Source organism: Giraffa tippelskirchi, chromosome 8 (assembly GCF_054371585.1).
Source record: "Giraffa tippelskirchi isolate mGirTip1 chromosome 8, T2T-mGirTip1v1.2.pri, whole genome shotgun sequence".
NCBI lineage: Eukaryota > Metazoa > Chordata > Mammalia > Artiodactyla > Giraffidae > Giraffa > Giraffa tippelskirchi.
This window is the reverse complement of record NC_137282.1, coordinates 18,311,972-18,437,039: the sequence shown is the minus strand read 5'-3', so window position 1 is coordinate 18,437,039 and position 125,068 is coordinate 18,311,972. Positions and strand designations below refer to the sequence as shown.

Here is a 125,068-nt window from a genome sequence, read left to right as displayed (position 1 = left end):
TCATCCAGGCTGTATGCTAGCTGTCTTCAGTGGCAAGCACTTTTAACCTCTCCTTCATGCCAAGCTCACCCAGGAGGGAGAGTCCTCACTCAGCCCAGCAGCCATAGCCTTTGTATGTCTTTCCACCTCTGAGCTGTTGGATTCAAGTGAGCTCAGCTCTTCCTGCTTCATGAAACTCACAAGCCTCTTTCCAGCCCTGGGGGACTTAGCTACTGCCCCCCCATCCTTCCAGGCCTCAGTTCAACTGCTGTTCCTGGCATTCGACATCCCACAGCCCGGTCACAGCTTCTTCATAGCACAGATCAGTATCTGAAACCACTTGATTTATGGACTTTGTGTTGATTTTCTGTGTTCTTTGGAAGAACATAAATCCCCTGAGAGCCAGATCCTACTTGCTGGTATGTATCCAATGCCTGGGCTTTCCAGGTGGCTCAGCAGTAAAGGACCCATCAGCCAATGCAGGAGACGTGGGTTCAATCCCTGGGTGGGGAAAATCCTCTGGATCAGGAAATGGCAACCTACTCCAGGATTCTCTCCAGGAGAATCCCATGGATAGAGGAGCCTGGCAGGCTGCAGTCAGTCCATAGGGTCACAAAAGAGTCAGACACGACTTAGCAACCAAAATAACAACAATCCAGTGCCTAGAAAAGTGCCTGGCACATGTCAGTGACAGGTATCTGTTGAATGAATAATAGAATATGCCAGGTATTCAATCTCTTCCTTTCCTTATACCGTCCGTCCAACATTCTCCTGCCAATAGACCCCTCCTCTAATGGACCTAGGTCTTCAAAAACAACGTAACTCAGGAATGGAAACGTGGTTTTCATTCTTTCTAGCTGAGTCCACAGCAGAAGGAAACAAGTTATTAATTTTCCAATTACTATCACACACATGTATACACAGATATATCTTTAATGTCAGGATTATTTTAAGGAAATAGTTGATTAGGGTCTGAGCTGGACCACATCACAAAACTGATCTGAATTCAGTGATTTTTCAGAATGATGATTTGGACCTAGTTTAAGGTTGCTTCTGCTTTTGCTTGGTACCCAACCACCCAATGAGCAGTGAAGTGAATATACACAAGAACAAAGCTATAGATGAGCAGACTACTTCCTCAGTTCAGTCCAGTCACTCAGTCGTGTCCGACTCTTTGCGGCCCCATGGACTGCAGCACGCCAGGCCTCCCTGTCCATCACCAACTCCCAGAGTTTACTCAAATGCATGTCCACTGAGTCGGTGACGCCATCCAACCATCTCGTCCTCTGTCGTCCCCTTCTCCTCCCACCTTCGATCTTTCTCAGCATTAGGGTCTTTTCCAATGAGTCAACTCTTCACATGAGGTGGCCAAAGTATTGGAGTTTCAGCTTCAACATCAATCCTTCCAATGAATATTCAGGACTGATTTCCTTTAGGATGGACTGGTTGGATCTCCTCGCAGTCCAAGGGACTCTCAAGAGTCTTCTCCAACACCATAGTTCAAAAGCATCAATTCTTCGGCACTCAGCTTTCTTTATAGTCCAACTTTCACATCCATTCACGACCACTGGAAAAACCATAGCCTTGACTAGACGGACCTTTGTTGGCAAATGATGTCTCTGCTTTTTAATATGCTGTCTAGGATGATGACTACTTCCTGATTCCTCCTAATTCCTCACAGAGAGGCTCCCAGAATTGAGTGATTTCATCAGATCAAGTAGAGTAAGGAATCCACCAAGATGGAAGAGCCCAGAATCTCAGGTTGTCCACTTTCATAGGAACTTCCTATGCCATATGAGTAACTCCTGGCTGCACAGAGGGGCATACAGTCCGCTATCTCTAACAGCACCAGTGGGCCAGCGTCAGGTGTGGAGAACTGGGCTTGGTCACCACCCACCATAGAAATTATGATAGAAGATAGCTTAGCTTAATAATAAATTACTGGGTTGAGTCTTCTTGTTTAGTCACTAAGTCATGTCTGACTCTGCAACATCATGGACTGTAGCCTGCCAGGCCCTTCTGTCCATGGGATTTCCCAAGCAAGAATACTGGAGTTGATTGCCATTTCCTTCTCCAGTGGTTTAAACAAGGAGAGTAATGTACCGTGGAAGACAAGAAGAAGATGCTTTCAAGCCTATGAAATGGTTTCGTTTAAAGACTTGGAGGAGAGTCGAAATTGTGCAGAGGTGAGTAACCCACAAAAGCAAGCCTGGCTCAAAAGCTGGCCGTAGGCAGGGTTTACGTTGAGAGACTAGAGCCACCTGGTGGAGAATATTGAAAGCAACAAAGAAAAAGAAATGAAATCCACTGAAGGTACTTAAGTAGAAAAAGAACTTGCTGAAGGATATTTAGACAGCCATGAGAATTCCTGGGATGGGTAGAAAGCCAGCCATTGACGCTAGGCGGGCAGGAACAACACCCAACCACATTGCAGAAACTTCTAGCCAACCACCTTTTCTGTCCTGCTCAGTCTATGGCTCTCGAGGCTAAACATTCTAAAGTTCCACTGTTGCTTCCCCCAAGAAACCAGCCATCTGTCACCATGCTAGTGAAAAAAGTAATTTCACCATCTAGTTGAACTCCTATGCACTCACCAAAACCCATGACCAGATTATAGTTCTGTTGCTGTTAGGTGTGGTATGTGCCTGAGTTCTGGCCAATAGGATGTATCGAGAAAAGCCTGAGAAGAGCCCATAAAATCTTCCTGCACATGGTTCTGTTGCTTCTTCCAGTGCCTGAGTTTCTGAGAGCCCATGTGGAAGTCTGCTCCACCCAGAACTACAGCATCAGACTTTTTTATGAGAAGTAAGTGTATATTGTGTTTCAGTGCTGAGGATAAGACTTTTTAACAGCAGCTACTGTTTTTCCCTAAGGAAATCACTCAAATTGTTCACTTCTAAATGAAGTCTTCTATGGGACAAACCTAGGTTAGACACTGTACTCTCGTTATAAGAGAGCCTGCCATGATATTGTTTTCTGACATCATCCTTGTGCAAGAAGGATTCTGCATGTGGACAGTTATTAAGATGTAGAGAGAATACTTAGAACAGTGATAAATGAAGCAAGATCCCTGCAGAAAGGAACAAACAGAAAATGGAACCACAATGGCCAGTAAATATGTGAAAGGGTTGTCAATTTCACTAGTCATCATGGAAAGTCAAATTTATAACAAAAATAGACTATTTTATAGGCAGTAGCTTTTTTTTTTTTTGCCACATGACTTGTAGGATTTTAATTCCTTGACCAGATATCAAACCCAGGCCCACAACAGCAAAAGCTTGGAGTCGTAACTACTGGACCATCAGGGAATTCTAGCAAAACACTTTAAATTTTTCAGAAATTGGGTGATGATGTGGAGAAATAGCCCTGTCTTATCACCTTGGTCAAAATGTAAATTATTACAACTGTTATGAAGAGCAAACGTGGACATTATATAATATAGTTGAAGTTGTATGTGACAACACAACCCAGCAAGTCTGCTTCTAGATATTAGCAATGGAGTGTCTCATACCAATGGATAAATGGTGCAGCCCAGAAGTGACAAGTATTGCTTTTATTCACATCTCATTGGCCAGAACTAGTCACATGCAAGAGAAAAGAGTATTTCTTCCACGTGTCCAGAAGGGGTTAGAAAACTGGAGATCACTTAGCACTAGAAATCTCTGCCACGCTTTTTTGAAGAATGTCAATGTTGAAGTCTTTCTTGCATGAATCAGCAATGAAAGCCTGACTACAATAATAAAATAAAAAATTCAGTATCAGCCATTAAGTAAATGCAACTCAAAACCACACCGAGATGCCACTTCACACCCAGTAGGATGGCTGTTTTAATTTTAATTTTAAAAAACCAGAACCTTCATACATTGAGGTAGAAATGTAAAGTGGTGCAGCCACTATGGAAAACAGTTTGATGGCTCTTCAGAAAGTTAGAGTCACCATACAACCAGCAATTCTACTCCTAGGTATTATTACCTACCATCTGAGCCACCAGGGAAGCCCAGATGCTACCTAGGAGAGTTGAAAAAAATGTACATTGAAATGAAAACTGAGCAAGTGTTTAGAGCAGCATTATTTAGAGCAGTTATTATAACAGCTGAAATTTTCCACCAAAAGGCAGAAGCAAATCAAATACCATTAACTAATGAATGGATAAGCAAACTGTGGTATATCCATACAATGGAATATTATTCTGCCATTAAAAGGCATGAAGTGCTGATCATTCTACATGATAAGCCTTGAAAACAAATGAAAGAAGCCAAGCACAAAAGACCACATATTGTATGATTCTATCTTTATGAAACATCTGCGTGTGCTTAGTCTCTCAGTTGTGTCCGACTCTTTGCGACCCCTGGGACTGTAGCCCACCAGGCTCCTCTGTCCATGGGATTTTCCAGGCAAAAATCCTGCGGTGGGTTGCCATGCCCTCCTCCAGGGGATCTTCCCAACCCAGGATCAAACCCAGGTCTCCTGCACTGCAGGTGGATTCTTTATCATCTGAGCCACCAGGGAAGCCCATATGAAACGTCTAGAACAGAGAAATTTACAGAAACAGAAGGACAATGAATGGTTGCAGAAAGCTGGTGGGAAGGAAGACAGGAAGTGACTCTAATGAGCATGGAGTTGGTTTTTGCAAGGATGAAGTAGTCAGAGTCAGACAGTGGTGATGGTCACAAAGCCTTGTGAATGGACTAAAAGCCACTGAATAGTACACATTAAAATGGTTAAAATGGTGAATGTATGTATGTGAATTTTATCTCAATTTTTAAAATGTGTGTGTATGTGCACACACACAACTCAAGTGGCTGCTGCTGCTGCTGCTGCTAAGTCGCTTCAGTCGTGTCCGACTCTGTGCGACCTCATAGACGGCAGCCCACCAGGCTCTGCCATCCCTAGGATTCTCCAGGCAAGAATACTGGAGTGGGTTGCCATTTCCTTCTCCACTCAAGTGGCACTAGTGGTTAAAGAACCCACCTACCTATGCAGGAGACAAGAGATGTGAGTTCCAGTCTTTTTGCCTGGAGAATCCCATGGACAGAGGAGCCTGGCGGGCTACGGCTACAGTCCATAGGATTGCAAAGAGTCAGACACCACTGAAGCGACTTAGCACGCATGCACAACCCATAGCACACACATGTATGTGCACGCGCCTACCACAGAATTAAGTTACTCAAGCTCTGGTTAGTCTATAGGCTGTATTTGACGCTCAGCTCTACCAGGTAGGTGAATGAAAGCAAAACACTTAACCTCTCTAAGTCTCAGTTTTCCTGTGTAAAAAATGGGGATGATAATAATGCCCACTCCAGTACTCTTGCCTGGAAAATCCCATGAACGGAGGAGCCTGGCAGGCTGCAGTCCATGGGGTCACTGAGTTGGACACAACTGAGCGACTCCACTTTCACTTTTCACTTTCATGCCCTGGAGAAGGAAATGGCAACCCACTCCAGTACTCTTGCCTGGAGAATCCCAGGGATGGGGGAGCCTGGTGGGCTGCCGTCTATGGGGTCACACAGAGTAGGACACGACTGACGCGACTTAGCAGCAGCAGCATAGAGTTGTCATGAGGATTAAATGAGCTAATGAAAGTACATATCATGGGACTAGAACATAGTAAGCCCTCAGTAAATAGTGCAAAACATAACTAAATGCACCGATAATGAAACCTATACAGAGAGAGAGAGAAAGAAAGAGAAATAGACTGGGAAGAATGTGCTGATCAGCCCACAGGAACTTTCTTGTCTTGAAACTTTACCAGTAGGAATTTTGTAATTTATTTCACATTCCTTTTTAGATTTGCCTAGAATGACTCAGTCCCCTAAAGGCAAAGTACCTGATAAAATGACAAACAGAAGTCATTGAATTAAAATGTCAAGATCCTATACACACACACACACACACTTGAGAGCCTGTCTGACATAACAAACTAGTTATGTTCCTCTAAATCAGCAATGACTGAGGAAAGCCATTCATTGCAAAGGAAAGCAAATATGAATTTTCACTGTTAGATGTGTTCACCAAAATTACAGCTCCACATAACTTGCAGCTTCTTTGCTCGTACAAGTCTTTCCAGAAAGTGAAAGTCACTTGGTCGTGTCCGACTCTTTGTGACCTCATGGACTATACATACAGTGCACGGAATTCTCCAGGTCAGAATACTGGAGATGGTAACCTTGCCGTTCTTCGGGGAATCTTCCAAACCCAGGGATCAAACCCAGGTCTCCCGCATTGCAGGCGGATTCCTTACCAGCTGAGCCACAAGGGAAGCCCAAGAATACTGGAGTGGATAGCCTGTCCCTTCTCCAGCGGATCTTCCCGACCCGGAAATCGAACCAGGGTCTCCTGCATTGCAGGCAGATTCTTTACCAACTGAGCTACCAGGGAAGCCCCACAAACCTTTCCAAGGCCAGCTCAAATCTCACCTCACTGAGCCTTTCCAATCACTCCAGAAGAACTATACTTCCTCTTCCACTGAGCTTCTCAGTAAAAGGAAGGACCTGAGGCAGGAATGAAGGAAGGGAGGGAGGGAGGTGAGTTAGAGGCACTAATTCAAAAGCCTACTCTCCTACCATAACCTTTGCGTTCACATCATTTTCTCAAGTTCCTCTCATCCCAAGACCAGAGTTCTTGGCCTCATCAATGTCACCAACACACCGACACTTCCTAATATTTTATTGGTCGTGTCCCTCCTCATCCAGCTGCAGTTCTAGGGTCTAACACTCCATCTGCAAATACCTTCAGTTCCTTAATCTTCTCCTTCCAAATCAAAACCCTAACTATGCATGGATCTGAGAGCACCCACCGCCTCTGGGCCTCAACTTGAGGCCCTAGTTATTGCTGGAGAAAACCCCTAACTAGGCAGGATGCTACCAGGTCAAATTCACAGTGACCAAGCCCGAGCTTACACTCAACGATGGGGCAAATCTTCTGAACTTCCTCTGCTAAGCCCCTCTCCCATGCCTTATGATTTCTTACCTCTCCCCTCCACTGAAACTCTGACTCCCTCCTTCTCTCTCCATTGTCAGCTGGTGCTCCTTCCTCACACTTCCTGAGGACTACAGAGCCCCCGTGCCAGGTCCCTCGTATTTCAGCCACCAAGCCACTGTTCGCAACTACTATCTTGTTCTTTCTGTTACATAGAGGAAGTGCCTTTTCCTTAGTGAAACTCATTTTTCTCTACATGTACTCTGGACTGAAACTTCTCTCTACTCAGCGTCAGACTGTCCACCCAAGGTGCTCATCAGGCCACGTCTGAGTGATCATGGGGCAACCGACTCTGGTTTTTCCTTTTGTTTATCATGGACGTTATCGCTGATGACTTATATAATTTTTTAAAAGAAGAATTTAAGAGAAAGGTATGAGCCATTGTCTTCTGGGAGATGTGGTAATACCCACCCTGTCATTTGAATCAACATTCAGCCCCCATTCCATTTGAGGGCAGGAATAGATACTAAATCCTGCCAGCCATGAAGCTAGATGGGCTTAAGTCTTGAGGCAATTTTATTTTTTCTATTTTTTTGGCCATGCTGCACAACATGAGGGATCTTAGTTCCCTGACCAGGGATTGAACCCATGCCCCCTGAAGTGGAGGTGTGGTGTGTTAACTGGTTACTGGTCTCTTAACTATTGCAAGTCCTGAGGAGATCATATTATGTGCTACTGAATATAACTAACTTAGTCTCTTCCATAGCAGATTTAATTGTCACTAATTGGGTTTCCCAGGTAGCAGAGTGGTAAAGAATCCACCTACCAATGCAGGAAACGCAAGAGACGCAGGTTTGATTTCTGGGTCAGGAAGATCCCCTGGAGAAGGAAATGGCAACCCACTCCAGTATTCTTGCCTGGAAAATTCCACGGACAGAGGAGCTTGGTGGGCTACAGTCCATGGGGTCACAAAGAGTCAGAATAAGCACACTTGCAATTTTCTAATTTACCTTAATCATAAAAACTGAGTCAGAGAAGTTACCTAATTGCCAGTCTCTGAAAGAGGAGGGAATTCAAAAGGAGTCTGACAGCATTCGAGGGGCTCGAGTGTGGGAGGGTTTACCTCCGTGGAGCTACTTCTCTTGTGTCGGTGAATCACACAGTCAAATTACAGAGCAAGTGACAGGAGCTCGGCTAGACTCCAGCGCCCGGTGTCAGAAGGTTATTCATCAGCCCTACAGCACTAGCTCTCTGTTTGGCAAGGGATGATGGTTCTAATTAGGTACTGCTCCCTGTGGGCCACCTGGCAGGACCTTTATTCTCTCCACAATTATTAATCAGCTCTCCAGTGTTAACAAGATAAGATGGAGAAGTATGTAAATTCACTCTCGATTCTTTGTCCCCATCACTCGGCAGGCCACCTTACAAGCTCACTAATGAGGCCCTGGCCAACTAACTAGCAAGCTGGCCAGCTCCTGTTCCTAATGATCACTTCCAAAACAGGATTTTTGAAATTTCGAATACATAAGCCAATCCAACACACTGCGATATATAATCTTTCTGCAACTTTCCGATAAAACTTTAAACTAGGCCAAGTTAAAATCGATTAACTAAATTACAATAAAATTGAAGAAATGCCCAGAATTGAAGGATTAAGGGAGCACAAATTCAACACCTGGGGACTTTTCTGTCCCCAGAGATGGAGCCCTCATCTGTATTCTATTATCAAAATTCCATCCTTCTGCTGTTTCTAACTCTCATAATTTCAAAATAGAACTTATACTCTGAAGCAAGTATTAGATGGAACCTTACGAAATTACCAATTTTTGATGATTTTTGACCTACAATCAGGGCAGTTTCATACAGTTCAACGTAATGCATAAGACCTTGGAAGGGTTTCTGAAGGGGATTGAGTTTTTCAAGCATAAAAATAAATAATCATAAGAATAAAATAGAGAGCCCAGAAATAAGCCCGAGCATATATGGTCAATTAATCTACAAGGGAGGCAAGAATATACAATGAGGAAAAGACAATCTCTTCCATAAATAATATTGGGAAAACTGGACTACATGTAAAAGAATGAAATTAGAATATTTTCTCATGCCATTTACAAAAGAAACTCAATATATAAGTCCTAAATGTAACACCTGAAACCATAAAACTAGAAGAAAATATAAGTTGTACTCTCTTTGACATCAGTGTTAACAATAATTTTTTGGATCTGTCTCCTCAGGTAAGGGAAACAAAAAACAAAAATAAATAATTGGACCTAGTCAAACTTAAAAGCTTTGGCACAGCAAATGCAACCAATAATATAATATCCTATATATTAATAATAGTTATGTATATAATAAATATATACATAAGATTGAATACATATATACAATAGATTATTATATCTATTAGATGGATAGATTGAGAGATCTGAAATAGGTATGATGAAATTTTGTCATTTGGATGGTAGATACAAGGATATTTGATAAACTTTTCTCCATACTTTTCTCATACTTGATATATTCTGTAATACATTTTAAAATGAATAACTATTCACGAGAAAATCTAAAACTGACCACGGAGGCTGAATTTGCTGTTTTGATCTCTGCTGACACCTAACACGGGAGAGAGAACAAGGCATCCAGATGTTCCACACTTTTTCTCTTCACAAAATTTCCATAAGTGACGTCACTAGCAAGAAAACAGCCTAGTGCTTGGGGTGGGGAGGAAATCGAACTAAGGAAGGTGGATATAGTATATACTAAGGCAGAGATTCTCAGTCCTGTTTCCCCTACACCGTATCTGAGAAATAAAAGTCACATTTGAGACACTTTCAACAAGAGTAACCCAGATGTTGTTTAATAGCTAAGATTAGCTATGGTTCATAAGCAGCATCATAATCTGTGGATTTGTCAGCTGTAAGTCCACTGCTTTCTCTTCCTTTGATCAGAGGGAACAAAACCCTGACCCAAGGTTTGAAAACAATAAGGCACTGACTTTGGATATCTGACCTTCTAACCTGATGGGACCAGAGGACCAGTCGCATTCCTGGCCTGGGGCATGGCTTGTGAGCGCTGGTGACGCAGCCTCTGGGGCTTCCTGCCTGCTCCCGGCTCGGCTCGTTCCCTCCCACAGTTCCCTCCCACAGCTGCAGTTCGGAGTGTCAGTCGTCACCCCAGCGTGAGTCAGGGGAGCGGGGCACATTAGGATCTGAAGGATTGAAAAAGGATGCCACTCCCCTGTGCTGGGACCCGCGGTTGACAGTGGCGGTTGGAAGTGGGGAAGGGGGAGGTGCGGCCGGAAGAGTTGTCGCATCCATCTCTCCTCTTCCTCTCACTACATCTGGTGCTGTCCTGCCAACACAGTCTCATTCAACCCCCCAAGGCCTACCCTTTCACAGTATGAAAAGGAGGAGTGGCCGCAGGCAGAAAGAAGTGAGGCACCCAGAACGGAAGGCACTAGACAGGAGAGAAGGTCCCATGACTGGACCTTTTCCCAGAGGCCGTTCAGTGAGCTGGGTCAGTGCAGGGTAGGGGATTGTCAGACAGACAAAACTAGTAATAGGGAAGAATACACAGGACAGTTGTTTCAAGATACTGATGAGAGCTTTATAAAATGAAGATTACATAGCAACAAGGATTTACTGTGTAACACAGGGAACTATACTCAATACCTTGTACTAACCTACAGTGGAAAATAAATACATATATATATGTATCTGCATCAGTTTGTTGTACACCTGAAACTAATACAATATTATAAATCAATTATACTTCAGTTTCTTTAAATGGAGGTTGGAATTCATACTTTAGATAATGCCCATATATTTTGGGGCCTCCCTGGTGACTCAGACCAGGGCTCAGGTAAAGAATCTGCTCGCAATGAGGGAGACTCAGGTTCGATCCCTGAATTGGCAAGATTCTCTGGAGATGCGAATGGCTACCCACTCCAGTACTCCTGCCTGGAGGATTCCATGGACAGAGGAGCCTGGTGAACTATATAGTCTGTGGGGTCGAAGAGTCGAACACAACTGAGTGACTAATACTTTCACTTTTCTTTCATATATTTTTAAGTGAAGCCAAATGAGGTGTCTTATTTTTAAAAAGCTTGTCCTGTTGGAACTCAAAAACTTTAGTCAATAGATGTTTCTGATGTTCTTGAACAGGTGATCGTTAATTTGAGGAAATCTGGCCATTTAAGAATAGTGTGTGATTCTCCACACACCCTTCCCTTGTGACAGCCACAGCAGAACATGCCAGAAGGAGGCTCCAATCAACCAGAATCCCTGAGTAACTGCGATGAGCAGAAACCCCTACTTGTTTGATTTAAGCTAGTCAGACTTGGGGATTGTTACTGGTCTATCCTAATGCATGCAAGCCATCAGCGTAGACCTCACTGAGTGACAGATGATGGTGACTTGAACCTGAGTGGCAACAGTGAAAAAGATGAGACGTCATCCGAATCTGGATTTATTTTCTTATACAGAAAAGAATTGAGTCCTGTGTGACTGAAAATGGGAGACCAGTGTCTCTGGTTCTAATAGGTCAGAAACATCTTGTGTGAAAAACTGTAATATAAGCAACACTTATATTCTGGTAGCAGGCTGGGAGAAGCTTATCTCCCTAATAGGTCTACAGCAGGTTTACAGCCCACAAAATATTCAAAGTAGACTTCAATGCCCACTAACTTTGTATAGTGGAGCATTACTGCCCTCTAGTGATGAAAGGAAAAAAGAATTTAGGAAAAGCTAGGCAGTGGCAACCAATGCTCCCAATACACATTTTGAAGTTTTAGATTCTCTGTGCCATGACAGGTGACTTCATTACAGTTTTTGATTAGGCGATACCATGAGCCATTCTATGTCAGAAAAAATACAACCTGGCATTGCTTTCCAAAGTTATCCAATCCATAATTTTCAAGGAAGCAAGAAGCCTGGAGGAATTTTAAAAAAGCAAGAATCCTGAAATCCACTGGTTAAGGTACAATGACTACTGTAGATATAAAAATTAGTAGTAAGCCACCTGATGTGAAGAGGTGACTCATTAGAAAACACCCCAATGCTGGGCAAGATTGAAGGCAGGAGGAGAAGGGGACAACAGAGGATGAGATGGTTGGATGGCACCACCGACTCGATGGACATGAGTTTGAGCACGCTCTGGGAGTTGGTAATGGACAGGGAAGCCTGGCGTGCTTCCGTCCACGGGGTCACAAAGAGTTGGACACGACTGAGCAACTGAACAACACAAAATAAGGGGAGTATAACCTTTAAAAATTGTGAGTCACTGTATTGTACATCAACTATTATCTCAATAAAAGAAAAAAAATTTTTAAGAATTAGTAGCGTATGTAGTGATAATAACAACACAAATCTGTTCTTGTCTTCCACAGCAAAATAATGATGTTTAATGAGTATAACTGGGAATTCCTGAACTAAGGTTTTGTGTGTGACGGGTAGCTAAGGCAAGACTACCACGGGAAACTACTGTTTAGGGAGAAAGAATTTCTGCATGAATCCCTTTTCCTTTGGGAAAAAAGTAACGCCAACTTGTGTAGAGGCTGATAGAAAAAACAAAACCCTTTGTTTTTATTTTTTCTGTCATTTTAATGTAACATTGAAACAGACTGCTACACAACATTTGAGATTCCACAGAAAACTGCATGCTTCTGCTATTAGAAAACTTTGAAGCACTTGAACTTTCCTTCTTTAAAAAATGAATATGGAGGTTTCAAGCATTTTTGTCAGCACAGGCATTCATGACAACCTTCTAGATACGTATTTTCTACTTTTTCCTAAAAAAAGGTGATTCTCATTTACCAGAACCCCACCCACCACTGACAGATTCAAAGCTCCTGAGCTCAGAAGCGATCAAAACATACAGGTAAGTATAATTAGTAGTCCAAAGCTTGGTTTAAATGTTTGGAGAACAGCAAACATTCAATAATACATACCAAATAGCTCATTATCATTTCTATGATATAATGAATCAACAACTAAAACCACCTAAGACTGAACATTTCTGATTCAGTGTCTACTAGTATAAAGCCTTCATCCTTATTCTTAGGGCATCACAGGTTTTAGAAATTACACAATACATTCTTAGCATTCCACAGGAGTCATCACTTTCAAATATAATGCACATCTGCGTGTTACACAAACATACAGTTGTCTACATAAGCATTCTGTCATATGTCAACTCTTAGCCTCAAATAACAGAATACAGAAAGCCATACAAGGCAAAACACCACAGAACTTTTGCATATTTCCCTTTCCCCAGCTGTTAGTAGGGAGCACGTTTTATAAGAGAAAGTGATGAAACATCAGAACTTTTGCGCCCAGTGTTTGACCCCAACTTTTTACTTTCTTATCGTCTTCTGGTTCCACCATATCCTAGAAGGAGAAGAGCAAATTTCATATTAGTTTTCTTAAATGCACTAGAACTGCTTATAAAATGACAAACAGTAATACACATTACTGTCAGCAAATGGTTAAGAGATATGAGGGAAGAAGAGAAGGAGCTTGTGGTCCAGGGCTGTGCAGGACACAGAGCATCCACCCCAGCCCCTCACCAGCCCTTCCAGTCTTCCCATCAGCATCACAGTTGCTGGGAATAACTTTTAATCAGGAAACCAAAGATGTGTTCTCTAGCGGTGGCCTGACATAGTACAGGCGATTCTCAAAGTCTAAGCCAAACGGCAGAGAGGCCACTCAAGCCTAGGCCCTGCTGCCTCTCATGACTCCAGTGGTGAACAGAAGTAACCTGGGGGAGGGTTATGGACTTTTGATGGTAAATGTTACCTAGTCAACACACACACACAGGCTAACATGTTACAAGACCACAAGTGTTTCCATCTGTTCTCATTCTTTTTCAGACTTTCCTGTAAGTTATTTGCTAATGTTTATGATTTTCTTCATGTAAGAAGAAAAATTTCTTTTCTAATTGATATATATGATTTCTTACAATTCTTGTTTCCACGGAGAATGAGTTTTCTATTCTCCTAATTTCAAGAATTATTCACTGTTCTGTAACTTCTACCCTCTGCTAAGAGAAGAAAAATCCAACCCATAGCAATCTATTATTGCTTCATCATCCACTACCCCCATTCTCTGCTAATTAGCTGGATGCTTAACCCCAAGTAATTTTTTTATATATATCTCATCTCTGCTTCTTTACAAAGTTTTCTCTTAGCAACTGCAATAAACATATTTTTAACAATAATGTAAATTGAAGAATGGCTCAATACATTTTTATTGAGCTTTACTAAACTGAAATGTTCAGCCTTCTACCTAGAAAATTCCCACTTTAGAGCTTAAAGGACCCCTAGAGATTTAACACGGAGAAGGCAATGGCACCCCACTCCAGTACTCTTGCCTGGAAAATCCTATGGATGGAGGAGCCGGGTAGGCTACAGTCCATGGGGTCGCTAAGAGTCGGACACAACTGAGCGACTTCACTTTCATTTTGCCCTTTCATGCACTGGAGAAGGAAATGGCAACCCACTCCAGTATTCTTGCCTGGAGAATCCCAGGGACAGCGGAGCCTGATGGGCTGCCGTCTATGGGGTCGCACAGAGTCGGACACGACTGAAGCGACTCAGCAGCAGCAGCAGCAGCAGAGATTTAACAGAATTAAACATAGATGAATACCAATATTCAGGAAGGTTTAACTTAAAACCCTGACTAGTAGTAGAAGTGAGTCTCTAAACAAAATTCCTGTTTGAGTTTTAAAGAGAAGTGGAAGGAAAGAATGAATCTGAATTATATTTTTATCTCAATTAATTATGCAATTAATATTTCTGGCGGGTATACCACATAAACCATAACTGCTAAATATATAATCATAGTAAGGTCCAAATTACTTCTGTACTCTACTGAACAGGAACTTCCTGATTTTTGCTCTTACCTGATGCTGTTCTGGTTCTTGGCTCTGAGCTTGAACATGCTGAAGAGCTTCCAGGACCTCCCCGAAGTGGTGAGTAAGCCCGGCTATTCCACGTGCTGCTGTATGACGGAGGATAGGACGGGTACCACGAGTCTGAAAAGGGGGTTGCTGCTCTAGACGGAAAAAAGCAGGGCAGGCATTTTCCTTGTGACTATGATTTTTAAATCCCTTCCTGTTCCTAAACCATCAGGAAACAATTTTTATCAAGTGTTTTTTTCCATAGTGTTTCTGGTACATGAGGATTTGTTGTTGTTATTTAGTCGATAAATCGTGTTCAACTCTTTGGTAAAGAATCGGCCTGCAATACAGCAGAGTCCGGTTCAATTCCTGGGTCAGGAAGATCCCCTGGAGAAGGGATAGGCTACCCACTCCAGTATTCTGGCCTGGAAAATTCCACGTACTATATAGTCCATCAAGCCCCTCTGTCCATGGGATTCTCCAGGCAAGAATACTGGAGTGGGTTGCCATTCCCTTCTCCAGGGGATCTTCCCAACCCAGCATCGAACCCACGTCTCCTGCACTGGAAGGTGGATTCCTTACCACTGAGCCACCAGGGAAGCCCACCACATGAGGATTAACATGAAATAAATACTGTTTTATACTTCTGCCCTTGTTATGGTCATTGCTATGAAGGAAGAAAATGACATGAATAAAGGCTCCTTTCTGAATTCACACTCAAATACAATATAAACTTAAAGTACAGTTAACACTGAAGACATTAAAAAAAAATGGGTCCCAAGCTCTTTCGACCCTTGCTTCTGTCATTCTCCAACTAAGGAGAATGCCAATTGTGCCCCAAATGCTGTGTTCTTTCCTGCCTTCTCAGATATCAACATCTTTCTCCTATCTCGTATCTGTAAGCATGTGAAGGAAAACAAGACATGTAACACTGATGGAAGCACAGACAGCATTCCTTCCCCACCCCCAGAGAATCTGATTTAACAGGGTAATGTCACCAGAATTTACTTCCTTAACAAATCCAGTCAAATTTACAAGACAAAGAAACCTCTAAAGAAAGGCTGAATTAAAGATCAGATAAGATAAATGCAAAGCCTACCTGTTGCTGCCAAACAAGTATCCTAATATCCCTCCTGTTCCCAAGCCAGTCCAGAACCCAGGTCCTGAATGCTCATGTCCTTGTTGTCCGGTGAAAGCACTGCCAAAACCGGCAGCTGCACCATGCGGTCCTGGAAATAAAAATGATTTATGTATCCTCTCTTAAACAAATCATCGCCTATAAACTAAAGGTAAAATATAACATTTCAGTTGCTTCATCTGTATGATTTAATAATAATACTTTGGTCTCAAGTTATAAACAAGTTATATTAAAAAAATGTACTCATAAAACATTCTTATAACTAAGAAGTGCCTCCTTTTCCCACACCCATGGAGGAGGAGGGATGTGTTTTAGGACAGTGGAAGGTGGTTTCTTCCTGAAAGGTCACATCCGCCCTGCTCCAGATCAGCTACTGGAAGACAACCACACGTGTCCGAGTTACTTCCCTTCTACCTTGTGGGCATCTCCAGAAGCGCCAGGTGAGGGCTGTACCTGAGTGTCTAGTGGAGGAATCCAAGTGAAGGGTATTTGTTAGTTGGGAAGTCAGGTCTTTAAAGAGACCCAAAAAATATCTTCTGTTCAGAGGAAGGTTTCTTAAACTGCTGTATGATATACATAGAAGAAGGCACTAATCCTATGCGTACAGCTCTTACAGCTAATCCTATGTATAATAAATTTGCATGTACTACCCATGCGTGTAACCACTCCCCACATCAGTAAAACCTTTCCAGCACCCAGAGACTCCCTCATGACAACTCCCACGTCAGAGAGAAGCCGACTCTGACTTCTCTCGCTATACTTTGGCTTTACCCTGTCTTGAACTTTTTATAAACAAAATCATACAGAGATATTTTTCTGCGTCTGCTATATATTATGTCCATGAGAGTCTACCTTCACCACTGCATGTATAAGTTTTGTTTTCGTTTTTTCTAATTTTTCTATAGTACTCTAATGAGAAAAAAAAAAACAATTTGTCTCATCCTAATGTTTACGGACATTCTATTTCTAGTTTCTCGCTGCTATGAATAAACTGTCCTGAGCATTCCTATGCACATCTTTTTGTGCACATATGTGCATTTCTCTTAGGTGTGCATCTCGGAATGAAACTGCTGGGTCACTGGGTGACGTGTGTCTAGTTTCAATAGATACTGACAGTTTTCCATAGTGCTTTATCATTTTAACCTCTTCCAGCAAGTTCCAGTTAACTACATCCTTGCCATTACTTGGTAGTCTGCCCTTTTAATGTCAGCCATTATGATTAAATGGTGGTTAATTAAGAACTCAGGTTTTAATCTGCATTTTCCTGAAGATGAATGATGCTAAGCACCTTTTCAAATTTTTATGGACATCTGGATATCTTCTTTTACTATAATAATAATTTTAAAAAAGCTGTTCAGATCCTCTGTCCACTAAAAAACTTCAGCTGTCTGTCTTTTCTCTATTTATGGGAGTTCTTTATTGTAGATACATGTTCTCTGTTGGAAATACGTTTTACAAATACCTTCTCCCAGTCTGTGGCTTGCCTTTTCACTCTCTTAAAAGTTGTTTTTAGATGACTAGACACTCTTAATTTAATCTAGCTTACCCATCTTTTCTTTTTGGCTGGTATTTTTTGTACTCAAAGACATTTTTGCCTATCACGACAAATATTTTCCTATGTTTCTTCTGGAAACCTAATTGTTGTACCTTTTATGTTGAAGTCTGTAATATTTAATGAATAAAATTTTGTATATGGTATGAAACAGACTTCAAGGTTATTAACAAGTCTAATCAAGTCTGACTAGATAATTTATCATTTAATCATGCATCCTTAAAATAGTAATCACAACTGACTTAAAGAGAAAACTGAAGAGGTAAAAGAAGTCAAAAGCGAAAAATAAGAAGACAAATCTGCTTTGGTTTCCCAATGTGAGCCTTTTTCTACTTCAGAAACCATCACAGGATTCCGACTTCTACCTTACTTACTGCCACTGCCTAGGGAAACATACCTGTGAACTCAGACTTAAACCCTGCAGGAGGAGGCCCGGCCGAGTTGGTGAATCTCTGATAACGATGGGAATATGGAGGATACTCAGAATATGGTGGAGGTGACTCATGACCATCACTGAGGAAGAATTTATAAACTCCAAAGGCAATAGCAAGCAGCACCACGATGGTAACCACTCCACTGAGGCTACAAGACTCTGGGGAGTACAACTTATTATAATAGTTAGAGAATGAGTTAAAGCCATGCTCTTTTCCAGACTCTCTCAATTTCTTCAGGCCAAGTTCTGTGTAATCTAACTGATACTCCAAGCCACAGGAACCTCTAAGTACATACTGGTCTTCAGAGGATTCATAGCCTTCGCAGCTCACCACAGTTTTTCCAAATTTGTATGCGACATCTAAATCGGTCTTACATTCCCACTATGAAGAAAAAGTAGAAACAGGTTATTAGAATAAGATTTTTTTTTTCACTCAATATACATTATTTGGGCTGTATGAGTGAGTGAAAGTTTCTCAGTCGTGTCTGACTCTTTGCAACCCCATGGACCCCATGGGATTCTCTGGGAGAGAATACTGGAATGGGTAGCCTTTCCCTTCTTCAGGGGATCTTCCCAACCCAGGGATCGAACCCAGGGATCGAACCCAGGTCTCCCACATTGCAGGAGGATTCTTTACCAGCTGAGTCACAAGGAAAGCCCAAGAATATTGGACTGGGTAGCCTATACCTTTTCCAGAAGATCTTCCCAACCCAAGAATCAAACCAGGGTCTGCGGCATTGCAGGCGGATTCTTTACCAACTGAGCTATCAGAGAAGCCCAAAAAACAAAATGAAGCAAGGGAATGATAAACAAAATTCAGAACAAGTATTTCTGTGCTGGGGGAGGGCAAACTAGGGGCTTCAAAGATATTGGTGATGTTCACGTTCTACTGAAGCTAGGTGGTGGGTACAGAAGTGCTCATTTATTACTATGCCTTATTTCTTACATATAGATGTGAAGAATTCTTTTGTACCTATTAAACCTTCCCTAATTTATAAATTTTAAGCAAATTTTTTAAAATGTCAACTTTTTAATCACTGTTGTTGAAGAAGCTTTCTTTAAAAAGAGGTTTTTTAAAACATTAAGGTTCAAAAATCAGCATCATATATGAGTACCTGGTAGCTCCATACAGCATTAGAGATAGTATATAACCTTCTGAGAAAAACTTTCCATACAAATTCTATAAAAACCATGAACTACCATTCCCAAGGTCCAATCCAAGAAGCAATTTGATTAAAGCTTTTTCTAAAGATACTTAGAAAAACGCAAAAAGAATCTATGCTAGCCTCAAAACTTTGCAGCTTAAAAAAAAGTCCAGGCCTAGTTTGAATTTTTTAACTATTTTCAGCTGAATGCTTCTCTAACAACTTTTTTTTTAAAAAACGTAAGCTAAAATATATCTGATTGGTTCTGTTGCTTTTCTCTTTTTCTGGACAGTATCTTCCTCTCTCCAACTTCAGATACATTGTAACAGCTTTATTCATATATAATTCACATACTATACATATTTCATTGGTTTGTAGTATATTCACAGAGCTGTGCAGCTATCACCACAACCAACTTTGGAATACTCTCATCACCCCCAAAAGAAATCTCATCTCCACGAGCAGTCACTCCGTTTCCCTGCCAGTCTCCCAACTTTAGGCAACCACCAATCTGTCTGTAAGGATTCCCCTATTCTGAACATTTCATGTAAATGGAAACATACAATATGTGGTCCTATGTGACTAGCTTCTTTCACTTGGCAGAATGTTTTCAAGGTTCACACATGTAGCATGAATCAGCACTTCATTCCTTGTTGTGGCTCAGAAATATTCCATCATATGGAAATACCACATTTTGTTTATTCATTCATCACCGATGGACATTTGGGTTGTTTCTACTTTTTGGCTTTTGTGAATAATGCTGCTGCAAACATTTAGTATGTTTCTATGTTGACACATGTTTCCAGTTCTCTTGGGTGAACACCTAGGAGTGGAATGACTGGGGCATACGGTAACTCTATGTCTCAAACTTTGGAGAAACTGCCAGTTTTTCAAAGTGGCTATACCCGTTCACATTCCCAACAACAGTGTATAAGAGTCTCTCACATCCTCACTGACATTTGTTATTATGTCTTTTTGATTGCAGGCATCCTGTTGGGTATGAACTGGTATTTTACTGAGGTTTTTAACTTACATTTCCCTGACAGCTAATGATGCGGAACATTTTTTTTCACATGTTTATTGACCATCTGAGTATCTTCTTTAGAGAAATGTCTAGTTAGATGCCTTATCCACTTTTAAATTTGGTTATCTGTCTTCTGAGCTGTAGCAGTTCTTCACATACTCTGGACACAAGTTCCCAATCAGATATATGACTGCAAAAGGTTTCTCCTTTTGTATACATCCTTTTCACTTTCTGGAAGACTAAAAGTTTTTAATTTGGATAATATAACATACAATTTTTCTATTGTGCTATTGTTGCTACATTACTCCATTTTTAAAATAATTTTATTTGGAGGAAGATTTAAAAGCTTGCTGACTTAGGTAAATAAGACAAACTCAATCTTTATTGATATTTCTTGTTAATTGTCATTTCCTTAACAGCATATACTAGAAGTGGCTTTTAATTATATTTAAACTCTAAGTTAAAAGAGGCTCTCTCCTGCTACTAAACGCAAGTCGATGTATGACAGCCTCTAGATTTCTTTGCTGTGCCATTCAGTCCCTTCCCTATCTCTTCAGCTCTGAAAATCTTACCATTCCTTATAACACAGTACATTATACTTTTCTTCTTGAAGTCTTCCCCAATCCCTGCAACAACACATGACTTTACAATGCTTTGTTGGCACCTAGATGTAATGTGAGCGCTTGTCTCATATTTTCTACTAGGAAGAGAGGTTCTCAGGGGTTGTGACTCCAGCATTCATTTTTGTATTATACTACTTAATATACATTTAGTGAATGACTTTACTGATAGTATCTTTTTTCCATCAAGACTGAAAAGTAATACAAAAGTAAAATTTCAGCTTTAACCCGAAGATTCCATGGTTCAGTTAGCAAGACTATAAAAAAGTATTGTGAAACAAGTATCACCAACAAATAAGAACTCTCTCCCTGAACTGCATAAACTTGGCTAAAGATTTTATCAATAAGACTATCACTCTGATGGAACAGTAAACTGTCAACACAAGTTTCTTGCCAGATGACCAACCATCTTGGGTCCTTTTTGAAAGCAGGTAGGATACAAACTAGAAACCTAGTAGTATTGATTTAAACTGAATTCACTTAATAAAATCTATTCCATTTCTAAAGGACAGTAAATTCTGGAACTTCAAGGAGATGGTTGAGCCTAAGGACAAAATACGAGAGACTTAAAGACAATAAACAAAGCCCAGTGAAATGTTTTCACTCAGAAGTAACCACCCTCAGTTCAAAAACAACTTTAAAGTCAAGCATTTGAAGCATAATAGCGACACATGTAACCCCACTACTTACAATCTACAATGCCTTAATAATCATTGTTATTTTTTAAGGGTAGGTTGGTATTTTTGAGGAATGACAGAAAAATAACAACCAAAAGAAATCTTCCCCCTACCCGCCAAGTATATGAAAAGTTTTAAGAACTTACTAATGTCTTAGAAAAAAGTTATGGCATAAAAATTACAATGAATATTTCCAGGCTTTAGAAGCAGTTCATTTCTTTTGGAGAAGCTTTCTTCCAGAGAATGGATGACTGATTTATATTTATATATTTTAGCGTAACCTTAGATTTTCTATATGTGCTTGCCCAAAATACTGAACAACGTTTCAATAAACAGTTTTCTGAAAAAAATTCAATTTAGACTGACATCGACAACAATATTACCTGTACATCATACCCATCCCAGCCTCTGTTCTGACACTGTATGACTTTAGGGGTGTAAGAGTCACAACCAGCTGTACCTCCCACGCATTTCAACTGTGGGATGGGATCCAACCTCCGGGAAGTGGTATAACGGTCATAGTAGAGGGTGAGAGCTTTTATGTCCCGCAGCAATATTCTGTCTGAAATAGTAAGAACACAGATAAACAGATGGTAAATATCTTGTCCTATAGAAAGATTTGTTCTAGTCAAACTCTTGTGGTAGGAAATACTTTCAAAAGTCAAGAGTCTTTCTTGCCTTTTGAGGATGACCAAGGAAGAGTAGTCGAAGGAGTTTCCCAAATCCCAAAGCCATCACAACAACCTTTCCAACAAAATTCAGGAAGTCACACCTTTGAGGCCTCCCTTCATTTCAGGATGGACGCCCCCTAACCAGCTTCTATATTATGTAAGTTCTACATAATTTCTGCAAATCAAAGGCAAAAGTACATTACCCTGAAATGCTGTACTACTGTATGACAATATTGATGGTTAATTTAAAAAGCAAAAAATATACACGAATGCTCCTGGAGCATATTTGATGACTTGAATGTTTGTCAATGGGTAAATGGTTTAATACAATTTTGGCCTAGTCCCAAAATCTACAGCAGTTAAAATGAGTGAACTAGAATTCATGTCTCACAATAGAAACAGTAAAAACATCTCAAGCAAAATGCACGTTGTAGAATGTTTAGCAGGATAGCTTTACATGAACCTTGAAAACTGGCAACACAGCACTACTTAATGTCTATACATGTATATAATAATATATGAAAACACACATAGGAATGACTAAATAGCAGAGTATCTCTGAGGAGAGAGGGAGATAAGAGACTTTAGCCCTCTATCTCTAATGTTTTATTACTTTGCAGGTGGGAAGAGACTTGCTGCAAATATAGTAAAATGTGAAGACTCAATAAAACTGGGTGGTGAGGATATGGGATTTTCCTTGTATACTTCTGTGCATTTAAATATTTTAACTATTTCAAAATTTTAAAAAGTTAGAAACAGTTACATTATCTTACAAAATTAAAAATCAAACTGACAAAGCAGTTGAAAAAGACGCAAAACAAGGAAATTAAGTCCAGCATTGATGTACACAAATTAGTTTTGAAGTGTTACTGGAAAATGAAAAATCTTCCTACTTATCATCCTTGGATTATGATGGAAGAGACTGTGGATTGATTCACTCAACATCCATTTTTCCCTCAAACTTGTACAACTTCTTGCAAAGCTAAAAGACTCCTAAAACCTCTTAAAGCTACAGTTCCGAAAGTGATCTCGGTTCTGTCAACCGGGGGGACTTGAGCAAGACCCGGAGGGCAGAGCTTCAACTCAGACCACGCTCTGGCCAGCAGGCAGGCACAGGGCTCAGGGTTTTTCTGACACTGTCCACTGCCTCATAATTAGCTTTGTGGATGCCAGGAGGCTTGATGGAAGCCACCTATTGTTCCCTGCTACAGATGAAGCAGGCATCGCTTTCTACCACTATGTTAGCACCCAATTCCCTATATTCAACCTGTCAAATTAGCAGAATGTGCTGCCTCTCAAATTCCACTGAAAGTACAATAAACGAATTGTCTTGATGACGTGAATAAACAAAGTGAGGCAAAACAGAAAAGGAGATGGCAACAGAATTCTGGAAGGTGAAAGCAGACAGACTAGTGAAAGTGAAAGTCACTCAGTCTTGTCCGACTCTTTGTGACCCCATGGACTATATAGTCCATGGAATGCTCCAGGCCAGAATACTGGAGTGGGTAGCCTTTCCCTTCTTCAGGGGATCTTCCCAACCCAGGGATCGAACCCAGGTCTCCCGCATTGCAGGCGGATTCTTTACCAGCTGAGCCACAAGGGAAGCCCAAGAACACTGAAGTGGGTGGCCTATCCCTTCTCCAGCAGATCTTGTTAACCCAGGAATCAAACTGGGGTCTCCTGCATTGCAGGTGGATTCTTTACCAATCTAGCTATCAGGGAAGCCCCGGACTATTAGTTAGTCCTGAGCATAAGTCAAATGCCAAACCGGCAAGAGGGAAAACCGAGAACCAACCTGACACACATAATGGAATCTCTAAAAGGAACAAGAAATGGCAGCTCTTGAACAGTAGTCCACGGAAACTACTCTTGAATAGCAGTCCATGGAAACTTGAGATGAAGCTACATCCCTAGATCGTCTCCCCAACTCATCTATAGTTGTGAAATATATATGTATTTTTTAGTTTTTTAAAGTCTAAAAGTAACTTGTTTTCCCTTTAAAATGAGAGATCCACTCTTCCTCCAATTTCATATTTCTATAACCAAAACTAGCAGCATGGTAAGTAGCTTCTTGCTCACACAAACAGATACATATACAGAGGCTGTTTTGATTCTTGTTTATTTTTATAAAATTGAATCATACAGTGCACATGAGTCTTCACATGATTTTCCACCTAATCATAGATGTTCCCTGACGTCAGCAAATACATATCCTATTTATACTTATTTACCAAAAAGAGCTTAATAAATTAGATTAAGCTGAGACTTACTGGCCACATTCTCTTAACAAAATTAAAAAAATGTAAAATAGTAACATATAAAACAATAGTAAAAAGACAGCCAAAACCCAGTAACAAACGAAAACTGGGTTACAGCTAACAAAATATATATGTAATCAAACCTATGTGGTGGTTTAGTCACTAAGTTGTGTCCAACTCTTTGTGACCCCATGGACTATAGCCCACCAGGCTCTGTCCATGAGATTCTCCAGGCCAGAATACTGGAGTGAGTTGCCATTCCCTTCTCCAGGGGATCTTCCCCACCCAGAGATCAAACCTGGGTCTCCTGCATTGCAAGCAGATTCTTTACAAATTGAGCTACCAGGGAAGCCCCAATTAAATCTATTAAACCTATAGTAATAAAAACACTACCACAGGATTAGGAAAATTGATCATCCTATGCACAATGTATAAAAATTAATCCCTGATGGTTAAACACTCACCATAAGACATACAGCCCATTAAAAGTACTGGAAGAAAGCACAACAGAATATGTTTATGATCTTGGGATTAGAAAGATCTTAAGACACCAAAAGCAAGACGGACCAGCAAGACAGGCACTGTACTTGGCAAATCATGTTCAACCTATGAAAACCCAAGAATCCATAATAATATTCAAGTTCAGTTCAGTTCAGTCCCTCGTGTCCGACTCTTTGCGACCCCATGAATTGCAGCACGCCAGGCCTCTCTGTCCATCGCCAACTCCCGGAGTCTACCCAAACCCATGTCCATCGAGTTGGTGATGCCATCCAACCATCTCATCCTCTGTCGTCCCCTTCTCCTCCTGCTCCCAATCCTACCCAGCATTAGGGTCTTTTCCAGTGAGTCAACTCTTCGCATGAGGTGGCCAAAGTATTGGAGTTTCAGCTTCAACATCAGTCCTTCCAATGAACACCCAGGACTGATCTCCTTTAGGATGGATTGATTGCAGTCCAAGGGACTCTCAAGAGTCTTCTCCAACACCACAGTTCAAAAGCATCAATTCTCCAGTGCTCAGCTTTCTTCACCGTCCAACTCTCATATCCATACACGACCACTGGAAAAACCATAGCCTTGACTAGACGGACCTTTGTTGGCAAAGTAATGTCTCTGCTTTTAAATATGCTATCTAGGTTGGTCATAACCTTCCTTCCAAGGAGTAAGCGTCTTTTAATTTCATGGCTGCAATCACCATCAGCACTGATTTGGGAGCCCAGAAAAATAAAGTCTGACACTGTTTCCACTGTTTCCTCATCTATTTGCCATGAAGTGATGGGACCAGATGCCATGATCTTAGTTTTCTGAATGGTGAGCTTTAAGCCAACTTTTTCACTCTCCTCTTTCACTTTCATCAAGAGGCTCTTTAGTTCTTCTTCACTTTCTGCCATAAGGGTGGTGTCATCTGCATATCTGAGGTTATTGATATTTCTCCCGGCAATCTTGATTCCAGCTTGTGTTTCTTCCAGCCCAGCGTTTCTCATGATGTACTCTGCATAGAAGTTAAATAAGCAGGGTGACAATATACAGCCTTGACGGACTCCTTTTCCTATTCGGAACCAGTCTGTTGTGCCAAAAACTCATTTCTCTATACTTAGAGTGGTTACCAATCAGTCACCTCCTTACTTTGAAAACTAGTAATTAAAGATTTTAAATTAAATGTTTATCCTGACTCTCTAGCCAGAACTATAATCAGAAAGAGTAGATCATCTCAACTTTACTGAAGAATATCAGTCAATAAAAGCAGAGGAAAGTAACAGAAAAATCATTTTACAACCCATTAAAGAAACAGATTCAGATACAGACTAATTAGTTTTAAAATCATTAAGCGAATGGCTATTGGTATGATGCCAAGTAACACTGCATGAGTGCTTTCCAGCCACAAGAGGGGGGAAATGCCACTTCACAAGGGAGAACCAGAGCCACTGTAATCCGCTGGCCACACTCAGCACTGCCAGTGGTAGGACAGACTGTATCCCCCCATCTCTAGGAGGTAACCTCCCAAAGTATCTAATACGAATTTAATCAATCCTTTGAACCTAGCATTCAGTTTACTAGCTAAAACAATGCCATGAGAAAACAGAATCTAGAAGGTAGGATATTCTGAAGGACAACTGGCCCAATCCCTTCAGCAAAGCAGGGGCATGAAAAAAAAGAGACCCTTCTATATTTTCAAAAGACTTAAGGGCTAATTCGATCATGATTCATGGTCCTAGAATGGGCCCAGGTTTGAACAAACTAGCTTAGACATTTTAGGAACAACTGTGGTATCTGAATATGGAATACGTAATCAGTTGATATTAAGAAATTAGGGGTAATTTTGTTAGATGTAATGTTATTTTTACTATATAAGGAAAAGTTTATTTAAAAAAGGTTTATACGGAAGGATTTACTTATGGCCTGTAATTGATATTAAAGTATTTCATCATTTTAAAAAAGAGAGGGTTGAAAGAAAACAGAAATAAGATTAATAATTTTCCATCAAAACTTAAAGATACTTTCCGCAGAATTCCTCCAGTAGATTAACAAGATCACTTGGTGTTAAGAGATTCAAGTAAAATGAGTATTTGACTTTTCCAGTATGTACATGGGGAAAGACAAGGAGAAGAAAGAAGAGAAGAGCTTTTGAATAATCATCAAACACTGTCTGTCATGTTTGGTACAGAGAGTAGAAGAAATAACATTTTATTTAGTGCTGTTGAACCTACAAAATACAAGAGAACTTCCCAAAAGACAACTCTGTTATATTAGGAGAATTTGACAAGATGGTTGGATATTTTGTCAGGTTACCAAAAGGCCAAAGCTCTTCTTATAACTGTAATGTCTAATGACAGGTGAAAATTTAAAGACTATCTCAAATTACTGACAAATTACTCTATTTTTATATGACAAATTACATATATATATACACTATATATGTATATATAGTTACTATATACACCCATAAAATATCTAGCAACAAACTTAAGGTCAATATGTGATCTATATAAGAAAAAATATATATAAATAAAACCTAAATAAATTTAAGGCACTTCCAACCAGGAGCCCAACTGGGCTTCTTTGGAACTAGAAAGAAATTATGTTACAGGCTTTTGGAAAAATTAATGTCTATAAATAGCCAAAAAATGTTCTGAAAAAGAATACATTGCTTAAATAAGCTAAAAGCATAGACTATACAGCACAAGGAAATAGAGCCATTACTTTGTAACAACTTTAAACGGAAAACAATCTAAAAAAAAATACCAAACATATGTTGACACCTGAAACAAACAATGTCAGTCAATATATCAATTTAAAAAAAAGGCATTGCTTTACCAGGTGATAAAGCTTACTATAAAATTAAAATAATCAAAATGGTATGAATAGAAATAGACTAGTGAATTGTGAAACAAAACAAAGTCTAGAAATAAATCCAGATATATGTGGAATTTCAATACAAGATAAAGTGGGCTTTTTAATTTAGTGGAAAAAGGATGCCTTCTTTAATAAATGTTTTGTCATAACTGACTATACAATTAGAATAAAACCCACCTACAGAAAGAGAAACAGAAATTTTCATTCAGTCGTGTCTGACTCTTTGTGGCCCCATGGACTGTAGCCCGCCAGGCTCCTCTGTCCACGGGATTCTCCAGGCAAGAATACTGGAGTGGGTTGCCGTTCCCTTCTCCAGGGGATCTTCCCGACCCAGGGACTGAACCCAGGTCTCCTACATTGCAGGCAGACTCCTTACCATTTGAGCCATCAGAGAAGCCCCAGAATAAAATCCTAAGACTATATAAAAACTTAATTCCACATGAGCCAAAGATCTAAATTTCCCAGAACTACACTAAAATAAAATATTGTATATTAAACCCATACTACCTCCTACTAAATAAAAAACCGTAACAATGAAAATGTTCAATGGTTTAAAAAATCAGAAAGTACTACTAAACTAAATAACAGGAATAATAACTTGAATTTGTTGCACAAAGGTTGAGATAATGCAAAGAACACTGAATGAAATTCCCACCACCAACTTGCTATATGACTTTGGCCATGTCACTTTACTTACCTGTATAGAAATTACCAGTAAAGTGAAGATGAGATTAACCAAAAAACTGTTTGTGAAGCTTAGATATGATTTACTAAAATTATCTAGCAGAGTGCTTGACACATAATAGGAGATCAAGCATGAAAAATATTAGCCTTCCCAGGTGGCACTAGTGGTAAAAAAAAAAAAAAAAAACAAAAAAAACCTCTCGTGCCAATGCAGGAGACATAAGAGATGCAGCAGGTTCAATCCCTGGGTTGGGAGGATCCCCTGGAGGAGGGCACGGCAACCCACTCCACCATTCTTGCCTGGAGAATCCCCATGAACAGAGGAGCCTGGCGAGCTGCAGTCCATAGGGTGGCACAGAGTCGACATGCATACCTATGGGTTTTCATTACCATAATTCTACAGCATCTTTCCTCCTAGAGATCTTAAACTTTGCTATGTTTTGTGTCACCCAAAATTCATATGTGAAGCCCTAATCCCCAACGGATGGCATTTGAAGACAGGGCCTTTGAGGGGCAATTAGTTCTATATGAGGTCATGAGCACTGAGCCCCAGTGATGGGATCGGTGCCCTTGTAAGAATAGGAAGAGACCAGGGCTCCCATCTCCCCACCCCCGCTCTGTAATGTGAGAACACTAACAGGACAGCCATCTGCAGAGCAGGAAGAGGGGCTTCACCAGACACCAAATAAGCTGTCACCTTGATCTTGGACTTCTCAGCCTCCAGAATTCGAGGAATAAATGCTGCTTACCACCCAGTCTGTGGTATTTTGTTACAGAAGCTTGAACTAAGACAAGGTCTAAGAACAAAATGCTCAAAACCTTACTCCACATCAGTCAAGGGTCACAGAGTTCCCTGAAATCCAGACTCACAAATCGAAATTTACTCACAGGTCTCAAGCTTAAGGTGAACAAAACCGAACCCCCCAAACCTGATTCTCCCACAATCCCACATCTCAGGAAATGGTTAATTCCATCCTTCTAGCCACTCAGACCAAAACCCTTGAAGTCATCTTTGTCTTTTCTCTTCCTTCCACCCCATGTCTAGTCCAGCAGGATTATCTTGTCATTTCTACATGCAACACAAGTGGGAAGCCAAGCACTCGCATCAATTCTACTGCTTCTCCCCTGGCTCAAACCATCACCTCTCTTGAAACTTCACTGGCCTCCCAGCTTCCCCCACAGCCTCACCCGCTATGGTGTTTTCCAAGGAGCAGACAGATTGAGCCTCTAAAATACAGATCATATTAAATATATATATATAAATACACACACACACACGTGTGTGTGTGTGTCCTGTGCTTAGCTGCTCAGTCGTGTCCTACTCTTTGTGACCCCATGGACCGTAGCCCGCCAGGCTCCTCTGTTCATGGGGATTCTTCAGGCAAGAATACTGAAGTGGATTGCCATGCCCTCCTCCAGAGGATCTTCCCAACCCAGGGATCGAACCTAGGTCTTCCACATTGCAGGAAGATTCTTTATCGTCTGAGACACCAGGAAGCCCATGAATAATGGAGTGGGTAGCCTAATCCTTCTCCAAGGGATCCTCCTGACACGACTAGACAGAATAGAATAAGATAAAATACAGGTCATAGCACACCCGTCCATTCAGATTTCTCATCAGTTATCACCTTCAATGTGACTTCTTCCCTGACTAATGTATATTTTGAAACTCCCTGCTTCTACCTACACACTCTGTCCCTGTCCTCCTTATCCTATTTTTATCAATGTCCACACCACTATTCAGGCTTCCCCGGTGGCACCAGTGGTAAAGAACCTGCCTGCCAATGCAGGAGATGCAAGTTCGATGCCTTGGGTCAGGAAGATCCCTGGAGAAGGAAGTGGCAACCCACTCCAGTATTCTTGGCTGGAAAATTCCACAGAGAGAGGAGCCTGGGGGTCTACAGTCCATACCGAATACACATACACATACCACTATTTACAATACAACACGCTTTTTTACCTGATTTGTTTATTACCTATTTCTCAACAGATATAAACTCCTTCAGGGCAAAACACTGTTTGTTTACTGCTATGTATCCAACACCCACAAGAATAACAAATACAAAGTAGCTCAATAAAGAATTTTGAAAATTTTTAGGTACTCTCTTTAGAACTGGTACACTTTTTCTTTTCTGGGCATATTATTGCTTTGTGTTAGCTAAGGACAATGTAAGTACATTCAAAGTCAAACAAAAGACAAACAGTTCCTCAAAAGAAAGTTAAGGCCAAGTAGTTAAGACTGTGTTTACTCTGAAAACATCTGGGTGCCTTTTGTTCCAGAACAATAGTTTTATAGAGCAGGCAGACTAAGAGCTACCAGGAAGCAGTTCACCATTGATTTAAATTTGGTTCCTTTTTTGCATTCCCTTGACTGATCTGTAAACCTCACTTCTTAAGAAAGGATTGAAGATTCAACTAATTAATGTTTTAATACAGTTTATAAATTATGATTCTGATCAAAGTCTCCTATCTATATAAAACTTTCTAGAAATACATATGTAAAATGTATATTTAAATCCAACTTGACTTTTTAGTAAAACATCAACATCAAAGAAGTACTCAAAGTCAAGTACTTACAAATAACATCTTCTCTTTTTAGCATTTAAAAACAGAAATAAGAAGCTTAAAAAAATAAATCTGTTCCTTAAGTTTAAAAACAGTCATTTCCTATCACCAAATCACTACTGCAATATTGGTACACTTTCCATGATTTAACATCTTTACTCCGCAAAGCAAAAATGATGTTTTCATTGTTTGAAAATCATTTTTTACATCACTCCAATTTAACAGCATGCATCACTTACCAACTGGAAAAACTGTCTGTGTGTATATATACACACATACATGTTAATTATATGCAATATTACTGTTCCCATAAAACGTCGTTAGAAAATTCTAATAACAGTGATATAAAATAACTTTTTCTTAAAAATCACTTATTATGTACCATCACCAAAATATATTTTTTTTAATTCAATGAGAAAAGCTTATGTAACGCAGTGGACTTCACTGTAACAGTCAGAAGCAGCAGCATGAGTTGTGTTCATATAAATAGTACAGTCTATGTCTCTGCTAACCTTGAGAGCCCCCTGGACAGCAAGGAGATCAAACCAGTCCATCCTAAAGGAAATCAACCCTGAATATTCACTGAAGGACTGATGCTGAAGCTGAAGCTCCAATACTCTGGCCACCTGATGCAAAGAGACAACTCACTGAAAAAAGACCCTGATGCTGGGAAAGACTGAAGGCAGGAGGAGAAGGGGCAAGAGAGGATGAGATGGTTGAATGCAACATTGACTCAACGGACATGAGCTTGAGCAAACTCCGGGAGATGGAAGAACAGGGAAGCCTGGCGTGCTGCAGTCCATGGGGTCGCAGAGTCAGACACGACTGAGCGACTGAACAACAACAACAACAATCTACCTCCAAGGTCTGCGGCCTGTCCACTAAGTGTGACTCAGACACTGCGGGCGCTGTGGGAATCGCCAGGTATAGCAACAGGCAGCCAAGACAACAGCCAGCGACGATGACGTCAGACAGTCTTGACAACAAAACAAGACGCGCAGGCGAGGGTCGAGCTTGCCAGCCAGAGTCGGGGGACAAGGGCTGTAGCCCGCGAAAGGAGAAGGTGGGCCCGTTCCGGGAGTCCAGGGAGGGGAGAAGGGAATGGTAACCACGCCAGGATCGTCCCGCCCCGCCCACTCCCCACAGTCCACCCGTCCGGGAGGACGTCGGCGAAGCGCACGCCGGACAGGCAGGAGGACGGAAACGAGAAACGACGGAAGAAGGGCTCAAGGGGCGGCGAGCGGACATGGTCCTCCGCTGGCTGAAGGCAGAGGGAAGGGGGAGTGTGGGCGGCACTCACCGCGCTCGTCCCAGCACCGGGCTGTGCCCACGACCAGCAGGAGCAAAAGAAGGCTGGACAGAGCGCAGCGTCCGGCCGCCGCCATGGCGCTAGGTGAAGACGGCGCGCGGCAGCCGGGCACTCGTGGGCCAGAACCGGGGCTGCAAGAGTCCCCGCGCCGCTACGCACTGACAACCGTGGCTCGGGCCGCCGAGAAAGGAAGATCTGCCGCAGAGCCGCTGCCGCAGGAACGCTCCGTGCGCCACTCTGACGTCACTGCCGCTGCGCCGCGTGTGGGGACCGGAGTGGTCGCCCCTGTGGGCGGGGCGTGGGCGGGGAGCCGCCGTTGGGGCGGAGCCAAGGGCGGACGCACAGGCTGTGAGGCGGCCTGAGGGCCGGCCGCCTGAGGGTTTAGCGCGAAAGTACTGTGGTTGAAGAATGAAACAATTATTAGGCAAAGTCTTTGTGCTCCGCTATGCTTAGTCGCTCAATCGTGTCCGACTCTTTTCGAGTCTGTTTTGACTATAGCCTGCCAGGCTTCTCAGTCCGTGGGGATTCTTCAAGCAAGAATACTGGAGTGGGTTGCCATGCCCTCCTCCAGGGGATCTTCCCAACCCAGGGATCAAACCCAGGTCTCCCGCATTACAGGCGGATTTTTTACCGTCTGAGCCACCAGCGAAGCCCAAGAATACTGGACTGGGTAGTTTATCCCTTCTCCAGGAGATCTTTGCTATCCAGGAATGCAACCGGGGTCTCCTGCATGGCAGGCGGATTCTTTTACCAGCTGAGCTACTAGGGAAGCCTCAGGCAAAGTCTAACTCTAGTCAATTATGTATTTATAAAACCTTAATAACCTTCCCAACAGACGTTACTGTGCCTTACTCAACTTTATATCTTCAGCCCCCAGCATGGTATCTGGTGCAAGATTTGTGTTCCATTAAATGTTAGTCGCACGCTTCGACTCTTTGTGACACCATTCAGTTCAGTTCAGTTCAGTGGCTCAGTCGTGTCAGACTCTGCGACTCCATGGACTTAAGCACACCATGCTTATCTGGCCATCACCAACTCCCAGAGCTTGCTCAAGCTCACATCTATCAAGTCAGTGATGCCAATCCTCTGTCATCCCCTTCTCCTCCTGCCTTCAATCTTTCCCAGAATCAGGGTCTTTTACAATGAGTGCGACACCATTAGTTCAGTCGCTCAGTCGTGTCCGACTCTTTGCGACCCCATGAATTGCAGCACGCCAGGCCTCTCTGTCCATCACCAACTCCCGGAGTCTACCCAAACCCATGTTCATCGAGTCGGTGATGCCATCCAACCATCTCATCCTCTGTCGTCCCCTTCTCCTCCCGCCCCCAATCCTACCCAGCATTAGGGTCTTTTCCAATGAGTCAACTCTTCGCATGAGGTGGCCAAAGTATTGGAGTTTCAGCTTCAACATCAGACCTTCCAATGAACACCCAGGATTGATCTCTTTTGGGATGGATTGATTGGATCTCCTTGCAGTCCAAGGGACTCTCAAGTCTTCTCCAACACCACAGTTCAAAAGCATCAATTCTTCGGCACTCAGCTTTCTTCATCGTCCAACTCTCACATCCATACGTGACCACTGGAAAAACCACAGCCTTGACTAGACGGACTTTTGTTGGCAAAGTAATGTCTCTGCTTTTAAATATGCTATCTAGGTTGGCCATAACCTTCCTTCCAAGGAGTAAGCGTCTTTTAATTTCATGGCTGCAATCACCATCTACAGTGATTTTGGAGCAAACAGGAGATGGCAAGAGTGAACGTCGACATTCTAGGAATCAGCGAACTAAGATGGACTGGAATGGGTGAATTTAACTCAGATGACCATTATATCTACTACCGTGGGCAGAAATCCCTTGGAAGAAATGGAGTAGCCATCACGGTCAACAAAAGAGTCCAAAATGCGGTACTTGGATGCAATCTCAAAAACGACAGAATGATCTCTGTTCGTTTCCAAAGCAAACCATTCAATATCACGGTAATCCAAGCCTATGCCCCAACCAGTAACGCTGAAGAAGCTGAAGTTGAACAGTTCCATGAAGACCTACAAGACCTTTTAGAACTAACACCCAAAAAAGATGTCCTTTTCATTATAGGGGACTGGAATGCAAAAGTAGGAAGTCAAGAAACACCTGGCGTAACAGGCAAGTTTGGCCTTGGAGTACAGAATGAAGCAGGGCAAAGGCTAATAGAGTTTTGCCACAAGAACGCACTGGTAATAGCAAACACCCTATTCCAACAACACAAGAGAAGACTCTACACGTGGACATCACCAGATGGTCAACACCAAAATCAGACTGATTATATTCTTTGCAGCCAAGTGACACCATTACTGTTTGCTAAATACAGAGTGGATTTGAGACAGAGGTGACCTGGAAATATAGTCTGGTTTCCAAAGCTCAGAACTGTCACATATTTCCTTCTATGTGGAGGCAGTGGGAATTTACAAGATATCTGGAGGAGAAACTACCACCTAAATAAAGAAACAGCCAGAGAAAACAGTTATGTTCATAGGCATTATCTTTGAGATTTGAGAGACCTGGTTTTCTCTCCATTCATTCATTCATTCATTCATTCAACAAACATAGGTTGAGTGCCTAATATGTATCTGGTACTGTTTTAGGCTTAGAGGATGCAGACAAGGTCCCTGTTCTCATAGAGTTTACACTGATAAGAAATAGGACAAACAGAATTAAATAATAAATTAATAAAGATAACAGTGATAGTGCATTGATGAAAATAAAACAGTAATGCAATAGAGACTGGGGCTTCCCTGGTGGCTCAGCAGTAAAGAATCTGCCTGCCAATATAGGAGATGTGGGTTCAATCCCTAGGTCAGGAAGATCCCTGGAGGAGGACATGGCAACCCACTCCAATATTCTTGCCTGGGAAATCCCATGGACAGAGGAGCGTGGCAGGCTACAGTCCATGGTCCAGGTCACAAAAGAGTCCAGGTCACAAAAGAGTCGGACACTTAACAACAGCAATAGAGACCTAGGAGGCAACTTCAGGGAGAGCCTTGCTGAGAAAGTGATTTTGAAGCTTTGAGACTGGAATGATGAGAAAATAGGAATATCAGGGAAGAGCCTTCACCGTGTGGAGAACAGCAGATGCAAAAGCCCTAGCTTTGTGTTTTGAGGCACATCCTCACTAAGTTGATGACTACCTTTATATATTTAGTACCTACTAGTATCTAACAGTACCTGCAAGGCAGCATTCTAAGGCACTGGGGATATACAGTGAATAAAACAAAACTTGGAGGTTGGGAGAGGGAAACGAAGTGCAACTGAAGGAAAGTAGGTTTGGGAAAGAAAGGAACAAGAGAAGGCATAACAGTGGTAGCATGGAGTAGGACCAAGCAGGACTGGAATAAAGATAATAGAGAATTCTGGTCTCTGAATATTAGGCTTTTTTTGGGGGGTGTGGGGGTGAAGTAGAAAAGGACAGCTTTATTGCTTTGTCAGAAAAGGGGGACACAGCGAGCTCATGCCCTTAGAACCATGTGTCTCTCCACGTGGTAGGTCTGAGGTGACTGTTAGGAACCCAGATAGACATGTTAAATAGACACTTGGACAGACAAGTCTAAATTTCCAAGCTAAGGTGAACTTTGTACTTATATTATCAAAATGAAAACAGTATTTAATGTCACAGGAAGAGATACAATTCATAGGGAGAGACTTTCAATATAGCAAAGACAGAGTGAAAGTGTGTTAGTCGTTCAGACATGTCCAACTCTTTGAGATCACATGGACTGTAGTCTGCCAGGCTCCTCTATCCGTGGAATTGTCCACGCAAGAATACTGAAGTGCGGAGCCATTCCTTTGTCCAGGGGATCATCCCAGCCCAGGGACTCAACCCAGGTCTCCTACATTGCAGGCAGATTATTTACTGTGTGAGCCACCAGGGAAGCCCAACAAAGACAAAGGCCCAGGACCAAATTAAAAGAATACTAACATTTGAACTTCTAGCAGAAGATCCTAGAAAGAGTCTGAAAAGTAATCTCTGGTGAGGTATAAGAAACAAACAGGAGAGTAGTGGTGTGGTAGTTGAGAGAAAGAATGGTCACCAGTGTCCACTGTTGTTGAAACGTTGAGTCAAAAGGTGACCTTTGAATTTTGCAATGTAGAGTCCACTAATTACCTTAAGAAAATTTATGTTATTTGAGGTCCCATCAATGGCCATGTACAATTCTAGACAGTGGTAAGCAAAACATAAAGAACTGTACTAATTTACATTCTAGTGGGATAGACAGCCAACAAATTATATTGTTCAAATAAATAATAAATGCCTTCAAGAAGAAAACAGGGTAATATGATGTGAAATGCTAAAATAAAGAGGATGTCCAGGAAAGGTTCTGAGGAGTTACCATTCAAGCTGAGAGCTATATGATAAAAGGCAGTTTTTAAAAACATCTCTAAATCATATCAATAGCAATATATGAAATCGATTTGGATCCTGATTCAAATAAACTATGAGACACTTAAGGGCATGGAAATGTAAGCACTGACTAGATATATAACAATATTAAAGAATTATTGTTTAGGTGTAATAAATGTTCTATGGTTTTGTGAAGAATCAAAACATACTGAGCTATTAAAATTATATCTGGAATTTTCTTCAAAATAACGGGAAAAATACTATGGGAGGTAAAGGAAAGTGGATGTGAATATAGATAAAACAACATTGACTGTGTGTTAAAGTGTTGAAGGTAGCTGATGGTACATGAGAGTTCATTAGACACTTCTGATTACTTTTTTATATATTAAATTTTTTTATAATAAAAAATTTTTAAAAAACTTCTCTGAGATGTCTCTGACTTCATCTGTAAGAGTTAAGAATTCCACGTTTACAAAAGTGTGTAGAGGATTAAATTAGATCAGTGTTTAAAGCAACAGATGTTTATAGCAGCTGCTCGATAAAAAATAGATCTCTTCCTCTCATCCCCATCTTTTCAAGTTGACTTTGGAAGCTAGGAAGCTATCTGAATGAAAAGTTTTTGAAACTATGAATTTATGTGAGAATACTTTTAAAGGATGTAGTATTAATGCTTGAAGTGAAGTGAAGTGTGAAAGTCGCTCAGTTGTGTCCAACTCTTTGCGACCCCATAGACTGTAGCATGCCAGGCTCCTCTGTCCATGTAATTCTTCAGGCAAGAATATTGGAGAGGATTGCCGTTCCCTCCTCCAGGGGATCTTCCCACCCAGGGGTCAAACTCAGGCCTCCCACATTGCAGGCAGATTCTTTACCATCTGAGCCACCAGGGAAGCCCTATTAATGCTTAGGATTCACTTGGAAAACCAATGACAAGAAAACTCCTGACATTCCACCTTCTTCAGACAATTGTTTTCAAGCTTTACTTTGCATAGGAATCCTTTGGGATGTTGGTTAAAATTTCAGATTTCTGGGCTCTGCCCACAAAAGTTCTGAGCCACAATGTCTGGAGTGGAACTTAGGAATATGCATTTTTAAGAAGCATCCCAAAGAATTCTGTTCTAAGTGGTCTTTGAAATACAACACTTGGAAATACTGTTTTTAAGGTCTCAACTGACTCTAAACAACATCTGTTGTCCAAAAAAATAGTCCTTAGGGTAGTGCTTTTTTTTTTTTTTTAAGCTGGAAACACTGGATCTCATGGGAAAAATCAGAGCATATTCACTTAGGATTTCTTCATGACCACGGATGCAAAAGAATATAGACCCCTCTAATCTGAAGAATAATCCCAGTTGCCCACTAATGTCACGGAGAACAAATGTCTGCTATGCCCAACCCTTTTGTATTCACAAGAGCAAATTAGGGAAGATCAGCCACCAGGGCTTGTGCCCCAAAAGGATACCTAAATGTGCTCTTTCCCTTCCCCACCCCTGCAAACACTATCTTCTCCCCAGGATGGCTTTTCCCTTTTCTCTCCTGCTTACGGAGAAGGAGATGGCAGCCCACTCCAGTACTTTTGGCTGGAGAATCCCATGTACGGAGGAGCCTGGTGGGCTGCAGTCCATGGCGTCTGGAAGAGTTGGACATGACCGAGTGACTTTACTTTCACTTTTCACTTTCATGCATTGGAGAAGGAAATGGCAACCCACTCCAGTGTTCTTGCCTGGAGAATTCCAGGGACGGGCGAGCCTGGTGGGTTGCCGTCTATGGGGTCGCACAGAGTCAGACGCGACTGAAGCGAGCAGCTCCTACTTAAGCACCTGTCCATCCCGGTGTTGTCCCTCAGGGAAATAGTTATCTGATGGATCTAAATCAGACTTTCATTGGACTAGTTATCCACTTTGCTAACAATTGTCCTTGTTGTAATTTTACACCTTTTCGTGTCTGTCTCTCTCACTAAACTGCAAGTTCCTTGAGGACAGACACTGTATCTAGTTTTTCATCACTTCATACATGGTAAATGTTCAATCGATTTGCAGGACGACTTAACTAAATGTATTTGTACCTCTGCTGTCTCCTTTTTTGCTAGCCCTTTTACAAAAACAAAACCGACTCTCACAGGCTCCCAAGAGCTCGGATTTGTATTAAATCCCGTTTGTATTTGTGTTAAATCCCACCTGTTACTGGGTTCCGCCGCTCCTACTTCGGGAGGTGGGTCTCACCAGAACCCCGGTTCTGTGTCAGAAAGTGAGGAGCCAAGTGCAGGCCATCCAACTGGCCTTACAGCTCCTTTATTACCAGATGGTGCGGACAGAGAAGTGGGTGCGCTTTGAAGAACGCAAAAGGATTCCCCCAAAGGCATCACACCACGCGTCCCAAGGGGACGGCTTCCAGTCGCGTTCCTTCTCCTCAAACGATGTGGGAGGTTGCGGGACGCCTGTTGGGGGCTTCGGGATGAAGCTGGTATTTCCACCGCCCCCGAACCGGGACAGGGGCGGAAAGCCTCGGAGAGCGCTGACCCCACAGCAGCGGAGCTGAGAAGGAAAGGGCCTGGAGCCACGGTCCCCGAACCGGCGCGCCCCCCGCGCCCCTCGCGCCCCCGCGCGAGCGCGAGCCGCCGGCGGAAGTGCTGCGTCGCGCACTTCCGGGTGTTGTCTGGCCGCCGCCGCCGCCGCCGCGCATCTACGGTCTCCAGGCCGCCGCCGCCGTCTCGGGTCCCGGAGGCAGGAGCGACGTCACCACCATGGCCGGCATCAAAGGTGGGCCTGGGGCGCTGAGCCCGAGCGGGCTGGGCCGCCGCCCCGAGAGAGGGGACGGAGGGGCCCGCGCGGGGCCCGCACGCCGTCTCCCGGGACCGGGCGCGCGCCGCGGGGCTCCCTGCGTTGGCAGCTGACTCCCGGCTCCCCCCCGGCCGCGACCCCCGCCTCCGGCCTCCGGGCCGCGGTGGGCGCGGCGGCCTGCCGGAAAGGACTGGGCAGGGTCGGCGGCTCCCGCGTTAGCCCCCGCTCGACGCTGAGCTCGGCCGCCTAGCTCCCGCCCTTCGCCCCCCGGTGCGAAGAATTGAAGCGGCTCCTCCGGGCGTTCGGAGTCCCGCAGCCGCTCGGCTCCACACACGCGCGTTTTGCTGGAGTTTGCATCCGAGGGCGAGGCGGCACCGTGTGGTTTTGAGGGGGTTGAGGAGGCCGCCAGAGATGCCAGTTATGGAAAATCGTTGTCATTTCCCATTTAAAGGCACAAGTGCGATCTTTTCGGATTCTGAGCCGAACCGAGCCCCCAGGAATGCGCTGGAAGGGCTATGGGGATGGTTCTTTCTCAAACCTCGGCGATCACATCCGCGTCAGGACCCGGGCTCTGAGCTTCACGCTACTAAAACGGATGCGTTTTGATTTGTGGTGTTGGTCTGACTAAAGCCCGTGAGCGACCCCAAAGGGCTCCTTTTCCCTCCTCTCTCCACAGTTGCACCTTGAGGCTTTTTCACATTTCAATGTTTTTATTAAGTTAGGTGTTTTGTGTTTTTTTTAAGGTAAAAGAGTTTTTTTTTTAATTAAAACTCAATGAGAAAGTTCTCGTTTTATTTGTCTATTTCCTTTAAAAAAGAAAGGAATGATGTATTTTTTTTCTCCAGCTGTTTGGTAGTTTTGTTAAAAAGGTTAGAAGCAAATAACCATCAACAACGTTTTCAGCTTAATTCTTGGCAACGGATTACACTGATTTCCTGACCTGCGGCTTTGTTTGAAGGGCAGGCAAGCAGGAAGTGAAGAACTTCAATAGTAGTGTTTTTTCTGTGTTTTTTTTATTTTCTTCAAGGACAGCTTTTGCTGAGCTTCTTCCCCCGAGTCACATGTTACTGTTTCTTGTTTATTTATAATGTCTGGAAACATTTCCGATAGAAAACTTTGTCAGTTGAGCAGCTGGGATAACTTTCCAGTCTCCTTTTGAACTATAACACACCTTTTATACCTGTGTGAAAGGCAGTCATGGTAGAAATGTGTTTTTTTAGGATGTTGCCAGTTTCCCAGTTCTTCCCCATTTCTGTACTGTCAATTAATATAATATAGGAGTCTCTCTCCCAAGAAACTTCCCTGGTGGCTCAGAGGTTAAAGCGTCTGCCTCCAATGCGGGAGACCTGGGTTCGATTCCTGGGTGGGGAAGATCCCCTGGAGAAGGAAATGGCAAACCACTCCAGTATTCTTGCCTGGAGAATCCCATGGACGAAGGAGCCTGGTAGGCTACAGTCCACGGGGTCGCAAAGAGTCGGACACGACTGAGCGACTTCCCTTTCCTCCCAAGAAAATAACTGTAATTATGGGCTAGGTGAGTATTAATCAGCAGAAAGTATCTCAGACGGAATTGTATTTACACTTTTGGTTTCAGTACAGTTTTCTGATTGTTGTGATTGTTATCAGGATGTTTTCTTTCTGTTGACCTATCTTTATATTAGGTTGATATAATTGAATCCTGGACTGACTTCTCAAGTCATTTGTCAATTACTTTGTTAAAAATTGGATTTTTCTGGTAACTCCCAGCTTAGGTCCCTTCTCTTACTCTAATCTTTTTGTAATCACAGAAACAACACCCAGTGTCTTGAGAGTTTAGATAATTGGCCAGTTCCACCCCTATCCTGGAGGCTTTGGGAGTAGAAACCAGACTCATGGTTTCCTTTGCCTTCTGAATGTTGCATCACTTAATTACAGTGTAAAATTTTGCCCTGTTGATCTGTCATGTAAGACATCCTTTTATACATAGATGGCGAGATTTGTATATAAATCAGCCTGGTTGTTGATTCATAAGACTGGAGGAACTTTACATCTTTGAGAACTCTTTTTGAGCAGTTTATCTAACCCCATTGGTATTTATCTTATCCAGTATGACCGGGAGGTGAGATGTCACACAAAGTAATCTTTTGATACCTGAATCTTATCTCTTTTCAGTTCCTTGTTTGTTTGTTTGTTTTTTCCAATAAATCATCATTAACTTTTTTAAGAGCATACTATGGGGTCGCACAGAGTCGGACACGACTGAAGCGACTTAGCAGCAGCAGCAGCAAGAAGAATTTAGACTCTTTTTTGATGATAAGAATATAAGTAATTTTTCTCTGTCATAGAACAGTCTTAACCACAGCAACCAAGTTCTAAGGTTACTAATCTCTTGACCAAGATTATCACAAATCTGGTATGCTTTTTGAGGTTTTTATGCCTGATTTAACTGGAATTTTCTTTTTTTCCAGTTTCTTCCCTCCAATCAGAGGGCAGTTCTTGTCTGCAGCTCTCCCTCCTGTTTCTCATCATTTTCAATATGGGAAGCAAAATAAGCTTACAAAATTTTGTGTTCACACGATACAGATAACAGTAATTGCTTCCAGGAAAGGAAGGTTACTTTTCACTTAACTTTGTTCTGGGTACGTGAATTGCCTATTGAAATACATATGTATAAGTGAGCATAGGTGATTCTTTAAAATAAAAAGGTTTTATTCCAACATACAACAATTGTAACAAAAATCAAATAAATAACTTCTGAATAAGAGGGTAGAGAAGGTTAGCTTTAACATATGGGCTTTGTGACATCTACGTGGTCTCTGTTTCCTCCAGGTTTATAAGCTATAGTCTACATAAATGGCTTTTGTATAAATAAGGTGTTACTATAGTGATGAATTGAGCTGTTAGGCAATTACCTTTCAAAAAGCGGCGTTGGTTTTGTTTTTTTGTTTTTTTTACTTCTTCTGCTACTGCTAAGTCACTTCAGTCGTGTCCGACTGTGCAACCCCAGAGATGGCAGCCCATCAGGCTCCCCCGTCCCTGGGATTCCCCAGGCAAGAACACTGGAGTGGGTTGCCGTTTCCTTCTCCAATGCATGAAAGTGAAAAGTGAAAGTGAAGTCGCTCAGTCGTGTCCGACTCTTTGCGACCCCATGGACTGCAGCCCACCAGGCTCCTCCGTCCATGGGATTTTCCAGGCAAGAGTACTGGAGTAGGGTGCCATTTACTTCTTCAGCATGTCTTATAACAAGTATCTTAGTGTTCAGAGAATTATTTGCATTTTAGATCTAGTCCAGTCCTTATTTTTATAGAAGAAAGAACTGACGCTCAGATGACTTACATAGTCAGATAGTAAGTGGCTGGTAGGAGCTGGGCCCCAGCGCCTCTTGACTCTGACTTGCAACTGTTTCCACTCAGCTGCACTGGGCTCTCTTCTCATCTCTTCTTTTTTCCATCTCCCCACCCTCTCTCTTTTCCTTCAGTCTCCTTTCATTCATTCCACACATAATTATTATGAAGTGTTAAGAGCTGAGGCCTGAGAATCAGTAGAAAACCTCTGTTCTCTGCTCTCATGGCGTGAACAGCTTAGAAGGAAAGACAAATCTGTATAGCATTGTATAAACACTTATACTGAACCATTTTCATGTCTGGTAGTCCAAATGTCATGGTAACTTGATAGCTTAAATGCATTCAAAATCGGTTACTCTACTAATCTTTGTTTACCAAGCATGTATTTTACACTTCAGTTTAAGGAAATTGTTAACTGATGATGACACATAAAATTATATTTTTTCTGAGAACAAACAAAAAACCTGGCTGCTGTGATTAATGAGCACAGGGGAGGCACCCCAGAGCAAAGAGGGCTTCCGCATGTGTGTCCCAGCCTGAAATGTCCCCCGACATAGCCACAAGGTTGATTCACTTCTTCATTTCACGTAGATCTCTGCCGAGATGTCTCATCAGAGATGGCTTCCAGGCCGATATATCTAGAATAGCACTCTTATGCCCTTAGTTTTTTGTTGTTTTTTTTTTTTAATAACATTTGACATTTGTTTATTTAAAAAAAAAAAATCACTTTATTCTCCCACCAGAATGTAAGCATGAGAGCAAGAGTTTAAATTTTTTTTCATTGCCCCATCTCCAGTGTCAAGAACAGTGTGCAACGCTCAGGAGGCACTAGTAGATATTTGCAGAGTGAAGGAATAAATAAACATAATAGGGGGAATAGGTCTAGTCAGGGGCTTTGCGAAAACTTCACTGAGGAGGAGGTAACTGGGCTGAGATCTGAAGGAAAAGCAGGAGCTCATGTGGCGGAAAGAGGCCAGAGCTGGGATAAGAATGCAAGCTCCTTAGTTGTTCACAGCCTTGCCTCGTTCGTTAACACCACCCCAGCACCTGTTAGGTATTTGGCTCTCTGTAGACATTTCTTGAATGAAATGAGTGAATGAAAAAGTATCTGAGGTAGAAAGGACAGCATGTGCAAAGGGCACATGTGGTTGAGAGAGCCGCTGACTTCCAGGAGAGGAAAGAAGGTCAGTACAGATGCAGAGGCCAAGGGGTGCAGCCTGAGGTGAATGCATGTCCTCACAAGGAAGCAAGACCAGCTTCTGAGGACCTGTCTTAAACTGAACAAAACATGGGAAACTAAGTATTTACCTCACTGTTGACGTTACATTCCCTTGTAAACTTAAAGCTCCTCCTTTGCCACAAATAAAAGTGCAAATATTTTTCTTTTTCTTCCTTGTGCAACTGAAAATCTAATGGCTTTAAGGACAAAGTAAATGTGTTCAGGGTTAACATGACCTACATTAGTGATCGGAATGAGAACTAAATCTGCTCAGCTCCCATGTCTGTGGGTGTCCTTGATTATGACCATTTTAATTCAGAGAAGTGTATCTAATTCTGAGCAGCATTTAACCCCTTTAGTGTTAATTTTGGTTTGTATATGTTGTGTCTTGTCTTGCTAACTTGGAGACTTTTGACTGCTCTTTTGAATTTTAATGTTTCTTTTAAGGTTAGTAGACCGCATCATTGGACAAAAAAGAAAGTTATTCTTTTAGCCACTATTAGTTGTGTATTTAGAGGTTATGTGGAGCTCAAATTGATCATATATTTCTTTGCTTAATTCTAGACTGTTGATTAACTATACTTTTTCAAGAGCATTGTTTCTACTCACTGATATATGTGAAAACACTTTCTAAAATATATGCTTTGTATAGGGGTGTGTGTGTGTTGTGTGTGTGTGACCTCAGAAACTGTATTTTGCTTACAGAATGCATCTATGGCTTGTGATAACATCTTAAAATGGTGATACAACTGAAGGATTGTACCTGTGATCCTGAACATTTTCTGATGTCAAGCAGCTTAGGGAAAGAAATCTGGCTGTAGTTTTGCAAGCTATTTAAAGGTCTGTAGCAAAATCAATTGAGATTATTGACTACAGGTACCCTTGAACACTTTTCATCTGTACACACCGGGGGCGTATGTACAAGAAGCAGTCGCTGATCAGGAGAGGTTTTCCCATAGAAGAGGCCTCTAAAGTCCAGTAAAGCTGACTGCAGAGTTTCTCCACAGACTGCTTTTGAAAACTATAGATATCTGTGGAGTAAATGTCATATCACACTGGGCTTCCCCCATACCTCAGCAGTAAAGAATCCGCCTGCAATGCAGGAGACTGTGGTTCAGTCCCTTGGTCAGGAAGATCCCCTGGAGAAGAGAATGGCAACCCACTCCAGTATTCTTGCCTAGAGAATCCCACAGACAGAGGAGCCTGGCAGGCTACAGTCCATGGAGTCACAGAGTTGGACATGACTTAGTGACTAAACAACAACAAGTACCATACTAAAGGCTGGAGGAGCATCGATCTTCAGACTGGGATGGGACTCCTTTGACATGGGACCATTAATTTGGGAATGTGGTAATGTGCTGGCCATCTGTCAGGGCTTTGAAAATCAGTATCACTGTATTTTGCTTTGAAGATGCCTCAAATAGCTTATTCCGAGACAAGATAACTCCAGCTTTTGAAGATGAGTCACTAATAAATTTGCCTTTTTGGTGTGTTTTGTCTTGCTTTTTGCTTCTGGGATTTCAGGGAATATTCTTGACTGCTAATAGTAATGTTAATAAAAGTAAATGTTGATTTAATTGCTGTTTCTGTTTGACTTTTTATTTACTCTGCAGCTTTGATTAGCTTGTCCTTTGGAGGAGCAATCGGACTGATGTTTTTAATGCTTGGATGTGCCCTCCCAATATACAAGTATGTAACATTTTTGTCTTTTTGTGTTGAAGTGTAAAATTTTTCTACTTTTACCCACTGAGCCACCAGGGAAGCCCTAAGTGTAAAATTTTTCTACTTTTAAAGTTAACACACCTTTTTTTTTTTTTTTTTTTTTACTGCAATAGAAGTAAACCTGAGAAATGGTCATTTGTGAAGGATAAACTGTTAAGTCTTCACTTAAAATTTGTTTGAAAGTATTTTAGGACAGCAGCATGTAGAAAAGACTTTGGCCGTTGGTTCTTGACTACTGCTAAGTTTTTAATGGCCAGATAGCGAAATGGTAACCCATCACTACTGCTTCATCTGGAGAACCAATTGATTAAGTTACAGACAAGAAAATGTAAAATGTCTTTTTCAACACAAACAAAAAACCGTAAGCAGAGTGGAGAGCAACTGACAAAGAAAAAAGTTATGTAAACAATTACTCTATAGGACAGAGAGAATTTTTTAAAAGGATAAATTAGTAAGAAAAATATAGACAGCACAATAGAAAAACGAACAAATATGTAAAAAGGACTGCCGTTTGCTAATAAGAACATGAAAATATACTCAACCTCACTCAAAATTAGGACTTCCCTAGTGGCTCAGTGGTAAACAATCCTCCTGCCAATTCAGGAGATCGATCCCTGATCCAGGAAGATCCCACATGCTGCAGAGCAACTAAGCCCTTGTGCCACGACTATTGAGCCTGTGCTCTGCAGCAAGAGAAGCCACGGCACTAGATAGTGGTCCCAGATTGCGACAGCTGGAGAAAGCCTGTGTGCAGCAAGGAAGACCCAGCACAGCCGTAAATAAATAATACAGAATTTTTTAGAAATTACATGGAATCAGTTGGCAAAGGTAAAAGATATGACAGACAAGCATTGTCATGTACTCTGGGGGGAAGTTCAAACAGGTGCAGGTCTCCTGGGGGACCAGTTTGCGTGTAGCTCTCAAAATGTATCCTTCCACTTAGGGATTACTCATACAAATCTACTTGCAGATGTTTACAAAGATATGTGTAGTCAGGGGAGACTATGGATGTTCATGGCGGCCTTGTTTGTAATAACAACAACAAGAAAACTGAAAGCATCCTAAAGGTCTATCAAAAGAAAAATGATAAATTAGTACATCCACTGATGGAAATACTGGGTCATCTTATAAGGGACGAGAAAGAGCCTTGATTGCTAATCTGTTAAACAGGCTATCTTGTTAAATTTAAAAGTGCAGTGATTCATTCATATCTCTAAAGTTTATCCATATGGGAATCTGGAAGGACCCACACCAGTAGGAGTGGGAAAGAGAAGACAGGGAAGACACAGGCAACCTTGATTTTTCACTTTTTGTCCTTTTGTATTTTTTGCATGTGTTTTCCCTTCAACTTATGCCCATTTGTAATTTTTTGTTGTCGTTCTCAAAATATTCAGCAAAAGATTTTTAGAAGAAACACATAGATAAATCTTTGCTTATCATGAGCCTCTAAGTACAAGCAAATGTCCATTATGATATATGTATTTTATGGCAGTTTTAAAAGCCATCTATTTCATTTAACATTTTATTTTGAAATGATGATGGACTGTCAAGACGTTGCAAAAATAGCACAAAGAAGTTCCCGGCATCCTTCACACATCTTCTCCCAGTAGTAATATCTTACATAAGTGTTTTATATTATCCAGACCAGGAAAGGACATGGCACAATACAATAGCTAGATGATTTTTATTGTGATAAAGTTGACATTCTGATTGAAAGTCTTCAGTATTACTTTCAGTTCATTTTCTGTATGCAGCATTTTGGGAGTTCCTAGTGACCCAAGGAAAGTTTGGGAGTGTTCCAGCTTCATGCCAAAGCAGGATTTTAGAAGTCAAGGGCATGAATCTTGAATTTTAAAAACTACTGTGTTAACAATCACATTTTTCATATGCCTTTTTATTTATAACCTAAAATAAAATATTTTTAATTTTGGGCTTTAATTCCAACTGTTACAAATCAGAAAGCACTTTCTTGTTAATTTAAATAACATTTAATCATTGTATCATAGTTGACTTTAGGAATACTGTGACTCAAAACATTTCTCTTTTTTGGTGTTCAGCTTATAGCTTATATTTAAACTGTATCGTATTTGTACCTTGCAGTATACTTATTTTTAAAAAGAGTATATTCTGTGTGTAGGAAAATGACAAAGACAGCAAAAACTACAATAACTTATTTTTCCTTTTCTAGCCAATATTGGCCCCTCTTTGTTCTGTTCTTCTATATCCTTTCACCTATTCCATACTGCATAGCAAGAAGACTAGTAGACGATACGGATGCTATGAGTAACGCCTGTAAGGAACTCGCCATATTTCTTACAACAGGCATTGTGGTCTCAGCTTTTGGCCTCCCTATCGTATTTGCCAGAGCACATCTGGTAAGTGACAGCATTCTCCTACTCACGATTTTGCAGTAGACTATGTTCAGTTTTTCTCAGAAAAAAGAAAAGTCTGTTAAATGACATGAAAGAGATGAGAGACATAGGAGCCTAGAAGATCAGAGAGAAAAATCTTACTTTTGTTGTTGTTAATTGGTGAAAATACTGGAATGCATTGGCAGCAGCAGTTGGCATGTCAGTACTTCACTCTCAGAATTGGGCACATGGGGACTTCCCTGGTGGTCCAGTGGTTAAGACTCCATGCTCCCCATACAGGGCCCCAGGTTCTATGCCTGGTCAGGGAACTAGGATCCCACATGCCACATAGTGTGGCCAAAAACTTAAAAATAAATAGATAACAACTGGGGGCATGGACTCACCCAGTGCTGCACAACCCCAGGCCTACCCTGTACAGTTTAAAACACTGAAGACCTGAGGAAGTCTCTGCAGGTGGGAAGAGCAAAGAGTAGAAGAGACCTCCCTGACTCACCAGTCAGATTCGCTCCTCCGTGTTTGGGGAGAGAGAGACAGCAGAGAAGGCAGGCTGGCCACCCTTCCACACAGAGAGGACAGTGACTCCCCCTGGCTCTTTAATAGACCATTAATGAGTACATCTCTGATGCTCTAATATAATCTGCTCTGTAGGTAAAACTTTTAGATTCACTAAGGAAGATTTGAAGCAAACTTCTCTGAGAACAGAAAATCGTAGAATTCTATGCTGCCTCTTCATAACCCAGAAGTCTAGCTTGCTTTTCAAAAATGATCATCTTCCATGCCTTTCTGACTCTAAAGGAATCAGAGGTCTACAAGAACAGCCATTACATGTTCCGTGTCAGAGTCATTATTACAAGTCATCTTTGTTTTGTGTCGTGGTTGGCGTACAGCTGGAGCCTTGATCGCTTCTCATTTCCTTGTTGTTTTTCATGTCTGTTAACTGAGCATTTCTGTCTTACATCTGTAGATCGAGTGGGGAGCTTGTGCACTCGTCCTCACAGGAAACACCGTCATCTTTGCAACTATCCTGGGCTTTTTCTTGGTCTTTGGAAGCAATGATGACTTCAGCTGGCAGCAGTGGTGAAAGGAATCACTGAACTCTTGTCACATGGACTTCTTGTCATTTCTCGGCCGTCCGCGCACACAGGAGACAGGGCAGTGATGCTGAACAGTGGAGCAAGCCTCTCGGGGGTGTTCAGGTGCTCCCTTCTCACTTGTATTGTAAGCATACTATTTTCACAGAGACTTGCTGAAGGATTAAAAGGATTTTCTCTTTTGGAGGAGCTTGACTGATTTCACACTTATCTCTAGTATGCTTTTTGTGATGTCCTGCTGAATTTAAAATATTTATGTGTTTTTCCTGTTCAGTTTTTTTTTTTTATCAATATGCAATGTTAAACATATTTTAAATGTAATAACCATTTGCATTGGTTAGGAATTAGAGTTCTGCTGGCTATTACTGGGCTAAATACATTTTTTTTCCTTAGAATTGTTTAACCTCCATTACTACACACAGTTATAAAAATAAATTCTTCAATCAGTCAGGATGACATCACTCCCAATTTTATGCAAACATGCAGACCATTAGCATACCTTATAGACTATATACTCAGTGCAAATCTAGCTGCATTTATACCTCAGAGGGGCCAAGTATTAATGCTGTGCCCTCCATAATAGTTGCTGGTTTTGCCAGAAAGCAGGTGTTTTGTGAATTGAAAATTATTTTATGGAATTGTTGCAAAGGAGTGCTTTTATTCTCAATTGCTAGAAGGACTTATGGTTAAAGGTAAGAGTGTAAAAACAGATTTTTGAGACATGATTTTTATTTATGTTTATTATAGTTAGAGTAAGTTGTATGGCAGGAAGAAATGAGGTTGAAATTCCGTTTTTTTTAAATCCTGTTTGTATTTATAAGAGAAATTTTTGATCTTCTTTCAGGCTTTCATGTTTTACGTGGGTAAAGGGACACACATGGAACTGCTAGTGACACTGGAAAGTGTATGTTTGCACCCTGCATACTAGAATACCTCTTCCTGCTTCCTCTTTGTGACTTATTTTATACATTGTATATATTCAGTAACATTAATTTTCCCACACAGTTTAGTAACACCTTAAATTAGAGGTGAGTGCTCTGCCATACATTCAGAGTGTCCCTGCCCCACACAGAAGGCCTTGAGGTGATTAACAAGTGACTTCTTAGTCTTGCCAGTCATATGTTAACAACTCAAGATCTAGAACATGGGAATGGTAGTACTTATTCCCTAAGGCTACATCATATGTGATTTTAAAATACTTAAGCCGAGTTTCTGGTGTACTGCTTAACATTTTTTTTCTTTCACCCTCAGAGATACGCTGTTTCCTTTTATAAATGGCCTTGATTGTGTGAATTCATGCAAAGCAGCCAAATCCAGCTGTGTGGCAGCTTCAGACACAAACCTGACCCCCAGATTCCCAGTAACCAGGCACAATCAAGTTGTCGTGGTCATTTGCCTCTCCCGCAACGATCAGTGTTTGTTTCAGGAGTTTTGAAAATGGTCCAAGTGTGACAGTATTTTGTTCAGGACATTTATTTGTATGTTTATTCAGTATACTTACATAAAAATCTGTTTTGCCTTCAGATGAAACAGTAATCACGACAACTATCTCATTCTATAAAATTGATTTCTCCCCAAAACTGGGAACAGATTGTGGGTTTGTTCAACTCTCTACTAGAGATGCCTCAAGGCTTCTTTGCCCAACCCAAGTTGTTACTTTGAGCCTTGAGATGGGCAACAGGATGAAATGCCCACGTGTGGCTGTTGCATCTGCACATAAGCCGAAGGTGGCTTACGGTGTCACGAGGTAGGCGTAAAGACGAAGGGACAGCTACTCATGGAGCAGGCAGCTGGAGGTAGAGTTGGGAACTCAGTGCCTGTGATCTACTCAAGTTTTTCTTTTTGCCAAAAGTACAGTCTCTGGTCCTTCCCCGTTTTCTGTTCTAGAATGTCAGTGCAGTGCACTGCTACTGTCTTATTTACTTGGCCGTAGACTCTTTTTCTAACAGCTGCGGATTTCTTCTGTATAATAATTGCCCTGGCAGCATTGTGTCTTTGACCTTGCACACTAGCTTGACATAGTGCTGTCTCTGATTTCTAGGCTAAAATTACTTGAGGGCTGAATTTTCCATAGAATATGCACTGACCCTGCATTGCCATTCTTCTATGGAAAGAGAACTTTTGATGATGAAACAATAAAGATTTTAAATATCTGCTTTAGTTTGTGGGTGTTTTTGAAATGAAAATGTACAACACACTTCAGTTGCTGAAGTGCATTATCTCATTTTAAGAATGTGATATAAAGCAGGGAGGACATTAGTTGTTAATCTTGCAAAAGTTTCACTTCCAAAATAAACGTGAAACTAGTAAAAAATACTACAGTAAAGCCATATTATATTGATCTGTAGTCAAAGGACTGGTAATTTGGAGAAGTAGAACTTTGACCTAACCTTTTAAAAAAACAGCCATAGAAGGTTTTGTTGACATAACAAGGCTACTGACCATCTAATGTCAAGATTGTACTTGTTAATTTTCAGAACTCTTTTTTATGACTTCACGTTTTATTATAATTTATTATTCATCATTAGAGCATTTTGCTTTTTGCAAACATTTCAAACAGGTAAATGTTAAAAAAGAACATCTGTGTGGTACAATGTGAACAGAGAAAAGTGGTGTTCTTTTTTTATCAAAAATGAATCTTAAAAAGAATCTTGTCCTAAATTACCCTACTTATAATCTCATTATATGTTTAAAAAAATTCAAATCATAGGGTCTTAGAGTCTGCTTTAATATGATTTTGGGGAAATCAGATAATGAAGACCATAAAACATTCCTCTTTCAATTATAGTTCTGTTTTCTTTTGTGTATTTAGAGGCAATACTAAAAGGAGAACTCACGAATTTTTTATTTCAGTAGAATGGCTAATACTATAAAACAGTCCCAGTTTACAACCATAGGAAACACCAAACAGAATAAAATTTTATAGAACAAACAAGTATTCCCATATGTATTTGTAACAGCATTAATATTAGGTTAGCCAAAAAGTTTCCTTCTGGGTTTCCGTAAGATGTTACCAAAAAAATGAATGAACTTTTGGGCCAACCCAATACTTTATAGGGCTTCCCCAGTGGCTCATCAGTAAAGAATCCACCTGCAAGGCAGGAGACATGGGTTTGAAGCCTCGGTCAGGAAGATCCCCGGGAATAGGAAGTGGCAGCCCACTCCATTGTTCTTGCCTTGGAAATCCCATGAACAGGAGGGTGGTGGGCTACAGTCCATGGGGTCACAAAGAGTCGGACACTACTTAGCGACTAAACAACAGTACTTTATAATTTAGATTTATGGTTTGGCATTTAATATCAGAAATGTCTTTTTCTCTTGTCAAATCAATTTAATGTTTAATATTATGTAACTGTCATGTGGAATAAGTGTCAATGAACTTGTGTAGAGTTGTGAACCTCCAAAATGGGCAAATGTTTTCCTGAAAGCTAGGTATACTTACACTGATCATTTGAAGATTGTTTCTAAAACTGTTCACAGCTGAACAATTTCTTAGATTTAAACTAAGTTGGATAGATTTTTCCTTATTTTCATCATGCTCCAAAACATAGGTAAGAATCAGCTCTAAAACCAAGTTATGAGTATGGCAGTGAAGAAGGATGTAAGTCTCCTAATGATTAAGAAAAGCTTGGTTTGAGAATTCCCTGGCAGTCCAGCGGTTAGGACTCTGCGCTTTCACTGCAGGGCCTGGGTTCAAGTTCAATCCCTAGTCAGGGAACTAAGATCCCACAAGACAATTTGTGTGGCCCCTCCATCCTAGAAAAGTTCTTTGTTCCCAGTGAAACCTATGTACTACAGGACTGCATTCTAGATACTATTGGGTAACATGAAAAGATGAGGCCACGGGGTCCCTCTTGGAACTAGAAGTCTAGTGAGCTAAGACACAAGAATGGACCACAGGAAGCTGATCCTATGCATGCCAAAGGAGAAGTATGTGGGTTCGCTAGAAGAAACGATGAGGGAAGCAAAGCTGAGGTGGAGGGAGTTTCCTGTCCTCCTCTGGCCAGTCTGCTGCTGCAGGCAGGGTCGAGGAGTGGATCTCCAGGGCAGCATCTTGGCTATGATTCTTCAGCTCCCTGGGATGCAGGAGGCAGCAGGCACAGTAGCAGCAATGATCGCAGAGGCTTCTTGATTCTGACACTGATCTCTGGGTCCCAGAGGTGGTGTATATTAGGGTATATTTTAAAGGATCAAGCAGATCCGCTGATGAATTTGTACGGGGGAACGAAGAGTCAAGGGTGACTACCAAACTGTCAATTGTGCATGTCAGGGGCTTGGGGGTGAAGAAGATGTAATGAGGGAGGGTTTGAAAAATAAACAACAGAGGTGGACACCATGTCCCAACCACTGGTTCGTTACATCCATGTGTAGTGTAACCTAGGAATATCATCATTTGCCTTGTTTAAAACCTTTACCAGACAAGACAGTACTATTGACCCTTTGACCTTGTAACTGCTTTGTCAGTTCCTTGAGGGGTGACACGGTAGCACACATCTTGTCCTCACGGTTACACTGTGGGCTCTGGAGTCAGACTGCCTGGCTCTAAGCTCTTCCTTACACTAGATGTGTCACACAAGTGTGGTTTTTTTTTTCCTTTATGGATCTCGTTTCCAGATCCATAAAAGGAGGGTGATCGTAGTGGTTGTTTCATAGGGTGGTTCTGGGGTTCAAGGATGACATGCAGAGGGCTCACAGTGGTTGTGCTTGTTCACTGTTAGCCGTTATTACTGTTTTTCATAGCAGTTCCTTCTTACACAAGGAGACAAAATCCAGTCTCTTTAGATAATATATTTGCAGACACATCACTGTCGGCCTCCTAGTACCTCTTGGAAATACTGTTTACCTCCTTGTCCTTGTCATTGTCGCAGTACTTCAGGGAAATCAGGAGGTCTGTTGACTCTTAACAGACCCTGCCAGCTGCTGTGACATGTGCTTCCGGTGGATAAGAACATGTGATCCTACCACCCCCTCCGCTCCTGTCTTGGAACTGAGATGTGGTACACATTTTTTAAAAGAATAGGGAAATACATTGCTGAACGTTTTTAAAGCAAGAAGGGGAAGTCATGGTGGATGTGAAGCTAAGAAAACCCTGAGAAAATGAAAACATCGGGGATTGAGTTGAAGAGAGAAGCTGCCCCCTGAAACACCGGTAGCAGGTCTGTGAGTGAACACTACCCTAAGAGGTGACAGTCCTGCTGGGGAGGCCCAGTACCACTGCAAGTGGTGGAACCCAGGGCCAGGACATGCTTGGGCAACATACAGAGAGGAAACTCACAAGGGGGTTACACGGGGTGCTGCGGTAGAAGCAGCCAGGCCAGCTGGTTCACCTACACCAGACACACACCCACCCCCATCTCACACCCTCTAGGATGGGAAGAACCCATATCCTGCAGTAGGGAGAACAGGAACATCCAAGTCCAGGAGACCAGCCACCAAGAGACCCTGCTTGGCAGCACATCTTTTTTGGCAGTGAACACACTGCACCTACCCTTAGGCAGGCTGCTCACACCAGAGCGGTACACACTCCACCCAGGGGGTCTCAAAGGGGCGCTCCCAGGCAGGGATAACCAAACAGTTGAGAGCCCAATAGGGGAAGAGTTGACAGAACTAAAAGACCTCCATGTTTACAGTTCCGAGTACTGGAGCCATCCATTGGTCTTGCCAAGTGTCATACAAAATCGGGTTGATGAAGTCAAGTCACAGAACATTTTACATTTCTCGTACCCAAACCCAATTAGGATTCCACGGGGCTGAACCCTGGAGAAAACACTATTTTTCCTCAAGGCTCTTCTTCCTATTCCAATAGGTTTGACTCAAAGATACGATGAATACAGTAAACTTACTATTGATAAACCTTTTTCTGCAATGTATTCTCTCCCTGTGACATCCCGTCCTGAGACGATCTAGAACCTGCTTGTCTGCATGGATGGGAAGAAGGGGAGAAGCATACCCCATCTCATGAGATACCTGGATTCCCACCTGGAACAATACATGGCCACCATCAGCATTTATTCATTCCACAGATGTTTGGAACCAGACATCAAAACCACAAAGTAAATGAAAAGGAAGGTGAATAGGAAACTACACACTACTATATGTAAAATAAATAACATGGTCCTACTGTATAGCACAGGGAACAATACTCCATATTTTTTAATAACCTATATGGGAAAAGAATCTGAAAAAGTATATATATATATATAAGCCAGTTTGCAGTACACCTGATTAATACAACACTATAAGTCAACCATACTTCAATTTTTAAAAATAAATTTTTAGAAATTGTTGTTTAGTCACTCTTTTGCAGCCCCATGGACTGTAGCCTGCCAGGCTCCTCTATGCATGGGATTTTCCAGGCAAGAAGACTAGATGGGTTGCTGTTTCTTTTCTCCAATGGATCTTCCTGACCCAGGGATTGAATGCACGTCTCCTGCATTGGCAGGTGAGTTCTTTACCACTGAGCAACCAGGGAAGCCCTAAAAAATACATCCTCCCTTATCAAAGGAAGGTGAAGTGACAACAAACAGAAGTAAATATCTGGAAGTTCTTTACTACATTCTATCTGTAAAGTGACAGATTATAGAGGAAGTAGGCAGAAACTAAGAGGGGCTAGAGAATCCTAAACAGAGCTCATAAGTAACCATTCAAGCCTCCAGCCTGTGTGACAGTTAACATTCTTACCTTAATGTTTTTCCTCTTACAAAGTATCCATGGAAATCCTAGGAATTCTTCCATGTTGCATAAACTAGTCTGGGTTGTCACTCATACCTCAGGCAGTCTCTAGCCCTGGGCTGGCTTCCACTTCTCTGCAGCCACATTTTACCATCTTCTAATTGCTTTACGAGCTGCAAATTTCTCCCTAAATCTTGCACCCCAACCATGGATTTTTGTCCCCTTGTGACTCAGCTGGTGAAGAATCCGCCTGCAGTGCAGGAGACCTGGGTTCTATCCCTGGGTTGGGAAGATCCCCTGGAGAAGAGAACAGCTGCCCAATCCACTATTCTGGCCTGGAGAATTCCATGAACTGTGTAGTCTATGGGGTTGCAAAGACTTGGACACAGCTGAGCGAGTTTCACTTTCACTTTCACAACCATGGATGGGATCCTGCAAAGCACCTCAAAAGCCCAGCTGTAACTTTACATATCTTTTTTACTGAAGGACTGAGGAAAAGAAAGAGAAATTACTATATACCCTCCCCTCCCCCACCCACCCTACCAAAAAAACCAACCATACAACTGGGCGTTGGACTCTGGCTTCTAGAGTCTATTGGCCATGGGCTTGTTTGGAGGCTGCCCCGAGTCCTACCTCCCTGGCGCTGACCTGTCCCAAGTTGCCGCACCATCTTACCTCCCCTAGATGGGAGGGGTTCTTGGACAAGGTCCCCTCGTCTGAGTCCAGACGCTACCTCCAAAACACCACAATCAACCCAAATGCAACTTGGCGCCTAGAGAAGATAGGGTTACTCATAATTAAGCACATGATCCTTTCAACCCTTTTAATCCAAGAAGGAAGATTTTGTTTCATGTGGCCAAGAAGCTCATCAAAATGTTGCTTCTTCCATCGCCCTGATCAAGCGCTGTTAAAATGAATTTAAAAATTATTGATATTGTCAAACATCAGTTTCTCCTAAGCCATGAAGGTCAGGATTTGGTGTCATCAGAACATCATGCATTCTGCATCAGAAAAACCTTGATTTGCCTCTTGGAGTATTCATTAACGTTATGCAGTCAGGTTGTTAGTCGCTCAGTCATGTCCGACTCTTTGTGACCCCATGGACTGTAGCCTGCCAGGCTCCTCTCTCCATGGACTTCTCCAGGCAAGAATACTGGAGTGGGTTGCCATTTCCTTCTCCAGGGGATCTTCCCAACCCAGGGATCAAACCCAGGTCTCATGTGTCACAGGCAGATTCTTTACCATCTGAGCCACTAGGGAAACTAATAGTTGATCATCGAACTGGGACCAGAGGTGTTGGGAGATCCTCCTGTACCAGTCAGGGTAGGTTCAACTTGCTGCAAGAAGAAACAACTGCCCAAATCTCAGGGTGAAACACAACAAAGGTTTACTTCTTACTCACTACATGTCCATAATGGGCTTCCCTGGTAGCTCAGCTGGTAAAGAATCTGCCTGCAATGCTTGAAGACCCCATTTTGATTCCTGGGTCGGAAAGATCCCCTGGAGAAGGGAATAGCTACCCACTCCAGCATTCTTGCCTGGAGAATTCCATGGACACAGAGGAGCCTGGTGGGCTATAGTCCATGGGGTCGCAAAGAGTTGGATATGGCTGAGTGACTTTCACACACACATGTCCATCACAGCTGGCTCTCCTCTGGCATCTTCTCTTGGGAGCCTGAGCTAACAGCTCATGCTCCATCAGCAACGCTGTCAGGCTGTTGGCAGAAGAGACCAAACATGCAGACCCACGTGGGGGTTCTTAGAACTTCTGCCTGGAGGGGCACACCTGCTCCACCCACCCACTGGCAAGTCACATGGCCAAGCCTGATCTCAAGAGCGTGTGTGAAATTCACTCAGTCATGTCCAACTCTTTGTGACCCTGTGGACTGTAGCCTTCCAGGCTTCTCTGTCCACGGAATTCTCCAGGCCAGAATGGAATGGATAGCCATTCCCTTCTCCAAGGATCTTCCCAATCCAATCATCAAACCCGGGTCTCCTGCATTGCAGGTGGATTCCTTACCGTCTGAGCTACCTGGGAAGCCCTATCTCAAGAGTGGGAATTCAGAAACACAGACCAGCACTCTTCTTTTGACCACTCTCCCCTTCTTTCTCTCCTGTCCCTAAACCTCTTATCCTGTACTTTCTTTTCTGATTTAAGTACTCTGAATCTGGTGTTATTATGAATAACAGCATGATACCTAATAGCCAAAAATGAAGTGTCTGTTCTTCGGTGAAGCCTGTTTTCAAATTTTTTGCATAGTTTTATTGTTTTGGAAATAGGGACAGTTGAGAAAGTTCATATCAAAAATAATCACTACCCCTTCACCTATCAGTACTGAACCCAGAGATTAGAGGAAACCAAGTTTTCTGTACCATCTGCTAATTTATAAAAACATGTAAAGAAGAATCTGTTGGAAGTGATTTGAATCTATTAGTCTAATAGTTGACATTTTGTTCAGGATAATTACTCATGATTGCCATTTATTCTTTTCTAGCAATTGGTCATTGCAGTGCCCATAATCTGTTGGTCTCTACCTTGCTCCCATGAATACAATTGTGAAATCTGTTCTTTCACAGCCACTGAACCTGCTTCACTATCAACCTGTTCCTCACTGTTTGATCCCCTCCCCTTCACCCAGGGTTGGCAGGTTGGCTGCCAGGTTCTCTCAGGTAACCAGGAAAAGAGCTCATTGCCTGCAAGATGTCAGTCACATGGGCTGAGTTGCATACTTTGGGCAGAGGTAGAACTCGACTTTCAAGATCTCCAAATTCTTGCCAGGACATATACTCCTCAACACTTTCCATCTGGGCCTCCTTTTCCATAATTCTCACGGAATTGGTGAATCAAAGATCGATGGATCAACAGGCTGGACGTGTATGAGTGAATCCTACAGTTTGCTTTATAAAAACTACATGGATAGAAAAAAGCAAGACCGGATCATCACCTTTGGAGACACTGAACAATTGAGGTGGATCACTAAACCTGGTTGCCCATGTAGAGCCACTGGCTGCCTTTTGGTCATGGCATCTGCCAACAGATTAAAAGAATGCCAGCACAACACGAGTGCATGGACGCACATGCGTCAGGGGGTCGGGGCTGCCCTGTGAGCCTAGCGGATCCAAAACAACAGGGCGAGAGGCGACCTCAAGTTTTCATGGAATGTTTACTAAGGCAGTGTTATTTCAGTAGACAAATAATGGCATCTATAGTTCCTTGGTCCTCTTAGGAAGGCAAAATTTGTAGCTTATTTTTGTTAAATATTTTCTAAAAATATTTCTTAAAAATATTCTTTGTGATGACAAATTGAAATTATAATTGAATAATCACAGTTCGGGTGTATAAAAATGGTGGCCACTGAGGATCTGATCTCAGACACCTCTCTGCCTCTCTGAGAACTTGAACTTTCTTTAAACTATACCAACCCAAGGACACCCTCAGCTGTCTTCAGAACAACACCTGCCAGTTGCAACCTTGTGGTCTCGAGTTCTACCATTTAGGGCCCCTGACCAATTCTTACTCAACAAGTATCTTTAATTTTTGCCAGTTCCAATTGTAATTCTTGATAAAAAGTTTGCCTAACTGTAACCTTGTGGTTTTTGCCCTTATAAACCCCCCTTCCTATGATGCCAATGTTCCACTCCTTTGGAGATAAGCTTGCCTTCCCAGAGCCAGGGTCCTGCTGACTCACTGTGTACTTGCTAATCTGTAACCATCTGTTGAAACCTTGAAGAAGGGTCATGTTTGATGTAGGCTCTACGTTTTGACAAGATAAAAAACAATAGTGAAAACCATGCTTCTCCAGACCACTTTCTCCCTTACTGGAGACTGCCCTCCTGAGCTAGTCCTCAGCCTGGTTCAAATAAATCCCTCTCCTACTCATTGTTACAGATTGTTTATTGAGTGTGTCAACACGAGCATTCTGAGCTTTTCAGTTAGGGTTTATCTCCTTTTTAGGGATTTCTTAATCACCAGAATCTCACAGGATGATACTTTCAAACAAGAAGAGGTCCCCTGTGGAGGATCTGTCAGAGCTCCTCCCAGACCCTTCAGAGTCATTTGGCGGATACCAAGGTAGGAGGCCAAAGCTTCCTTGGTAAAGCTCAGACAGTAAAGAATCCACCTGCCAATGCAGAACCCTGGGTTTGATCCCTGGGTCAAGAAGATCCCCTGGAGAAGGGAATGGCAACCTGCTCCAGCATTCTTGCCTGGAGAATTCCATGGACAGAGGAACCTATCGGGCTACAGTTCATGGGGTCGCAAAGTGTCAGACATGACTGAACGACTGAGACACACACACAGAGTGTGGGAGGCCAGCGGTCAGGAAGTGTATGCCCTCCAGGGGCTGACTCTAGTATTCGTCCCACAGAATCTAATTCACTTGACCAGGGCTACTGCCCACAGGGCAGAGGCTACTGGCCATTTCCTTGCATTTGTAGAGGATAAGCATGATTTGTCAACATACAAGCCAGAAAGAGATAGAAAGTAGGGGTGGCCTGGCGGCCACTTCTAGATCAAACGAGGGAAAAACAAAAAAATCAAATCCAGTTCTGGCAGCAAGGTCAGAGCCGTGAGGTTGATAACAACAGAGGAGAATGAGCAGTTGCTATCAGTCACGTGTCAAGGGCATTTGGGAGTCTGTGAGCAGGGTCTAGGGAGTGACAATCAGCAACTCAAGGAAAGAGAAACTAAAGTTGCCAAGGATCCAGGACTGAAAGAGCTGAGTCCTAACAAAGGAAACGAGGATGGGAGAGAAGACACAGTGTCTTTTCTCTGCAATTCTGGGGATCCCAGGGATCTCCCCTGCAGACAGACAGTTCTAGGGTCTATGTCTCCTGAGAATAATTCTCTGAAATGGCATTGTTTTTTTTTAAATGTCTTTTTTTTTCTTTTTTCTTTATACTTTCCAGCTAAATGAAACCCTTCCTGGTAGATGGAAATAGAAAGTTGGAAGCAAATGTCCTGGTTGTAACCAATCAGAGGAGCAGAAATGACCTCTGGGAGAAAGGGAGATAGATTTGGAGAGACCAAGTTGCACTTTGAAATACTTCATTAACCAACTCGTTTTAAAACTGAACATTCTCTCATATATATTTCCCTAATTATTAGAAGCACTCACTTAAAATTGTTGAAGTGTAGTATATATACAGAAACTTGCATGGATCTTTTTTTGCTGTGTATCTTTGGGGGGTGTGTGTGTGTGTGTGTGTGTGTGTGTGTGTGTCTGTGGCATGGATATTAACTGTATAGCCTGAAGGATTTTCATAACCTGGGGAACACATACATCCATGTAGCCGACTCCCCAGAGGTACCTCTAGAAAAAGCATTTATTTTTAATAGCTCTGAAACAGGCCGTCATAATTTGCTTAACCATTTTCTTCATGCTAAATATTTTTCTCTATAATAAATAATGCTGCAATGATTAACTTTTCTCCGAGTTTATGAGACCACCAGCACCACCATCCCACTTGCTTCTCTGGATTGATCCTTAAGATTGCCATTTCAGTGCTTGTGATGGTCTTAGATTTGTTATACCACTTCGCGTAATTTTTATTGTGTATTATCAGTGACATTTCTGTATATTATTACTGTATGGTTTGATAAATGCAGCATGTATGTGAATCAAAAATTTAAATGATGTTAAAAAGTTGTAATATACTATCAAAGTTATACAGCAATATTGTATTTATTTTCCTTTTTTAAACCATTTTATTTATTTATTTTTGGCTGTGCTAAGTCTTCATTGCTGCACCAGCTTTTGCTGTGAGCAGGGGCTACACTCTGGCTGTGTTTGGTGCCCAGGCTTCTCGTTGCACTGGCTTCTCTTGTTGCGGAGCACGGGCTCTAGGCCTCTCGGGCTTCCATGGTGCAGCCTGTGGGCTCACTAGTCGCAGCTCCCAGGCATAGTTGTTCCACAGCATGTGGGATCTTCCCACATCAGGGATCAAATCTGTGTCTCTTGCATTGGCCGGTGGATTCTTTACCGCTAAGCCACTGGGGAGGTCCCTATTTTCCTTCTAAATAACACCCCCTAGGCTATCTACTTTATCCTCCTTGACTGTGCCCCATGCTGGAAACCCCATTTGTCCACGTTGTCTCCTCTGGGCTACTGAGTGTAGTGAGAGAAAGTGTAGAACCGCGCCAGTCAAGGCCACAACACATTCATCCCATCTATTTAAGGCACTGTGCTTGTTGCACTAAGTCCTGTGTGCTGAGATCAGGGGCTATTTGTTTGCCTTAATGATGGCAAGTGATATTGACATAACTTTCTAAGTCATCTATGTGTATATACATATATCTATATACACATATATATATTACAACTTCTTAGTATTACCTTTGTTAAATTTTAGACATTAAAAGCTTTTTGCAATCTTTTATTTTGAGGATGAAAATGTTTTGTTTTGGAAGCTTAGATACCTGTACAATTTTTTCTTTGGTGGGACAAACATAATCCCGGGGTAAGCAGATGATTTTAAGCAGTACACAAACATTTCTCACTTAAGCAAGGATGTGTTTGTTTTCGTGAGCGCGAGAGGAAAATAAAATTAGTACACCAAAGCCAATTTTTGCCAGTGCTACTACTTGGAAACAAAGTTTTTAAAAGTAAGGTAAGTTAAAGTTGATTTAAAGAAAAAAATTAATTAAATAATAATCCAGGTGGCCCACAGATGTGGTAGTGCTGGGAAAATGCTAGTTAAAATGACATTGCTTCATTGGAACTTGGAGGTCCTGACCTCTTTCTCTCAGTATATGTTAAATCCTAACAGAGGAACAGAGGAAGTTATATGCCAAGAAAAAGGACCAGACCCTCAAAGTTGTACTAACACAGTGTTTACCTCTTGTTATCAGTCTCTTCATGGGATATATTTCATGAATCAGTTTTGTATTTAAGTAATTTAAATAATTAAGTATTTAATTATGTAAGTGATTATCTATCTAATCTTTGCTGGATTTTCAGTTTATTAACATAGCTCTCTGACACAATATCAGCCTTGCCATTTTTAGACCAAATTTTTCAAATTCTTGGTGGTTTTGGTTTTTTTAGCTGTGCCACACGTGGAATTTTAGTTCCCTGATCAAGGATCAAACCCATGCCACTGCATTAGAAGTTCAGAGTCTTAACCACTGGACTACCAGGGAAGTTTCAAGTTACTTGTGATCCTGTGACTGACTGGGAGCTGTGGCTGCCCTGCCCAGCATGCCAAGAGAGCCTTGTACCATAAATCACAGGAAAAGATCAAAATTCCAAGGATTATTTCCACTGAATATGTATTGCTTTTGCACTGTTGTAAAGCTGAAAAGTCATAAGCTGAACCATCATGAGTTAGTTGGAGACCATCTGTAGATGCCATTTTCCATTTTGTTCTCAGTACCTTATATTTTTTAAAATTTAGGTTTAATTGGAGGATAATTACTTTACAATGTTGTGTTAGTTTCTGCTGTACAACAAAGTGAACAAGTTATATGTATACATATAGCTGTATAACCTCAGATATGCGGATGACACCACCCTTATGGCAGAAAGTGAAGAGGAACTAAAGAGCCTCTTGATGAAAGTGAAAGACAGGCAATAACCGACTGGTTCCAAATTGAGAAAGGAGTATATGAAGGCTGTATATTGTCACCCTGCTTATTTAACTTATATGCAGAGTATGTCATGCAAAATACTGGACTGAATGAAGCACAAGCTGGAATCAAGATTGCAGGGAGAAATATCAATAACCTCAGATATGCAGATGACGACTTCCCTGGTGGCTCAGACAGTAAAGTGTCTGCCTACAATGCAGGAGACCTGGGTTCAATCCCTCGGTTGGGAAGATCTCCTGGAGAAGGAAATGGCAACCCACTCCAGTATTCTTGCCTGGAAAATCCCATGGATGGAGGAGCCTGGTAGGCTACAGTCCACGGGGTCCTAAAGAGTTGGACACGAGTGAGCGACTTCACAAGCAGATGACACCACCCTTATGGCAGAAAGCGTAAAAGAACTGAAGAGCCTCTTGATGAAAGTGAAAGAGGAGAGTGAAAAAGCTGACTTAAAACTCAACATTCAAAAGATCATGGCATCCAGTCCCATCACTTCATGGCAAATAGATAGGGAAACAATGGAAACAGTGAGAGACTTTATTTTCTTGGGCTTCAAAATCACTGCAGATGGTGACTGCAGCCATGAAATTGAAAGACACTTGCTCCTTGGAAGAAAAGCTATGACCAACCTAGACAGCATATTTAAAAGCAGAGACATTACTTTGCCAACAAAGGTCCATCTAGGCAAACTATGGTTTTTCCGGTAGTCATGTATGGATGTGATAGCTGGATAATAAAAAAGGCTGAGTGCCAAAGAATTGATGCCTTCTAACTATGTTGCTGGAGAAGACTCTTGAGAGTCCCTTGGATGGCAAGGAGATCAAATTAGTCCATCCTAAAGGAAATCAATCTGGTATATTCATTGGAAGGACTGATATTGAAGCTGAAACTCCAATACTTTGGCCACCTCATGCAAAGAACTGACTCATTGGAAAAGACCCAATGCTGAGAAAGATTGAAGGCGGGAGGAGAAGGTGACGACAGAGGGTGAGATGGTTGGACTGCATCACTGACTCAATGGACATGAGTTTGAGCAAGCTCCAGGAGTTGGTGGTGGACAGGGAAGCCTGGCGTGCTGCAGTCCATGGAGTGGCAAAGTTGGACACGACTGAGCAACTGAACTGAAGTGAACTGCTTCCTCTTGAACCTCCCTCCCACCCACCCCCACCCCTCTAGGTTGTTACAGAACACTGGATTGAGCTCCCTGTGTTATACAGCAACTCGCACTAGCTATCTAGTTTACATATGGTAATGTATATGTTTCAATGCTACTCTCTCAATCCATCCCACCCATTCCTTCCCTCTCTGTGCCCACAAGTCCATTCTCTACGTCTGCATCTCTATTCCTGCCCTGCAATAGATTCATCAGTACCATTTTTCTAGATTCCATATATAAACATTAAAATATATTATATTTTTATGTATCATATTAAACCTAAACTTTGCTTCCACACATAAACTGTAACCCCTAAGAGAAGAAATCGTGTCTTTTTCCTTTCTGGATCCTCAGTATCAGCATCAGTAATAGATCATTAAAGATACACAGATTTCCATGTCAAGACATCAGGTATATACATCCATTACTTTAAAAAACAACAACAACAACAATTTTTATCATGGAAAAGTACAAATACATGCACCATCAAGGTGCCATCTGGTACTTTCTAACGTCTGTTTCATGGGCGTATGAGAGGAAGGATGGGAAAGATGTCAGTTACATTTATGCTTTCTCTTTGCCAACAGGAGAAGCAAAATACAGTACATCATGGGAAAGACACTGCTGTAAGAATTCCACAGCAGCCAGAGAGAGGAGAGGCTCCGGGCCTCCACTGCCAGCATTATGTAGGCGATGATGAGCTGGGTGTGGACCCAGCCCAGGGCTCTATAGAGCAGCCGCATGGGCCAGGAGCTGATGAACACGCTGGCGAAGGCGTGAATCAGATAGTCGGCTTCCACCATGACAGCCCAGCAGAGGAATCCGAACACCTGTCCTGGGTGGAGACCGTGCCACCAGGCCGAGAAGATGAACGTCTGCAACAAGGGCCAGGTCCCGCGCTGCTGGAAAACCAGGCGTCGGAGCCACCGAGCCGTGCTCTGGTTCCACTTCCTGGCGAACAGGGCTATCCTGTGGGTCGTTTCCAGCGTCCAAATGTCCGCATCGGGGAGGAGTCCCTCCTCACCCGGGCTGCCACCTAACTCAGATCCAAAGCCGGCCGCGCGGAGGAGGGAGTCATCCAGGAGCCAGTGGGAGTAGTAGGTGAGTTTGAAGAGCCCGGCCGTGGACCACAGGACGAAGACACACTGCAGCTGCCCGCAGCCACTGAGTCCTGCCCCAGCGCCCACCAACCTCCTCACGACCACCTTCAGACTCTCCAGTCCCAGGATCTGCAGCACCCTCCAGGTCAGAGCCCAGAAAGAGTGCCTGGACCACAAACTGCTGGGCCCTTCAACTCGAGCCTGAAACCTCTGGAAGGAACACAGTGGGCCTCCTAGGAGGGCAGGGAAGAAGAGCAAGTAGCTGAGATAGGGAAGAGCCCCATGCAGACGCTCAGACAAAGAGTTCTTGTTACCGGCGCATCCTGATGGTGCTTCCGCCTTCCCCTCACGAATGTCCAGAGACAGGGATGTGACCCTCTGGGTCAAGAGCATGAGGGAAGAGAGAGTGATGCAGAACCTGAAAGAGATTGTGGGGTTTTTTTAAGTAAAACAGTCCATAGTTTATTTTAGCCCCTTCCGATTGCTCAAACAAGATCCCTGGGCAAATGGGTGGCTCTAGACAATTGAGACCAATCTTGAGACTCTCCAGGAGATCCAGAGGTTAAGACTCCACCTTCCAATGCAGGGGGCATGGGTTCAACCCCTCTTTGGGGAACTAAGATCCCACATGCATGGGGGGCAGGGTGACCAAAAATTTTTTTAAAAATTTTTACGTAACAGGTAAGACCAATCTTATAGCCTGCAGTGCTGCCCCCAAAGACTCTTGGCTTAATTAAGAGCCACAGGATCCTCTGAGCAGGATGGAAAGGTAAATGGAGAAATGAATCCTTAGTCAGAGAGGCAAATAAAAGAAAAACAAGGAATATTATGGGGGAAATACTGAATATGTTATCTCTAAGATGGCTTGGGAGAAGGAAATGGCAACCCACTCCAGTATTCTTGCCTGGAGAATCCTGTGGACAGAGGAGCCTTGAGGGCTGCTGTCCATAGGGTCATACAGGGTCGGACATGACTGAAGCGACTTAGCATGTATGCATGCATTGCAAAAAGGAAATGGCAACCCACTCCAGTATTGTTGCCTGGAGAATCCCAGGGACAGAGGAGCCTGGTGGGCTGCCGTCTATGGGGTCGCACAGAGTCAGACATGACTGAAGCGACTGTGCAGCAGCAGCAGCAGCAAGAGTGGCTTATGAAGATTAGGATCAGAGACCTGGGAGAAATTTGCCACGGAAGAAACAGAACCTTAAGAATGAAGAGACTCTAGGAAGCTGAAGATCTGGACTGTAAGATTCTGCAGGCTTTGTTATACAGAGTGAAGTGAGTCAGAAAGAGAAAAATAAATGTTATATATTAATGCATGTTTATGGAATGTAGAAAAACGGTACTGATGAGCCTATTTGCAGGGCAGGAATAGAGATACGGATGTAGAGGGTGGTTTTGTGGACACAGTGGGGGAAGGAGAGGGTGGGATCAATTGAGAGAATAGCATTGACGGATATACACAACCATGTGTGAAACAAATCACTAGTGGGAGGCTCTGTATAACACAGGGAGCTCAGCCTGGTGCTCTGTGACGACCTAGAGGAGTAGGTTAGGGGGGTGTGGGTGGGAGGGAGTCTCAAGAGGTAGGATGTATACAGAGAATCCCATGGACAGAGGAGCCTGGTGGGCTATAGTCCATGGGGTTGCAATGAGTCAGACATGGCTGAACAACTAATACTTTTCACTTTTCATATATATAGTTTTGACTGGTTTGAATTGCTGTACGGCAGAAACCAACACAACATCGTAAAGCAATTATCCTCCAATTAAAAAATTAAAAAAAAAAAAAGAAAGATTTTGCAGGCTTTGGGATCTGGGCTGAGGAACAAGTGAGTCATGCTACAGGTTCAGGGTGTGTGCTAAGTCATTAGCAATTGGAGGCATGTTCCTAACCAGCCACCTGAGCTCTTGCTGCTTCACCCTCACAGTAGAGAAGACCCTGCTGGCAAGATTATCGTGGAGAAAATTAATGACAATTACAGTGACACATTCGACAATCAGGATTGCTGTCCTGTAGGGGAGAAAATGGTTCTGTTTCCCAACCAGTGCTGTTTCTGTGTCTGAGAACTGAAGGACAACTGACCTCCTTACTGACTTATCAAACAGTAAGCAAACCGGCACTGAATGCCACTAACCCCTGTTCACTCACCTTCTGTCAAGGGCTGAACGTGTCCACCCGACCCTCAATTCATATGTTGGAGTCTTAACCTCCAGCCCCTCAGAATGTGGGCCTTTTTTTTTTTCAATTTGTTTATTCGCTTTTGTTTTGGTATGGTTTTGGCTGCACCGCACGGCACATGGGATCTTAGTTCCCCAACCAGGGATGGAACCTGTGTCCCCTGAGTTGGGAGCACGGAGTCTTAACCACTGGACCGCCAGGGAGGTCCCTAAGATGTGTGTATTTGGAGCTAGGGTCTTCAAGGAGGTAATTAAGGTAAGATGAGGTCGTGAGGGTGGGCCCTAGTCCAAGGTAACTGGTCTCCTTAGAAGAAGAGTTCAGGACACAGACACACCGAGCGGGAGGACCATGGGAAAGCACAGGGAGAAGCATCTACAAGCCAAGGAGAGAGGCCTCAGGAGAAGCCGAACCTGCCAACACCTTGACCTGGACTTCCAGCCTCCAGAGGAAATAAACATCTGTTTTTGAAGCCACCTGTCTGAAGCCTTCTGTATGGGGGCCAGAGCAAACGAACACATCTTCCCACTTCAGCTCTGGCTCAGCCTCCTTCCCATTGAGCCAGATCCTGTTCGACTTGCTCCTCCAGGCCCCCCCAGGTCCAGGCTTCCCCCTGAGACCCTAAGTCACCACATCCCCGTCAGGACTCCCCACTCCCTACCCGCCCACCATCGTGCTTTCTCCTCAGAGAAGCAAGCCCTAGAGCCTTTGGTGAAAATAAAATAAAGAAAAGGGTTCTGGGTGCAGAGGGATGGCAAAGTGCAGGAACCAACGGCAGCTAGAATCAGAGAGGTGACCCTCGCCTCGATAGGTCACCACTCCAGTTCCCCAAGAGACTGTGGAGCCAGGCCAACGGCAACCACAGCGAGAGCCGGGAGCAACTGCTTCCCTCTAATCCTGCTGATCTCACTGGATCAGAAAAACACGTCTCTAGACTTCACCTGGCACCTGATTTTCTTTGCTGAATTGAGTGACTTCTCTTCTTCTAGGGGATGGAAGAGTTGTGTCTCAGTGAAAGTAAAACTGTTGCGGAGCAGGTGTCTGGAAATGCAGCGGAGGTTGACAGTCTTACCAAAAAACAGCAGGGCGGCTGCCAGCTGTGTGTCTAAACCACCTACACTGAGGTATATGTCCTCTGCTTAGTCACCTGCAGGCCGGGGGACTGGGACTCCTGGTTCACCCTCTTTCTCGGGCACAATGATAATTACAGCTGGTGCCAGGCACTGTGCTACGTAGGAAGCACATGGTAGTTACTAGGATATTAGTCATACATTTACACTTACGTTAAGTCTTCTACATACGAACAAGTTCTATTCAGAGAGAGCATTTGTGAGTCCAATTTGTTTGTTAAGTCCAACAGAGTTAGCCTAGGTACTCAACTAACACAATCAGCTAGATAGTACTGTACTAGGATAGGTTTATACAATAAATCCCCTACAGATGAACCTTCAAGTTGCGAACTTTCAAAGATGCGAACACGCATTCCATTAACATCAGATGGGAGTGAAATTGCGGCTTGCCCTCCATCTCCTGTTGCCGACGATCCTTCAGCTCTACCATCCCCCCCCCTCCTGTCAGTAACTCTATTGACTGCTTGCTCAGTGTCAGCCCCTGTGTGCCAGCTGTTGGACTGCACTTTTCAAGGTACTGTAAGATTAAAAATGTTTTCTTTATTTTTTTGTATATTTTGTTTTTTATGTATTGTTTGTGTGACAGTCAGTTTGGACCTTCCCTGTCTTAAACCGAAAAACAGCAGGAAGACTGCCAGCTGTGTGTCTAAACCACCTACACTGAGGTGGTTTAGACACAATTAATACTATTTTATAATACTTAAATAGTATTATAAACCTATTACAATATGTAGAGCTGATTGTATTAGTTGGGTACCTGTGCTAACTTTGTTGGACTCATGAACAGATTGGACTTAAGAACACGCTCTTGGAGTAGAACTCGTTCACAGGTAGCGGACTTACTGTATATTCATTACCTCTAACCTAAGAAGCTTGCAAGATAGGTATTGTTATCCCCCAACACACACACACACACACACACACACACACACACACACACACACATCCTTTATTTCAGAAAAAGACATGAAGGCTGAGAGAGGTTGACTGATTCACTCAAGATCACACTGTTGAGATGTGGAAGAATTCGGATTCAAACTCAACGCCCAGGTCCTCTCCACCATCTGGGTGGAAGCAAACGCTGGAGGGCTCGGTATCAGTGCAGGAACAGGCTGCTTTACCTTGTAGAAGGAGCTTCTTGCAGATAATATTCCGTATAGTGCAGACCCAGGTGGCACAGCGTCTGCCAGGTCATCTGAAAGAGGAAAGTCGGCCTGTGGACGTCCCGGGGGCCAAGCGAGTGGATGAGGACCACTGTGCAGAGGGCAGGGATGAAGACCAGCACAGCAAAGGCACCCATAGCAGCCACAGCCAGGGCGCCGCCTCCCACCAGGAGGAACAGGTACCTGGAACAGAGAGGACAGCCTGGCCTTGAGACTGCCTTCAAGCAGTGCACAGAGGAGTCAGTCCCATGGCAACCAGCTGGAAAGCCCCATGGAGGTGGACCCCACTTCACCCCTAAAGAAGTCACAGTGCTGTAGGAGAGAAACACGGGAGGCAGAGGCAGAGTAGATTTGTGAACTACTTCCTCGGGAGGCAAAACGTGATTCCTGCCTGGGTACCTCTCTTTGATGCCCACCATGGCAGTGAGGACACTTGGCCCCAACAGTCCTATGGGGACAGATCTGTAATGTTTCCCGGTAGGGCCACACACAGCCCTGTGCCTGCTGCCTGATCAAAAAGCTCTGGGAATCTAGGTTTGAGGATCTAGGAAGGGTCCAGATGTCATCTCAGCCAGATCGATCTCTTCCCTTTGACGTAGTCACACTGCCCTGGCCTTCAGAGGGAAGGTTGAGGGGAGGGGGTAGGCTCAATGTCTCCCTTTTAACATTTATTATTATTATTATTTTGCCGCATGACATGTGGGATCTTAGTTCCCCAACCAGGGATTGAACCCATGCCCCCTGCGTTGGGAGCATTAACCACTAGACCGCCAGGGAAGTCCAATGCCTCTCTATAACAAGTGTTTGAAAATTCAATGACAAAGTCTTTGTGTATCATTTAATAATGTTTGTCATCTGTATACATAGTTTAGGCTACTCTCCAAATTCACACAAATAAAATCATACAGTATATCCTTATTCGAGTAAAGCTGCTACCATTAGTATAATATTTTGTTTTGTTTTTTAATTTATTGAAGTATAGTTGATTTTCAGTCTTTCAGGTGTACAGCAAAGTGATTCAGTTAAACACACACATATATCCTTTTTCAGATTTTTTCCAATATAGGTGGCTACAAGATATTGAATACAGTTCCCTGTGCTATCCAGTAAGTCCTTGTTACGTATCCATTTTATGTATAGTAGTGTGTATATGTCACTTCCAAACTTCTAATTTATCTCTCCTCCCCCTCCCCCAGCTATCCCCTCCGGTAACCGTAAGTTTGTTTTCTGTGCCTCTGAGTTTTTCTGTTTTGTAAATAACTTCCTTTGTATCATTCTTTTAGATTCCACGGGTAAGTGATATGTGATTTTGTCATGTCTACCCTTAATCCACCCTACTGCACTTTAAGGACTCATGACTTAGCACTTTTTATAATGCTGTAAATACCCACATCAACATCAATGGTTTGGAGCTTGCCTCCCTCGGAAGCCAGTGGATGACTCGAGGACCAGCAGAGACCCTGGAGATTCCACATAATGAAGACTCAGCTCTTCTTTCCACAGTATATGGAGGTTTGTTTGGTTTTTGCTTTTAATCGGTGCCAAGTTAATAAATCTGAACAAAGAGGTCAGAAGAAACCATCTGAAACAGGGACGGAGCAGTCAGGGACAAGAAAAATGAATGAATATGCCCCAGGGTGTGGATCGAGGCTCCTTGGCTCACGTGCTTGTGACAGACATGCCTTTGCAAAGATATCTTCCTATCTTGAGGGAGATGTAGGTTCCTCAGTATGAGAGGCTCCATTCCACAGGCCCTGGCCCTTCCTGAACCACGTGTTGAGCCTATGTGTGGGGTGCCTCCTCCCCCAGCCTGCCCCTTTGAACACTGTGGTTTAAGCCTTCACCACCTTCCCATCGAAAAATAAGGGAAAACATTTATTCCTTACACAGCACAGGTGAAACCTGAAGCAACTGCCCTGGGGATTTGTAAGCACTGTTAAGTCAGAAAAACAAAAACATATTGTTTATTAACACATGTGCATGGTACTGATGAACCCATTTGCAGGGTAGGGATAGAGACTCAGGCAGAGAGAATGGACTCGCAGACACAGAGGGGGCTGGGAGGGTGGGACCCACTGAGACAGTAGCACTGACATATTTACACCACCATGTGTAAAACAGGCAGCTAGTGGGAATCTGCTGAATAGCACAGGGAGCTCAGCTCAGTGCTCTGTGATGACCTAGAGAGGATGGGACGGTGGGGTTTGGGAAAGGGAGGGAGGGCCAGAAGGGAGGGGATATATGCATACTTATAGTTGACTCATGCTGTGGTACAGCAGAAACAAAGACAGCACTGTAAAGCAGTTACACTCCAATTAAAAAATAATTTAAAAAAAGAAAAAAATATCTACACGTGTACAATGCAAGGTGCATGATTTTTTTGAGTGTTTATTTTATTCTGGGCATTGGGCCAATAATCCCTTTATAAGAAATATCTTTATTTAATCCTTAAAATAATCCCATGAGGATTATATTATTATTGTTGTTATTTCCATTTTACAGATAAAGGCCAAGTTTATTCACATATACAAGGACACTCAGGAAGAGAGGGCCCAGGACTCACCAAGCTGACTCCAAAGCCAGAAATCTTAACCTGTGGGAATTAACCTTTACTCCTGCATTCATTTTGCTTTATTGTTTGTGATTCTTCCTCAATAGTAAACTTTTTTTTTTTACAACTGCTTACTTCATCTCTGAAACAAAGGTGAAGAGCCACCAACTAGCTGTGTACCTGTAATAGTCTACCACAGTTGAATCAAACTCAGCCATCCTGATTGTTAGATATAGCCAGATTTTACATAAGAACCCCCAATATGTAAAAATCCAAATTTCATAAATAAGTGAATTATTAGGAGGTAGAACTTTGGCAATGGATTTTAACTTTGCAAAAGGATATACTATAAAACTTTTTTTTCATAGAACTTTTTTACAAAATAAGGACTGTCTCTAATGTATTGAGTTGATTGGTTATAAAAAATCATTTTAATCAGTATCAAATCTCTGATGTGAAGTGAAAGTAACTCAGTCATGTCCAACTCTTTGCGACCCCATGGACTATATATAGTCCTTGGAATTCTCCAGGCCAGAATACTGGAGTCAGTAGCCTTTCCCTTCTCCAGGGGATCTTCCCAACCCAGGGATCGAACCCAGGTCTCCCTCATTGCAGTCGGATTCTTTACCAGCTGAGCCATGAGGGAAGCCGAAAAACAGTGGAGTGGGTAGCCTATCCCTTCTCCAGTGGATCTTCCCGACCCATGAATCGAACTAGGGTCTCCTGCGTTGTAAATAGATTCTTTACCAACTGAGCTATCAGAGAAGCCCATCAAATTTTTAGTGACAATAATCACTAGATCCCAGGTTGAGATAAAACTAATCTAAGAAAATTGGTTTTGACTTACTTCATTTCTCTGGGAAATCATACAAAGCACTTAAAATAATCATATTTAATAAAATTTAATTTTATTGAAAATGATAGAATTCCATGAAACTAAAACTGCTCAAGAACATCTGGAGTGCATGGTTGACTTATAGATGCATCCATTTGGGGAAACCTATATTACCCCAACATTCATCTCTCCCTGGTTTATTTTCACCCTTTTCCCGTTTAATGTGAACTTATAAAACTTAGCTGAGTCAGTGCAGACATGATGTTAATTTCCAATTCTGATTCACTCTATTAGACATATGCATAATCAAGCAATCAATAATCAGTGGCAGTGATGATAACTTAAAAACGACCAGTGTAATTAATATTTAATATTCACATGTGCACTCCAACCTAGACATAAGAGCAAAATTAGCCATCAAACCTACCTGGCCTGGGTGGAACATGAATCCATAATGCAGAGATAATTAAACAGAAGTGCAAAAGGAAAAGCAGCTCCTTGATAAAGTGACACAGGATCAAGGAAGAACAGCTGGAGCCAATCCATCATGAACTGGAACAAAAGATGCTGTCCTTCCTAGAGTCCTTAACTGATGCTTTCCTGAAAGAGAAGTCTCAATCAGATTCTCTTTGATCTTTTTATATGGTTTAGGAATGGTGAGAAAAAGGCAAACAAAAGCACTGGAGATAAGCAGTATAAAAAGTTGGCTTTCTGATAAAGGGAACTCACTATAGAAACCAAAACATATATGGTGTTATATTACTTAACAAGGACATGTACAAAAGCATTGCTTTCAGAAGTTCTGGTTTTGTTTATATACTGCAGTGTTTGCCTTTCCAGTCATCTGACTGTCATATTCTTTTCACTAAGTAAATGAAAAATCTCATTTTCCCATTGAGGACAGTTAACCCGCTGGATTAGGAAGGGGAGCAAGAACATGAGCTGTGAGAAAGGGAGGCAGGTTCTCAAAGACTAGGAAGACTATCCCTCCCAATCATTTCCTCCCTGGGCTCCTTATACTCTTTCCTTATGCTCTATTCTTTTTTATAGTACCTGGTCACCACCCCCTGTATATCTACTTCTGGATTAGTTTATTGCCCATCTCCCTGTGAGTTCTACAGGGGAGGAACTTTGTTTTGTTTATTGCTGTATTCCCTGCACATAGAACAGTGCTGGGTGTGTATGATGTGCTCAATAAGCGTTTGTTAAAATTCAAAAGGTTGTAAGGAAGAAAAATTGTGGAGAGAAATATTTAAAGGGAAGCTTTTCTTTAGGATGTGGACAAGCAATCCAAGAGACGCTGCCTAGAAGCAAGACAAGAACAAGAAGCCTCATGGCAAGCTGAGGTCCATCTACTGAGCCCAGAGCATTACCGCGCTGTCCCTGACCAGCCATTTTTCATCTCTGAAGGTACCGTGAGAGCAAGCAGCCTTAAATAAGAGACAGGAAAGTATAGCCTGATATAATATCATCTTAAGGAAAAAAAAATCTTAAAGGCAAGGACCACCTGTTAGTGAGCTACAAATCTTCACAGAAGAGAAAGCATGAAAGGAAGTCTCCTGTTGGCTGGGGAACTCTGAGCAAATCACTTTATCCCTCTGAGACTGAAGGCCTTCATCTTAAAATTAGATGCAATAATGCCAGTTATTCAGCAAAATTGTTCTGTTGTCTTCAAGAGAATTGTTATGAAGATTAGATACCGTATATAAAAGCATGGAGGATAAACTGGTTGGTTAGATGTAGTTGAAGGTAAAACAACTGGTTAATAAAAATGATGAGCACTAGTGGGCCGCCGATTTATGACAGACCTGGGCTAAGCGCTTGGGATAGAACGATGAATATGATATGGCTTCTGCCCTCCAGTAGCTCTGATTTGACTAGGAGGAAGGAAAAGGCAACAAATACTTTCATTAAAGAACTATTGATGCAGTATATCACTGGCATACTGCAGTGAATAAATAAAGAAGGAATCATCTACAGAGATAGGGAATTTTTCAAATGCAAGGGAAGTAGAGAAGGGGGAATGCTTAAATTGGCTCTGGAAGGATGTTCCCAAACAGATGGATAGTTTTTTCCAGGCCACAGATGGCACAAAACCCTAGACAAACACTAGAGCAATTAATGGGAGAAAAGGGCTCCCTAAGCAATGAATAAGCTCACATCATATTAAACATTAAAATGCAACCACAACTCCCATTGAATATAGTTGCTAGGTTCAGAAGAATTGAGCTGCACTTATTTTGATAGGGAAAAGTTATGCTTTTTGTCATTGAATTAAATATTTATTAATACCTACTTGTACTTTTCTTCTTGAATTTTGGAATCAATACATTTTACTTTCAGGTCTCAAACAATTTATAGATTTCTCAAAAAGCTTATAGGCCCTAGACACTGTACCTAATATTGATAAAATGGTCCTTCTTATAATCATGCTCTCGCAATTAATTTTGCATCAACTCAGGCTTCGCTGCCCAGATCTTTGGTCAGACACCAGTTTAAATATTGCAGCAAAGGTATTTTTAAGGTAATATTAACATTTAAATCAATAGACTTTGAGTAAAACAAATCACCATCCAAAATGTGGGAGGGCCTCATCCAATCAGTTGAAGGTCTGAAGAGCAAAGACTGAGCAAAGTTGGACCAAAGACTCCTGGTCTTTCTGGTGACCCACTTCCACCTACCAGAAACAGATTTATAAAGTTACATTGTGATACAAAGCCTGGCTGGACTGGCCAGGCTGCTCACCCTCCCCATGTTTTGGAGTCAGTCTGCTCTTTGCCAAAGGAGGCTGCTGCTGCTGCTGCTAAGTCGCTGCAGTCGTGTCCGACTCTGTGCGACCCCATAGATGACAGCCCACCAGGCTCCCCCGTCCCTGGGATTCTCCAGGCAAGAACACTGGACTGGGTTGCCGTTTCCTTCTCCAGTGCATGAAAACGAAAAGTGAAAGTGAAGTCGCTCAGTCGTGTCCGACTCTTAGCGACCCCATGGACTGCAGCCTTCCAGGCTCCTCTGTCCATGGGATTTTCCGGGCAAGAGTACTGGAGTGGGTTGCCATTGCCTTCTCCTAAATTAATTTAGACATTGCTTAAAAGTGAATAGGTGTTTACGGGCTTGGAGACAACAGGATATTCTAAATTCATCCGTATATTTATTCAAGGTTTTTTTTTAAGTATCAACTATGTGTCAGGTATTATGGCCGGTGTTGAGTAAAGAGTAGGGCCAAAGTGGGAATTCCCTGGTGGTCCAAGGGTTAGGATTCTGCACTTCAACTGCAGGGGGCATGGGTTCGATCCCTGATCAGGGAACTAAGATCCCGCATCAGTTAAAAGGCCTTAGGGGCAGAGCTAGAGCTTCCCTGAAGAAATTCTACCTGCAGACAGTGGCTGCGCATCATGTATGAGTGTTGCAATGTGCCCTGCAGATTTCTTACCTGCCTAACCAACCCCCACGATCACATTAACCATTCCCTGCAATCAGCCTCTTCTTTTATTATCTTCCAATGCTTTTGTTTCTGTGGTTGAACCCTGACTGATACACTGAACATGAGACTTAAACAGTCAGAAGAGGGGTAGGGGTAGAGGGCAGGTTTGGGTCTGAATTCAACCTGGCTTCTTGGAGAATCAAAGTGTGATTATGTTCTCGAAAGTTGGGGTCCAGGTCCTCGCTGCTCAAAAGCCAGTAAACAGACCAGGTTGGTGGAAAGGAAAGTTTGCTTTATTTTGGATGCTGGCAACAGGGGTGGGGGAGGACAGATGTCTGTCCAAAGGTGGACTCCCCCCAACACACACTGACAACCAGGGGGGCATGAGCTTTTATAAACCGAGGGAGGGGGCTACATGCAGTAACGGCACAGTCTGCTCTGACAATCCTCTTCAAGTTGGTCATTGGTGGTCTGACCAGCTTCATCTTGATTGTTTTCAGTTCAGGTCAGTTCAGTCGCTCAGTCGTGTCCAACTCTTTGAGACCCCATGTATCGCAGCACGCCAGGCCTCCCTGTCCATCACCAACTCCCGGAGTTTACCCAAACCCATGTCCATTGAGTCGGTGATGCCATCCAACCATCTCATCCTCTGTCGTCCCCTTCTCCTCCCGCCCCCAATCCTTCCCAGCATTAGGGTCTTTTCCAATGAGTCAACTCTTTGCATGAGGTGGCCAAAGTATTGGAGTTTCAGCTTGTTTTAAATACAGTTAATCTTCAGTTCCAGGGCCAGTTTGTTTCCATTTCTTTGAGGCCAGTTCTTGAAACTGTGGTAGCTGACGTCACGGCTACAGTCTGGTCATCACGTAGTTAGCGTCTTCCACCTGGTGGGGTTTTCAGTGTCTATGAGACAGCTCACAGCAGATGGCTCAGAATATTATCCAAAGCCTTTGAGAAGGAACTAAAGGTCCCTGACTATGCTTAATGAGTACATCATTAGTATTTGGTCTCCTTTGACTGCTATCCTTTGTTTCCATATTTTCTCATTTCTCTAATTAAACTAATAAGTTTTGACTGAGATTTCAACAGACAAAAGGCAGGCAGAGGACATGGTGGGAAGGCTCATAGGGTCCTGCTCTGTTTCAAAGAAGAGGAAGAGGAACATGAAATTAAAGAAGAGAGAAGTGGGCAGGGGCTGGATCAAGCCCAGAGATAGGTAATGAAAATGAGTTTGGATTTTAAAAAGAATAAGAAGTAAAAAAAATAACTGAATTTGGTTTTTAAAGGATGATTTTAGCTACGGAAGAATAGCTTGGATGGAAATGTGATTTTAGAGGTCAAGGGTAGAAGGTGCAGACTACAGAGGGAGATTTAGAGATAGTAAATGATGCAAACTGAAAGAATGAGACCTAGGACCAGCAGAGGTGAAAGTCGCTTAGTCATGTCCGATTCTTTGCGACCCCATGGACTATACAGTCCATGGAATTCTCTAGGCCAGAATACTGGAGTGGCTTGGTTAGCCTTTCCCTTCTCCAGGGGATTTTCCCAACCCAGGGATCGAACCCAGGTCTCTCGCATTGCAGGCGGATTCTTTATCAGCTGAGCCACAGGGGAAGCCCAGGACCAGCAGAAGTTGTTGGTCAATTATATGTGGACAGCTGAAGACAACTGAGGGTAACTTGAGTTTCTGGCTTGAGCAACTGGGTGAATGGTGGACTCCTTTATTGAGACAGAGATCAAAGGACTAACTTACATTCTTCAGAGAGAAGTGCCTGCGAGCTCAGGTGCTTCAGACGTGTCCAACTCTTTGGGACCCCACGGACTGCAGCTTGAGGGCTTCTCTGTCCATGGAATTTTTCAGGCAAGAATACTGGAGTGAGTTACCATTTCCTTCTCCAGGGGATCTCCCCATCCCAGGGATTGAACCGGAGCCTCCTGCAAGAACGGAACGGCTACCCACTCCAGCATTCTGGTCTGGAGAATTCCATGGACAGAGGAGGCTGGCAGGCTACGGTCCATGGGGTCACAAAGAGTCAGACAGGACTGAGCGATTTTCACTCACCCACTCCTGCATTGGCAGGCAGATTCTTTACCACTGTGCCACCAAAGCTCCGTCATGGACATTTTAGGTTTCATAAGACCTCGCAGCATCCAGGTCAAGTGGGCATTCGAATAATCAGGTGTGAAGCTTGGCAAGAAGGACAGAATTGGAGACTAACCTGAGAAAGACAACAGGTAGAGGGTACTTAACTTACGGCGGGGGCGGGGGAACAGCTCACAGCTCACATTGAAAGGGAAAAGGGCCCAGGTTTAGCAGGAACTTAACTGAGAATGAACAGTGGGGCTTAATGAGGTCACAATGACTTGCGTTGGATCTGACTTAAGCGCTGTTTTAAATCCGAGTCCACCAATTCTATTACTGCACTAACAATCAGTTTCCGGCCAAACACCGCCGCCTGCCTGGAGCCGCCTCACGCAGAACTGAAACTTCCAACGCGAGCCGGCCCCGCCCCCGACCCAGCGAGCAGCGCCCAGGCTCCGCCCCTTCCCTGTCCTGCCAGGCTCTAGAATCGCCCGCAGAGATCATCGCTGTGCCTAGGCGGTTGTGTCGATCCAACTGGAGACCGGAGCCGAAACCATGGCGGAGAAGACTCAAAAGAGGTGGGTCGCTGTCTGAGAACCTATCTTCTCCTCCCCGCAGGGGTGGAATCTGCTCTTGGTCGCCAGTGGTGGGGACTTAGGTGGTGTCCTATTCCAGGCGCCCGGCCCAGATGGTTCCTAAGGCCCAGACCGGGCGTTCGCGGAGGGAGGAGGCGACGGGCTGGGGGTAGCAAGGGCCGGGAAGGATGCGGAATGGGGTGGGGGAAGGTTCTGGTTCGTGGTCCCTCGGTGGCCTCGCTGGCCCTCCGCCACGTGCCCACGCTGTCTCGGTTGGGCCTGCTGGGGATGCAGGGCGTCCCCGCCGCCTGGGACGCGGAGGGACCCTCCCCTTTTCCGCGGCGCTCCGAGCCTCTGTAGCTGTCCTGAGTCCCCATCACCCACGGCCCCCGAGACCCTCCCTGTCCGTCGGGGGCGCTCCGTGTATGTGTAGACGGACTCAGCGGGGGCCGCGCCTGGGCCAAAGCTAGCTGCTTGGTAGACGCGTGGGGACGGGCTTCGGGGCTGCTGGGCGCAGTCGGTGGAAAGGGACAGCTGGGATGCAAGACAAGCTTCAGTTAAACCGTTTCCCAAAGCAGCAGAGTACCCTCTGCTGACTCTCTTATAAACTGAACACCGACAAGCCTTGTTTTGGGCGGGGGCGGCATAAGTTAACATTTAGGTTTTTCATCCGTTTAGGCAAGTAATTGTAATCTGTACATAAGCTAAAGAGGAACAGATATGCTAGGAATATTATGCACAGTATATATAGGAGTGTGCTGTGGAGATGAGGGTACTGTTGATATTTTATTAGTTAGGACTTCGACTAAGTCTTCGCTCAACTGCCTGCTCCCCGCTCCGCCCCTTCACTCCAGAGTTTAATTATTAGCATCTGCCTACAACGCAGGAGATCCGGGTTCAATCCCTGGGTTGGGAAGATCTCCAGGAGAAGGAAATGGCAACCCACTCCAGTATTCTTGCCTGGAAAATTCTATGGACGGAGTAGCCTGTTAGGCTACAGTCCATGGGGTCGCAAAGAGTTGAACACGACTGAGCCACTTCACTCACAAAGAAATATGCTGACTGTGACACACCCAACCTAGGGCGTCTTCCTTGGGCATAAAACTGAAGACAGGGCACTTTTGAGTCTCTTCTGTTCTCACTTGCCCAGTATAAGTTAAATATTAGATAATCCTTTTTTTCATTAAAAAAAAAAATTCATAGCAAGAGGGAGGCTGAGGGAATGGAAAACTAGGATCAGAAATCATGTGTAAAATGAGATGTTTTATAGAGGTTAATTTATTCGTCCATGACTTAATAAGATTGCTTTTTTAAACACACAAACCCACCTGAAGGGAAAAGGATCAGAGAAAAAGTGTTTATATATGGTGATACATTTCAAGGGCAAAATCATTCAGCTGACACGGGAAAACTGTCCAAAATGACAGGATGTTTCCAGGAAACTTCCAGGTAACAGAAGAGAGATGATTGATGTTAGTGTTTTAGAGTGTGGCTGAGCACAAACCTTAGCATGGACTATTGCTATACACCTTCAAGCCCTGCCCCTTTACCAGGTAACAGTTGCTCAGTTGCCCAACTCTTTGTGACCCCATGGACTGTAGCCCGCCAGGCTCCTCTGTCTATGAAATTTTTCAGGCAAGAATACTGGAGTGGGTTGCCAGACATTTATTTTGGGGAGGGGTGGGTGATCTTCCCAACCCAGGGATTGAACCTGCTTCTTTTTCATTTCCTGCATTGACAGGCAGATTCTTTACCAGCAAACCACCTGGGTTTACCTGGGAAGCCATGTAACAGTTACTGGGCTGCTGCCATAAGCAATCAACTGTCAGTGAGCAGCCCTTAGCGGTCCTGCTCAGCCATCCATTGATGCTGCAGTGGGCCCCTCCCACAAGCCGCCAGCTGTCAGTGCGAGACAGTGGTCCCCTCAGTCAGCAGAGGGGTGGTCTTTAGGCCTTAGGCAGAGAGTCAGGTAAGAGGCAGATCCTGGGGATAGTTGGGGGCTGTTTCCTGCAGGGCTCCAGAGCCCTGGCCAAGGCTGCCCACTGGCCAAGCTCAGGCCTTGAGAGGCTGTGAACCTCTCCTCCATCCCTGTGTGTGTGGCATAATGGCTGCGGCATCTGCATAGGATGCAGTCTGCAGGACCTAGTCCCTGCCCTAAGGGTGGCTTGAGGAGCCTGAGGGTCATTGGGGTCCTGGGCACCTGTCTCCCTCAGCGATGACGGCTAGACAGCGTCTGGGGATGGGCCCTGATGGATATCTGCCTCCTCTTAGCCAGGACCTGGACTTCGGAAGGTGACAGTTGTGCCTTGGGACCTGGCCCTTTCTTGTCAGAACAGAGAATAGCATTTGTTTGGTAGAGATTTACAGGAACATCATTACCTGACCATGAGCTGACCTCAAGAACAAAGGCTCTGACACCAGGATGTTTGCGACAGCTAACCATGCCCCCACCCCAGTTCCTTGAAAAGGGCTTGGCTGAAGGCTTTCAGGGAGTTTGGGGGTTTTAAGGCATAAGCCACCCATCTCCTTGCCTGGCCCTGCAGTAAACCTTCCTCTGCTCCAACCTTTGACGTTTTAGTATTGTTTGGCCGCTTTGTGAGTTACATGGACTTGTGTTTCGATATTATTACAACAGTGATGTCCCAGGAATGAACTTTGCTTCAAGAAATTTCAAGGTCCTGGGCTTCAATTTCCTCATCTAGAAAATGAGAGGTTTGGAGCATTTTCTGTTTTCTACTCCATGTCACTAAAGTTTTTCCTTCTCCTATTCAATAGAAAGGTTATATATTTTCTGTGATTTCAGCAGACAAGTGACATGTAGTAACCCAGATGGATCATTTTTAAATTGTATTAACTTGTGCCTTGTAGAGAGTCAATGTCTGTCAGAATGATGGAGACAGACGTAGCTGTGTCTCCTCTGGACATTTCTTAAAGATAGACTTAAGGCTTATAAGTTTTTGATTTTATCAGTATTCTTTTTTTTTAAACTTATTTACTTTTGGCTATTCTGGGTCTTCATTGCTGTGTGAGGACTTTCTCTAGTTGCACTGTGTGGGCTTCTCATTGCAGCGGCTTCTCTTGTTGCCAGGCATGGGCTCTAGGCTCGGTTTTCAGTGGATATGTGAGCAAACTATAGGAGATAGTGAAGGACAGGGAAGCCTGGTGTGCTGCAGTCCATGGAGTCAAAGAATTGGACACAACTTAATGACTGAACGACAGTGTGGAATCTTCCTGGACCAGGAATCGAACCCATGTCCCTGCATTGGCAGCCAGATTCTTAACCACTAGACCACTAGGGAAGTTCTGTTGGATATTCTTTTTACTTAGAGTTTTAAAAATACTTTGTGATAGGAAGATTTGTTCACTTACATTTATAGAAGAAAAATCAGTGCATGTCTTTATTAAGTTTTCTACATCAGTATGGAAGTGGTGATTTTTTTTAAGTATTTATTTCTGGTGTTACTCTGCATTTATATTAGGGAATATTTGGGTGGATTCTGGAATATGAATGATGGAGAAACATGTTAAAGAGTTTGTACTCTGCTGACTCTCAGCTATATTTCTGGTCTAGTGCTCTCTCATAGCCCCAGATCTAGCTATACTGGGTCTTTCTCCATGGGTACCTCAAACTGAGTTCATCTAAAATGTAACCAAATAACTTCCATCTTTCATTTTCTTACTTTTCTATGTACTGATGTTTTTCAAATCTTCCAACAGATATGTCAAATGCCTCCTAATTTTTTTTTCCAAGTGCTCATCACATAATCTTTCAATTTTTTTCTTTTTTCCTAGAAATCTTCCCTTTGAAGTCCTCTGTCTTTGCTCTCTAAGAGCAATGCACAGCAATTACCCTAATGTTCCCCTCTGTCCTTGTACACTAGAGCCTCTGATTCTAGTCCCTGGCTTTGATTTTTTTGACTTAACAATGTAGCTTGGAGATCATCCCAACTCTTTACACACAGGATTATTCATTCTTTTTTATGCTGTATATTAGTTCATGATATAGTATAGTGTATTAACCAGGTCCCTACTAATGAATACTTAGGTTGTTTTGAGCTTTTTGCTATTTAGAAACAATGTTGGTGTTAAAAGAGTCCAATGCCTCTTTTCCTCTCAAGCATTTTAAGAACACATGATAAATGATTTTAGCGTGATGCATAGTGGTATATCACCTGAGAAGTTTATAATATATTAAATCTTACAGTTTATTTTTCATTTTTCCATCAATCTGTTTTAACCTTTCTGTCATTGCAGTGTCAGGATAGCTCCTATAACAGTGTCTTTAAGCCTTACCCATTCTGCATGTTCCTTTTTTCTTCCTGCAGTGTGAAGATTGCACCTGGAGCGGTTGTGTGTGTAGAGAGTGAAATCAGAGGGGATGTAACTATAGGTAAGAAAATTGCCTGGTAGTGTTCTCTTGCAAGAATTGGTGTGATTTAGTTTATTTCAATGCTTTACAGTTCATTAGGTATTATTTTCTGTGTTTGACTGAGGTCCTAATTTTATTGACAAAGCAATGTATTTCTCTAAGTGTTTAATATTTCTCAAATAATTTAGTGTGATGGAGTCTATATTTAAACTCCCATCTGATAAACTAACACGGCAGTATAATAAAGCAATTCATTTGAGAGACATCTACTGTGTACCTGCTATGTGCCAGGCCCTGTGCTCACACCTATGCTTGCACTCGGGACCCAGCAGACAAAGGTACTGCCTTCACAGAGCTTACATTCTACTAAGAGTGTAAACCACAGAGTCTGACAGACTTGGAGTTAGCGTCCTTGCTCTTTATCTGCTGGATTACCTCAGGCATATCGCTTAGTCTCTCCTTTTCCCCTTCTGTGTAATTGTGTTTATCAGAATTAGGGTCAGCAGCTTGTAGTGCTAGTAAACACAGAGGTTTACTCTCGTACATGAGAAGCCTAGGGGTAGGCAGTTCATGTCCTGTCAGTTGGTTGTCGGGGAGCTCCAGCCTCACGGGCCAGGACGTAACGGCTGGAGCAGCAAGAGTGCCTTGGGTAAGAAAGGAGAGGAGTGGAGACAAAAGGGTGCACCTCCCAGTGGAGTCAGCTCCCCTCAAATAGTCTTCCTGAAGGTTCCACACAGCCCCTTGCCTTGGGCTTGGTCTCAAGGACACGTCTAGCTACAAAGAATGCTGGGAGATGTAGTCTGAACCAGACACATTGCTACCCCCGTATTGGGTTCTCTTACATAGAAAAAGGGAAGAATGGATATTCGGCGGCAGCAGCTTTTGTCACATGCAAAATAAGAGTGCCTTCCTCAAAGCTTTTTGAAGGATTAAATAAGAGAATATTTATGAAAGTCATTGCCTAATACTTGACATGTAGTAAGCACTCAATAAACGTTGGCTAGCTGCACTGTAAAATCAGTATAGCCTTGCTTTAGAGGTTAAGTCCAGCGTTTAAACGAAATGAACAATTTAACATGTGGCAACGTGGGCTTCCCTGGTGGCTCAGTGGTAAAGAATCTGCCTGCAATGAAGGAGATGTGGATTCAGTTCCTGGGTGGGGAAGATCTCCTGGAGAAGAAAATGGCAACCCACTCCAGTATTCTTGCCTGGGAAATTCATGAACAGAGGAGCCTGGTGGGCTGCAGTCCATAGGGTCACAAAAGAGTTGGACACAACTTAGCGACTAAACAACAATTTGCTTATGTGAACACGATTTTGAGTTCCCCCAAGTGCACGTTTTAGCCACTAGACCTTTTCCATACGTTTTCACTGGACATGGTGCCCTGGCAGCTTTATTAACGTGAGCGCATATTTACTAGCCGCTGGGTGTTATCAGAGTAGAGCTTCCAGGAAACTAAGTACACTTTCAGAGAGAAAATGTGCCTTGTTTCCTTACACTAACAGTATCTGCAAAAGAAAAAAACATTTTCTATAATTTTAATAAGTCTAAGCCTCCAGCCACTTCAGGATCATGTCTTATAAAACTAGTTACAATTGTGCCAGTATTATGGAGCATCATTAGGGATTTGCCCAGGTTGGATCTAATTAATTATTTTAAATTGACAGAATTTCAAAGTTTAGAAGGTGCCTCTGTTTCTTTTCAGTCCTGTATTAACTTTGTTAACTTTTAAACCACTTGCAAACTTTTTATGAGGAGAAATTAGCCACATGTTTCTGTTCCTCTGCATTTTTATTCTAGTATTTTTATGGTTTTCATCATGATTCGAGGAATAACACCTAATATTAATTCATAAGGTATTCTATAATTAGAAGGAAAGTAAGACTAAAATAATGATATTTCCCTCTCATTTCTACTTCTTCCCTACTTTAAACAATGTGTTCAGTATCTACTATGTAGTAGATACATAGATGGTATGGATATCTCTACAGGCATAAGTGTACACACAGGTATACATAAATGTTTGTGTGTGTGTTTCAGATTTGAAGTAACAGGTCCTGTCCTTGCAGAAGCTTCCCTAGAAGAGTAGTAAAGGCTTTATCCTGTGAAAAGGAGAGCTGGACCGCTGCGTAGGACTGGGGCCTGGGGATTTCAGGAATCAACACTCACTTTACTGTTCTCCCTCTGTCTTTCATATCTTGGTGCTCTTCCCTCTCTTTATACCTCTTATCCTCCTGCCTTCCTTGAACATTGAAATTATGTAAAGAAATGTGGTATTTAAATCTACTTTCCATGTAAGCTGATCACTGGCTTATCATGCACCACTCTGGTGGTTAAAATATAAAATGATTATTCCACACAGATTTTCAGTGATGGATTGTAGCATAAGAAATGATAATAATTTTTTTTTGAAACTAGTGATTTTAATTTCATCATTGAATGGATCCAAGTTAATATTTTGTTGGGTTTATTTTTGACCCAGGTTTTTAAAACCAGAAAATTTGCTCACTTTACAGAAACATCTCAATTTTCAAAACTAAGGAAAAGATTCACAGTGATACAGTTACCCAGTGTTCCATGTTCCATATTTCTTATCTCATTTTCATTGTGCCTGTTTCTTATTCTTAATTTTATATATAAATATGGAAATTTTCCAGAACTGATACTTAGTCATTTCTATCACTTTTATATTTGGTGTAAAATAATCTCTAATCTTTTTGTACTGTTAATTCCTTTTTCTAATGTAATATCTCAGATTAAAAAAAGCTCTTGGTAGATATAAAGCAGATATAAAGCAGAGAGTAGAGAGAAGTTACCTGATTAAAACTCACTCTCCCTACCATGTTTTCTTTTTCCTTTTTTTGGGAAGGGGTGTGGAGTTTTCTTAGGGAAACTTTTATTTTTTATTTATTAAAAAATTTTATTGACGTATAGTTGATTTATAATGTATGTTGTCAGTTTCTGCTCTACAGCAAAGTCAATCAGTTATACATGTACATATACCCACCCTTTTTAGAGTCTTTTCCCATATAGGTCATTACAGAGTATTGAGTAGAGTTTCCTGTGCTGTACAGTAGGTCCTTACTAGTTATCTATTTTATATATAGTTGTGTGTATATATCAGTCCTAATCTCCCAATTTATCCCTCCCTCCCTCCCTTCCTCCCTGGTGACCATAAGTTTGTTTTCTATATCTGTGACTCCATTTCTGTTTTGTAAATAAGTTCATCTTTTTAGATTCCACGTATCATATTATATGATAATTGTCTTTCTCTCTCTCTGACTTACTTCGCATAGGATGGTAATCTCTAGGTCCACCCATGTTGCTGCAAATGGCATTATTTCATTCGTTATGATGGCTGAGTAATACTCCATTGTATATATGTATCACATCCTTATCCATTCCTTTGTTGATGGGCTATTGTTTTTCAACTGATGGCTGGTTTTGGTTTTGCGTAATTTATCAGAATAACTAGTGTAAGTCTTCCCCTGTTACAGTATAGATACGGAGATTTCACGATGTTTTACATAACTTTCCATCCCCTCATCAATTTTACCTTGCTATGCTTCAGTTAGTAGAACTTTGAATTTTCTGTTTTCCTAGAAAATCAAGTATTGGGTTTATCAGAGAAACTAGTCTGAAGCTTTGAAGTGTAGTCCTTAACCAGAAACCCTATGTCTGCGGCGCTGCTGGAACCTGACCCCTTTCATTAGAGTCTGCTAGGAAACAGACCTTGGGAGAAATAACAGTTCTCTCGTAAATTATAATTTGGGTAAATAAGGTTTCATCTTATTTACTATCAAGCCTGCTTTTTTTTTTTTTTCAAGCCCTGCTTTTAATTAGACTGCCTTGACTCATGGCTTTTGCATTATTCTCTGAAAATTTTGTTTTAAAAGCTGAAACGCATTTTAGAAAGGTACGTCTGTGCACAGTCACGCAGTCCTGTTAGAGCGTGAAGGCAGACTCCTGGGGTTAGGACAACACTTGGGGACTCATGGTGTGAAGGCAGAACCCCTGCGGTGACAGAGCTTTGTGATGGAAGCACTTTGTCCCACTTTGTTGTTCTTTCCATTAGAGTTTTTAATACAGATCAAAAGCTTCCCTTTTATTGTGGAAATTTTTTTAAATTGAGGTAACATTGGTTTATAATATTACATAAGTTTCACATGTACAACATTATATGGAAATCTTTTCCAATAAGACAAAACAGTGGCTTTGACTTGAGAAATTCATCGAATATAAAACAGTTGTTAAAAGTACTTCGTCTTATAGGTCAAAGGAATTGTTTTCATTTTCAAGAGACCTTGTGGCTTTTGGAACTATTTATTGACATATGAAAATGTCCACAAAGATTGCTTTCTGTGGCAAAGATAGACATGAAAAATACCCTTTACTAACTGAAGGGAATGGAAATATGATGCAAGGAATGTCTTTCTGGCTAGGTTGCGTCAAGCCCAGCCAACCATTTAGAAAAATAATTCATCAGCCAGTAAGTCAGCTCCAACTCTAGACACATTTATCCAAACAAGGAGATAAGCCAAATAGGGTTTCAGCACATTTGGTAAGAAAATACACAAACTACCCTGCCAGAAAAGAGCTCCGAGAAAGTTCACGACAGCCTTTTAACAAAAACTTTCCGTGGTGACAGGTTTTTATTTTTAAAGCATTTTAACCCCAAGACCCTTCCACTTGGTTTGCATTCAGACCCATCCTAGGTGAAAGTGCCACTTGCATGCAGAAAAGTATGGAGCAGACTGTGCTCACACTTGAGCGTGCGATTGCTGCTCGCGTCTTGCACTAGTGCTGGGCTATCAGGCTTTCTGGTGCCAGCCTCCAGAGCTGTGCAGAGACAAAGCACCTGGTCAGATGTTTCCTTTAAGAAGTTCACCAAACTTAAGTCTTAGCAGTCACGTATACTGCAGTTCATGTTTAAAAACTAACCTCTCTAGTCTCTGCCCCAAAAAGTCCTTCAAGAGGTTAAGGGGAGCTATTTAGTTTGTCACCTATGACCTTGCTGTTACTTCACAATTCAGAGTAGATCACATTGCCAACATTCATTGGCTCATGGAGAAAGCAAGGGAGTTCCAGAAAAATATCTACTTCTGCTTCATTGACTACATTAAAGCCTTTGACCATGTGGATCACAACAAACTGGAAAATTCTTAAGAGACAAGAGACCAGATCACCTTGCCTGTGTCCTGAGAAACCTGTATGTGGGTCAAGAAGCAATAATTAGAACCGGACGTGGAATAATGGAATGGTTCCAAATTGGGAAAGGAGTATGTCAAGGCTGTATATTGTCACCCTGCTTATTTAATTTCTAGGCAGAGTATATCATGCAAAATGCTGGGCTGGATGAAGCACAAGCTGGAATCAGGATTGCTGGGAGAAATATCAGCAACCTCAGATATGCAGTTGATACCACTCTATTAGCAGAAAGTGAAGAGGAGAGAACCTGTTGCTGAGAGTGAAAAAGCTGGCCTGAAACTTAACATTAAAAAAACTAAGATCACAGCATCTGGTACCATCACTTCATGGCAAATAGAAGGGGAGAAAGTGGAAGCAGTGACAGATTTTATTTCTTTGGGCTCCAAAATCAGTGCCTACAGTGACTGCAGCCATGAAATTAAAAGACACTTGCTCCTTGGAAGAAAAGCTATGATAAACCTAGACAATGTATTAAGAATCAGAGCCATCACTTTGCTGACAAAGGTCCATATAGTCAAAGCTGTGGTTTTTCCAGTAGTCATGTACAGATGTGAGTTGGACCATAAGGCTGAGTGCTGAAGATTTGATGCTTTTGAACTGTGGTGCTAGAGAAGACTCTTGAGAGTTCCTTGGACAGCAAGGAGATCAAACCTGTCAATCCTAGAGGAAATCAACCCTGAATATTTATTGGAGGACTGAGGCTGAGGCTGAAGCTGTGATACTTTAGCCACCTGATGAGAAAAGCTGACTCATTGGAAAAGATGGTGATGCTGGGAAAGATTGAAGGCAGAAGAAGGGAGTGGCAGAGGATGAGATGGTTAGATGGCATCACCGACTCAATGGATATGAGTTTGAGCAAACTCCAGAAGATAGCGAAGGACAGAGGAGCGTGGCATCCTGCAGAGTCGCTAAGAGGTCACTAAGAGTTGGACACACCTTAGGGACTGAACACCAGTTTCACCTTTCATGCCATTTCAGAACTCCAGGACTTGTAGTTTGGCAGTGTGACCACCGGGTGGAGGTGTTGTCTCAAACAGGTCTCGTGGAAACTGCTCACTGGTCTCCTGTCATGCTTTCTATCTCAGGGAAGGCCCTGAGACTTAGAACCAGTTTTCCAGTTATTTACTAACACTCTTGTTAATAATGATAAGAAATAATAATAATAAAATACCTGGCTAATAGAGCTCCAACATTATTTTTAAAAGGGAAAAAATGAAAATATCAGTTGTTTTCAAACCTGTACTTTAGAGGAACTTTTAAAGAAGCATAGGTCCCAGTGTAACCTCTGTCTTATCAGCCTTTTCTCACGTAGCTTTTTGCAAGACTGCTCGTTGTCAAAAGCTGCAGCCTGAGGACCAGCAGAATATCTTGTGCCCCTGGGTACTAATCTAGCTGTGCTAAAGGATCTGCTTTCTGTCACAGCCAGGACAACCTCTTCTTCCTGTGAGCTTTTTAATGCCAGTATGGGAAATTTTTATTAATCTTTTTCACTGTCTTACAGTAAGGTGAAGAATTTCTTCCCTGTTTGAAAGGAGGCCTCACCCTGTTACCTGGGTGTCAGGGGAATAAAGCAGTCCCTTTTCATATGTTTCTCAGACCAGAAAGAGTTGTTTTGTTTACTGTGATAAAGTTCTTAGCTCTTAGTGTCAGATAGTGATGAACCTCCCATTTTGAAGAACTGTGGGCCAGACCCCATGATCTCCTGTCCAAATATAATCCACACTTCAACCTGGTGAGATAGGCTATCACAGACGTCATCTTTTTATAGATGAGAAAACTGAGGCATTTGAGAGGCTAAGCACACAGCCTTTAAGTGATAAAGGCCTGGGCTTTCTAGACAAGGGATGTGGTTGCTGGCTGGAGCTTTAACTGTAAAGAACCAAAAATAGAAAGATCGTGTCCCTTTATCGTAGAATATCTTGACATCAAATATAAATCTGGTATTGTGCAAACCACAGCTTTAAATTGCTTCACACAGCTGGAAGGACCTATAAGACATTTCTCATTTCTAAGGAATCCAGTGTTTGTTTCAGCACCTCTCCCCAGAAGTGGTAATTCTTCTAAATGCCTATTATTAAGGGATTGGTTAAATAAATCACGGTATCTTAATATGTGAAATAATTTCAACAATTTAAAAAAATGTACTTGTGTGGAAAAAAATCACCATAACTTTTTAGGTGAAAAAGCAAATTGCAGAACAAGTACCATTCCTTAGTTTTTGAAATTCATAGTTTAGTATGTAAAATTCATATTTTTTCTCCTTCAAATTGAACTTAACTTCTAACTTTCTAGGGAAATATATTTTATATACAGTCATATTTACAGATTTTAAATATACACTAGTACTTAAGTCTGGAGTAATACTCCAAACGTTTAAGAATAGTTACTTCCAGGGAATGAGATCAGCAGGAGGAGAGAGGATCTTTTACTTTTGACTTTGATTGAGTTTTGGGGGATGAGCAGGTATTCCTTTTATAATTATGTGTATGTATATTTATAATTATGTGTATGTGTATATTTATAATTGTGTGTATGTTTATAATTATGTGTGTGTATGTGTATGTTTATAATTATGTGTATGTGTATGTTTATAATTATGTGTGTGTATGTTTATAATTAGGTGTGTGTGTGTATATTTATAATTATGTGTATGTCTGTGTGTATTTATAATTATGTGTATGTGTGTGTGTTTATAATAATGTGTATGTGTGTGTATGTTTATAATTATGTGTGTGTATTTATAATTATGTGTGTGTGTATGTTTATAATTGTGTGTGTGTATTTATAATTATGTGTGTGTGTATATAATTATGTGTGTGTGTGTAGGTTTATAATTATGTGTATGTGTCTGTGTTTATAATTATGTGTGTGTGTGTTTATAATTATGTGTGTGTATGTTTATAATTGTGTGTATGTTTATAATTTGTGTGTGTGTAGGTTTATAATTATGTGTATGTGTGTGTGTGTTTATAATTATGTGTGTGTGTATGTTTATAATTATGTGTGTGTGTGTAGGTTTATAATCATGTGTGTATGTGTGTGTAGGTTTAGGTGTGTGTGTGTAGGTTTATAATTATGTGTGTATGTGTGTGTAGGTTTATGTGTGTGTGTGTAGGTTTATAATTATGTGTGTATGTATATTTATAATTATGTGTGTGTGTATATTTATAATTATGTGTGTGTGTGTAGGTTTATAATTGTGTGTGTGTGTCTGTGTATGTTTATAATTATGTGTGTGTTTATAATTATGTGTGTGTGTGTATGTTTATAATTTGTGTGTGTGTAGGTTTATAATTATGTGTATGTGTGTGTTTATAATTATGTGTGTGTGTATGTTTATAATTATGTGTGTATGTGTGTGTTTATAATTATGTGTGTGTACGTTTATAATTATGTGTGTATGTGTGTGTAGGTTTGTCTGTGTGTGTGTGTAGGTTTATAATTATGTGTATGTGTGTGTGTGTTTATAATTATGTGTGTGTGTGTGTGTGTGTGTGTATTTTTTTACCAAAGGAAAAAGGCACCCGTGGTCACAGTCATGGTCACCTTGAGAAGCTTCCCAGGGATCTGAATGACCCCGTCTTCTAGTCTGAAGTCTCCTATCCTAAGGAGGAGAATTTGCCGGGAAAGTTTTACTTTAGCAACTGAGGATTTAGGGAGCCAGAGGTGACACAAATAACAAAGCCACCCTCTGTGCGTCCCCTGACCCCGCACCCCATGTTGGGCCCCACCCTCTGTATCAGTCCCCAGCTCTTCAATGTTAGGGGAAAAAATTGCCTGTCCTGAGATTCTTTCCAATTCTCTGGGCACCAGGAACACCTCCTTATTTATTTTAATACATTTTTGAGTGAGCGTGTTAAGTCTTCCTGATTTTCAAGACAAACAAAGCTCCAGAGGACAAAAATAGCACCCATTCCTTTTTGTTTCCCTATAACATACAGCCCTGCGTCTTGCCTATCACTAGCAGATAGTGATTGTTGAATAAATTAACAATTGATTAGTACAGTTTATTGAAACAGTTGAGGACTGAATTTCACGGACAGCGTCGTCTTCCTGACTCCCTCCCTACCTCCTGTCAGCACTTCTGCCCACCCTGTCCTGCTGTCAGAGTCAGCTGCATCCTGTACAAAGCAAAAACTTCCTGTCCCCTTGTTTACAGATAAGGATGGCCTTGATCTGCGTTGGTGGGGCAGGTTGGGAGGGAGTGCCTGCAGTGAGGCTATGTTTTCTCATCAGTGGCTTCATTATCACCCAAATGCTAGGCCTTTGGGTAAATCGAGCAGACGAAGGGAATGGTACAGTCCAGAACCCACGGCTTTGTTTAGGCCACGCAGGGCCTCCTCCACCCCGGTGGTGAAGGGATGCGATGAGGTCCCTACCTGCCCCTCAACGTGAGGCTGGAGTCACTGCCTCAGCTCTCCCACTGCCAGAGTCCAGTAACCATGCTTGGCCCCTTCCTCTGCCTCCCTTTATCCTTTTCAACTGGTTAAAATCATATCCTTGACCAGACATCAAGGGCTCTGCCTTCTTCCGCTAAGTAGGCTTATAATAAGGATGGTGATAGAGTAACAAAGGTCAGGTTAGTCTCCATGTTTTCTAAGTCTCATTCCACCCATATGTCATCATGTTCCCTTAATAAAAGGGCTAATCCTGTAATACACCAGCATGAGAAAGTGTTATGTGGTTCACCAGCATAAGCAAGTACCACTGTTGTAAGCAACGAGAGCCTTACCTTTATGAGGGAAGAGAAGGGAAGGAATTAATTTTTATTGCCAACTCTGTGCCAAAATATCATTGCCTACAAACAGTGTTTCATCTAATTCTTACAATAACGCTGCAGGACTGGCATTATCACCATCCCATTTCACCACTGAAATAACAGACTTCACAGCAGAAGGTGAGCCGGGGCTGGCCGGCTCCAGAGCCCTGTGCTCTCTCCACTCTCCCGGGCTGGAGATTTGGCCCAAACTACAGTGATAGCCTTTGTAACGTGCCCAGTGGGGTACCAGGTACCTGCTTTAGGAAACGTTCCTCCCAACAGCCTCCTTGGAAGCTCGGCCTCTACAAGTAATTTCTTTTCCATCCTTTTAACAGGACCCAGGACAGTGATCCACCCGAAAGCACGAATCATCGCAGAAGCCGGTCCAATAGTGATCGGGGAAGGTAACCTAATAGAGGAACAGGCGCTCATCATAAACGCGTGAGTAGGACCCTTACAGATGCTCTGAACGAGCTGCCGCAGAGAGTCTCCATTAGTGTCAGCCATCTCTAGGTACCTTTTACAGCTGACATCTGGAAAGCCCACTGTCTGAGAACCAGGAAGACACTAAGGATCTTTTTCCACACAAGTAGTTAGTAAGTGAGGACGCTACAGACCAGAAGGGCAGAGAGACTTGTCCAAGGAGAAGCAGCTCATAGGTGGATGACTAGAATCTCCGACTCGGGGTCTGGCCATCTTCCCTTTACGTGTGACAGCCTTTTCTGTTCCTTAAGGAGACGTTTCCTGAGGACACCCCCAGTATCCCTGTGTTGTGCTCCCAGCCTCGAATTGTCTTTTGGTTGGATGTCTTGATTCTGACTGCCATGTTATTACTCGTACCAGGACACGTGAACTTCAGTCTGGTGTATATTTTCGTTTGCCTTGTGGGGATAACACTCAGAATTATATTTGAAAAACTGGAGGTCCTAGAGGCAATTTTTCAACCTTAAAGATTAAAAAATATTGTAAGCTATTAGAACATGTATGATCTTAGTGAACTAGACTGTAATACCTATGAAATTTTTACAAGCATCTGTAAAGCTAGATAAAATTTTGGCAGGAAATTCAAGCTTGTACCTAATTTATAGCAACAGTGTATGGAATTTGTAGTAAAGACCTTGGGAAAATATTTAACTGTGATAAAGAGATTGATTTGTCTTAATGCTTACTTAGGCTTTGGGAGTTTCTTACTATATTAAGCAGTTTCTTTTTAAAATATATTTTGGCACCTTTAGTGTAAGTCAATTAACAACAGCTATATTCTGCAGTAACTCAGCTGTCAGAGATAAAGCACCATTTTTAAATGGCTTCCTCCTCTTAGACTGCAAACATTTTTTTGTTACAAATGTTTCAGCTAACCACGTAACAGCATAAAATGATTATTTTACATGAATATCTGTTTACATTTCACAATCTTGAATGGTTATTAGGAATGGAAAATTTTCAAGTTCAGGCATGATTTTGATTCCAATTTAATAAGCTGAAAGTCCCAGCCAGCTTCTTTTCTACCTTGTCCTGGGAAAGGTCCCCTGGGCTTTGAGTTTAAAAAATAAAGGAAGACTGACCTTCTATACACATCTGTGATTTCTTTATATTTCAGTAGTTCTTTTTCAATTCAGAATCAAGTCTTCTCCAGCACAGAGGATAAATAATTCACTTGGATTAAGAAATTACTTAACGTTATTACATATGTTAAGCTTGATAGAGGTACAATTGAGAGAATGAACCCAATTTCTGTAACAGGAGAATTGCTTATTGCATTATTGACTTTTTGATAATTTCTCTCTTCTTTTTATAGTCATCCTGATAATATCACTCCTGATGCAGAAGATCCAGAACCCAAACCTATGATCATTGGCACCAATAATGTGTTTGAAGTTGGCTGTTGTATCCTTTGCAATAATTTAAGAGAAATCATTCCCAACTGTCTTTCAGTACCCGATCTCCTCTGCAGAAATTGTCATAATTTATCTATCAAATACTTTATATATATATGTATATATGTATACACGTACACTTTATATATAATAGATAATTATATACGTGACATATATTATGTATATGTATGAATTATATTTTTAGGACTAGGCCATCCATCTCTTGAAAAGACTTACTTACAGTATATCAAAAAAAATTATTCCGTCTGTTTCATTGAATAACTTCAAAGAGTAAAGGAAGCATGCTGTTTTCAGGTGTGCGTGCGTGCACATACACACACTCACCTTTAGGAACCTTCTTGCTTGTGTTGCTGCATCTTGTCATCGGGTACAGTGGCTGAGTGGCAATGGACATGAAGCAGAGTCATCTTGGCTTCAATCCTGATTTAAGAACCACAGCTCTGTCCATTTGTGATTCCTGTGTAGCTTTAGGTTGACAGTGTGTTGTTGTCTGATACAAGGAAATGGTGCATGGCTGGAAATATTTCACTCTTAGATGTTTTTCTCCTGAGTGTTACCAGTGCTTTTGCTGATTTCATGCTCTAAAAAGAGTAAAATCTTTTCATAATGTGAGTAAAATCTTTTCATAGTGTGAGTAAAACATTATTTTATAAGAGAAGCTTGTAATACTTCAAGGAAAAAATCTAAAGGTTTAACAATAGCAAAATATTTAAATGAATTAAGCTTCAGTTATAAGATAGACCATTAGAACCATTAAGGAGTCACTTAAAATTATATTTTTTAAGATTCTGATGGTATGGAATAAGGCTTGCAAAGGTAGGTGAACTGAACAAAGCAAGCTACAAAAGGTTTCATTTCCAGTTATATAAAGGGAGTTATATATCTTTACATAAAGATATGTCAAGCTGTTAACAGTGCTACCTTTATGTGATTGGGTGTTAGACAGTTTTAATTTTCTTAAAACAATTATGAAAATGTGTTTCTTAAAACAATTATGAAAATACTCATAAAATTGAGGTATAAGGTGCTCATTTCTTTAAAAATATAGAAGTCGTTTATTTATACTTCGAGATATTTCTGTTTAAAGAGTTAAACTTTACTTGCCAACTGCCCTGGGCAGGGAGTTCTGGTCAGCCCGGCCTGCGGGGCCCTCCCAGGCCTCTGTCCGCCCCACTGCAGGACAAGGAGAGTGGATCAGAAAGAAAAATACGAATGTTCATGATGTGTACTTAACTCTGCCTTACAGATTGCCAAGCCATGAAAATAGGAGATAATAATGTTATCGAATCAAAAGGTAAGCTATGTTTGGAACTATATTGTGAGAAGTGATTACCTCCTTTCTCTCTGTGGTGTTCTGGAAAAAAGCCCAAGTACAAACCATGACAAAGCCATGTTCTTGGAAGGAAGGCATGGTTGGAAGTGGGCTAACATAGCCGTGAGATGAATTCTTTGCCTTTAAGGAACCTAATCTAATGTTTTTTATCCATTACATTAAATTTCTAGCTGTGTACATTTAAATCAGGATTGAATTAAACCCTCAGGTGAAAGATTTGAAAAAGATTTCTACTAAAAACTAGTGCCAGTGGTAATTTAGTTGATTCCTGTTGTTGTCGAATTAAAGGAGAAAAATCAGTTTCTCTAGTAGTTTGCTTTCTTCAATTTCAGGAATACTTTTCCCTAGCCCATTAGAAACAAATGTCAGCTACTTATCATAGGGGGGGCTAGGCAGGAGGCTTACCTGAGTTGCTACCACTGCTGGGAAGTGACTCCAAGAGCTTGTCCAGAAAGAACCGGAATGATCAGACTTCTTTGTTTATTTTTCTAAATAATGTTGTCTATTTAAGAGAACAAATACAGTCATTTGATTCATTTTTAAAATTTTTATTAATTTTTGGCTGTGCTGGATCTTTGTTGCTTCGAGGGCTTTTCTCTGGTTGAGGTACACGGGCTTCTCATTGCAGTGACCTCTCTTGTTGGAGCACAGGCTCTAGGGCGCGTGGGCTCAGTAGTTGCAGCTCCTGGGCTGTAGAGCACAGGCCCCGTAGTTGTGGAGCACGGGCTTAGTTGTTTTGCAGCATGTGAAATCTTCCCAGATCAGGGATGGAACTCATGTCTCCTACATTGGCAGGTGGAGTCTTTACCATTGGGCCACCAGGGAAGCCCACGACCTCTTTATTTATTTTTTTAAATTACTTTATTTTAATTGGAGGATAATTACTTTACAACATTGTGGTGGGTTTTGCCATACATCGACATGAATCAGCCATGGGTGCACATGTGTCCCCCCATTCTGAACCCCCCACCCACCTCTCTCCCCACCGGCTTTGAGTGGCGTGCTTCATACAGCAAACTTGCACTGGCCGAGACCTCTTTAGAATAGTACCTTTCCTTCCTTAGTCTTGAATGGCATGAAAGAGCAGCTTTTTTTAAATAATTAGACTTTTTGTTAACCTACTTAATGGTTTTATTTTAATTTGGATTGCCATTTATGATGATGAGGAGGATCACTGCCATTTTCTATTTATTGTATACTTACGGTGTGTCAGACCTGTGCTTGACACTTGACATTTATTATCTCATTCATTCCTTACAGCACATTGTGAAGTAGGATGGTCTCCATTTTAGAGATAAACTCACTGAGAGCATTTACAGGTCACACAGATCACAACAGAGCTCTGCTTTGAATCCACTTAATACTAGCCTGGTTCGTGCCTCGCTGCTGTACAAACTCTGGATTGAATTACTTCTTTTAATATGTTTCTTAAGGACAGTTTGTATTTTTATGCTTGCATCGTCTTAGGAAAAAAACAGCGTTCTAGTCGCTGAATGTCTTATGTAGTAGTTCTCTGTCTCTCCTGCAGCGTATGTAGGCAGAAACGTAATCCTGACAAGTGGCTGTATCATCGGGGCCTGTTGCAGCCTGAACACGTTTGAAGTCATCCCTGAGAACACAGTCATCTATGGCGCAGACTGCCTTCGTCGGGTGCAGACTGAACGGCCACAGGTACTAGAACCTCTTTAGTAGGTAGCCTCCTTTCTAGGGCTGCTAATTTTCCCAAAGTACCACATAAATGTTTTAATGGGGCAACAAGTCTGTTATTTAAAAAGCAAATGATTAAAATAAAGCATCAGAGGAACATTCCTAAAACTACAATTTATTTGTTGACTCAGTAGAATTATTGAGTCCTTAAGTTAATATCAGAAATACATCCAAAGATGACAGTAACGCATTGACTGTGGGAAGAGAACATCCAGGGATGTTACTCCTAGTCTTATATATTTTCACTGGAGTTGCATCTCCAAGCCTTACAAACTATACTGATTTGCTCCTAAAATACCAATCTTCAAGGGTAAGAAATGAACCTACCAGATTACTGTACACCCAACTTGGGTCCATCTATCAGTTTACTGACATAGTTGGCTTGAAAATAAATGCAGCTTGTGAATATGCAAGTATATTTAGATATTTTCCTGGCTTATGAGGAATTGTCCCCTCCTAATAAACAAGAATAATGGCAAGTATGCATTTGGAGTTTCATGTTAGAGTAGGAGATAAGTATTGATAGAGCATTTGGGGCTTCCTTTGGACAGAAGGCCTTCTGATTGAAGTTTTAACCTTACTGCTTGGCACACTCAGTATATTTCCTTGGTTATGCAGCCTCCTTCCCCTCCCCCAAAGAAAATGTTTGTAAGACATTTAGCACTTTTGATTCTTAGCCATATTTTATCAGAAATTAAAATGCCAGTTCTTTCTGGGTTATTCTAATTCTGTAATCTTTGGCTTTTATTATTATAAGCAAGTATTACTATTCTCTGGACCAAAAAAGAAATAAGAACAAATCCAGTATTTTTTCACTATCTTTCTGCATAACAGCAAAATGATTGAAGAGGGAGAGAGGAAGCTGGAGTTGGGTTAAGGGAGATTAGAATTAAGTGAGCAAGAATATCTGAAGTTTAATACATAATGGTACGTATGCAACACTGTTTTCCGTATTTTACCAATTATAAGGATCACATAGAGGTCCTCATTACAAATGATCCCCAGACTTTTGGAACCAAAGTGGTTAGGGCAAAGGGCCTAAAAGTACCCTAAGTGAACTTTATAGTGAGGCCAAGTGTGAGCAAGCTGATATATAGAGAGTGAAGATCAGATGAGTATCATAGCTGTGTGCTCTGTCATGTAGAAAGCAGTGTACTCATGTTGTCTACTATAACTGAAACTCTTCCACTTCTTAGAGGCCAAGATGAAATGTACAAAAAGCAAGGTTGAAAACTGATAAACATACATTTTTATATGCAAATGTTTTTGGCTTTTTCTTATTACCAAACTTAATGTATGTTCATTATAAATTGAAAAGGCAGGGAAGCAAAATTAAGTCAGTGAACGGGATCCACTGCAGGGAGCACAGGTTCAATCCCTGGTCAGGGAACTAAGATTCGGCATGCCTCAGTCCCCAAAAAAAAGAGATCAGTGAAAATCACCTGTAATTCCATGACGTATTGATAATCGTTTCTACCTGATGCTCTTAACTTTGCTTTCTGCTGGCCAGTTCTTAATTCTCTTATCTTTTTAGCCCCAGACACTACAGCTGGATTTCCTGATGAAAATCTTGCCAAACTACCATCACCTAAAGAAGACCATGAAAGGAAGCTCAACTCCAGTGAAGAACTGAGAACAGTAGATGACATCAAGATGATAGTTGTGTTTGACCAGTGTCTTCTTGTTTGTTTGACTGGTGTCTTTTGAAAGAGCCGCATGTTTGTGCATTCGTAACAGTCCACAAAACACCTACTGACTTTATCTTGTAAAATTGAATCAGAGAGGAAAGTAATGGATTTTCGTTGTAACTGTCCTCTGTAATTTATATAAAATGTATTATTTTCTGATGTCCTTGTCCCATTCTGATAATTTAAAGATTTTTCTGTTCTGTGTTACTTGTTATATAAAATGTTGGCCATGAATTTTAGTTATGTAAAAGACTACCCATGATAAGAAAGAACATATTGTTATGTATTTATATTCTGACAAATACTGAACTAAATAAAAATGTTGATGACAGGACTTTTACTTTAATCAGTTTTTCTACTTGCATCAACTTTCCCAAAATAGCTCTTTTAATTTTTATTGTATACTAGTTAAATATTAAAGCTAATGTGTTTACCTTTTCATTTTGTGAATTTGTGGCTGTCTAAAATTTCAGGTGAAATTTCAGCAGCTATTGAATTAATTTAGATTTCATTTTGTTCCCAAGAAAAATATTTTTTTTTCTTTTTAGTAAAACAAAAGTAATCAGGGAAAGATGTATTCAGTAGAATATGAAGTCAAAAAGAATGGTGTCTAATGAAAATAACAAGTAAATGACCATTGAGTGGTATTCTTAGGTTTCTGAGGACAATGAAACTAGAAGAGATTTTGATATATTTATAAATATATGAAATCTTTTTGGCATATTACTAATCAATAATTATCAACCTTGGCATGACTCTGTTTACCTGATTACATAATAGGCAAAATATTGAGAATTTTATTGTAATTCCAAGTTTTTTTTTTTAATAATTCAAGTACGTACATATAATGGAACATAGTAACTTTTGAATTAGTAGATGTTGATTAATACTAAGACATTAAATGCTAAAATACTTTCTCTTGAAATATTTTTTTTAATTGAAATACAATTGAGTATGTTGTGTTAGTTTCCCATGCACAGCAGAATGATTCAGTTATACATATATGTGTATTCTTTTTCATATTCTTATCCATTATAAGTTACCACAAGATTAATTTTTAATTGTGGATAGTAAAAAACTATTTTTGAATTCTGAAACTGACTGGTAAAAATTAGCCTTTGTTCCAAATGTGAATGACTTTATTTTGATAAGAATATTCATGACTCAAGTTAGAAAAGTATACTGCTACATGTAGTGGTTTGAGAAGAGAAGAACATCACATAAATGTCCCGTTTTTCATAACTGCTGTCTATTCATTTTTCAACCCCCGGTGATCACCTTAGGATTCTGTTGATCACAAAAATTTCTAGATAAAAGAGCAGAAATTACAAAACTACCTTTGAAATGCTGTGCCAGTTCTGAATATTACCTCTGGATAAGTTCTGATGTGCTCATAACTGCCCTGTGCTCCAAATTACGCAGGTAGTATGTGAAGGCAGCAGCGGGATCCCTCCCGAGGACTTGGTAAGAAGATATCTCCAGAGAGTCAAACTATTAAATCATCATGTGAGAAGAGTCTCAACGTTTATCAGGTACACTGTGGCTTTTAATTCCTATTAACTCATTTGAGGAAAGAAAATGTTAACAGAAAATGCCGCTTTACCAGGAGTACAGAGAAACAAAAGGTGATGGCGTGAACACAGCGTTAACCCATGGAGGGGAGGCGCTGAATCCAAGAGATGTGAACTGTTCAGTGACCAGAGGTGTTCTCTGCCTCAGGTCATATGGCTTGGGAAGAACATCCCTCAGGACTTGTCCCTTTGGCCTCTAATTGCAAGCTTAACCTGATTGCGGATTCGGCCTCTAAGCCATTGTTCAGGAAAAGGGGAAACTCAGAATGCCATTCTGCACACAGAATTTAGAGAAACTTTCCTATTTATACATCAGTGTCGTGTGAACTTCATTTGTGTAGTTCTGCCTCCATATCTGTCAGTTTAGCCGATGAGTTTTGAATATTTTAATGAAATAGTTTATCCCCCTTCTGGACAAAGAATCAAAGACAGTTTTTTGCCATTCTTATGCTTTGGGGCTTCTCCACAGCCAGGCTCCCAGCCTTCTTCTAGTAAACAGCCTCGGCTTCACTGAGATTGCAGTCAGCACGCAAACCTCAGCATGGATGTTCTAGGTGATTATGCTAAGTAGTAGGACAGACCCTGACATACTGTTGACTGAAAAAGAAGCTCCTAAGCAGGGAGAAGAAAGAAACCATTTTATCACAGCAATTTGTAATAGCTCTAGGGTCAAGAGGATGGGTTTTTACCAGGTTAAGTGTCAGGTCCAAAAAGGGTATCATACCCTGCTGTCTTCTTCACTTCATCCTTTAACACACACTGTAGTGATTATCTACACAGTATAGAAAGTTACCTTAAAATACAGCAGCTTAGAACAAGGAACATGCAGTTTCTTCAGATCAAATCTAGGAGTGGCTCTGCTGGTGGTCCTGGCTCAATGCCCTCATGAGGTTTCCCTCAAGCCAGAAACTGCAATCATCTGAAAGCTCAGCTGGGGCTGGGGGCGGGGAAAAGGTCATCCACTTCGAAGGAGCGGTCTCACATGGCGGATGGCAGGAACCCTCAGTTCCGCACACGTGAGCCTCTCACACGGCTGTGAGTTGTCCTCAGGACGGGGCAGTTGGCTTCCTTCAGCTTCCTCCAGATGCAAGCAAGGAAAGACCTAGTCTCTAACATTACACACCACCACTTGCACTTCATTTTATCTGTTAGAAGCAGGTCACTAAGTCCATCTCACTCTCAAGGGAGTGATTAGGCTCCACCTTTTGAAGGAACCAAGAACTGATGTTCTTGGAACATCCAAGTATTGATGTTCATATTCTAAAACCGGCAGCATACACAAACACACATCATTTCCACCTGGGTTCTTCCTGGTGTACCATCAGCATCTCTTAGGGGCCCCACGCGGGAAGCTTTAGGAAGGACTGCTGTTTATTGATGGGCACCCCCATGACATCATTCAAGATTTCTTTTTTGTTTTTGGCCACACGTCCTGCGGGATCCCAGTTTCCTGACCAGAGATTGAGCTCAGGCCCTCTGCAGTGAAAGCATGGAGTCCCAACCACTGGACCAGCTGGGAATTCCCTATTCAAGATCTTCATCTCCTTACCTGTATAAACCCTGTCTTCTTAGACATTTAGATTACTTGTCCTAAGTTTAGTATACATTTCATTAAGCCTCTGTTTAACCTGTCTGGGCTTCCCTGGTGGCTCAGACAGTAAAGAAACCGCCTGCAATGCAGAAGACCCAGTTGATTCCTGGGTAGGGAACATCCCCTGGAGAAGGGCATGGCAACCCACTCCGGTATTCTTGCCTGGAGAATCCCATGGACAGAGGGGCCTGGCGGGCACACCCCACGGGGTCACAAAGAGTCAGACATGACTGAGTGACTAATGCTAACTTACCTTGTCCAGGCTTAGTAGAAAGTAATAATAAAAATCTTGGAGAATAAGGGTGCTGAATGAGAGCATGTTGAAAATAATGTGAAAACTGTTGATAATGCTAAAATATATACTTAGTAAACTCACTGACATTTTAAAAATTTGCCTGTATTTGTTAAACTTGTATAGAACTTATTCCATGTGAGGCACTGTTTAAAGCAGTTTACATATAACTTACTAACTAGATGTTAACTTACTTAATATTCTTAATCATCAGGTAGGTAATGTTATTACAACTATTTTACAGATGTGGAAATTGCGGTGCAGAGAGGTTTAGTAACCATCCAAAGTCACTCAGCTAGTCAGTGGCATTTCCGCTCCACAGTTCATAACCTTTACCCTACTCAATGCTGCCATTAGGAAGGCTAGTTAAACCTTTGAAGACAGAGATTCTATAACTTGGTGAGCTTCCTAAGTGCTAGTGGGAAAACAGCTGTGGGTTTGTCTTGCTTGGTTTTTGTCTCTCTTAAAGTTTTTAAACAGCCCAAGACAAAACAATAGGAACATTTTAAAAATTATTTGGTCTTCCCACTGAATTCAATAAGAATTACTCAAAGAGGGATTAAGGTTAAGACTACAAGTCATTCTATCTAGAACTTTAAACTGCTTCTGCTCATTATTACTAATTAAGTGTGGTGGTAAATTGTGGTGATATTTTCGTTGTTTTCACTTCTAAAAGTAATATAATTTCATTTTGGACATTAAGAGGGTAGAGAGGAAATGCTTCTAATTCCATGGCTCATCCTCAGGCACCACTTCTTTTATCATTTTGCTGTCTAACTCTTAGTGTTCAACTCCTAATGAAGGTAAATGAAGGTAATTTAATCTTAAAGGTTTATAATCCCACTGTAGACCTGCTGTTTTATCACAAGAGGGCACCAGGAAACAGGATCATTTGTTTCCCCCTTTTGGCTAGCAGATGGGTTCTCCTAGAGAATTTTATTATCCTTAGTAATCCAACCTATATTAAGGCTACTTTAGACTTAAGTGTTTTATTAAATGTAAACTAGGAACAGTTCCTTGCCTGCCTCCTTCAAAGGAAGATAGGTATATTTTATATTTTAGAGTATTTACCAAGGGTAGAACTAGCGACACTGCGCACATCCAGATGGGGGCTCAGGCACGGGACCCTCCCTCAGAGAAGCGTTGCTGGTCCCACTAGGGACCTATTAATAGCAAAGGAAGCTTGGCCAGATCTTTGTTAACATCCCTTCCGAAAGAGTTTCTGCACTAACTTCATGTGAGTTTGAGGGCTAAGTCTCTGAATTTAAATGTTCTGTTTCTTAAACTGACTCTGCTTTCCTATGGTTCAGACGTTTGAACCAGTCTCTGTTCTCTGTGAAGAACGATGAGGAAGGCCCACAAACTTTTTACAGCTAGTAAGGAGGCCAGTTCCTGATGGGCTAGTCACATTTCTTCCTGGGTTGTATGCCTTTCAAAGTCAATCATTTGTTCCCAAACTTGTTTATGCAAGTTGTACTCAGTAATTACATAATTTAATGCAATATTACCAAAATCAAACAAATATGAGTGCGAAGAGAGTCATAATCTCTCTGACATTACGTTGAATGCTTGAGAAAGACCCGGTATCAGGAAAAAAAAGATGCTGTGGAATGAAGTGTGGACGGAACAAGTGTTAAAGTTTGGGTGGGAGGAAAGGGTTGGCAAAATCTAGAATTCTGCCCTTGGTTTACTCCACAAGCGTCTTGAGTCCTCACTGCACTGAAACTAAAATTGACAAGGCTACTTGTCAATAGATAGGCTACTGTGCTAATAGATATCTTACGTGCACCCCAGTCAGGAGACCCCATCCAGAGAAGAGGTCGTAGCCTGATATCAAAGGAATGATGGGTGAATGGACTTATATATGTTTTAAGTTAAGAATAAAGTTATAAGGATATTTATTATAATTTTGTGATTCCCCATTTTAACTTGCTTTCCTCTTCAACTTACTTTTCTCTTTAACTGGCCATCAACAGATCCTGATGACACGGGAAGAAAGGTTCCACAGTGCGATAAAACCAGCAGCTGCCAACCGCACACAGGTACAGGGACACGAATTACCTAGACCTCAGTGCTTGCTAGTGACTTAAGTACTTTTTTTAAATCAGTAGCCTCATTTTTATAAAGATTACCCAAAAGTCCTTATTTCTGGGTTAGACATGCTTAATTTTTAATACAGTAGATTTTATAACTTAACTAACTATAATGTGCCTAAATCTGAAGAGATGGTTTCAGATCTTTCAATTATCCTGTAACTGTGCCTAAAGTATGTTTCCATTTTACTTAAGGCTGGCATAATTGTAGATGTGTGATATATCAATATATTGCTTAAATGCTTACAGCCCAGAAGGAAAGACTGTGACTTTTTGTTTACTCCTGTAGTCAGTGAAACTCGGCCATCATGTTCAGTGTATTTTTTAATAGAGAAAAGAATGACCCACACCTGATCCCATACACCAGCTTTTACATTTTAACTTTATCATGATGTAATAAGAAAAATTAGAAAGCTCTTTACTTAATTATAGACAAATTATTAAAGTTAGTTTGTGCTGGATGACAGAAAATCAAATGCATTTGAGTTTTGAATATTGAAATAAGAAGGGGGAAAAGTCATACTGTAGTATGACTTTTTTGCTTAAATTACCTTCCTTTTTCTGCAGTATACAAGGGCTGCTTCCCTATATTTCAAGCTTTGTATAAAAGAAGAGCCCTATTAGATCAGGGGCAAGCATCTGTCTCCTCTTCCTCCTTCTCAGCAGATTCTCAAATTTTGTTCAGCTGTCCACCTAATCCACAAGTAAGCCTCCGTCAGTCCATGCCAACAAGTTTTTGGCCTTTCCCTGGCCCAAAAGTGCATATATAGCTTAGATTTGCTCAATTCATGCTCAGGGAAGAACTTATAGTTGGGAAGGAGATTTCCTTCTACCACAGGATGTGTTTAGGGGAATAGGCTGCATATTTGCTCCTTACAGCCACCTTACCACCACAAGGGGAGGCAGAATGGAAAGATAGGAAAAACATAGGTGCTTTAAGACATGGCTGAGCCTAACCTTAGGGCCTACCTAACCTTGAACTTGTTAGGAGAGATAATACATTTTCTCACTGTTTTAGCTGGGGTTTCTATTACCTGCAGGAATTTTGTATCAAAATTTTTCAAGACAGCTTGTCTCAATTTTTTTGTGTGTGTGTCGTGAAGGTACGTATAGCATTTATTTGCAGGACACAAATCCAGGAGAATGGACAACTCACTCTCAAAAGACCTGAACTCCCTGATGCTTTGGAGCAAAGGTTTTTTTTAAGGCAGCATTAGGAGTGAGGATCACAGGTTTGTGACCAACTCATAGACATTCTTCTGATTGGTTGGTGGTGAGATAACAGGATGATGTTTTGGGAATCTTAATCATCAGTCTTCTGGTTCCAACCAGTCTGGGGTCTGCATGCTTGCGGTCAGTATGTAGTCAACATCCTCCACCGAGTGGCAGGCATGCATGCACATGCTCAGTCGAGTCTGACAGTTTGTGATCCCATGGACGGTAGCCCACCAGGCTCCACCTTCCGTGGAATTCTCCAAGCAAGAATACTGGAGTGGGTTGCTATTTCCTACTCCAGGGGATCTTCCCAACCAGGGATCGAACCCATGTCTCTTGCGTCTCCTGCATTGATGGGCAGGTTCTTTTACCAGTGCACCACCTGGGAAGCCTCCACCTGGTGGGGCTTAGTTTATGTCTGAAGCAAGGTCCTGGATCAATACCCACTGTGTACCACAGACAGCAGGCAGGACATGGCAGGCTTCCTGCCTCAGTGTTTTGGTGGCCTGCTCTGTGGGACCAGCAGGAGCCTGGTCCGTCTATTGAGCAGCCCACAGCTGCTGCACTGGTAAAGAGGGGTAAGAGTGAGTAAAGAGGCCAGAAAGAAACTTTGTTAGCAAGAGATGTTTGTATGTAGGCTTGGTATGTAACAATAAAGGTATGGACAAGAGGAAAAACCAAGGAGAGATTTATGAGATAAAAATGAAAAGATTCAGGGATGAACTAAATCTTTCTGGGGGGAAGCAGGCGGGACAGAGATAAGATGCCAAGCATGACCCAGGGGTTTCCACTTCGCATAAGTAGATGCATTGTGGTCCATTCTGAGCTCCACAGAGCACAGAAAGAGGACAAGTTTGATGTGAAAGAGCAAGAATTCAGCGTTGGACTCCTGAGTTTGAGCTGCTTTTGAGATCCCCAATAAAGATTTTTCTAGAGCAGTTTGAGGCATAATTTATCCTACAAAAAGAAAAGCCCATACTCATTAGCAGTGCTTCCTCCTTAACTATGGCCACCACTATTTTCAGTCTCTATGGATTTGCTTGGTCTAGACATTTTACATAAATGAAATCATATAATATGTGATCTTCAGTGACTGGCTTCTTTCATTTAGCATAATGTTTTCAAGGGTCATGTAAGTTATATCATGTATTGATACTTCATTCCTTCTTATGGCTGAATAATATTCCAGCATGTAGATAAACCTCATTTTGTTTATCCATTTATCTGTTGATGGGCATTTGGGTTGTTGCTACTTTTGTTTTTTGCTATTATAAATAATGCTGGTATGAGTATTTATGCACACGTTTTTTTGTGTGACAAGTTTTAATTTCTCTAATTCATACCTGGGAGTGGAAGTGGAATTGTTGGGTCATGTGGTAACTATGTTTAGCTTTATTTTTTGTTTAGAGATATTATAGGTTCTTTTTAAAAATTTTGCCTGAGATCAGCATGTACACACTGCTCTATTTATTGATTGATATGTACACACTGCTCTATTTATTGATTTTTGGCTATGCTGGGTCTTTGCTGCTGCACTTGAGCTCTCTCCGGTTGCAGAGCACGGGATCTAGATGCATGGGCTTCAGTAGCCGTGGTACAGGGGCTCATTAGTTTGGCTTGAGGGCTTGGTTGCTCTGTGGCATGTAGAATCTTCCCAGACCAGGGATCGAACCCATGTCCCCTGCACTGGCAGGAGGATTCTTACCCACTCTGCCACCAGAGAAGTCCTGTGCTTTTTGAGGAACTGCCAAAATGTTCTCCACAGTGGTTGCACAATTTACATTCCTACTAGCAACAAACAAGGAGTCCAGTTTTTCTACATCCTCACTAACACTTGGTAATATTTGTCTGTTTTTATTTTAACCATTCTAGTGGATGTGAAGTAGTGGTGTCTTATGGTTTTGGTTTGTATTTCTTTGATGACTAATGATGTTTGGGGCATAAATCATGGTTTGTATGCAAAAAGTATTTTGGTAATTGAAAAAAGTATTTTTCAGTATTGCAGAGGGGTTTTTTTTGCTGTTTTTTTGGCTGTGTCCCATGTCATGTGGGATCTTAGTTTCCCGACCAGGGATCAAACCCACAGCCCCTGCATTGGAAGTTCAGTCTTAACCACTGGACCTCCAAGGAAGTCCCATTATAAAGTATTTTGATAAAATATATATCCAGTAGTTTAACAGATAATAATAACTTCATTGAACAGTACCATTTGAGCCATCTGGTAATAAACTAAATTTACAGAGAAACAAGTCTTTTATCCTTTACAAAGAAGCTTGTAATATAATTGGAACATATAATGAAAACAACACGTATGTAAGCCCATTTATTAAGGCTCAAATCAAAACACTAATTACCTAACTATTTAATCTGTGGTCCATGGATTATATGCAAAATGTGGGTTTTTTTCTGAAGAGAGGGTCTGTAACTTCCGTGAGTTTCTTAAAGAATTCTAACCATTAACACCCCCCAAAGCTAAAAATAGCTGCTCCAAAGTTTTCATCAGGGAAAAATGACTACTGTATTCTTAATGTCTGCTTCCGTTTAGGTTTCTTTCTCACTGTTCCTGATTAAATTACGCATTTTGCTTTGGTTACCATTTTTTTCTAGTCAAGACTTTTTGGGTCACCAAGTAAAGACATCACTTCAAACTAGTTTAAGCAAAAAGGCTTTTATGGAAGGCTCTCGAGGTGGCTGATGGAATCCGAGGGCATCCAGCCTGCCTTGGGACCCACAGAGGACTGGCCCAGAAAGCCAGCAGCCAGCGCCCCTCGCTTGCGTTCTCTCTCTAATTGTCTGCTCGGCTGGCCCCTGAGCCAAGCAACCACCACCACGGAGGCGGGCCCCTGACCGCGTGCCTGCCCTGGCTCCCTAGTTACCAGTCCTGCATTCACTGCCCTGCAGTGATGACTAAACAGCATCTCACAGCCCCAGTGCATAACTCGCAGGATTGAGATTCTTCAGTCCCACTGCTAGTCCCATCCAACTCGAGCCAGGAAGGCCAGATCCTGTGGACCAAGTGTGACTGCCCCTGGGTCTGAGCAGGGACAACTCTCAGGAAAGGGGAGCAGAGGCCAAGGGGCACCTGGTCTGTGTCTAATACTCCAGTCAACTGAAAATCAATTCGCTTGTCCGTCTGCCTGACTTTCAGGAACTTTTCATTTATCCGAGTCTCTAGAATCTGAAATAAAACACCCTCATTTCTGGTGGAGAAAGATAATTAAGAGAGAAAACTCACTGATCTTACTTTTAGATCATAATCTCCATTATGTTATCTTTATTGCAAACCAAGCCTTGAGTGATTTATGTCACTTCTCATATTATAGTTTCAGATCCTGGCCACCATCACCATCACTGCCGCACCCACCCTCACACCCACTAGCTGAAAAGACATTGTTGTCGTCTAGTCGCTATTGTTGCCATTCAGTCGCTCAGAATGCCGGAGTGAGTTGCCATTTCTTTCTCCAGGGGATCTTACTGACCCAGGGATCAAACTCGCGTCTCCTGCATTGCAAGCAGATTCTTGACCACTGCCTCCTTGAATATTTAGCTTAAAAGTTGTCATGGTTGGCCTATTTATTTTTATCAATCATCTGAAAGAGGTAGATCCCAACCTGTAGAACCACATATATATTTTATTCCACAAATCCTCTCCCATTTCCAAGAGTGCTATGAGTTCTCTGTGTATGTTTTTTTTAAAAAAGAATTTAAATGAATACTGCTTTGAAAATTAACTTTGACTATTTTCCAGTATCCGATAGGTTAATAAAGGATGTGGAAGCCACCATGGGGAATCTCTTCAATCCGATGCACCCAGGAGACCCACGCCCCATTATCCGTTCACAGTAGTGGGTGGCTGCCGACACTCCCTTCAGCTTCTGACTCCAGCCAGAGTCTTGCTGTCATGGACTTCACAGGAGGGTCATACCCAGATTAATGAGGAAGTCTGGAAACCCTCAGCTTGTTACCTGAAAACTGGGTTTTTCTCTTGACAGGTGTCAGGCCAGAAAACAAAACCACGCCAAAGATCAGGAGAAGGAGGGATTTATTATTACTTGCAGCAAGTAAGGAGAACACTAGGGATCTTTCCCAAAGCAGTGTCTCTCTGAAGACCAAAACTGGGGAAGTCTTAAGCTAAAGGTACATACATACTCATGAAGGTCTTTGAGCAGAGGAAAATTCAGCATTGAATAGAAAATTCAGTATCGAATTGGGGCGGAGATCGACAGAGTCGAAGCTTTAGTTGACTGAAGTCAGGAGGATCGAGTCAACACCTTCTGTCTTCCACATGGAAAGGAGCCTTAGTTCTTGCAGAACTCAAAGATATATCAACGTTATTATGTATATCCCCTCAGAAAGAGCTAGGACTCGGCTTTATCATTTCCCTATCGTTTTACCGCCTTTTCTCGGTTCCTGTATTCCTTTGTTCCCTTAGCATCATTAATTACTGAGCCATGTTAAGGCAAACATTGTGGCTAGGCGTAGAGCCCAAAATGATTTCTTATGTCGAGAAAGCCATTCCTGGTTCTTTTTCTCCAGGGACCCCCTAAACTATCAGCTTTAAGCTCAAGGGTCCTCAACCTGGGCTGTACATCAGCCCCCCCACGCTAGACCTCACAGTCTCTGAAGATTAAAAGCTTTCCAGGTGACACACTACCCTCGGGTTTGAAGATATTACATTTGATGGAATTTTCAGACCAAATGTGTAGCATGAATTGCAAAACAGGGTAGGTTCCCTACCCCCCTATATTTCAATTTCATTATAAATATGTCCCATTTAGTACATAAAACTTGGGAAAAAAAGATACCACCTCAACATATGGAGGAAACCACTGGTACTATTATATTTTCTACTAATGTTTTTCCTATCCATATTTTTTAATAACTGAGGCCCAGTGTAAATACAGAAAGACTATTTGGTTTTATTTTGTACTACTAGACACTACAAAGCATTTTTCCAGGCAAGGTAGGCAGTATGATTATGTGAAAATCCTCCCATCACTTTAACATCCATCCCCTCCATCTACTCCTAGCCTCACCAGGTCAAAACAAGAACTCACCAAAGTGTACAGTGTTAAAACACAAACACGCCAACAGCAAGTCAGAACGTACTAGTTTTACCTCAGCACCTCAACTCCTTAAGGCCCTTTTGATAACAGAGCTCCATGTAGGGATACTGAGCTGCCTTCCCCTTCAGAGTCTAAGGGCCACTTGCTTTGATGTGCAGTTCGCTTTAAGGTACCTGGAAGTTCCTGAGAGGATCTGTAAGTCAACAGCACGGATTTTTGAGCCATGACCTGACCTGATGTCCCTTCCCTGCCTCTCCCAAAGGCAGCGTGTGTGGGATAGACAACGGGACCCCAGCTCCAGAGGGAGCATCCATCCCCGCTTAACCACCACCTGAGTCACGGGAGGGAGCTGCCAGCCAGAGAAGGCCTCTCCTACCCTTGAGTGAAGGTGGTGGTCGATCCTCTTGGAGTCCTCGTTAAGAGTCCTTGTCAGTGGGCAATGGTCCTCTCTGGAAATCTAAATTCCCTTTAAATAGTTTCTATTTCAGTTAGGTTACTGTGCAGAAGTATTTTGCATAATTATGGAGAGCCACTCAGGGAGAAATGAAACAGCTTAGAGAAGTGATCACATATATAACTATACTTACAGGCACACACACATAGATTGTCCATAAAGTACAAGTGTAAAGATTATGTATATGTGAAGACACATTATTTATATTAGAAAGGAGAGTGAGCCAGACTTCATTCTAGACCACAATCCACCCCACCTGTCGCTTATGATCCACAGGCAGGTGTGGAATGCCAGAGCCTCACTCTGAAGCCCCACCAGACAATACAGATCTTCAACTTGCAGTGGGGTTACTTCCTGACACACCCATCATAAGTTGAAAATACATTTAATACACCTAACTTACAGAACACCATATCTTAGCCTAGCCTACATTAAACATGCTCAGAACACTTTAGCTTGTGTGCTTAGGCAGGCTTCCCTGGTGACTCAGTGGGTAAAGAATCTGCCTGCAATGAGGGAGACCTGGGCTCAGTCCCTGGGTTGAGAAGATGCCCTGGAGGAGGGCATGGCAACCCACTCCAGTATTCTTGCCTGGAAAATTCCCATGGACAGAGGAGCCTGGCGGGCTACAGTCCATGGGGTTTCAAAGAATCAGACATTAAACACGCTCAGAACACTTACATTTGCTTACAGTTGGGCAAAATCCTGTAACACAAAGCTTCTCATGTCATTCACTGAACACTGTACTGAAAGAGGAAAACAGGGTGGTCGTGTGGGTCTAGAATGATCGTCAGTGTACTAATTGTTCACCCACGTGATCACAGGGCTGACCAGGAGCAGAGGTTCACTGCCCCCACCCAGCATCACCAGGAAGCATGCCACTAGTCCAGGAAAGGATGAAAATTCAGAATTCAAAGCACGGTTTCTACTCTCTGAATATCACTTTCACACCATCCTAAAGTCGAAAGATTTTAAGTAGAACTAAGCTGAGGACCCTAGTGTACACTTAGTAACAGAGGAAAGGCCTTTGCCCCTGCAGGTCCCAGATCAAGTCTTTCCAACTTTGTCTGCATAAAAGAGCACTGTTTACAAAGTAGAAATGAGCAGAATAATTGAACAAGAACGGCTGTTGTCTTTCGGTAAATTCTTTAGAATTTGAGACGAACTAAAACCTTAACAATTGATCACTCTAAAAAACTCATTCCAAAAATGTATTTCATTCATCAGGATGTTGCCTTTTTCCAAAAGAAACTTGAAGTGGGTTAAGATAAAGATATGTACACGTTAAGATTAACAAAGCAGACATGAACGGGACAAGCGGGAAAATGAGAAGCAGATCAGACTGGGCTTCGAGAGCAAGTATATAAGGCAGCTAACAGGAAACCTGAAACATGGTAAGGGCTAATAAATGGTGGCCAGTGTAACCATAATTCATAACCAGTATTACATTTCTGGTCTCAAATTCCCATTTTATTTATATTTTAATTTAGATTTTCCTTTTTTTCCTTTTGGTTGTGTTGTGCAGCTTGCAGGATCTCAGTTCCCCGACCAGGGACTGAACCTTCGCCATTGGCAGTGAAAGTGCAGATCCTAACCTCTGGATTGCCAGGGAATTCCCTCAAATACCCATTTTGTTTCACCACGTGAAATTGCAGCTACTCTCATTTTTAAGGCTTTAAAATAATTCTGGAACAATACGTCATTGGGTTGGAATCTTCTGGTACAGCCCCACACCAAGCTTCCTCTTCTGAATCAGGATCATCTGAACCTTGCATTTCAGCAAATAAAAAGGAATGATTAAACTAGCAATGTACTTTTCCCGTACATTTAGCTCTTCCATCTCCGACTAGAAAGTTTGGAGGGAATAAGGTCCACAGTATTTTGGTTTGAAAAACAGCTCTGTGATTCTTGGGAGCCATGACAAATAAGAAGAAAGGACTTCCCTGGTGATCCAGTGGCTAAGCAGGGGGCCCTTGTTCAATGCAGTCAGGGAACTAGATCTCACATGCCACAACTAAAGGTCCCCAGAGCCACAACTGAGACTGGAGCAACCAAATAAATGCGTGCGCTCAGTCATGGCCAACTCTTTGTGACCCCGTAGACTGTAGTCCACCAGGCTCCTCTGTCCATGGGACTTTCCAGGCAAGAATACTGGAGCAGGTTGCCTTTTCCTACTCCAGGGGACCTTCCTGACCCAGGAATCAAACCTCATCTTTTATGTCTCCTGCATTGGCAGGCTGGTTTTTCACCACTAGCACCACCTGGGAAGCCCTTAAAAAAGGAAGAAAAAAAAAAGTAATTTACATTTTTCCCATCACTTATAATGGAAGGTTCAACCGGGAGACTCTCAAACAGTATATCTAGTGCAGGTCAGAGAGACACAGAATTGAGCCAAATGGGATTTTTCTGTTATCCTTCATCCGAATCTGAGACGCTGCTCTCAAGGACCAGCTTGTATAGCCGATGGCCCCAACGCAGTCCCTGCAGGTCTCCCAGAAATGTGTCTGTGTTGGGGTCTGGAGAGAGCGTCCCACTTTGTACAGCAGACTGTCGCCGGCACCACGGGAAAACTCGCAGATTCCACCTGGGCACGAAGACCAAGTCTTCCTTCATATGCCCTCCTTTAGCTCTTGTTTTCCTTCTGCCAGATTCTTAGGTGAGTCCAGCCTGAGATTCACCTGAGATGACACCAGAAGGTGGTTTATAAAAGCCTGCCCTCTCCGCAGGCGTCTAGCACAGTGCATGACGCATGTGTGCTCAGTAAGTAAATGAAAACTGATCCGCAGCCAAACAAAAATGACCCCAGTGATTCAAGTTCAGGCCAGAAAGAAAAAAAAAAAACACATCAAAAGAGGAGAATGAGTTGTCAAAATAATACTGTCAAAATGAGATCCTCTAGACGTTCCCATATATGAGTCCTCCTCCTTCAGTCATACTGGTTGGATGTCCCTTATCTATGTATTCATTCGAGCCTCCTCGCCTGATCAGAAACCATCATCGGCTATTATCATTTAGTAATTCTATCTGAATGAGATTGACAAGATTGGAGGTGAGAGGAGGAACACCAGATGGAATATATTCTGAATTGATAAGATAAAGAAGGGAATGTAGACATGGACAGTTTCCATCATTAATCAATTAGAAAATACTCATTTCCTGAAAAGAAAATGTGTGGGTTCAATGCTTCTTTGTTGTTATTTTAGTCACTAAGTTGTGTCTGAGTCTTTTGTGACCCCCATGGACTGCCAGGCTCCTCTGTCCACAGGATTTCCTAGGCAAGACTACTGGAATAGGTTGCCATTTCCTTCCCCAGGGAATCTTCCCCATCCAGAGATCAAACCCATGTCTCCTGCATTGGCAGGAGGATTCTTTACCACTGAGCCACCAGAGAAGCCCCATTGCTCTCTACTTTTTCTCAAAAAAACCTGTATTTGCTTCCAATGAATGTAATTTTCCTGGATTTATATCAGGATAAAAACTACCCTATCTCACTTTATTCATAGTTAAGAACCTATAAAAGCTACCTCCTGTCCACTGGAATTTTTATTTAACCAAAGAAATAAGCATTAATACTAACATATATATTGTTTACAGTGTGATTATGCAAAGCAGAAAATGTAAGACAGTAATTTGTGGAGTCTTTCCATCATTGCTAAATTCTCTAACCGTGTCCCACCACAGCCCCACATTAAAATCTTCAGAAGTGAATTTCAAACTTCATACAAATGTGTTTTAAATTTGTTTGCACATTTAGAACATGATTTCAGGGTCTTCCCTGGTGGTCCAGTGGTTAAGACTTCGCCTTCCAATGCAGGGGGAGCAGGTTTGATCCCTAGTCGGGGAGGTAAGATCCCATATAACTCGGGGCCAAAAAAAACAAAACATAAAACAGAAACAGTATCGTAACAAATTCCATAAAGACTTTTAAAAGTGGTTCACATCAAAAGAGGAAATCCTTTAAAAAAAGAAACAAAACATGATTCCACTTGTGATGTGAACCTAGGTACACAAGCCTTTTATGGCATTATCAGGATTGTTGTTTAAGTACAATTTCCAGCTGACATATGGTAGTTGTTAGAGGTGCTTAGCCAAGAAGGCAGCAGCGGGCGGCCGGGTTCAGAACACGCCACTCAGGTCCTCCGATGGCCACAGGAGAGCCTTTTTTCCCTGACTGCTGAGCATTGAGACCTCCACCAATCAGCCCAACACCCAGTCTCTCAGCCAACAAGCAGCAGATTCTTAAGAAGCTTTTTTCTTGTTTTTCCCCTGGAATGTTTCCACCTCAAGATCAAAGCCATGCTTGGAAATATCACTGCATGTTATCTACACTGATTTTTTTTTTTCTTTCAGCGGAAAACAAGAAAGAGTAGAATTGGCCCAGTAGTCCAGAAGCTCTTATTCCAGAGACAAGTGAAGGGAGGCTATAGACCCTCCTTGCTTTACCTCTGATCCTAGAGGCTTGAGCCCCCAAAGGTCAAGATGGCGGCCTCCCTCAGAGCCGTGAAAGATGGGCCCAGAGCAGACTAAACTGGACCTGGATTCAGAGAAATTAGTACGCAAGCGGGGGCACAGGAGTCCTGGTCACTTGGGCTAACCACCACCCCTCACCCTCCTCCCCGCCCCGCCCTGCCCCTTTCTGCCTGCTTCCACTCTGCTGGTCTCCCCTCATTGGCTTCACTGGTGAAACCTGCCCTTTAACCAGCCTGGTCCACCCTGTGGCCGATTCCCAGCCTCTGCTCTCTCCTTGTCCTCTTCACACCCCAGTTTCCACGGCCACCACCTCCTCAGCTGCTCCCTAAACGCTGCTGTTCCTTGGGTTTCTGTCTGGGAGTTCTGCTTGAGTGATTTCACCCACACCCCTGGCCTCAGCTGCCTCATTTGGTAACTGTTTGCAGCCCGGATTTCCAACCTGGGCATCTCCTGATATCCAAGCTCCGGCTGCCTTCTAGCAGGTTCCACTCAAAGCCCCGCTAGAACTGCCTTCAACATGTGCTCTCATTTGACCAGCCTCCCAGAAATGCCTCATGTATAGGGGTCTGGAGTGAGTCCCACTTGACTCAGTCCCAGTTTATACAGTGGTTGGCACCGTGGCAGCACTGCAGACATTAGGAGATCTAGCAGATTCCACCTGGGTGCAAAGAACAAGTCTCTCTTCACACGTCCTCCTCGAGCTCTTCTTTTTCCCTTCTGCCAAATCCGTAGACAATTCCATCCTAAGATTTACCTGACACAGTACAGTGTCAGCCGCTCAGTCGTATCCGACTCTTTGCAACCTCACAGGCTGTAGCCCGCCAGGCTCCTCCGTCCATGGGATTCTCCAGGCAAGAATACTGGTGTGGGTTGCCATTTCCTTCTCTAGGGGATCTTCCCAACCCAGAGGCTAAACGCTGGTGTCCCACATTGCAGGCAGATTCTTTACTGTCTGAGCCACCAGAGAAATGTCCTTCGATTCACCTGACATGACCGGTTTATAAAAGCATTAACCTCTCCTCAGGTATCCAAGTGCATGGTAGGGACCTACTCCCCCAAACCAGCAAACTTTCTGTCATGCCTGACTCCTTCCTACACTGTCAGCAGCCAACAGAGCTTAATTCTACATCCTAAATATTTTGAGACACTGTCCCGTTCTCTCTATCCCACCTCCAGAAGCAGGCTTCATCACCTTCATCCTCTAAAAGTTTCCAGATTGCTTTTCATAACTCCCCTCTCTTCATGTCTCTCTAGTTAGATCTTTCCGAACACACACAATCCACCACTTCTGCACACATTCAATGACTTCCAGTTGCTTGCACTTTAGTAAAGCCCAACCCCAGTGTCTGGTGCGCCAGGGCCTCTGCAGGCGACTATACCAGCTGCCTTCTGGTCACTCCTCAACCACCACCGCCACCCCCCCCCCATACCACTGGTCACGCTGTCTCCTCGGCTCAAAATGCACTTGGCTCTGCCTGCCAAACACCCACTCACCGTTTAAAAACTCAGTTTACACATGAGAAGCCCCAGTCCCTTGGGCACAGTCCACCGAAGCTCCCTGTGCTCCATGGGCCCGCGGACCTAATCTCCCGGGACTCATGGCTGGGCTGTCCCCTTACCCACCACCAACCCCACTCCCAAGGGCAGTGCTTTCAACACGCCAGGTGTTCAGAAATGCCTGTGCTTTTGATTCCACAAGGATAAGAAAGCTGGAACGTCACAGATCCTTTTCCTAACAGTCTTGTTATATTTGTATTCTCTTCCATCCCCATAACAGATACTGTCTACATAAGAATCTAATCTGATGGGTACTTACTGAAGTGATTTTTAGAAGCAAAGAAGAAGTTCTCAATGCGGAAACTCTCACAGTGGAAGCCTGTTTGGGAGCTATCAGACACCCCCCCCGGGGAGCGGTCAGTCTTTACCTGGACAACCGGGAGCCTGGCAGAGGAGGGTAATGAAAGAAGGGAAAAGAAAAACTAGAACCCCTAACAGTACAACAACCCCTTATACGTGTCTAGATGAGCAATTCAATCAAGCCAATAGAGAAGTAATGGTCTTAATTAAGCTGCAAAGAGCAAATGACATTACGTGGTGATCGGATATGAACTTGGGGTAGGAAGGCTGGCGGGGGACGGCACTCTGCTCCACCTCTGATCCGTCTCTTCCCCTCTCCTACTTCCGGCTTCCCTGCTGTTTAAGGGGAGCCTTGCAGAGGCTGACTCATCAGAAGGCTGGGGAGCTGCTGGGGAAAGGCGGGCAAGGAGGACGGAGGGTGGTGAGGAGGAGACAGAAGTGTCACTTGGGTTGTGGGACAGCAGGGTAGTGTGGGACCTTCTGTCCACTGCTTTGTCCCCTGCTGGCATTTGGGCTCTAGTCACCTCTCTCCTGGACTGTTTTCTTTGATGACTAAGCTCAGTGTCCCACCTCCACCCTCATTGCTCTGGTCCCCAGGTGGCCACCAGAACGATGTCTCCAAGGGGCTAATCTAACCTTGTCTTTCCTCTGCTTCCCGGGGGCCCACTGTATTACAGGATTCACCCGTCTACTTCAGCCAACAACTATGGGCCCCCCAGTCCTAACCCCTGTCCCCTCTCACCTCCCATTCCAGTTGATGGGTCTCAACTTGTCATCCGTCACCTCTGTACTGGTTCTGCCCTTCTCTTTGATTGGAATCTCCTTTCAAGATTTAGGTCAGGTGCCTTGTCTTCAGGAAGGTGTATACATTGTTGACCTGAAACAAATGGACTGCCAGTCATTTCTCCAACAAAGATGCATCAGCAGAGACTTGTGGAGGGGAGCAAAACTTGCCACCCTAGGGCTTCCGTGGTGGCTCAGATGGTAAAGAATCTGCCTGCAATACAGGAGACCTGGGTTCAATCCCTGGGTTGGGAAGATCCCCTGGAGAAGGGGATGGCTACCCACTCCAGTATCCTTGTCTGGAGAATTTCATGGACAGAGGAGCCTGGCAGGCTACAGTCCATGGGGTCTCAAAGAGATGGACACGACTGAGTGACTATCACAGACAACATGCCTCTCTGTCTTGGGGATTATTTCAAGCTAGAAACAGTCAAGGCCCAAAAAACTCAGAAACTTTGACCTTCCCACTAACTGCCTAAAAGAATTTGCATAGAGATGTCTGTTCCCAGAATAGAGCTGTCCCAGAGACTTCAGCAGAAAGTATGGACCAGGGTGGTAGGGAAAACCCCTAGAGATCAGGGTCCAATCTGGGTCCAATTGTCTCTGCAGGCCCAGCAGACATTTATTTACCAAATATTTGCATTTCCATCTCCATGTGAATTGCCCTCCTCCCCTTTGAAGTCCTAAACCTCTACTTCCCAACAGCCTCTTTTGCCTTTGGCTGTTTAAGGTGAGGGCTTGACCCCATTTTCCTGAGTTGCTGAGTTTTCCTGGGTCTCTCCAATGAATACATATTATTGAAATTTTGTTTGATTTTCTCTTGTTAATCTGTCTCATGTGCATTTAATTCTTAGACCAGCCAGAAGAACCTGGCAGGGCAGAAGAGAATTTCTTGCTCCCCAACAATTGCAATTTGTAGTCTGAGCCATGGTGAGTCAGGGGAAAGAGATCCCTTTTATGGTGGCGGGGGTTGGAAGGGGGCCTGGGGGCAGAGAAAGGGGAGGGCTGTAGTAAACACAGAGTCTGTGGCTTTCCATTGGCTGAGTGCTTGCCAGGAAAGGAGTCTTTCTGCTTCCTGATGGGCTCTGTGGTCATCACAGGGCCTGAGAGCTACCCCTTCTGTTCTCCCAACTCCATTTAAAATAAATCGAGGGGGACTTCGTTGACAGTCCAGTGGTTAAGACTCCACTTTTCACTGCAGAGGGCACTAGTTTGCCCTGGTCAGGGAACTAAAATCCCACATGCTGTGTAGCACGGCCAAAAAAAAAAGTTGGAAAAAAAAGAAAAGAAATTGAGATTTCTACTTAATTTTTACAACACACATAGATATACATATAGACACACACAGAGATAGACAAAGACGTTCATACACACATACACGCTATACCACATGTGGACACCGGGCTAGATCCCTTCCCTGGACTCTCCTAGCACGTCATCCTGACCTCTGCACTGAACCAACCAGCTCTTACCTACAAATCTGTCCTATCTCAGTGATAAACCCCTCCAGGTCAGAGACCGTGCCCTCCTTGACTTTAACACCCTCTTTCCCCCTACATTCTATCTGCTTCATAGTGGGCCATCAATAAAGCTTTGCTAACTGAACCCAACGATAATTCTAAGACAGGCTGGAGGGACTGGGAAATGGAATGGCTTCCAGGGTGACCAAGTGTAAAATTTATTCCCCTCTCCAAGTCCCCGGGCCGACTGCAACTACCTTTCATGCCAATGGACAGGATCACACACCTCTCCCCGACCCTTCAAGTCTTATCCTTGCCCCTTAAAGCACACACAAAAATTGTACTCCTAAAACCCAGCCATTGGCTGTTGAATTCAAGGCCTTTCTCCAATTTGAGATATTCTGCAGAATAAATTGAATCAGGGCCATTTCTAGGCAGCCAAAAGGAAACAGAAAAGAGACTAGCTTAAAGCTTCATTCAGCACTCACTTAATTTCCCATTTATCTCCTTTATTAAGACCTTTTGAAGACAGAAACTACATCTGACTATTCTTTCAGTTTCTCATAGCTCCTCGCGGGATGCTTTCAATACAAAAGGCAGAGTGTTGCCAGAGAAGACAGGAGAGGATGGACACAGGCCCTGTGGACCCACGGACATGGGTTTCCAGAGGAGAAAGATAACACGTAACATGGAAATGTAATAAACGCTTCAAAAGTATGTCTCACCACCTGTGTCCGTCGCAGGAACTCAGCTGTTTCTGTCTGTTCCACGGCAGTTTATACACCTGAATCACCTGCTCATCTGGGTCACATCACAGCCACCACCACAGACTTTGGGACCAGACAGCTTGGGGTGGGATCCCAACTCTCACCCACCAGCCGTCCACCCCAGGCTAGTCTCTTGGGCTCACCTGTAAAGAGAAGATGCCACCCTCACAGGGAGGGGGCACTATTACCGGAAGCGTGTGCTCTTCAACAGGCAGTGTTTGTCTTTCAACTTCAAAGTTTTGATTTTGCATTTTGTATTGAAGTATAACCAATTAACAATGTTGTGGTAGTTTCAAGTGAACAGCAAAGGAACTCAGCCATACATATACATGTGTCCATTCTTCCCCAAACCCCTCTCCCACCCAGGCTGCGCACAACATTAAGTAGAGTTCCCTGTGTTATACAATAGGTCCTTGTTGGTTATCCATTTTGAATATAGCAATGAAACAGTCACTATCTGATTGTTGTTATTGTTATGTGGGTCCTCAGTATATCTGAAATGAGAGCAGAGATTCTGAATTAGAGCAGGACACTATTAAATTATTGGTGGAAGTTTGGTGATTTGGAGAGTGTAATGGGAGAGATCACACCTGAATATTTCTAGAGCCAAACAACAAATTAGTAAAGAAAGTTGTTAAAACTTAAGACCGGTGCCTACATAGGGCACTTTGGCAAAACAGGCCAGGTGGGGAGGGGGGGTCCCACTGGGCCCAGCATGTGGAACAGGGGCGTGAGGGAGTGTTGGCCACTGACAGAGGGTTGGCTCCCAAAGCTCCTTTAGGTCCCTGGTGGCAGCGAGTTCCCACCCGGAGACGGGGAAGCAGCCCAGGAAATCCAGGGCTCAGGCAAACCTGAGCCTGGACCTTAGATATATTCCACCTCTCAAGAAAAGGGGTCAGCAACCACACAGAAGCCCTTTCCGGTGGTGATGAAGCCTGGGCTTCTCTGAGGCTCCAGGACTGGCCAGAGCCTGACCCACCCCTCTCCATGGGACTGGCTGTCAAGCGCAGTGGAGCCAAGATGGGAACCTGGGGGTCAGTTGGAGGCCCAGGGGGCCTAAACCCACAGGAATCTGGGGCGGGGGGAGGTGCTTAAACTCTGTAATTCCTTCCTGCCTGAGCATTGACTCAGGAACCTGCACTGAGGGGTGAGCATCAGAGAAGTCAGTGGTCCCAGCTCTGAGCAGTTGTTGGAAGGAGTCAGGAAGACAGGATGCAAGCCACACATCTAGCCGGATTCAAATATGTTGTGTTATCCTTCGTTTTCATCGGTCAACTTTTTTCCTACCAGATGCATCTTTGTATCGAGGTACAGCTACCTACCTATGGGAACATATCATTGATTTGCAGATATTTTTATTTTTTATCATTTTTATTATTGTTTAAAAATTTTTATTTATTTAGGCTGCACCGTGTGGCTTGTAGGATCTTAGTTTTCCAACCGGGGACTTTTTTTTAAAATTTTAATTGGAGTACAGTTGATTTACAATGTTGTGTTGGTCTCAGGTGTACAACAAAGTAAATCAGTTATATATACACATATATCCACTCTGTTTTAGAGTCTTTTCTCATATAGGCCATAACAGAGTACCGAGTAGGGTCCCTTGTTTTTACTAGTTATCTATTACATATATATAGTAATGTGTATATGTCAATCCCAATCTTTCAGTTTATCTCTCCCCACTTCCCTTACTCCCTGGTAACCATAAGTTTATTTTCTACATCCATGACTCTACTTCTGTTTTGTAAATAATTTCATTTGTACCCCCTTTTAGATTTCACATATAAGGGATATCATATTTGTCTTTCTGTGTCTAACTTAACTTCATTCAGTATGACAATCTCTAGGTCCATTTATGTTGCTGCAAATGGCACTATGTTCCTTTTTATGGCTGCGTAATATTCCATTGTATGTAGGTACCACATATTCTTTATCCATTCCTCTGTGGGTGGACATTTAGGTTGCTTCCATGCCCTGGCTATTGTAAATAGTGCTACAATGAACACTGCAGTGCTTGACCAGGGACTGAACCCATGCCCTTGCCAGTGAGAATAGAGTACTAACCACTGGCCCAGCAGGGAATTCCCTGCAGATACCTTTATAATAACAGCACCAGCACTTACACAGTGCTTTTTGGATTCCAAGCCACTTTCATGAAAATTGGCTCACTTTTTTCTTAGAATAATTTGTGAGGTAGCAAAGGAAGTAATTTTTACCACCTGAGATATGAATTTGAGATGTCACACAACACTTGATTCGGGTTTCAGAAGAAGGAATAGGGGTTTGCCAAGCATACCTGGAAGGCTGCTTTCTCTGAAAGTGACAGTCATTTGCCCCATTATATGGATGCCAACCCATCTGCTCAGTCATTTTAATGCTGGACCAAAAAGCTGGGGAGACATACCACTTCCAGTAGAGTATCTTTGTGGGACCAGTGCCCTGGGACTTGCGCATGACCTACCATCTCAGTTTTAACGTAACATCTTCCAAAGCAATTAAAAATACTTTACCCACGGATTGACGTCAAATTCCCTTCTCTGTACCCAATTAAAAAATAATGATAACAGTCTTATTAGATCTAAAATAAGCCCAGATTAGAAACAGCCTGTTTAAAAATCAATAAACTTTTCTTAATCCCTGCGGTGGAAAAAGAAAGAGGCTCCTCTCTGCCTTCCCTAAAAAGTCAGTATTTACACAAAGCATTGCGTTGCCGGATTCGGAGACGCGGAGGTGCCCGAGCTTTCACCCAGCAGCCTGCACCCCCTGAATCCTACAAGACTTATTTGGCTATAACTAATCTTAGCTCCAGGCTTGCTTACATTTTTGGGTGACCCTTTGGCCTGGAATGCTTCTCAGTGTTCTCATTAGCACTGTCTTCCCAGCCCCGGCTCTCATCTCCTTTTGTTGCTGTTACTTTCTGTCCTGCCATTAGTAATCTTGACTGCTC

General features: G+C 42.3%; 4 protein-coding genes and 1 non-coding gene across 61 annotated transcripts; 3 read left to right on the top strand and 2 right to left on the bottom strand.

The window, feature by feature from the left end:
* Nucleotides 1-12,469: 12,469 nt before the first annotated feature.
* Nucleotides 12,470-32,465, bottom strand: SARAF (store-operated calcium entry associated regulatory factor). Of its 2 annotated transcripts, none has more exons than XR_014063165.1 (6): nucleotides 32,209-32,465; nucleotides 21,763-21,941; nucleotides 17,878-18,295; nucleotides 15,890-16,019; nucleotides 14,794-14,940; nucleotides 12,470-13,280 (listed from the first exon to the last, which is right to left on the bottom strand). XR_014063165.1 is itself a non-coding variant. In XM_081523549.1 (6 exons), exons 1-6 carry the CDS (start codon nucleotides 32,291-32,293, stop codon nucleotides 13,255-13,257), a joined length of 990 nt encoding a protein of 329 aa, XP_081379675.1. In that variant the 5' UTR covers nucleotides 32,294-32,465; the 3' UTR covers nucleotides 12,470-13,254. The 2 variants fall into 2 exon arrangements, 1 of the variants encoding a protein (XP_081379675.1); XM_081523549.1 differs by having other exon boundaries at nucleotides 14,794-14,945.
* Nucleotides 32,466-39,223: 6,758 nt separating this feature from the next.
* LEPROTL1 (leptin receptor overlapping transcript like 1) lies at nucleotides 39,224-51,245 on the top strand. The gene is made up of 4 exons (XM_081523553.1): nucleotides 39,224-39,344; nucleotides 45,521-45,596; nucleotides 47,818-48,004; nucleotides 48,966-51,245. Exons 1-4 carry the CDS (start codon nucleotides 39,329-39,331, stop codon nucleotides 49,080-49,082), a joined length of 396 nt encoding a protein of 131 aa, XP_081379679.1. The 5' UTR covers nucleotides 39,224-39,328; the 3' UTR covers nucleotides 49,083-51,245.
* Nucleotides 40,665-40,736, top strand: TRNAW-CCA (transfer RNA tryptophan (anticodon CCA)). Its single transcript has one exon. It is a non-coding gene; the product is annotated as a tRNA-Trp (tRNA).
* Nucleotides 51,246-64,919: 13,674 nt separating the features above from the next.
* Nucleotides 64,920-79,437, bottom strand: MBOAT4 (membrane bound ghrelin O-acyltransferase MBOAT4). Of its 7 annotated transcripts, none has more exons than XM_081523544.1 (5): nucleotides 79,208-79,437; nucleotides 78,944-79,100; nucleotides 73,891-74,063; nucleotides 70,036-70,260; nucleotides 64,920-66,023 (listed from the first exon to the last, which is right to left on the bottom strand). In XM_081523544.1, the coding sequence occupies exons 3-5, from the start codon at nucleotides 74,010-74,012 to the stop codon at nucleotides 65,060-65,062; spliced, it is 1,311 nt and encodes a 436-aa protein (XP_081379670.1). In that variant the 5' UTR covers nucleotides 74,013-74,063; nucleotides 78,944-79,100; nucleotides 79,208-79,437; the 3' UTR covers nucleotides 64,920-65,059. The 7 variants fall into 7 exon arrangements, with proteins under 7 accessions (XP_081379670.1, XP_081379668.1, XP_081379667.1 ...); XM_081523542.1 differs by lacking the exons at nucleotides 78,944-79,100; nucleotides 79,208-79,437 and adding exons at nucleotides 76,034-76,140; nucleotides 79,101-79,178; XM_081523541.1 differs by lacking the exons at nucleotides 78,944-79,100; nucleotides 79,208-79,437 and adding exons at nucleotides 76,034-76,140; nucleotides 79,128-79,178.
* Nucleotides 79,438-79,501: 64 nt separating this feature from the next.
* On the top strand, nucleotides 79,502-122,071 carry DCTN6 (dynactin subunit 6). Of its 50 annotated transcripts, none has more exons than XR_014063204.1 (18): nucleotides 79,502-79,542; nucleotides 83,865-83,929; nucleotides 94,212-94,317; nucleotides 95,675-95,763; nucleotides 97,021-97,068; nucleotides 98,636-98,778; nucleotides 99,649-99,741; nucleotides 100,349-100,602; nucleotides 101,929-102,034; nucleotides 105,933-105,998; nucleotides 110,588-110,705; nucleotides 111,023-111,401; nucleotides 114,012-114,178; nucleotides 117,135-117,336; nucleotides 119,032-119,208; nucleotides 119,866-120,095; nucleotides 120,749-120,824; nucleotides 121,912-122,071. XR_014063204.1 is itself a non-coding variant. In XM_081523551.1 (7 exons), the coding sequence occupies exons 1-7, from the start codon at nucleotides 79,520-79,522 to the stop codon at nucleotides 100,445-100,447; spliced, it is 573 nt and encodes a 190-aa protein (XP_081379677.1). In that variant the 5' UTR covers nucleotides 79,502-79,519; the 3' UTR covers nucleotides 100,448-100,836. The 50 variants fall into 50 exon arrangements, 1 of the variants encoding a protein (XP_081379677.1); XR_014063206.1 differs by having other exon boundaries at nucleotides 111,013-111,401; nucleotides 119,032-119,167; XR_014063201.1 differs by having other exon boundaries at nucleotides 111,013-111,401; nucleotides 119,942-120,095.
* The last annotated feature ends 2,997 nt before the right edge of the window (nucleotides 122,072-125,068 follow it).

What these genes read in the sequence shown, in the direction of transcription:
- DCTN6 (XM_081523551.1), top strand. Translation starts at nt 79,520, where the DNA reads ATGGCGGAGAAGACTCAAAAGAG. An exon ending in CAGAGGGGATGTAACTATAG is followed by an intron (nt 83,930 to 94,211) that starts GTAAGAAAATTG and finishes TCCTTTTAACAG; the next exon opens with GACCCAGGACAGTGATCCAC. An exon ending in TGCAGACTGAACGGCCACAG is followed by an intron (nt 98,779 to 100,348) that starts GTACTAGAACCT and finishes TTATCTTTTTAG; the next exon opens with CCCCAGACACTACAGCTGGA.
- MBOAT4 (XM_081523544.1), bottom strand. Translation starts at nt 74,012, where the DNA reads ATGATGGATTGGCTCCAGCTGTTCTTCCTTGATCCTGTGTCACTTTAT. An exon ending in TCATGTTCCACCCAGGCCAG is followed by an intron (nt 70,261 to 73,890) that starts GTAGGTTTGATG and finishes TCTCTGTTCCAG; the next exon opens with GTACCTGTTCCTCCTGGTGG. An exon ending in CAAGAAGCTCCTTCTACAAG is followed by an intron (nt 66,024 to 70,035) that starts GTAAAGCAGCCT and finishes AATCTCTTTCAG; the next exon opens with GTTCTGCATCACTCTCTCTT.
- SARAF (XM_081523549.1), bottom strand. Translation starts at nt 32,293, where the DNA reads ATGGCGGCGGCCGGACGCTGCGCTCTGTCCAGCCTTCTTTTGCTCCTG. An exon ending in CCGGTGCTGGGACGAGCGCG is followed by an intron (nt 21,942 to 32,208) that starts GTGAGTGCCGCC and finishes TTACTATTTCAG; the next exon opens with ACAGAATATTGCTGCGGGAC. An exon ending in GGGATGGGTATGATGTACAG is followed by an intron (nt 18,296 to 21,762) that starts GTAATATTGTTG and finishes TTTTCTTCATAG; the next exon opens with TGGGAATGTAAGACCGATTT.
- LEPROTL1 (XM_081523553.1), top strand. An exon ending in TGTGCCCTCCCAATATACAA is followed by an intron (nt 45,597 to 47,817) that starts GTATGTAACATT and finishes TTCCTTTTCTAG; the next exon opens with CCAATATTGGCCCCTCTTTG. An exon ending in TATTTGCCAGAGCACATCTG is followed by an intron (nt 48,005 to 48,965) that starts GTAAGTGACAGC and finishes TTACATCTGTAG; the next exon opens with ATCGAGTGGGGAGCTTGTGC.